Raw genomic sequence first — 144,179 nt, 5'->3', positions numbered from 1 at the left:
CATCACCTTGAGCTAAAGGTTGGGATCCACAAGTGGTCAATCTCATGTCATGCCCATAGGATCATTAGTCTATCCTTAAGTTGACACAATCTCCACCAATCCAGCGCATAGGAAAGAAAAACTCTCAGTTTTTGACAGCATGCCCTTGAAGTCTTCCATCCACAGGAAAGCCAAAAATCTCCAGCCAATCCTCCTTAGGTCTATCATGCAACTTTGACTCTCCCTAGGAAATCTTTCATTAGCCAATCCAAAATCTGTGCTTAACCCAAATCCAACCATGAGCTTCCGTGTTCATCCATACACAAGACCCCATCCCCATCAAACTCATCATCAAAGCATGAAGTACCAATCCTATCACGATGTGTTTGGTCGCATTGTCCTTGCTCCCGCCACCTCCTATTCCAATGATGATGAAAATCTTGTTGACTATGACGGGTATATTGAAAGCCTTAGAAACATTCCCCCAACCATCCCCCAAAATCTAAGAGTTATTCCAAACTATCTAGTCATGCCATCTAATATTCCAGCTTCCCCTCCATCACCCCATCAACCAAGCTTCCAATCTTCCACCCCCATCACACTAGCTATTCTTGTCAATCCACCTCCACCTTCGACACACGAGTCTCCAAGGAATCTCCTAGAGGAAATACAAGAAAAGTTGCCTCCAACAGTCGATAAGCCATGTCATCTAATCCAACCATGTGAAGTAGTCAGTGATGAAGCTTCCCCATCTATAATATCACCTCCATCTCCCATAGCTATCATCCCCATACCATCCATCAAATTTCTTAAAATCCTTCCACTTCCCACAAGTATCAAAATCCCACCACCTATCAAATCCCTCCAAATCCTATCCACATCGCCTCCAAGCATTTTCCAAATCTCTCGTAATGACCCTTATGCATCCATCTTCTACTCACCCATCTCTACTACTGAATCTCCCATCTATCCATCCGCTGCCTTTGAAGAATCCATCCCTTCACCTCCTATCGCACCATCCACTCCAAACCAATCCTATCAAGATCCTGCCCAAAAGCATGTTGACATCCCCCAAAGCATAAATGAAGATATCATCGTACCATGTCTTACATCCATAGTGCAGTCACCATCTCCTCCATCTCCAAAACCTCAAGCCATATCTCCTCCACTACAAGATATCTTGTCATCCCACCAGCTACATCAAGATCCTATCCTTCCATCTCCACCGCTCCATGCTTCCATCTTACCACCTATCCAAGCTATTCCACCATCTATAATCTACCCTCTTGGTTCACTTGCATTCATCCACGATGGCCCTCTCTCAGCAGAAGAATTAAGAACAGTATCTCCCCATTGCAATACACCTAATAAATCACTTCTACCATTTTCTGCAAGCAAAAAGTTTCCTCGGCTTGTTCAAATGCTCAATTGATGGCATTATCAAGGTCAAGGTTTAGGACCACAAGAGCAAGGAATCAGAGAGCCTATTATTGCACAAGAAAATCTAGGATTTCATGGTCTTGGATATGTATCCAAAGGCTCACCATCTAAAGGTGTTGGTACACCACACCCCCAAACCAAGCCTATCTCCAAGCCCACCATGCCAGCCTCCCATCACTCCTTCAAGAAATCTTATGTCATCCCCCCTCCACCATCTTTGCAACCCAAAACAACCTACCATATCCCCCCTTCATCCGCTAAATCCATTTTGGGTCCCTATGTCCCAAAATCTACCATCCTCCATCCTCCTATTAGCCATCATAAAAATCCTATTCCATCCATTCCTATGCAAGATCAACAAAGGCACATATCAGGGCGCATCATCCATCATCATCCCCCTACATGCTCTTTCATATCCTCTCCATCTCTCAAAGCTTCTCCTAACCATCTTCCCAAAGCTTACCATAGCAATGTGAATGCCAACTTCAAAATGCATAAAGCTAAAAATCCACATCCTAGGCAATCATATGTCTATTCTCAAAGACATACTCCAAAAAGGAAAAATCAAATCAAAGAATGCAAAACAATGCAAAAGCCTATGAAAAGAAAATCCAAAACCATGTGGATCCCCAAGAAAAAAGTTGAAACCCAATGCATAATGGCATCCACCATTGCTAATCCCCCATATAGTGACTCATGTCCCCCATCTCCTAACTCCATCTTGGGTGCCTATATCCCCAAGCACGCTTCCAAAAATCCTCCATCATGCCCGCATCTACCATCTATCCCCCATATGCTCTTTTCACACTCGTTCCAACATGTGCCAATGTTTCTCTTGCAAGCATCTCCATCTCATGCTCCTTTCCAGCATTTTCATCCCTCCATCTCCTACCATCAATCCCATCTAATCCGATCTATTGCATAAATCACACATCCAGTGTACCAACAGCTAGCAACAAAATTGAGCATTCCAATAGCCAGTGAAAAATCCCAAAAAAGCCAAAATAGCTGAAGAAAGCCAAAATCATTCCAGCTAAGTCCAAAGTCAAAAAGTCAAAAAAAAAGAAAAGAAAAATAAAGTGTCCACTGGTGAAAACTTGGCAAATTCAAGCGCCTTGGACAAGTACCATGATGAAAACTTGGCAAACAAGCGTCATGCGTAATCCCACCATCCCCAGCTTAGCCTATCACCCTCATGCTTTTGGTCATCTCTTGACATCCAACTCCATCTTCCAATCTATCCACCTATCCTCCATCCTCCAGCTTCCATCTCACACCATCCACTACTCTTATGCAGCTTCAACCAATCATCTCAGCTATCATCCATCTCCCTAGCCCCTTCAGCTTTTTCCATCCTAGCTTCAATCCTATCACATCCATCATAAGACCTCCTTCCGCATGTTATCTTCTGATTAGGGGCACTATATTCCTTGGAGATCTTGTCTTGTCCATCCTCCCTTGTCATTGGTATCTAGCTCTAGGCTATCCTCATGCAAACCCAATGTCATCTCTTTATATCCATCATAATCCTAGCTATCTACCATCCTATCCAGCCATCTCATCCTGCTCCTCTAGCTATCCTTGTTCACAAAATCTCTCATCATCATTGGATGCATCCTGCCAAATCCATATCTTTCGCTATCACCCCACCCTTAGCTTTCGCATCTTGCACAACATCGAACCATCCCGCTATCCTATCATCCTGAGCTTTTGCCTGCTTGTAACTATCTTGGTCTGTTAGCTTGTACCATATCTTGATTAGCTCACTTGTAAATATCTTGGTCTGTCAGCTTGTACATCCTCTTTAGCTTAGTACCATTGCATCTATCCAACGTTCATGTCAGTTTGTCCTTGATCAGCATCTTGCACCCATTGCACATCTTGGTTAGCTATTCCAACGCATCCTTTAGCTAGATTTCCTATCACCAAAGTGTTATCTTTCTTAGTTCAGCTTGTCAGACGCATCACTCATCCAAATCCACTAGCTTCGGTGCTCTTCGATAGGTCCTTGCAGGATATAGCTTTCCTCATGTCTGATCTTGGTCCGTTAGTACCTTGTCCTACCCATCTCGTTGGCAAACGACTCTCTTTTGGATTTTCACTTTTTTTTGATTTGGGATCTTCCCTTTTGGGTCTTGAAGTATCTTTTCCAAGCAATCTCCTTGTTCCCTCCTCAAGGTTGCCATGATCTTCCATATCATGGTATGCTACGAATGGGGCAATTAGAGCGTAAGGTCTTGATCAGGTCTTTTGTTTGTTTTTCTTTTCTGCTTGTGGGTTCTCCAGTGTCGTTTCCACGCTGCTTCCTCTAGGATTCATGTGTGATGCTGGGGCAATCCTTGTGTGTTTTTTTTGAGTTAGTTTGTCAGTCCTTTGGACAATTGGTGAAAAGGCCTTGATGTTCTTGGTAACCTTGGTAATTAACCAATAGTCCTATAGCAAATCTAGTGCTCAACTACATGGTGGTACTTCTCTTTGAAGTATCCCCCCGCTCAAAAAGCTTCAATGGTTTTCCTTCATCTCCATTATCCCCCATCCATATCCAGCATCCATCTCTCCTACCCTAGCTTATGCATCAGTATCTCTTTGAATCACTCATCACTCTTAGCTTTAGGGATCCACAATCCTAGTCTTAGGGATCCACCAATCCAAATCAATCCACCAAGCCTCACCTTTTGAGATCCACAATCCTAGTCCTAGGAATCTCCAAAACCCATCTTCCACCAATCTGACCCTTTGAAATCCTGTTGCATCAGCTTTATAATCCCCTCATCCATCTCCCTATCCTAGATTCCTTTTTATAGCACTCTGCTCCTTCATCCTCCACCTTCCCTAAAGTCTTAAGCTTGCTTCCTCTTGTGCATTTGATTCTCCTTTATCATTCTCCCATAGTGAGAGTTTGAGCTAATTCAGCCCCTTCTCTTTGCCAATCTGAGTTTCCTTGCTCATCCGAGATTCTTGTACTTTTCAAGAAGCCATCGAGCCTCGCTTTCTCTCCCTGCTACCTTCTTGAGGGGGCATCTCACAGTCCATTCTCTCCTCTTCTGCTCTAGCCTTGGGCATCTTATTTTCTTATCTTTGATGCCATGCCACTTGCAGCATCACATCAAAGAGGGGCAAAATGTAGACACCTAAAAACCTTTAGAAAATAAAATATTTTTATTTTCTGAAAAAGTTCTGATGACATCATCATTTATTAATTAATTATTTAATTAATTAATTAATTATTTAATTAATTAATTAATTATTTAATTAATTAATTAATTAATTTTTATGCCATTAAATCCCTTTATCTTAATTAAAAAAATTTAATTAAGGAATCCCTCCCAAAAATGTTTAAATCTTATTTAAACATTATTTCCTTATTTATTAATTATTTAATTAATAAATTGACCAAAAAACCCAAAATAAATAAAAAATTTATTTTTTGCCCAAAACTTGGCCAATTTCCTTAAGACCACTAACCTCTTCCAAAATCTTCTAATCCTTCTTTAATTTTAATTAAAGGCTAATCCCATCATTTCCTACCCCTAATCCCAACTCAAAATATTTAATTAAGATTAAATATTAATCCTCATGTTTATTAAAAAAGTTTTAATAAATATCTCCTCAACCCAAACCCTTGAAATAAATAAAACTTTATTTATTTCCTAAAAATCTAATTTATCCTCATCCTAAGAAGTTCTAGACTCTTCTAGAAAGTCTTCATCCTCATCCTAGGAAATTCTAGACTATTCTAGAAAGTCTTTATCCTCATCCAAAGTCTAGACTCTTCTAGAAGATGTCTTTAAACCTAATCCTAATCCCCTCCTAACCTTGTCACATTCCCTAAACATGGGTTAAGACTTACTAACCCAAGCCAAAAGTTAACAAATATCTCCTCCTTCACCCACCCTCATTAAATGCCATCCACTTGCCTATCCCTAAGCTAATCCTAAACCATCCTAATCCATCCTCTAATCATTTGCACAAGCCTAAGCAAGCTTAAAACCCTCCTAATCAAGTCCAAGTCGAAATTTCTCTCATCACCCTCAAAATATCTCAACCATAAAACTTTATGAAGTCCACTAGGCCATAAATGACTCTTCCAAGCCCTTTTATTGCTCTTACAAGTCATTATGAGGGTCTTTATGAAGATTTTATCCCTTGAGCCTCTTTTGTTGACTCATCCTTCCCCTTTCCTCCATCCTCTCACCATGTGACATGTGTCACTCCTTGATTGGTTGTAAGGAAGCACAATCCATGTGCTCTCCTCTCATGCAATCTGAGCCTTCTATGAGCTTTTTCACATCCTTGCATCTTAGCCCTCAATCCCTCAAGCCTCTTGCCTATAAATTGGATCCTTCCCCTTTGCAAAATAACACAATCCATGAAGTAAAGTTATAATTCTATTTTGAGAGCCAAATCCATACTAAAGCCATCTATCCACACCAAAAATCCACAATCATCCATTCAAGCCTTTGGAAGCATATTGAGCATACATCCTATCCATTTAGATAAAGCTACTCAACAAGAGAGCTTCTTATTGAGAGAGTCCATTAATGGCTCATATTCTCAATTGAGAGTTCATCTTAGTCTATCTTGAAGTTTATGAATTTTTTTTAGTTTGTAGAAGCTTTATTTAAATTTGGTTTCTATTAGCATACTAACATTGCTGATATACAGTAGCTATCTCCCTCTTTGACAAAAATGCCAAAGACATGTCATCTTAACATGCAGATATGAACTTCTTTAGTTTCTCCCTTTGTCACCTTGCTTGTGACTAATTTGGAGTGTTAGTTCTTTGATTACTTTAGGTAGCTCCTAAAGTAAGATCTACGACATCAATTTTTAGTATTCAAAAGAATCTTGTTTGATGTAGGGCACTCCTCTTGTCACTTAGATGGCCTTTGATAGGGGAATTACCTCCAATTTACCTCTTAGATACTCATCAACATCTTTAGGTAATGCTTTTGTGAAGATATTGACAATTTGTTATTTTTTGTTGACATATTCCATCTTCACCTCTTTATCTCGAACCAATTCTCTCAATTAATGATATTTGATTGCAATGTGCTTAGTCTTTGTGTGCATCATAGTATTTTTTGATATATTGATAACACTTGTATTATCAAAGTAAAGTGGTTCTATGATCTCTTCCTTCATTCCTTTGAGTAGCTATTTGATCCATACAATGTTTGTACAATTTAAAATAGCAACAACATATTCAGCTTCAATAGTAGATTGTGAAGTGCATTTTTGTTTGTTGCTAGTCCATGTAACCAGCCTCTTACCTAAGAAAAATGGTCTTCCACTGGCGCTCTTTCTATCATCAATATTTCTAGCCAAATCAGCATCAGTGTAGTTTCTCGATTCAAAATTTTCATTTTTTTTATAGTATAGACCATACTCCTTTGTTCTTTTTAGATATCTCATTATTCTCTTTATAACCATCAAATGATTCTCCTTGGGATCAATAGAGAATCTTGCAACTATCCCTATAGATTATGCATTGTCAAGTTTTCTATGTACTACATATTGTAATTTACCAATCATAGACCTTTACAATGTTTGATTCACCTTAGCTAAATCATCATTCTGAATACCCACTTGGTTCTAATCACATTTTTGTCTTCTGGTCTAGGAACTAGTGTCCATTTCTTTTCTCAATTTGTTCAATATCTTCTTCTATGGCTTTACTCGAGTCTACATTTTCTAATGTATCTCTCACTGATTTAGGTTCTTTCATGCTTAGAAAACATGTGTCATTTCTTAATATATTTTTCAACATTGGTCTAGCATCTTTATCTCCAATAATTTGTGTAGCAAGATGATGTTTTTTGACATATTTGGACAATCTTGGTTCAACTCTAGTTTCTTCAATTTGTTTCTTAGCTTTAGAGTCACTATGTACATCTCTATTAGGTAGCTCAATATCTCCACTAATCTCTAAATCTAAAGGTGATTCAACTTCATTTTGTAACTCAGCATTTGAGTGTAACTCAATTCTTGAATGCAACTCAACATTCATAGTATGTGACTTGGTAGTCACTAAAACTTGTTGTTGGTTTGCATCTTGATTTGTAACATCCTCTTTAGTAGGCATACCTTCATAAGAGTAATAAAAATGATTTTTATTATTCTGGTTCTTTCATAGGTTCAGCCTCATGTACTTTTATATATTCATCAAAGTTTACATTTGCACTTGGGTAAAAGAACAGATCTCTGTCACTGTTTAGGATACCAAAACCTATTTTGGTCAAATCTCATTTCTCTATCAAAACTTAATTTTTTTCAGAAACTAAAAATACTCTTTTATAGATCTTAGATTCAATATCATCATTATATAAATTTTAGAGTGTCTTTATTAGTTATAATATGTTATAATTTCAAAATATTATAGGTCAATATTTCAACATTTTAGAAGATGCTCCCTCAAAAAAAAAAAAAAAGTAAATGATATCAAAAAATTAAAATATTATATTTATCTCTAGAGGAGAGAGTCCTCTTGGTGAACATGTAATTTTCTTTCAAGAACATGTATATTTTATACGAAATTTTTGATGGGGGGAAAACTGATGGATTCTAATAAATAATTATTTCTTTTTTCATTCCCTAGCTATACATGTCATCTATAAGATATTTTCAAATCAAAACAAAAACAAGATGATTTGCATATACTTGGTTGACTTCAACTACACCCTATATTTTTTATAATTATAAAAGGGACTTCAAAATAAAAGAAAATGAATAATTTATTACTCAAAAAAATAATAAAAATTATAGGCATAAAGTTCATCCAATTCTACACATTTCATCAGTTTACATCATCTTTAAATTCTAAACACAAATACCATTTCTTTTGTCATTAATGTTGAACTGTCACATTCTGATATCTCGTTTCTTTATAAAAGGTGACACAAGTTTGTGCTTTTACCCACTTTCCACAACTTTGTTTGTGTTAGTATTTAAACACTTGTAGCTTTACTTCTTGTGGAATATCCTAGTAATATACCTTCTTCACTTTTTGCATCTAGTTTATTGTTCCAAAAGTCTTTAAGAATGTAACACTTGCTTCCAAATACCTCAAAGTACTTTACATTGGGTGAGTATCCATACCATAGTTCAAAAGGTGTTGAGTGAGTATCTTTCTTGACTTGTACATGGTTCAAAGTATAGACAACTGTACTTACAGCTTCTCTATAGTATTTTAAAGCAACATTTTTCTCCATCATGAGTGTTCTAGCATAGTCCATTCTAGATCTATTCCTCCTTTTAGAAATTCCATTTTATGGAGGGGTTCTAGGGGTAGATGTCTATATTTTGATTCCTCTGTCATCATAGAACATCTCAAACTCATTTGATATGAATTCTCCTCCTCTATCAGTTCTCAAAGACTTCATACTTTTAACTCTTTCCTTCTCAACTCTTGCTAAGTACCACTTAAAAATTTGGAAATCATTATATTTCTATTTTAGAAACATAAATGTCATCATTCTATAATAATCATCAAAAAACAACATAATGCACTTATCTACTTTGTAGCTTTGCACATCATGGGTTCGTAGAAGTCAATAAGAACAATATCTAATATTTCTTTTGAGGTATGAGTTTTTCTTTTTAAAACTTGACTTTGTCATTTTTCCTAACTGATATTGTTTGCACATTATATTATTAGGCTTCTTCAACTTAGGAAAACCTCTAACTTTTCTCATGTTACCGATACTAATCAAGTTATTAAAATTGGCATGACATAACCTTTTGTTCCACAACCATACATCATCAAATTTTACAACTAGACAAGTAGAATCCTTTATATCAAGATAGAATAGATTACTCCTAGTTTGATCACCCTTTCCAATTAGTCTTCCATTTGTGTCATATATCTTATTAGCCTTTTTTTCAAACTCAACCTTACATCCTAAATTATTTAGTTGTGACATACTCAAGACATTATAGTTAAGTCCTTCAATATAGTAAGCATTATCACATAAAATCTTGTCTGTGAGTTTGATAGAACTTTTTTGTTATCAAACATGGTGCATCATTACTAAATCTTACACTATTTCCATCATAACAAATTAGGGTAATGAACTTACTTTTATCTCTAGTGATGTGATGAGAACACCCCTTTGTCAATGATACATCTGTCATTCTTGTTCACACAAGTCACAAGTATAGTTGCCTCATCTTCATCAGATTTGTCCTTCATTACAACATACACCACTTCATCATCATGTTCATTGGATTATCTTTTGTTTCTTCTTCAACAATGTAGCATGATTTTTTTCCTTTGTCATTGTAGTCCTTATTGTCGTCATCTCTCCTACTTTTGTCCTTGTCACTACCTCTATAGTTTTTTTCTCTCTGGACATTTAGCAACAATATGACCAACCTCATTGCAATTAAAACAAATGATAGGTAAATTACCTTTGAACTTGCCTATACCTTCTAGAATCATCTTTCTAGTAGTGCTTCAAGCTATTCTACATCCTCCTCATCTATATCACTATCACTAGACACTTAATTTATCTTTTTATTCTTCTTCTTCTCATTAGGTTCCTTCAATGAGACCTTAGATTTGAAGGAAAATTCAATATTCTCAAGTTTGTAATTATCAAAGTTAGATAGCTCAAAAGTAGTGAGTCTACCTACCAGACCTTCAAGTGATATTTTATTTCCTAATATGCATCTTAGTTCTTGAATTGCAAAAACTCTAATAGCATATATAGATAGCAGTGTTCTCAAGACTTTTCTTAGCACAGTATCATCATCTATTTTACCAATAGCTCCTCTCATTGTATTAACAACTTCTTTTATCCTTGCAACATATTGAGCAATATTTTCACCTTCTTGCATTCTCATATCATCAAACTTACCTCTGAGAATTCTAGCTTTGCCTCTTAGAGCATTTTTTTCTTCTCCATAGATGGTAGCTAAGGCATCCCACATTTTCTTTACACTATCAAGACCTTTGATATCATCAAATTCAACATAACTTAGGGTAGAGGCAATCTCCATCATTGCTTGGTTATGTTCTTTCTTCTTTTTCATATCCTCAGTAGTTGGGGCTCTAGCAGGATGAACATGCTCATTAGCAATGGTAAATTTTGTATGTCCTCCAAGGTGTAGCTTCATTAAAATTTTCCATGCAAGGAACTTATCTTTGTTAAGCTTGGGTGCTTCTCTTTTTTACATCTTGATCTTTGTGCTTCTAATACATTCAAACTAGTTCTCTTGAGCATATGGCTCTAATAATAATTGTTGGAATACTTTTTGAATAACTTTTGGTGGGGGGGGGGGGGTGTCGGGGGTCGTGAATCAGTTATCCAAGGTCCATATGTATAAATAAAACTTTCCATAGCTTAGTGAACCCATAAAACATTTATCTTTATGCATGCATCCATAAAATTATGCAGTCACTCAAAACTTGTAGGTTATTGTTAAATAAACATGTAGAAATCTAAATATGAAACATAACAAATTCATCTACACATTTGACACAATGATTTACGTGGAAACCCAATTTGGGAAAAACCACTAGTAACATGCTACTTGTTTTCACTCTTCTGAAGTGATGCCTGTAAAAGGCCATGTAATGCCCCGCTTGGAGATCCTTGGAAACAAGGATGAAATACAAGCCAAGATTTTTTTTTGACAAGTATGAATGCACATGATAACATCATATAGAATCACAACGATCACAATAGAAGACTTCGCCACAATCCTTGCAACCAACGAATCTCCAAATGCCACTACCAAACTGACACACGCAAACAAAGCCAACAACGACAATGCACTTGATGAGGGCACAAGAAACAACCACTCATCAACAAAACACCAAGCTGGGGTAAAATGCAAAAACCTAAAATTTGGCTAAGCCTAAAATCCTAAAGCCCTGAAAATTGGCTAAGTCTAGATTTTTGAAGCCCTGGAATTTCCTAGAATCCATAGCTTATCTCTGAGAGGTCTGAAACCTATCTCAAAAAAATCGTTGCATATATCTCTGAGAGGTCTAAAAATTATCTCAAAGATTCATCGCATATATACCTCAACTTATACTTAAATGATATATTTTAAACCCCAAGAGACAACAACAGAACATGAAAAATTGCATTGAACAAAAACTACCAGAATACAAAAAGCAACAAAATAGGGCCGAAGAATGCCCAAAAGGGTATCCAAAAAAACTCACAAAAAGATTGGATCACAAAGAAAAGTGCCCACTGATGGCATGCGTAGGTTTTTCACAAAAATTGTACGACACTTCTTACTAAGGGAGGGCGACACTTCTCCTTAAGGCGTGCGACACTCTTCCATTGTTGTACGACATTTCTCAAGAAGGCATGCGACACTTTTTAGCATCGTACGACATTTCTCAAGAAGGCATGCGACACTTTTCCACTATCGTACGACATTTCTCAAGAAGGCGTGCGATACTTTTTAGTGTTGTATGACATAGTTTGCATGGGCGTGTGATACTTTTTAAAATATCGCACCATGCTGAACAAATGTCGCCCATAGAAACATGAAAACACTCCCAGAAGAAAAAAAGACTAAAAAAAGAGCAAGGAACCTCCACACTAGGGAGTACCGAATCCACAAAGGCTCGAGGAATGAACACTCGAGTGCAAGAACAACACAAAAAGGAGAACATCTATCCATCTAAACTACAACAGCAAAGAACACACTGAAATAAACATCGCAGTGAACTGAACAACCAAACTAAGTGCGTGGTTCCTCCCAACTGTCAATAGCATCATAAGACCATCATGGGTCCTAGGCATCCCCCGCGTGTAACATCCCAAGCCACCGACCAAATTGTCAGTACTGTCGTAATAGGGACGTCACTACTAAAACATGCACAATAACAGCATAAGAAAATATAACATGTTAGTGATAATGCATAAGATAATCCTACAGTAGATAACATCACCTATCACATGCTAAACAATAGTAGGCAACAGATATATTACTAAAGAAAATCACATCATCTAATCATATGCTAAACATCATAATAAGGGAATGTACCAAATAAAATAACATCATCTAAACATGATATACAAGCATCCCAATGAAAGCATAAATCACAAGAAAGCATACTCCAAAACTCGAAGTACCAAGTGAAGACATCTAGCAACGGTCACACTAGGACAAAATATCATCTATGTACACCAATCCCTAGCAGTGGTGAAGGTAGCTACACCTCCCAACCATGTGGCACCCATAGGTCCACACCCGCCATGCTGATGGAGATAATGATCCAACCACAAACACACATAAAACACAACATCCATGGCTAACACTCATGCCAGACAGTATGATGGCTGAACCAAGAACCTAAGACAATGCAAGGAGTATAGATCTTGGTCAGAGACTCAATAGGCTACTAAGTAGGGGTTGACATCATGGAGAGTCACTTGGCATCAAAAAGCCCAAGCTCGGATCGTGTGTCCTAAAACTTAAATGGGTGCTCACACATTGTGTCCTCGAACTTAATCGGGTGCTCACACATTTTATTATCTTAAGCTTTATTACCATACACACATTTTCTTTAATTATCACTTATTTAAAACTTCATATCCTCCATCAACCTCCGACACCATAAATGCCGAGTTGTGAGATAGTAGCCCTCTCCATATGCTACCCTACCCTACCCATGCTCATCCTACAACAAGTGCCTATGGGCATGCATATTCCCATCCCAACCCTAATGATCAAAACTTCTAAAAAAGACATGGAAGGTTGAGACTCGCAAGTCCTCTGACAAATGTACGCACACGTACTTGTGTGTGGCGCACCACCATCATGAAGATCATAACACAAGGACAGGAATGAGAACACAATGCAAAACAAAACACCTAACCGAAAGCAACTCAAGAGGATGGATTTTACACAAATCTCAAAGCCAATAAAACCATACATCATGAAACCACTCAATCGGCCTCAATCCGAAAGTATGGATTCTACATGAATTGAATGATGCAACAAGACCAAAAGTCATGAACTTACTCAATTGGCCTGAATCCAAGAGTATGGATTCTACACAAATCCTAGTGTCCAAGAAAAAAAGCAAAGGTCTAAAAGAAACAAAAATAACAGGTATAAAATTACTCAACCGAACACAACATCAGGAGTACAGATGCAACACGCATCCCAATGCAACATAAAAGTGAAAAAGTGGTTTGACTGATATACAAATTGATCATCCAAGTCCACGACCCACATTGTGCCAAGAAAACCCAAGAAAATAGGGCAACATGCAAAACGAAGTAAAAATCCCAAATTTTAGAAAAAATAAAAAATTAAAACCCATTTGGCCTTTGGGTTCAAAAACCTAAAAAATCCAAAAATAAATAGAATCGAGTAGTGTATGCAAAAATAGCTAGCATAACGACGTAAAATCCCAAACCCTCATCCCAAAAAAAAAATAGGGAAATGTTCATACCAGCCTAACCCGGTAGAACTAGCATACATAAATAGAGGGGAACACTAGTTCTTAGCCTCCAGACAAATGGCTACCAAAAATAGAAGCAGAAACGAAGCAGAAACAATAAAATAGGAAAGCCCTACCTCACAGCCAAAAGGGCAAAACGGGAATCTGAACCATAAAATAAATATCTCGTAGAAGTAGCTGAAAATTATGGCAATCCAAGGTTTCCCCATGCTGGATCCAACGATCCCATGCCCGTAGCTCCCACAACGAACAAAATCCTCATGAAGAGGATTTTGGGTTTTACTCTCCAACTTTCCAATTTGAAAGTGAGAAGTGAGGAATTAAATTCCTCTTTGGATACTTATTCACTTTTTGGGTGAATAATTGATTAGGGCATTTAACCAGAAAATCTAGTTAAACCCCGAATCAACCCAAATGAAAATAGGCTATTCCTATAAATAGGAATTAATCTATGGAAAAGCTGCCAAAAATTAAAATAAATCAATTAAAAAGCCCAAAAACCCAAAAATACATAAATCTCCTTAATAACTTTCACAACAATGCGAACCTCTAAATGCATAGACATGCTTACTGGTCTAATCACATAATGCAAATGAGTTTGTATTTAATAATCACCAAAAGATTTAATTTAAACATTTTAATAAAGGATACATTGACCATATAAGGACAACATTGGTAAAATATGAATGGTTGAATCACTAACTCCATGTGCCACTCCAAGGGATATAAATCCTACACAGTAAACAACACGATCAAGTGCAATTGCATATAATAACATAGCTGAAGCAATAAATGCATTAAATCACCTAATTTAACCATTTAATTAATTATATTAAAATAATCTATTTACATCACTCACGTTTGCATAAAGCATAACAATGTAGGAATGAAGTAAATAACCATAGCATTAAATCCATCACATAACATAATCAGAGGTATGTCCAAATACCAGATAACCAGATATCATCATAAAACACACTGTCATCTCAAAATGGCATCATCATGCAATATGATTAACTGAACAACATAGTAGTCTAATATCTATGATACTGAAATCAAAGAGTAACATCTAACCCTCAGGTCATCTCCAATGTAAACATAACATGAGCAACAAATATCTCTCTAATTAGAAATGTAACAAGGTAAATGTCCGCAGCACATAACCAAATAATCCAACAAGAACAATCCATTCTAATCATTAATGCATTTAATAAGGCACTTAAAACACATAAGCGAACACAGTCAAAAACATGACTAACCACTGCTACAGGAACCTAGTCCCGTGTAGCATGGTAATAGAACATAGTGCAATCTCTGTACACATCTCAAGGTAATCACAAAACAACCTCATTATACCACATCGATCCTGGTAACCACTGGCACAAACCTCAGTGAATCATAAATCACATCATAATCTCATAGATCAGTCAAAAGCATAATCAAAGCAACTGATACAAAAACATAAATCGAAACACCTCAATGATGTAGACCACTTAGGGTCACAATCATGATCCCATCATAACAAAAGATTAGCAAGGTTGCATCCATCAGGATGACTTACAAAAGTCAAATGGGAGAGGCACTACATCATCCCCCCAAAAGACTAGGCTTACTCCTGGAAGGCTGCAATCCAAGAATAGAACCCAAAACACACAAGAACCAAAATTAAAAGCGAGCAATAGGAATGACTCGACAACTCTCTACAAGTCAAACCCAAAACACTCCAACATTCTCAAACCATCATGTTAACCCCCAAATAGGTTGACCACAAGAGAATGGGTGTCACACAGACACAAGGTCCTCCAACAAGGAACCTTCTATGCGCTAGGAAAAACCATCTAGCCATAAAATCAACAATACAATGTAAGGAACAAGCAACTCTACCTTGTCAAAAGGTGCCCAACCACAACATTCACCAACTACAAGACTACAAACAAGGTCAAAACAAGACACACTTCCAAAAAGAGTTGGAATTATGGGGAAAAACCATCCCAAAATTCCCAAGAATACTATCATGTCACACATGATCATTCTAGAATCCACGTAAACTCACCCTAAGGACAAAGCAGATGAAAGTTTACCAACAAAAGGACACACTCCAAAAGACTACTCACCACCAAGTGTAGGAGCACAACACCTCTCCAAGGTACAATTGCTCAACTATCACTAGGAACTAGGGTAACACAACCCAACTAGACAAGATATCACCTTTCCACAAGGTTCAAAGACTTTTGTCAGTGGACACAATCATGAAATGTCTGCATACCAACTCACAAGATGGTAACATGTGTCCATGATACCATGTCCCTCTAGCACCATGCTAGTAAAACTACACCCAATCTACCACTAAACTCAATCTCTAGCCTCAAGTCAATGGTTAAAGAGAAAACTTGACTGAGACAATCCACATGAAGATATAAGCTTAGGGAGAAGGATACTACAGAGTATAGGACCGAGAGGGAGTCTCTCTCTCAACCTCTACACTAGCCAGTCCAAGATGCATTAGGGAACTCAAAATTTCCCCAACCATCAACATACTCACAAGAGAACACTAACTAAGCTAGTGGCATAGCCACACTAGCCTACTCTCACAAGAGAGAAAAGGATACAGAGGTGCGCCCAAGACAACGTCCAAGAAGGAGAATCTAGACTCATCAAAGAATTGAGTCACTCCCAACAGAAAAGGCAACATCAACCCTGAGCAAGGAATGCTCACAAACCACACTACACCTCACAAGGGTGGTTCTATGCAAAATGAAACACAAAAACCCAAGCACGACCTCCAGCAAGTACCTAGTAGATTATGAAGACAAGATAACTCTTCCATTATGAATAACATGAAGAGTTGAACTTCTCCAATGGCCATAAATATGATATGTCATGATTGAATTGGCCTCTACTCAAAAAGGTACTCAGAACATCAATCAGCAACTCCAGAAGCCATATCTTCACATCCAGACTCAGGTTGGCTCCATCTGAAAAGCACCAGAAAGACAATGACAAAAACTAAAACAAGATGGAGCTTTGAGAGTCCTAAGACCCAAGATCAGAGTCACCACTCAAGACAAAACCACAAAGGCAAAACAATAGTCTTGACCACCAAGACAAACGATGGACAAAACGTCCAAATCCACACAAGAGCACACATGCCCAAAACAACATAAGACATGGAGTGAAAGGTAGTACACACATTGAAACAAACATTACTCTTCTTTCATAATTTCATTAATTAAACATAAAATATAAGCACTAATGCACAATGAAACTGAAAGATTTTCAAGCAAGGGTCCAAGAGTCACCATAAAACAAGTACATACCTTTCAAGAATTAACATTAAGTTTAATCACCATTTAAACCATTCAGTTACAATAACAAATTTAGATCTAACAAAGACACACTAGCATGTTCTCCATGATATTATCCCTTGTACGTACTACCAGAGGTTCGAGATGAACATGATAGAGTCACAACACACAACTGGGCAGCAATGAAACACATCCAGAATAGTCATCATGAAACAAAATCAGAGAGCCCAAATGGGGGAATTATCAATTCCAACAGTAAATACCAAAAATAGCTCACTTCAACAATAAGTCAAATGTGACAACTATCACAAAGAGAGCAATAGATAAAATTTGATGACTACTCCAAGAGAGGAAAATACTAAAAACCAATGCTAGCCCAACAACATGAGGAAAGTACCTCCAGCCAAATAAAATAAGGTATCAAACAAATCTGTCATGCCCAAAACTAAGAGGGCAAAAAAAAACACACAAATTTTTTTTTTTAAATTTTATAATTTAAACAAGCCCTAGGTTTGAAATGATTGATAACAATTTTAGTACAGGTTCTTTACTTTACGTCTTAAGGTTATAAACATGAGGGCGATTTCATTGATAAGATTTTGAAAACTTTGCTACTGGATTGATATCAATCTTAAGTTATGCCATTTAAGGATTAACATATCAAAAGATATTAACGGTGTAAGTTACACTTAACTTTTGACTAAAAGATAAAGGAAACAATCCAACATTTTCTATTGGTTTTAACATATGCTAACGTAATGAAATAGATGATAGTTTCAAAATGAGTTTGCTAAAACCTTGAATGTTTAAAATTTATACTAACTATATTAAAATAGATAACCTAAAACCAACTCACAATTAAACAACATAGTTATCAACTAGCTTAATAATTAAATGATTATAAAAATTTCAACGTAATACTAACTTAAAACTTTACTAAATTAAACTAAGTACACTTTAACAAAATTAGAATATCATTTTAAAACTAACCATTTAGAATTAAAAAAAATATCTATAAAAGAAACTAACTACACTAACATACTAAAATAACTTAAAGATTCAAACTAATTAACTAATTAAATTCAGAATTTTATCAACAAAAAAAAAACAATTTTAAAAGACTTAAATTAATCTAAAAATCTAATTAACATTTATAAAATAACTAAATTAACTAAATACTAACATCTTTAATATACTAATATTAATACTTAAACTAATAACAACTTACACAACAATTAAATAACTAACTAACAATAATTTAATAATTTACACTAAATTATAACTACATGCTAACCTGGACTAAATCAAATAACATAAATAAGTAATTAAATTAACAATGATTACTAACCCCCTAGACTATTTACTAACCACACCCCTTAACACCTAACTCTACCCTAACCCTACACCCTACCCCCTGTCCCATCAAAATCCCCTCAAGTCCATGCGCTTCCCTAAGTGCTTGTAAAGAGCGCTGCCAAGTACTGACCTTGTGTCAGTAATACTTCAGCGCAGAGGGCCGCCCAACATGCATTACATTAAATGTTGTTTTTTTGTTTTAACTTTCAAAACACTTTACCCCAAGCCATGGCCAGTGAATGAGGAAGGAGGGAAAGGGGGTGATGTCATCTTAAATGATGGCAAGTTGACTTGTGAACCAATGCAAGCATAAGTCCTATCAACTCCAATCAAAAGTTGCGTCCCAACTTGAGGATTTGAAAAAAAACATAAATGCAAAAATTTTATTAGGTAGATGATAGAAAATTAGGATATCTAAGATATTAAGGTTTAATAATTTATGCATTTTATTAGCTATCACTTATATGTATGCTTTTTTTTTCTTTTAAAATGTTAAACACTAAAAGATTCTAGAATATTCTCTGTTGCAAAACAAGGATTATCACATTCTCTCATACAAACTCCAACATCCTGTAGGTGGATGTTTTTTTTGAAAATTTGTCTACTCTCCCTCTCTCTATCTCTCTCAAAACTCAATGAATATTTCTTTGCAACTATATTACAACAATAGGTGTACACATTCTCTTATGAATTTCTAATTCATTATTTCCATGACCCTCAAATGGCCATGCATTTCAATGGGACCACATTTCATGAAATAACCATCTACATTCATTTAACTATCTAATAAAACTGATGGATCAACATAATGACTACACTAGTCTTAAGGCAATTGAGAAAATAAGAGATCAAAATGATAATGCTCCATTCCTTTTTTAAAGGAGTATCAAAATACACAAGGTTATTTCTCTATCATGTTTCAATTTTAGCTTGGATCTCTTGACATAATCCTTCCTACATGTTCTTGCAAATTTAATTTCCAACACAATCAACCATGAACTAAATCATCTCAAACTTGATATAGACACCATACATCACAAATTGAATCATGTATAATTGAACGTAATTGTTGTATCTTATCTTTTGATACACATTCATATGACAACATAGAATACAAAAATTTTAAGAGAAGTAAATTTACTCAATCACTTATTTTATTAGCAACCTGATTCAAGGCTCGGCCGGGAAAGAATCAGGAAGAAAACCCGGCTTCATTGCCATATATACTAAGGTTTAAACAATACAATTTACAATAGGATCACAATCCCAATTTTCAATAATTTTATCAAATTTTCTTCACGATCAAAATCAAGGAGTTTGTAATGTCTTCTAAATCTCATTTCAAGAACCATGGAGGAAACGAATAACTGATTGGGTGACAACCAAGCAGAACCAATAGAACATCAAGCATGCATAGTCATACATGGTTTACACAATAAGATTCACAGTGAATCAAGACTAGGGAGAGGTGGATTCTTCCAACTGGAGAAGTCAAGCACAACACCAATTCAGATGCCCAATTGGGGCCAATAACCAAGAACTTTCGTTCTTCCATTTTAACTTGACATACTCATACCAAGTTTTTGCTGACGGGTAGAGGCCCATAACACCCTACTATTTATCCCTCTTCTCATCCTGAGAAGAGACTCTACACAAGTTGGAGTCCAACTAAACAGACCTCTCCCAAAATTGGTCACTTCTGCCCTCTCCTAGGGTGAGTAATACCAAAACACACATGCAAGGAGACTCAAAATTGCAAACATAAACAAAAAAAGGAAAACAACCAAAATAATAAGGTTTACAAATCTTCCCAACATACCCACAACCATACAACAGTAAAACAACAACAAGGTAACAAGAACATGAAACAAAACATAAAAATTGAATAAGGGAGATGGGAGTTTCCTACCTTCTCAAGAGGTAATGGCAATGAACAAATTTGAGTAGAGTATCCCTCCTTCCTTCAAGCTTCAAGAAATCTTCTCCAAATGTAGAGATTGGGTAACCCCCACCACTAGACCAAGGAAGGCCTCTAAATAAGCCTCCAACTCAACCACCCAAAAGGGGCAATAACTATTTCCACCCACTAGCCACACTAGAAACTCCTAACTCAACCTACACCTTGGTTAAACCCTAAAAGGAGGTGGGGTAAGACAACTCATGACAACCACTTGCAATTTTCGCACAAAGGCAAAAAGGGACTTTTTGAGTGCCCTCAAAAGTCAAAGCTAGGGTCTTAGGGGTTGGAAAAGACCCCTAATCCATACCCACACCCATAGGTTAGAAAAAAAATATGTTTTAAAGCCTTAGGGAAGAGGTTAGAGTCAAATAAAATCTAGAGATAAAAAAAAAGGTCTATCTAACAACTCTAACTTGCAAATCAAGCACAAATTTGAAATAGGGAAAACTAACCCTTATTAAGAACCTAATAGAAAATTGACACTAACTTGAAACCAAAGGTTAAACAATTAACCCTAACTAGCATACTGAAGCACATAACATTTTACGAGTGTCCAGGGACACTGAAAGAACATAATTACGAACAATAGGGTTTCCAAATTTTAGCACATGGAGATTAGTTTTCTTCCTCCATAGGGTTTCTCGGCTAAATATCTGCACACTCATTGCACACATCAGTAGTCCCAAAAATCACATGTATATAAACGTATATGTATCAAAAAATTTCATAAATTAAAACATGCATCAAATAAGAGTTTCTTCATCCTACATAATTCTTAACCATTGAAATATCTTAAATCAAATCTCAATTTTACTGATTTCGTCAACATACATATACATGATCATTAAATGACAATCATCAAATATATCTAGAAATAACATCACACAACATGAGATAATAAAATCTGTTCTAAGCATCAGATAATGTCTCAACATCTCAAGTCGCGGATAACAAAAATAAGAGTAATGTATCACTATGCTACGATGGGTCGGGGCGAGGCCTCACATCCTCCCCCACTAGGCATGAACTTCCTCCTGGAGTTCATCAAAAAGGTACGGGTACTGAGATTTCATCTATACTGCATCCTCCCATGAAGCTGTGACCTCATCGTAACAATCCCATTGGACCCTAACCTAGTCTAGCTCTCGGCCTCGAAGTGCTAGGGTCCGTCGAGCAATAATGCGGATAGGCTCCAGTGCTAGCTGCCCGTCTGACTCCACCTATAAAGCATCCCAATCAATAATATGAGACTTGTCATAAATGTATCCTCTAAGTACTGAAATATGAAACACATCATGGATGCGTGACAGGCTAGGTGGAAAAGCTAAATGGTATGCAACAGGTCCTATCCTCTCAAGGATCTCGAATGGCCCAACAAATTAGGGTGCCAACTTAGAGCCCTTTCCGAAATGAATCAGACTCTTGTGTGGTCGTACCCTCAAGAACACTCGATCACCAACCTGATACTCTCGATCTGTCCTCTTCGCATCTGCATACTTTCTCTGCCTATCCTGTGCCTCTTTCAGGCGCTGTCTAATTAGGGTCACCTGCTGCTCCATCTCCTTTACTAACTGGGGACCAATGGATACTCGATCCTCGATCCTATCCCAACTCAAGGGTGTCCTGCACGGTCTTCCATACAAAGCCTCATACGGCGGCATACCTATGAAAGAATGATGCCCATTGTTATAGGCAAACTTGACAAGATGAAGGTATTCCTCCCATTTGATCTGATGGTCCATCACGTACATACGTAGCATGTCCTCCAAAACTTGATTCACTCACTCGGTCTGGCCATCAGTCTGAGGATGGTACGCTGTACTAAAATTGAGCCTAGTGCCCAAAACCGACTACAACTCTCTCCAAAATGAAGAAGTGAACAAGGAGTCTCTGTCAGATATGATCTTACGGGGAACACCATGAAGTCTAACAATGTCCTGCAAGAACACCTGAGCTATGTCTGGTGCTGTAAATGTAGTACGGACGGGTGAGAAATGGGAAACTTTGGTCAATGTATCGACTATCACCAAAATGGCATCATGGCGATGAGATGACATAGGAAGACCAACAATAAAATCCATAGATATAGTGTCCCATTTCCATACTGCAATCTCATGCGGCTGGAGAAGCCCGCCAGGATGACGGTGCTCCGCCTTCACCCTCTGGAACTCGAGGCATCTCACAACTATGTTAGCAATCTGCACTCTCATGCCTGGCCAATGATACAACTGCCTCAAATCTGCATGTAACTTCTTAACACCGAGGTGCACTACATAAGGTGCTTTGTGAGCCTCAAGTAAAATGAGCTCGTGCAAACCTCCAATGGAAGGTACATACATTCGTCCCCTATGATGCAAAAGTCCATCGGACTCCAAAGAATATTCTACAAACTTCCCTTCCAAGGGTTTCTGAGAATGTACTAACTGACTTACTTCTGCATAAAGTTCATCAGCTGGTAAGTGTTGCAAGATCCACTCTCTCAAGTCAGTGCAAGTAGTCACAGATGAAAGTTCATGGTGCCTTCTGCTTAGGGCATCTGCAACCACATTCTCCTTTCCCTTGATGTAATGAACATCAAAATCATACTCATAGAGGAACTTCATCCACCTTCTTTGCCTAGAATTAAGGTTCGGTTGAGAAAATATGTACTGCAAGCTCTGGTGATCAGAATGAAGCTCGAACCTATGACCCAGATGGAAATGTCACCATCTCACCAAGGCATGAACCACTGCCGCTAGTTCTAGGTCATGAGTAGTATAAGTGAGCTCATGAGTCTTCAACTTCCTAGACTCAAAAGAAATAGGCCGTCCTTCCTACATAAGGACTGCTCCTAAACCATCTAAAGATGCATCGGTGCACACCACAAAATCTGCAATAGGATCTGGTACTGTGAGAATCGGTGCACTCGTGAGGGCTCTCTTGAGCTCTTCAGAAGCTCTACCACACTTCTCCATCCACTCGTACTTCTTTCCTTTCCTCTGAAGAGAAGTGATGGGGTGTGCCAACTTAGAGAATCCTGAAATGAAGCGTCGGTAGTAACCTGCTAGCCCCATAAAGCTCCTCACTTCGGTAACACTGGTGGGTGCTGGCAACCTTGAATGTTTAAAATTTATACTAACTATATTAAAATAGATAACCTAAAACCAACTCAAAATTAAACAACATAGTTATCAACTAGCTTAATAATTAAATGATTATAAAAATTTCAACGTAATACTAACTTAAAACTTTACTAAATTAAACTAAGTACACTTTAACAAAATTAGAATATCATTTTAAAACTAACCATTTAGAATTTAAAAACAATATCTATAAAAGAAACTAACTACACTAACATGCTAAAATAACTTAAAGATTCAAAAAAATTAACTAATTACATTCAGAATTTTATCAACAAAAAAAAAACAATTTGAAAAGACTTAAATTAATCTAAAAATCTAATTAACATTTATAAAATAACTAAATTAACTAAATACTAACATCTTTAATATACTAATATTAATACTTAAACTAATAACAACTTACACAACAATTAAATAACTAACTAACAACAATTTAATAATTTACACTAAATTATAACTACATGCTAACCTGGACTAAATCAAATAACATAAATAAGTAATTAAATTAACAATGATTACTAACCCCCTAACCTATTTACTAACCACACCCCTTAACACCTAACTCTACCCTAACCCTACACCCTACCCCCTATCCGATCAAAATCCCCTCAAGCCCATGCGCTTCTCTAAGCGCTTGTAAAGCGCGCTGCCAAGTACTGACCTTGTGTCAGTAATACTTCAGCGGAGAGGGCCGCCCAACATGCATTACATTAAATGTTTTTTTTTTGTTTTAACTTTCAAAACACTTTACCCCAAGCCATGGCCAGCAAATGATGAAGGAGGGAAAGGGGGTGATGTCATCTTAAATGATGGCAAGTTGACTTATGAACCAATGCAAGCATAAGTCCTATCAACTCCAATCAAAAGCTGCATCCCAACTTGAGGATTTGAAAAAAAACATAAATGCAAAAATTTTATTAGGTAGATGATAGAAAATTAGGATATCTAAGATACTAAGGTTTAATAATTTATGTATTTTATTAGCTATCACTTATATGTATGCTTTTTTTTTCTTTTAAAATGTTAAACACTAAAAGATTCTAGAATATTCTCTGTTGCAAAACAAGGATTATCACATTCTCTCATACAAACTCCAGCATCCTGTAGGTGGATGTTTTTTTTGAAAATTTGTCTACTCTCCCTCTCTCTATCTCTCTCGAAACTCAATGAATATTTCTTTGCAACTATATTACAACAATAGGTGTATACATTCTCTTATGAATTTCTAATTCATTATTTCCATGACCCTCAAATGGCCATGCATTTCAATGGGACCACATTTCATGAAATAACCATCTACATTCATTTAACTATCTAATAAAACTGATGGATTAACATAATGACTACACTAGTCTTAAGGCAATTGAGAAAATAAGAGATCAAAATGATAATGCTCCATTCCTTTTTTAAAGGAGTATCAAAATACACAAGGTTATTTCTCTATCATGTTTCAATTTTAGCTTGGATCTCTTGACATAATCCTTCCTACATGTTCTTGCAAATTTAATTTCCAACACAATCAACCATGAACTAAATCATCTCAAACTTGATATAGACACCATACATCACAAATTGAATCATGTATAATTGAACGTAATTGTTGCATCTTATCTTTTGATACACATTCATATGACAACATAGAATACGAAATTTTAAGAGAAGTAAATTTACTCAATCACTTATTTTATTATCAACCTGATTCAAGGCTCAGCTGGGAAAGAATCAGGAAGAAAACCCGACTTCATTGCCATATATACTAAGGTTTAAACAATACAATTTACAATAGGATCACAATCCCAATTTTCAATAATTTTATCAAATTTTCTTCACGATCAAAATCAAGGAGTTTGTAATGTCTTCTAAATCTCATTTTAAGAACCATGGAGGAAACCAATAACTGATCGGGTGACAACCGAGCAGAACCAAAAGAACATCAAGCATGCATAGTCATACATGGTTTACACAATAAGATTCACAGTGAATCAAGACTAGGGAGAGGTGGATTCTTCCAACTGGAGAAGTCAAGCACAACACCAATTCAGATGCCCAATCGAGGCCAATAACCAAGAACTTCCGTTCTTCCATTTTAACTTGACATACTCATACCAGGTTTGTGTTGACGGGTAGAGGCCCATAACACCCTACCCTTTATCCCTCTTCTCATCCTGAGAAGAGACTCTACACAGGTTGGAGTCCAACTAAATAGACCTCTCCCAAAATTGGTCACTTATGCCCTCTCCTAGGGTGAGTAATACAAAAAAACCCATGCAAGGAGACTCAAAATTGCAAACATAAACAAAAAAAGGAAAACAACCAAAATAACAATGTTTACAAATCTTCCCAACATACCCACAACCATACAACAGTAAAACAACAACAAGGTATCAAGAACATGAAACAAAACATAAAAACTGAATAAGGGAGATGGGAGTTTCCTACCTTCTCAAGAGGTAATGGCAATGAAAAAATTTGACTAGAGTATCCCTCCTTCCTTCAAGCTTCAAGAAATCTTCTCCAAATGTAGAGATTGGGTAAACCCCACCACTAGACCAAGGAAGGCCTCTAAATAAGCCTCCAACTCAACCACCCAAAAGGGGCAATAACTATTTCCACCCACTAGCCGCACTAGAAACTCCTAACTCAACCTACACCTTGGTTAAACCCTAAAAGGAGGTGGGGTAAGACAACTCATGACAACCACTTGCAATTTTCGCACAAAGGCAAAAAGGGACTTTTTGAGTGCCCTCAAAAGTCAAAGCTAGGGTCTTAGGGGTTGGAAAAGACCCCTAATCCATACCCACACCCATAGGTTAGAAAAAAACATGTTTTAAAGCCTTAGGGAAGAGGTTAGAGTCAAATAAAATCTAGAGATTAAAAAAAAGGTCTATCTAACAACTCTAACTTGCAAATTAGGCACAAATCTGAAATAGGGAAAACTAACCCTAATTAAGAACCTAATAGAAAATTGACACTAACTTGAAACCAAAGGTTAAACAATTAACCCTAACTAGCATACCGAAGCACATAACATTTTACGAGTGTCCAGGGACACTGAAAGAACATAATTACGAACAATAGGGTTTCCAAATTTTAGCACATGGAGATCAGTTTAGTTCCTCCATAGGGTTTCTCGGCTAAATATCTGCACACTCATTACACACATCAGTAGTCTCGAAAATCACATGTATATAAACGTATATGTATCAAAATTTTTCATAAATTAAAACATGCATCAAATAAGAGTTTCTTCATCCTACATAATTCTTAACCATTGAAATATCTTAAATCAAATCTCAATTTTACTGATTTCGTCAACATACATATACATGATCATTAAATGAAAATCATCAAATATATTTGGAAATAACATCACACAACATGAGATAATACAATCTGTTCTAAGCATCAGATAATGTCTCGACATCTCGAGTTGCAGATAACAAAAATAAGAGTAATGTATCACTATGCTACGATGGGTTGGGGCGAGGCCTCACAAAATCACATTACAAGTGATGACTGAGTACAGTCACACAAGAGGGATAAATCACCACACAATGCTAAGGAATACATCATCCTAGCATCGTTAGAGAACACACTCACACACATCAAGTAGTCTAACATCAGTAACCTCATGCATATGTAGAAACTAATAATTTCCATGCAATGCAACATTTAGATATCCATCAAATTAATACATTTTTACATAAGCTTAAGAAGCAATCAGATTGGGGACTTAAGTCATTACCCAGGGATATAATGCAAACCTACTCTTTGCAATGATACACAATAAAAACTCATTTTCAATGAAAGGAACTATTTTATTAATATAATCAACAAAATAAAGAATCAAAATAAGATTCATCTATATACTTTAAATTAGGAGAAAATATGGAAACAATGCACCTAACTCCACAAGGAGAAACAAGAAGAGGCACACAAGCCAACACACAGAAATCAATCAATGGCTCCATCAAAAAAAGGGTCACACACACAACCAACCAAACAAGGCACATCGATCCCACCTACAAAGCCAGGAAGACTCACTTCCTTCTCCACGCACTGCTCTAGTTGCATCTACTGGACAAGCAAGTCCATCATGAGTAGATACCAAAGCAACAAAGATCACAAGTTCTCACCAAGACACTCGCACTCAACCAATGCAGCAACAACTACCTGGGCAACATAAACATAGAGATCCCAATATTTGAACATGGGCTCTGATACTAGATGTAATGCCCCACTTGGAGATCCTTGGAAACAAGGATGAAATACAAGCCAAGAATTTTTTCTTTTTACAAGTATGAATGCACATGACAACATCATACAGGGATCACAACGGAAGACTTCGCCACAATCCTGGCAACCAATGAATCTCCAAACGACACTACCAAACTAACACACACAAACAAAGCCAATAACGACAACGCACTTGATGAGGGCACAAGAAAAAACCACTCATCAACAAAACACCAAGCTGGGGTAAAATGTAGAAACCTAAAATTTGGCTAAGCCTGAAATCCTGAAGCCCTGAAAATTGGCTAAGTCTGGATTTTTGAAGCCCTAATATTTCATAGAATCCATAGCTTATCTCCGAGAGGTCTGAAACCTATCTCAAAAGATTTGTCGCATATATTAAAATATATCTTAAGTATAAGAAATTCATCACATATATCTTTGAGAGGTCTAAAACCTATCTCAAAAGATTCGTCGCATATATACGTCAACTTATACTTAAACGATATATTTTAAACCCTAAGAGACAGCAACAGAACATGAAAAATTGCATTGAATGAAAACTACTAGAATACAAAAAGAAACAAGATAGGGCTGAAGAATGCCCAAAAGGGTATCCAAAATAACTCACAAAGAAAAGTGCTCGCTGATCGCATGTGCAGGTTTTTCACAAAAATCATGTGACACTTCTTACTAAGGGAGGGCAACACTTCTCCTTAAGGCATGCAACACTCTTTTAGTGTTGTACGACATTTCTCAAGAAGGCATGCGACACTTTTTAGCATCGTACAACATTTCTCAAGAAGGCGTGCAACACTTTTCAGCATCATACAACTTTTCTCAAGAAGGCGTGCGACACTCTTCCAGTGTTGTACGACATTTCTCAAGAAGACGTACGATACTTTTTAGTGTTGTACAACATAGTTTGCATGGGCGTGCAATACTTTTTAGTGTCGTACGACATAGTTTGCATGGGCATGCGATACTTTTTAAAGTATCACACCATGCTGAACAAATATTGCCCATAGAAACACGAAAAGACTCCCAAAAGCAAAAAGGAAAAAAAAGAGAGGAAGGAACCTCCACACTAGGGAGTATCGAATCCACAAAGGCTTGAGGAATGAACAATTGAGTGCAAGAACAACACAAAAAGGAGAACATCTATCCATCTAAACTACAACAGCAAAAAACACACTGAAATAAACATTGCAGTGAACTGAACAACCAAACTAAGTGCGCGGTTCCTACCAACCGTCAATAACATCATAAGACCATCCTGGGTCCTAGCCATCCCCCGTGTGTAACATCCCAAGCCACCAACCAAATCATTAGTACTGTTGTAATACGGACGTCACTAATAAAACATTCACAATAACAGCATAAGAAAATCTAACATGCTAGTGATAATGCATAAGATAATCCTACAGTAGATAACATCACCTATCACATGCTAAACAGCAGTAAGCAACATATATATTATTAAAGAAAATCACATCATCTAATCATATGCTAAACATCATAATAAGGGAATTCACCTAATAAAATAACATCATCTAAACATGATATACAAGCATCCTAAGGAAAGCATAAATCACAAGAAAGCATACTCCGAAACCCGAAGTACCAAGTGAAGACATCCAGCAATGGTCGTACTAGGACAAAAGATCATCTCTGTACACCGATCCCTAGCAGTGGTAAAGGTAGCTATGCCTCCCAACCATGTGGCACCCATAGGTCCACACCCACCGTGCTAATGGAGATAATGATCCAACCACAAACACACATAAAACACAACATCCATGGCTAACACTCATGCCAGATAGTATGATGGCTGAACCAAGAACCTAAGACAATGCAAGGAGTACAGGTCCTGGTCAGACACTCAATAGGCTACTAAGTAGGGGCTAACATCCTGGAGAGTTGCTTGGCGTCAAAAAGCATAAGCTCAGATCGTGTGTCCTCAAACTTAAACGGGTGCTCACACATTGTGTCCTCGAACTTAATCGGGTGCTCACACATTTTATTAGCTTAAGTTTTATTACCATACACACATTTTCTTTAATTATCACTTATCTAAAACTTCATATCCTCCATCAACCTCAAGCACCATAAATGTTGAGTTACAAGATAGAAGCCTGCTCCATATGCTACCCTAACCTACCCATGCACATCCTACAACAAGTGCCCGTGGGCATGCATACTCTCATCCCAACCCCAATGATCAAAACTTCTAGAAAAGACATGGAAGGTCGAGACCTACAAGTCCTCTGACAAACGTACACACACGTACTTATGTGTGGTGCACCACCATCACGAAGATCATAACACAAGGATAGGAATGAGAACACAATGCAAAACAAAACACCCAACTGAAAGCAACTCAAGAGGATGGATTCTACATGAATCCCAAAGCCAATAAAACCATACATCATGAAACCACTCAATCGGCCTTAATCCAAGAGTATGGATTCTACATGAATCCAATGATGCAAAAAGACCAAAAGTCATGAACTTACTCAATCGGCCTCAATTTGAGAGTATGGATTCTACATGAATCCTAGTGTCCAAGAAACAAAGCTAAGGTCTAAAAGAAACAAAAAACAATAGGTATAAAATCACTCAACCGAACACAACATTAGGAGTACGGATGCAACATGCATCCCAATGCAACATAAAAGTACAAAAGTGGTCTCACTGATATTGAAATGGATCATCCAAGTCCACAACCCACATTGTGCCACAAGAATTTGAGAAAATAGGGTGGCACGCAAAATGAGGTAAAAACTCCAAATTTTAAAAAAATTCCAAAATTAAAACCCATTTGGCCTTTGGGTTCAAAAACTCCAAAAATCTAAAAATAAATAGAATTGGACACCATATGCAAAAATGGCCAGCATAATGACATAAAATCCCAAACCCTCATCCCAAAAAAAAAGAGGAAATGTTCATATCCACCCAACCGAGTAGAACTAGCATATAGAAACAGAGGGGAACACTAGTTCTCAGTCTCCAAACAAATGGCTACCAAAAACAAAAGCAGAAATGGAGCAAAAACAATAAAACAGGAAAGCTCTACCTCATAGCCAAAAGGGAAAAACAGGAATCTGAACCATAAAATAAATATCTTGTAGAAGTAGCTGAAAATTATGGCAATCCAAGGTTTCCCCAAGCTGGATCCAACGAGCCCAACCTCGTGATGATCCCACCCCGGTAGCTCCCACAACGAACAAAATAGTAAATCCTCATGAAGAGGATTTTGAGTTTTACTCTCCAACTTTCTAATTTGAAAGTGAGAAGTGAGGAATTAAATTCCTCTTTGGATACTTATTCACTTTTCGGGTGAATAATCGGTTAGGGCATTTAACCAGCCAATCTAGTTAAACCTCGAATCAATCCAAACGAAAATAGGCTATTCCTATAAATAAGAATTCATCTATGGCAAAGCTGCCAAAAACTAAAATAAATCAATTAAAAATCCCGAAAATGCAAAAACACATAAATCTCCTTAATAATTTTCACGACAATGCAAACCTCTAAATGCACAGACACGCTTACTAGTCTAATCACATAATGCAAATTAGTTCAAATTTAATAATCACCAAAAGTTTTAATTTAAACATTTTAATAAAGGATACGTCAACCATTTAAGGACGACATTGGTAAAATATGAATGGCTGAATCACTAACTCCATGTGCCACTGTCAGGGATATAAATCCTGCACACTAAACAACATGATCAAGTGCAATTGCATATAATAACATAGACGAAGTAATAAATGCATTAAATCACCTAATTTAACCATTTAATTAATTATATTAAAATAATCTATTTACATCACTCATGTTCGCATAAAGCATAACAAAGTAGGAATGAAGTAAATAACCATAGCATTAAATCTATCACATAACATAATCAGAGGTATGTCCAAATACTAGATAACCATATATCATCATAAAACACACTGTCATCTCAAAATGGCATCATCATACAATATGATTAATTGAACATCATAGTAGTCTAATATCTATGATACTAAAATCAAAGAGTAACATCTAACCCTCAGGTCATCTCAAATGTAAACATAACATGAGTAACAAATATCTCTCTAATAAAAAATGTAACAAGGTAAATGTCCACAGTACATAACCAAATAATCCAACAAGAACAATCCATTCTAATCATTAATGAATTTAATAAGGCACTTAAACACATAAGAGAACACAGTAAAAAACATGACTAACCACTACTATAGGAACCTAGTCCCGTGTAGCATGGTAATAGAACATAGTGCAATCTTTGTACACATCTCAAGGTAATCACAAAACAACCTCATGATACCACATCGATCCTAGTAACCATTGGCACAAACCTCAGTGAACCATAAATCACATCATAATCTCATAGATCAGTCAAAAGCATAATCAAATAAACTAATACAGAAACATAAATTGAAACACCTCAATGGTGTAGACCACTTAGGGTCACAATCATGATCCCATCACAACAAAAGATCAGCAAGGTTGCATCCATCAGGATGACTTACAAAAGTCAAATGGGAGAGGCACTACATACCAACCCTATTAAAGATTATAATACACACTATTAAATGTGTCCCTGTTAAAGGAATTCAATCACCTTGTTAGGACTAAGCCTTGTTAGAGGAATTTAGACCATTCACTTGGAATGTCACCCAATTAAAGGATTTAGAAATGATTGATAGGTCAAACTTAATCTAAAGGATTTACCCTAGATTGATGCAATTATTAGAGAGTAACAGTAAGGCTTGATCTAATAAAAAATTACAACTTCTTTTGCAAATTACATATCTCTTTTTCATTCCTCCATTATGCTTGGCCTTCACACATTTCAACTCTGATAGCTTGTTCACCCTTCAAGCATTCATACCCTTAAGCCTTCTTTCCTAACATGCCAATGTAGACTCTTTTCTTAGGTCACTTGATGAAGAAAAAACCCTTAACTTCTTGTATTCCTTAGGTTCTTGCACATGACTACTGTTGCTTATGACCAACCATCCCTATAAATACAAAATTAAGATCTTATTCCATTCATTCTCCATCATCCAATTTAGGATTAGGTTAGATTAGGTAGGATATGATGAATCTACCCCTCATTTCATATCTGTTCTAGAAACTTCTCCTTTAATCCTCTTTGAATTCACCCAAAAATGGTTTACCTTGAATTCTATGCCACTAGCTCATCAACCTTATCTTCCACCTAGTTTGCAAATTCCACAAAAAAAAACTTGTCTACTCAAATCCATCGAATTCACAATTTTTTAAATAATGCAACCACTTGACATTATCTAGTTTCTGATGCTCAACACATATTGCATTGCTTGGCATCCTCTATAAAATCACTCAACACCAACTAAAGTTTATTGGTGCTCAGCATCAAATAAACTTTACTCAACATCTACTATTCTACTTGGCATACACTAGAATAAACTTTTACTCGGATCCAACTAATTTTATTCTCAGCTTGCACTGACTTTTCTCAACACTTACTATCCACTTAGTTAGGCTTGGTAGACAAACTTTGTGTAACTTGTTCTTCTAAACTTTTTTAGTGTAACTAACCTTTTTAACCTTAAGTAGATTCTCAGTGCATCATGTTATCACTGTCTTAACTTATTCTTTTACTCCTTTAAAAAATCATAAATCAACCTTTCCTTTAGGTGATATTTCTACATCTTTTGATCAAAGCTTCTTCATTAATTGAATAAGTGATAGTGCTTAAATCATATAAGCAGTTGTATTACTAGCAAATAGCAAGTTTGATATCAGTGGTAAAATAATGATTGAAGCATAATGATCATACTTTTATCAATCTATTCTCAACAATCTCCCTCTTTTTTAGTCTTCTTCAATCTATCCTCAACAAGAAGTTGCTTCATAAACTAGGTCAAATAAATGTTACCTTCTAACCATTGTAGTATCAAGAAATCTCTTAACATAATTGAATTAACACTTAGATTGTAAAACCTCTAGTAAGGTGAGATTTCAAGATTGAATTATTTGAAGACCTCTAACTAGGCCACTCCTAACAAAGTGATCTAAATCCTCTAACAAGATCATACTTAATAGCATGTATTGTAACCTTTAATAGGGTTGGTTCCTAACATGGCTCACTTCAGAAGAGTAAAAAATATTGTAACTAGTTGCATGGTGGTTTTACCAAATTTGGTTTCCAAATTAAATCTTGGTGTCATTTGTGTTCATGCTATTTTATTTATGCTTTATGTTTTTTCAACTAAGTTACTAATGATTAAAATAGACCAATATTCATAATAATTCTTTATTAACTAAGTTGAAAAAAGTACTTAGTTTGAGTGAAGTTCGATAAAGTACTTCATTATTAGTGAGAATTTTGATTTTGCATCTAGGAATAGGGAATTATTTTTGGAGTAATTGATTCACCCCTAACCTCTTAGTTACTCTCTTCACTTCCAACAATTGGCATTAGAACATTTCGTGCTTACAAAAATGTTTCAAGGACTTAAGCTAAAGATCAATATGTGATATAGAAGGGAGGTTCCCAAGCTTAATAGAGAATTTTCTTTAGCATGGTAAAAATTGATGAAGCTATTCCTATTGAGCATTGGAGATACTGGTCTATTCTACCTAGAAAATAGATATGTGCCACCAACTAAACCTATGACTATGGAATAGATGAAAGGTGAAAAAGATCACAATATAATGATGATTAATATAGCTTCATCTCTTAGCAATTCTAAATTTTATGAGCTCAAAAATTGTCCTATTGCATTTGAAATGTAGGAAAAATTGTAGAAATTCTATGGAGGTGATAAAAATGTGCAAAGAGACAAGGAAGAATTTTAAGAGACAAGTTTGATTGAATGAAAACCAAAGAAGGTGAAAACATTTTCTAATATAGTGAAAGAATAAAAGAAAGTGTGAGTGCAATAAGGGATGCAAGAGGAAAAATAATTGATGAAATAGTAGTCAACAAGGTACTATGAACTCTTTTTCCTATTTATGCAATTAGAGTTTTAAAAATTCAAGAGATGAGATGAAATCAAAAAAATGATATAACATTGAATGCACTTATGGGAAGATTGTATTCTTTTGAATTGGATAACTTTAATAACTATGCTCATAATCCTAGCAACTTTGAATTTTCATTCAAAACTAAAATAACTCTTGGTAGAAAAGGAGAAAAATCAAAAGGAAAACATGTTGATAGTAAAGATGGAGATGGAACACATGAAGACCTTGAATTCATCAAATCCCTTCTTGTAAAAAGAGTATCAAAAGGGAAAGGAAAATTCAAAGGAAAAATTTCATTGATTTGTTTGTCCTGTGAAGAAGTTGGTCATATTGCTACAGGATGTCTAAAGAAAGAATATAGTAAGCATTATTACATTTGATTCCTTCAGTTAATGCTATGAATACTTTTCCTTTTACACAAAATGGTTCACTATTTCCAAACCTAACACTTCCACCATCATAGTGTTCTAGATGTTCAAACTTAGTTTTGTCATTAGTCATGTGATGAGAAAAACTACTATATATGATCCATGTATAATTTTTTCTAACGTGAGAAATAAGTGTCATATTTTTCATTTTCCTCATTATCAAATTCATCCTTAACATCAATATAGACTACTTCTTCTTCATGATCAACACTACTAGAATCTTTAGTAATGCAACAAGAATTCTTACCTTTGGTTTTGTAGTCCTTGTAATTCTTGAAGTCTTTCTTTCCTTTGAACCTATTGTTTCTTCTCACATATTAGGTTAAAGGACTAAGAAACAATCTACTTAGTGTGGCTTAGCTAAAAAATATAGGATACAAGGTAGAATTCATGAATGACAAAGCTAAACTATTGGATGGAAAAGGAAACCTAGTTGGAAGTGGAAATCAGACAAAAGGTCACCTATTTTACCTAGATCTCACAGAAAATACATGTTTTCTAGCACAAATAGAGGAAATTTGGTTTTGGCATAAAAGGATGTGTCATGTTAACTTTGATAACTTGGTTACCATAAGCAAGAACAAAAGAGTAAGAGGCATACTAAATATGAAGAAACCTAAGATGGCTAGGTGTAAACAATGTCAAATTGGAAAGATGAGTAAAAGAAGTGTCAGAAGTAAGTCTTTAAATTTTGAAGAAGTATTGGAATTAGTACATACAAATATTTGTGTACCAATAGGTATATAAAGCTACTATGGAGACATATACTTCATTCTATTTGTTGATGAGCATTCTAGAATAATGGTTGTAATTTTCTTAAAAGATAAATTTGATTTTAAAAAAAAGTTCGAATAGTGCTTGGCTAGAGTTGAGAAGGAAAGATGAAAGAATCTAAAAATTTTGAGATCAGATAGAAGAGATAAATTCATCTCAAATGAATTCAATGAATTCTACACTGAAAGAGGAATCAAAACATGGGTATCAACTCCTAGGACACTAGAGAAAAATGGTATAATAGAAAGAAGGAATACATTCATCATGGAGTATGCAAGAACAATAATGATTGAGATAAATTTTGCACCAAATTACTGGAGAGAAGAAATCTACACAACTTTTCATACACTAAGTTGAGTTAAATTGAAGAAAGGTACAAACAAAACATCTTACGAATTATGGTATGGGTACAAGCCAAATGTTTGTTATGTCAAAGTATTTGGAAGAAAATGCTATATCTTGAAAGATGTAAGGAAAGGAAAACTAGATTCAAAATGTGATGAAGGTATACTCCTAGTTTAATCCAATAAGACCAAGACATACAAATGTTTGAATCTTACTACTTACAAAGTCATAGAAAGTGCACATGTAAAGATTGATGAGTTTGTAGAAAGAAGTGAAGAACCGAGCAACAAGGAGCCTAAAGACTACATAAAGTTTGTTTAATGTGAGGAGGAATCTAAGACTTCACAAAAAATAGTTGAAGACAAGAAACAAAAAAGTGAACCTAGAAAATCACTGATAGTACAACCCGAGTTATAGCTAGATTAGATAGAGGATACCAAGAAAAAGGTAGAAGATCATGGACAACCAAGTTTGGAAACAAGAAGGAAAAAACCAAAACTTACAAAATACATTAGAAAAAATCATGTACTTGAACAAATAATTGGAGGAGAGAGAGAGATATGACATCATAACAAGGAACAACTTAAAAGGAACATGATTGCTCAATGAATTTGAACCTAGATCTATAAAAAAATGCCTTAGAAAATGAAGGTTGGATAGAGGCAATGAATGAACAAATTGAGAAAATAGAAAAGAAAAATACTTGGTCTCTTGTACCTAGACCTAAGGATAAGAATATGATTAGTACAAAATGGATATTCAAAGATAAGTTAAATGAGAAAGGAGAAGTAACAAGGAACAAGACAAGGCTAGTATGTAGAGGATATGCACAAGAAGAAGGTATTCACTATGGAGAAACATTTTCCCCTATTACAATACTTGAATGAATCAAAAGACTACTAGAATATGTTCCACATAAAGGATTCAAAGTATATCAAATGGATGTAAAATCAGCTTCCTAAATGGAATCCTTGAAGAAAAAGTCTACATTAAACATCCTGAAAGTTTCATTGATCCAAACAAAAGAGACATGGTATGGAAACTACATAAAGCTCTATATGGATAGAACCAAGCTCCTAGAGAATGGTATGAAAGGTTGCATGGATATATATTAAGAATTGGTTTTAAAAGGATAAATGATAATATTAATTTGTATATAAAGAAAGAACCACATGATGAAATATTTCTAGAAAAATATTTGAGGATGATATTTTTGATAAGAATTATTCAATTGTATTTTGTCATTGATGTTACACAAATGTTATACTCTAATTGAGCACTTCTAGTTGGAACAAAGTTCAGAAGACTCTAGTATCAATTGAGCATACGTTCAAAAGATGCAAAGTTCAAGGTTTCTTGTGTAAACTGAGTCTGGATGGTTACCAAATGAATTCAGTGTAAACCAAGTTAGTTCAGTTACCAAGGAACTTAGTGGTAATTGAGTGACCCGATTTTTAGTTTTAGTCAACATACAATAGATTAGTTTTATTTATTAGTTGGTTTATGCAATCTAACTTAGTGGATGTTATTTGTTTATTTGAAAGTGTATTCAAGCCAATTTGACATTAGGTTTCATATATAAGAAAGGTTAAGATGTGGATTGAGATATGATAAAGTGGAGAAGAAGATAAGATGAAAATAAAGATGGACATTTGTTTTAGAGAAGAGTATCCAAGGAGCTACAAAGAATATTCTAACCAAGGAAGATCCAAAGGATAAGTCAAAACAATGATCTGAATCAAAAATTTAGTTGCTTCGTCAATCAAGTCGATTATTGTTATGATCTAAAAATTTTAGTAGTGAAGAAATCTCTTAATAGAGTTGACTTAACAGTCATTTTGTAAATCCACTAACTAGGTGGCCTTTCTAGATTAAATTTCCTTAAGTCCTCTAATAAGTCCACTCCTAATAGGGTGATCCAAATCCTTTAACACATTCACACCTGAAAATGTGTTTTGTAACCTAAAATAGGGTTAGCTCCTAACAGGGCTCACTTTAGAAGAGTGAAAAGTTATAACTAGTCACATTGGTGGTTTTCTCAAATTGGGTTTCCACTTTAAATCTTGGTTTCTCATGTATTCATTTTATTTTATTATTTCTTTCTCTTTCAACAACTAGGTTACTAAATGTTAATACAAATCATTATCTTTAGATTTCTTTGTTAACCATGTTATAGTGAATATCTAATTCTAACTAAGATGTGAGTTAAAAGGAAGTTTGTATTGACATCTAAGTGATTTGAAATTGTTTTTTTGGTAACTAATTCACCCCTCCCCTCTTAGTTAGTCCTCTTATATTTCCTATAATTGGTATCAAATCTCTTTGTGCTTACAACAAAGGTTTCAAGGACCTAAGCTAAAGATCAAGATGTCTTATAGAAGAGAGATTGCTAAGTTGAAAGAGATAATGTCAAAGCATGGAAGGAACTCATGAAGATGCATTTAGGAACCATTGGAGATGCATGCCTAAAATTCTTAGACAGCTAGTATGTGTCACCTCTTGATCCTTTGACTATGGATCAGATGGTAGAATAAAAAAATCACAACACAATGATGATTGAGATTGCTTCCACTCTCAATTATGTTGAATTTGATGAAGTCAAAGATTGTCCTATTGCTTATGAAATGTGGAAAAAGCTGCAAAAGATCCATGGATGAAATGACAATGTGAGGAGAGCCAAAGAAAATTTTTTAGGAGGTCAATTTGATTAGATAAATATGAGAGAAGATGAAAACATTGCAAAATATAGTGAAAGAATCAAAGCAAGTGTAAGTGAAATCAAAGCTTTAGGAGGAACAATTGAATATGATGCAACAATAGTTAGAAAGGTATTAAGAAGTCTTCTTCCTATTTATCTAATAAGAGTTTTAGCTATTCAAGAGATGAGATGTGATACCAAAAATGATATAACTTTGGATGTACTAGTGGGAAGGTTAACAAATTTTAGTTGGATAACTTTAATAACTCTCTTCCTAGATCTTGAAACATAGATTCTTCATTCAAAGACAAACTAACCCTTGTTAGAAAGGGAGGAAACTCAAAAGGAAAATAATTTGACAGTGAAGAAGAAGAAAAATCTGATGATGACCTTGAAGCCATTGAAGCCCTACTTGCAAAAAGCCTACCAAAAGGAAAAGGTAAATATAAAGGCAACATTCCATTGATATGTTTTTCTTGTGAAGAATTTGGTCACATTGTTACAAGTTTTCCAAACAAAGAAAGGAAAGATGCCAAAAAATCTAGCAAGTTTAAAGGATAGAAAGGTTTCAAAAGCTACAAAAACTACAAAGATAAAGGTAAGAAATCTTGTTATATTGCTAAAGATTCTAATAGTGATGATGAAGATGAAATGGTATATATTTCTATTAAAGATGAATTAGATGAAGAGGATATTGGAAAGATGAAACTTATTTCTCATGTTAGCAATGGGTAATAGATATTGGGTGTTCTCATTACATGATTGGTGATAAAACTAATTTTGACTACTTGGAGCACTATGATGGTGGAAGTGTTAAATTAGAAACAATGAACCATGTTATGTGAAGGGAAAAGCTTGATTTACATTGACTAATGGAATCAAATGTGATGATTCCTAAGACATAATTTTCTAAGTGTGACACAATTGAAAAACATTGAATTCAAAATAGAATTCATGAATGGGAAGGCCAGGCTTCTGGATGGTAAAGGAAATCTAGTTGGAACTGACAATTAGACAAAAGGAAATCTATTCTATCTAGAATACACTAAAAGCTCATGCTTCTTGGCACAAGTAGAGGAAAGTTGGTTATGGCATAAAAGAATGTTCCATGTAAACTTTGATAATCTAGCTACTATAAGTGAGAATGGAAGAGTAAGAGATATTCCAAATCTAAAGAAACCTGAAATGGTCATAGATAAATAGTTTCACATTGCAAAGATGGGTAAAAATAGCTTTAAAAGTAAGAATTTCAATGTTGAAGAAGTCTTGGAAATAGTTCATACAAATCTTTATTGGCTAATAGGTACAAAGAGATACACTGGAGACAAATTTTTCATTTTTTTTTATGATGATTATTCTACGATGATGAAATTAATGTACTTGAACGATAAATATGAAGCTTTTCAAAAATTCAAGTGGTATTTGGATAGAGTTGAGAAAGAAACATGCAAGAAGTTCAAATACCTAAGATTAGACAGAGGAGGAGAATTCATCTCTAATCATGAATTTAATTAATTATGCAATGAAGGATGAATCAAAGCATAGGTATTTGCACATGGTACACCTTAGCAAAATGACATAATAGAAAGAAGAAATAGATCCATCATGGATTGTGCAAAAAGACGGATGATAGAGAAAAATGTTGCAACCAAATACTAGAAGGAAGCAATCAACACAACAATGCATACCTTGAATAGGGTTCAACTAAAGAAAGGTACAGATCAAACACCTTATGAATTTTGGTATGGCTATAAACCTAATGACTATTATTTGAAAGTATTTGAAAGAAAATTTTATATCCTAAAAGAGATACTCCATCTAGAGAAAATTATATAAATGTTTGAATCTTGATACTGACAAGGTTATAGAAAGTTCACATGTAAAAATTGACAATTTTGCCAAAAATAATGAAGAACAAAGTAGAAAGGAACCTTAAGATTTGAAAAAACATTTGTTTACTTTAAGCCTAATACTTTACCCAATGTTCAACAGATTACCCTACTTGATTCACCCAAGTCTAGGGTGTTAACTAATTTGCATCTAGTTCAAACCAAGCTAGAGATAGTTTAAACCAAGTCCTAGATAAAGGAACCAGAGTCATAGTCTATGGGAACTGAGTCTTAGACAATAGAAACATAGAAAAATTTGGAAATTCATAGAACCTTTGAGCATGGTGAACTAAGTGAATCCAATCCTAAATCTAGAAATACGACACCTATACTTGCTAGATATGTCAGAAGGAATCATGCACTTGAGAGAATAATTGGAGATTAGATAGGAGGCACAATGACAAGGAACAAACTAAAAGGCACATGTTTTCTTACAGAATTTGAAACTAGAACTGTTAATAATGCATCGAATAATGAAAGTTGGATAGAGGCAATGAATGAAGAGATTGAGAAAATTGAAAGGAATATTACTTGGACTCTTTTTCCTAGACCCAAGAATAGTGAGTATTCAAAATCAAATTGAATAAAAATGGTGAAGTATCAAGGAATAAGGCAAGGCTAGTATGCAAAGGATACACTCAAGAAGAAGGCATATACTATGGAGAAACATTTCCTCTTGTTGCTAGACTTAAAAGAGTTAGAACACTACTTTCATATGCTGCATTTAAAGGATTCAAAGTGTATCAAATGGATGTAAAATAAGCTTTCTTGAATGGAATCTTGGAAGAGGAAGTCTACATTAATCATCTTGAAGGTTTCATTGATCCAAACAAAAGAGGAATGGTCTATAAGTTACACAAAGCTTTATATGATCTAAAGCAAGCTCCTAGAGCATGGCATGTGAGACTTCATGGATATGTGGTAAAGATTGATTCTCAAAGAACCAATTATAATACAAGTCTATATATTAAAGATGGACAATAGACAAGATTTTTTTAGCAAAAATATTTGTGGATGATATCCTATTTATAGGTCATGATGACTTATGCAAGTTATTCCTTGAAGAAATAAAGAAAGAATTTTAAATGTCAATGTTTCGAGAAATAAAATTATTTGTTGGTTTAGAAGTTCATCAAATGAAGGATGGGATTTTACACTACTCAGTAAAAATATGTCAAATATATATTGAAGACCTTTGGAATGGAAGATTATAAAAAAGTTGGAACACCTATATCCATTTGACATAAGCTCACCAACAATGATGATTCAAAAGAGATAAATCAGATTACCTATAGATCTATGATTGGAAAAATTTAGTATGTTATTCATACAAGACTTGATATTACATTAGTAGTTGGTATAGTTGAAATATTCTCTAAAAATCCCAGAGAAAATCAAATAATGGAAATCAAAAGAATTAATTATAAGATATCTAGAAGGCACTCAAGACTATGGCCTATGGTACAGGAAAGGACAAAAATTTGAGTTGAAATCCTTTACTGATGCTGATTGGGATAAAGGCATTGATGATAATGTTTCTTAACAATTTATTTTCCTTGATACTTTGGTTTATACCTTGACTCTTGACTTTCCCAATGGCTTATGTAAGACAAAGGAGTTAAAAATAAAATGGATCAAAGTAGTAATATATTAGAGACCTTGAATTGAAAGATACTCCTCCCTTATGAGTGCAAGATATGCAATGAATTTGTGTTTTGAGTTTTGGGGGTATGCTCTTAACTAGAGAGAAGAAGAAGTAAAAACCAATTTGATCAACACTTCAAACAACCTAGATAGAGAAGGGAGATTAACTCACAAAATGCAATCTGTAATATGCAAAACTAACCACAATAGTAAGAAGAGAGAAAGAGATTAGGAAATAATTAATTCCCAAATTACACTATTAGATAATGTTTTGATAGTACCTAGATTTTCTTTCTTTCAGCTACTCTACACATCCATTTTTGACTTCCTTATGCAATGAACTAAACTAAACACACAAACCACCAAAGAGAATAGATGACATGCTTATTCTGAAGAGAGTAAGACATACAATCTATTGAAGGAAGGAAATAAAGCCAAGTTCAGTCACTTTCATTCAACTTTCAACCTTGACACATTCATTCCATATACTCCAATCTAAAATAAATGAACAATAAAAATTGAAATAAACTTAGAGTCACACATAGTAGTCCCAGCTATAGTGGTTTTCCCAAAGTAGATTTTGTTGATCTTGTTAACGTCACCAAAGATTACATTTATAGGCCTTCTCAAAATGGCCAATTACATTGTATGATTTCCTTTGGAGAGCATTTTTGAATGAAATAATCTAAAAATATGACAAGCATGAACCATTGTCCATTACAGAGACTAACAAAATGCCATGAATGGTGAAAAAAGAAAGAGGGAAGGAAGAATGATAGATGTCTAGAAAAGCAATAGAATATTTTATCTTCTTAGAAGTTATTAACTTAGCTCTATAAGATTTCATATCTTCAATTACTTTACCCAGCTCTTTGACACCTAGAATGAGAATATTGTTAGCTCCAATAATCTAGTAATCATGCATTTTTTCTTTAGTTCATTAATTTTGGCCACCCTTGATTAGAATTTGTCCACTTCTCTCCTCATGACTACATCTTCTGTTAAGAGTTCTTGGATCTTGGATACTTGGAATTTGAGGGGGTCAATGGATTCATCAACAAATGCCAGCAACTTGGATTTCATTCTCTCAATTTCCACAAGCTGTCCATTAGTTGACTTGAAGGACTCTGTGTACAAGATCTTCAAATACTAAAATAACTTTTCAATGATCTTTTGCACTAGGTTGTGCACATCCTTGAGTTCACTTATAGATATCAGAGAGATTTCTATGACAAAGTCCAAGGATTTCTTCTAGTGAAATAGTGAATCTTGACCAATCATTATAATCCCATGAGAAATGGCTACATTAGTCTTCATGTCTATCACTTCCTGTAGAAGGGCCAATTTCTCTATCAGCTTGTGTGTTGACTTTTGTATGGTTGTTTGGTGAGCTACTTCTATGAGCCTATGATCATCAAATACTAGGCTTCCTAGATTCTCAACTAGTTGGGGACCTTAAGCCTTTATCTAATCTATCTAAGCTCATCCTACTTGCCCAAATTATCTTTCTTGTTGAAACTTTAGTATTAAGTTCTTGTTCTCCTCTACATTTGGGTTGAATTGACTAGAATAAGTACTCCTAAGTGTAGACTTTATGTAATTCATCATCTCTCTTTTTGTGGCCTTCAATATATGCTTGTCTTCTCTTAGCTCATCTAGCTTGTCCTCCATTTTCTCATTAGTTGACTTCGACATGTTCACCATGGAGTCATGAACTAGAATGCCAAGATCCAATCCTAATTTAAAAGTCATCTTTTGAGCTCATGAAATATTCCTTATTTTTGAGGCTCAAAAATCTCAACTAACATGTGTCCAATCATTGAATCTATAGCAAGTGTTGCAATGGTCTTCTACTTCTTTTCTTTCTTTGAAGGTTGGGAGGAGGTGACTTGCGTGATCAAGTCCTTTGATGGGGTTGCATCCTCATATCTCCTCTTCTTTATATAATTGGTATATTTGAGCCAAGAATCTATAGAGAGCACATTGATAGTAGACTGTATTGTTGTGGGATTAAAAAACCTCCTTGGTATTAATAGAATTGGCTTGCTTTAAGAATAAAGAGGGAAGGTATTCTTGGCCATCCATGGGGTTAGTATCACAATCCAAGTTGATGACTTGAATGGGGAATGATGGATTAGCCACTAAATTTTCTTGTTCCTTCCCCTTATCCTTGTCATCTTCCTTCTCTCCAGTCTTCCCTATGTTTGGAAGAGGGCTAGATCCATATGTAGGGGTGAGTGGCACATTCTTCTCTGGAGGCTAGTCTCCTCCTTTACCAATGGATTGTGATGGCCCTATAGATGTTGTTGTAGTTTTATCTATGGCTGACTGGGTGGCTCCAACAGATACTCCACCCATATAACTAGTGCTCCCAATCCTTTTTTCCTTGCTTGGGTCCACTCCACCCATTTATCTATTCTCTTGATTATTCCCTACATGAGAACCTCCATGGTGTCAACGACTAGATCTTCCCATGGGGTAGACATAATTGGCATGCTCTTGATCTTTTCATAAGATGTAGGTTGCATGTAGGCTCCTCCATCTACAAGGTCGAAGACATCAAAAAATAAATTATACAATTTTATTTCATCAATAGTTAGTCTTGACCAAAATATCTCATGTTTTTGGTATTCATTAAGACATCTAGACCAAAAATCTACAATATCTAGGACATGCTTATAGGCATATCCAAACTTAAGATGATCCTTAAAAAATTCACTTGATCATATTGAGGCTTGAACACCTCGTAATCTAATTATTTAATCTTTCCATAAAAAATCTTCAGCAAATTCTGAGCATCATATGAAGACACATGAATATGGGCCTACCACTATAGGGAATGGAATCATGAAAAACTTTTTCATAGTGTTTCTTGGAATGGAGTGGAGACCCTTTTTTTTCTTTGGGGTGAAAAACTCCTTTCTCAGCAGTGTTTCCTAGACTAAATCATAACAAACAACATTCAACCTTATACTTCAATCTGATAGCCTCAAAGTTAAATCTTGAGCATGCCTTCTTGGTTATGAGGCTTTCAATAGTTCTTTCAATTTTATGCTCACACTTATTTGATCATTTGAATTGAGATTAGGCTCAAGTTCATATAACCTTAGGATCATAATGAAATGACTTCATTTTCGTGAATTTTTAGCTGAAAAACCATTGACTCATTTTCCCTAGTAGTTCTTGGTCTTATCTCCATAGATCTGAATGAAACCCACCCTGGCATCAATCCATAGCTTCATAGGCTTTTCGTTGTAGAAAAAATCATATTCTCAGCTTATTACTCACTATTATAGCTTCATCCATCAGATTTACATTTGATGTAGTTTACACAAGGGGAAAATCAGCTCCAAAGCCTGGAATCTGTAAGATATGGAATGTTAGAGCAAGATTATAGATAATAAAATATAGAACACTTACTTCTCATTAGGACAACACAATATCACACCCAAACCATGCCTAAAGCACCTAATTCATGTGTGTGCTAGTAAAATAGGGAACCTTCTTATAAAGATGAGGCAAAGGTAATGCAAAGGGAGACTTGACAAATAAAGAAAGTATAATGCTTAGGAAAGATGAGAAGTAAGAGACCTAAAACGGACCTAGAAACTTCTCTCTTGGGAAGACACCCACTTTAACCAATGATCTCAAGTTTTTAAAGGGGAAGACTAAAACTTGGAAATAGTTGGCTCTAATTGGGGACTTAGGCATTACAAAATATCTAAGAAGGGGCCAAAAATATTTAGTTTCACATTAGCCAAAATGAAAAACTATAATGGAAAACTAAACTAAGAATGCAACAAAAAAGAAATCTAATCTAGGAAAGTAGGAAAAAAAAGCACGGAAAGATGTAAAGAAACCTACCTAAACTAACATTAATTGGAGGGGTTACCTAATTTCAATTGTGAACTTGATATAACTTTAGATCTTGGCCATTCTAAGAATATGGTAGAAACTCTCTAGAAGGATATGCTAGAATAAAGGAATTGTTCTAATTTTCTTGCATAACCTTGAATGGGCCCTTCTAGAGGGAGCCAAACTTGTGATGCATGCCTTTTTGCTTGGGTCTTCTATCCCATAGAAGAACTAGGTCTATCATTCTTATCAAAGAATGCTACCATGCATGTTTGATGTTCTATGATATGATCAATCATCCCTTCATTCTTCTTCCAACTTAGTCAGATACATAATTCTCTTCTCCAATCCATCTTAGCATTTGGATCCTCAATCACTTGTTGAAGTTTGAAAATGGATAGCTCAAGTGGAAAAGGAAGACTAGCTTCAACTCCATAAACCATATCAAATGTGGAAATCCTAATTGCTTTCTTAGGTGTAACTCTATCTACCTAGAGCACATCATATCATTTCTTGTGCCAATTCTTTTGGTTCTCAGAGACCAATTTCTTCATGATATTGATCAAGTTCTTATTGGTTGATTCTACTTGATCATATCCCTGAGAGAAGTAGTCTGATAAATGATTTAGGTGAATACTATTGTCGTAGTAGAATTTTTTGAAATCCATAGAAGAAAAATAGGAAGAATTGTCCATGAAAAGTTTTGTTGGCTTCCAAACCTTACCAAGATGTGTTCTTTAATGAATTCATAGACTGCCTCTAAAGTAGTCTTCTTAGTTGGCTTGGCTTCCACCCATTTGGTAAAGTAGTTCATAGTAGTGATGACATATAAGTGACTAGTAGATGAGGGTGGACTAATTGGTCCAATGAAATCAATTCTACACTATTGAAAGGGGCCTTCAAATACAACTGGCTTTAGAGGCAGAGAAGCTAACTAAGGCTCGCTAGAGAACATTCTACACTTGTCGCACTTGACCACCCACTTTTAAGTGTCCTTGAACATGTCAGGCTAGTAGTATTGCCTCAAAATATTATATATGGTGATTGTTGATGAAAAATTACCACCACATGCCTCATTGTGGAATATATGAAGCAACCTTTCTTGTTGGGGTGCATCCACACACCTCAAGAAAGTTCCATCTATTGCCCTTTTGAACACTTGATCATCATATATGACATACTTAGTTGATTTGATTCTGAGGTATCATTTCTTCTTGTATGTCAATCCTTCAAGGAAATCTCCATAAGTTAGAAAGTAGGAAATTTTTGAGCACCAGGGATCCTAAAGACTGACCATTAGTGCCTTGGCTAATTCATCTTCTTGGCTAGAGTCCTAATTTTTTGCTATCATCTTGAACAAGAAATTTCCTCCCACCAAGTTGGTTGGTTTTAGATTGATGTCATATTCTTGAACCTTATCTATCCATGCACCTCTAATGTTGCAACCTACCTCTTGTTGAGTCAATATGCTCTTGATAGCCGAATGAAGTACACACACAACAGAGTAAGAGTATAGTACATATAATATAGAGTTTTTGAGAGCTCTTACCACTACATAGGAATGTTTTTCCATTTGAGCATATATCAACTCATTCTCCTTAAGGGGGTTACTCATGAACGCAATTGATGCTTGGATACCTTCCTTGTTCTCTTGCATGAGCATTGTAGACATTGTATGAGATGACATAAAAGTATCATATGAACTCCTTGGTGTAATTTGGATACACCAACATGGGTGCTTTGGCTATGACATCCTTAATTTGATCAAAACTCACTTTTCTAGAGTCATTCCACTTGAAACTCTAACTTTATTTTATCATATCAATAAATTAGGGATGAAGTATCACATAAAGTTCACATGTTTGAAGAAGGATTTGACTCTAGATTTTCTTGCCAACAAATTTAGCTATTGGATGGCTCTAACACACTTTAGGTCAATCCTAATGCCTTCTCAAGACACTATGTGACCTAGTAGTTTATTTTCTATAACACAAAAGATTGATTTCTTGGGATTGAGTGAAATCCCATGATCCCTACATCTTTTCAACACCGCCTCCAAATCCCTTAGATGATTTTCTCTTTTCTTGGAGAAGATTGTCAGGTCATCTAGGTAGATAACTATGATCTTATCCTTAAGATTAGTGAAGGATGATTTCATATCCATTTGAAAGGTGGCACAAATATTAATGATCCCAAAGGGCATTCTACTATATTAAAATGTTCTCCAAAGAGTGGTGAACATAGCCTTCAATTGATCTTACGGGTTTACCTCAATTTGGTTAAATCAGAAGAATCAATCTAGCATGTAGATCATTTTAGAGTTGGAAACTATTTGCAATAGAGGATCCATATTAGGCAAGGCATAGTTTTCCTTTAAAGATGCCTCATTCAAATTCCTAAGTCCAATCAAATTTTGATCTCCCCACTCTTTTTCTAGACTTGGAAAATGTTATCTATCCACGTTGAATGATGCATGGGGTAGATAATTTTGGCTTCTAGCATCTTGTGCACCTCCCTAAAGATGGCATCAAAGACCATAGGGTTGTTATTATGATGCTTTTACTTGAAAGGAGCAATGTCAAGCTTAAGGGGAATTTTATGCTTCAACTCACCATTACTAAAGGTCTTTAGGTCTTCATATCCCCAAGAAAATACATCTTGGTACTTTGTCAAAAATCCTTTTTCTTTTTCTCTTTCTTCATTTGATCAACTACTACCAATATTAACCATCTTGGGTTTATACTCGATGCCAATATTACTCCCTTCATACTCTTTGGAAGTTCCACCTTTCCCTCCTCTTTCCCTTTGAATAAATGCATCATACCTATCAAAAAGCTTCTCAAAGGAAATAAGGTGTCGAGGAATCTTGTTACTTTTGAGTTATTTAGTTCCCAATTCCAACTTCTTCTTAGTGTCAAGGGAGAAGTACTTATAGGAATTTTCACTCCCTTCAAAGTACTAGTCACTGAAAGGCTCAGATCCTTCCAAGAAAGATTGGATTTTCTTATCATCATAAAACACTTGCTAGGTTTCAACATTATCAAGAACATTTATCCTAAACAAGACCTTGACCTTGTACTAATTATTTTTGAATTTTGGATGAGGGAGTAACAATGAGGAATATTTTTCTAACGAGTCTTCCTTTGCATTCTACTCCCTTGGGAAAACTTGAATTCAAAAAGTGTCCAGATGGTCAATCTCATCCCAAACTATGCTTCTATAGTTCCTACACTGTGCATTCTTAATACTGTATTGAGCTTGAATTTGCTTCATTATAATCTTAGTATTTTCTTGAGCTCTTAAGATCTTCACTCCTCTCTACTTTGCAATAGTGATACATAAAAAAAAGGCTTCATACTCCATTGTGTTGTTGATATTTTTGAATTGTAAATTGTAGACAAGCTGAGTTATATCTCCACTTGGGGACACAAGTACCATACTAGCTCTAGACCTAACAGTAGCACAACTACCATCAAACTCCAGAGTCCAAATTCCTATATCACTAGAGGAATCTAGTTGTTCCTCTGAATAATCAAAATCAAAGAACATCATGTAATTCCTAAACTCCATTTCTTGATATAGGATCTATGCCTTAGAGTCATCAAATTTTAAAACTATGAATTTGACCTTCTCCTCTAGCTCCAACTTGATTTTTTTATTCCCCATAGGAATAATGAATTGATACAAATCCATCTTGATTTTTCCTCCCATGTCTCTGCAAAAACTTCTACTCAAAAGATTCATGTAACTAGATGGAATATTTGCTACTAGGATGGTTAGCTTCATTCTATTTACAAGGTGAGCAACCAATGCTACTTGTGCATCTTTCACTTAACCTATTAGAGGCACCTACTTTGCATCCATGGAATAGCAATGTCCAAAGCTTTTGGTAAGAGTTAAGCTAAGGGAATGGGCAACTAAAGAGGGCATGACATTATCAGAGGCACCATAATCAGTAATGCAATTACTAAGCTTATGACCATTTATGTACAAGGACACATAGAAGGGGTCTAACTTTTGACTATGGGAGGTAGCTAAAACTGGTGCTTCTTCCTCTTTAAAGAGAATAGGAAAAAAATGCTCTTCATTAATTAAGGGTTCACTTTCCAACTAAGGCTTGTTATTCTCAATGCTAGAGTTAACATTAGGATGAGTTCTAGCATCAGCATCACTTTTACAATAATCTACTAGCTTTTATAACTAAGTAGGATGAGTTTTGAGATAATCAAGGGGAGACACCTAGATATGGGTACCCTTACAATATTGTATTATATTAAATGAGGAATGAGGCTTGCCAATTGATTCAAACTTTGACTGCTCTTTCCTCTAGGATGAGGAAGTGAATGCTCTAACTACTGCCAGTAAAGGGCCAGTGGCTTTGTTCTAGGAAGGAATAGAGTTCACCATATTCTTCTCTTTATATATTCTTGTAGCCACAGTCATTTGAATTCCGTCTAAGGTGGTGAACCAATCACCTCCAACCTTCAAATCTAATTCATTTTCTGAAAAGAATGTTCCAAAGTCACCATGCAAAGTAGAATCATCTTCACTTTTATGATACTCTATGGTTAGCTCATTAGAAATAGCGAGCTGCTTATATCTATTCATTTCTAGGCAAGAATCTCCATCATGATCATCTCATAGATGAAAATGGCACATTTTTTACTTTATGGGGGGTGCCCTAATAGGAAGCTTCTGCTAAGTAGATGGAAATTGTAATGGTCTACCTCCATGTTTCCTTTGAGGAATGTCTTGATATGGTTGTTGGAGCAAAGAATTAGGTTTTCCCATTTGTCTCTTCATAGAAATCATTTCATTAGAGAGCTTTTGAAGCACTAGTTTAGTATTATCAGTTACACCAAGGACAAAGCTAGTAAATATTCCACCCTAAATCTCTCTCTTCCATTTCTTGGCTATTATCAAATCATCCTCCAACTCAATTACCAAGTTTTGAGTAGCCAAAAAATTATCCACATGCACATGTCTAATTTGAAAGCTTATATCATGGGGCATAGCTAATGAAGAACATCTTTTGGTTATCAGCAGTAGGCCTTCTTGCATCAGGGATCCTATTAACCAACTTATTGAATTTAGCAATAAAATCTCTCATAGGAATGCTTGGCTCCTTCTTTATTTGGGTAAATTAAGTCAAAAGAGTGTGCTCATCCTTTGTATTCTTATAACATGCTTCAAATTTGGTTCACATGTCATCTTAGGTTGTTATACATCCCATTGGGAGATGTTGAAACTAGTTAGCAACATTGTCAACCAAGGTTTCCATGAACATCTGTACTGCAACATCTTCATGTTGAGGACAAATGACACCACATGCAACAAAGAAACCAACAATGTGCTCATTAGTAAAAATATTCCCATCACCATTGAACTTTGGGAAATTATTTCTAGAGGCTCTAGGAAGGTCATTGTTGGAAGCAACACATAGAGGGCCAATGAAATTACCTGAGGGAATACACACTAAGGTAGGGAGGATTACTAGTATAGGCTAATAAGTGACATCAGTAGGGGTAACTACTCCATGAAGAGTGAGGGCATTTCACAAAGATTACATTTGAGTGCAAAAAATAGGAGGTGAAGAGGAATGGCACAAATATGTTCTCCCTCTTCCTATAGGATCTTTCAATAAAGGGAAATTAGCTTTTTGGAATTCTTCAAATACAAGGTCAACTTTCCCTTTACCATGAGCACTGTGGGTATATGTAGAATCTAAGGTGAACTATCTTAGCACACAATGGTCACACTTCTCTTAATCCTCTTTCCCATAATACTCGCTACCAATATTCAACATTAGCTTCCTCTCTTTCGAGGGAAAAGCATACTCTTCTATATTGGTCAAGAGACTTTAAGCTTTTCCAAGAGAGAGTATTCAACTGATTTATGATATCCTCTAGGTCATCCTAGAAATTGAGGTTATTTTGCACTATTGGGATTTGTGTCTCCTAAGGCAATACCATTTCTCCTTAAGAGTTGTTATAAATGACTCAACTATTTGAGTGCCACAAAGATAATATCTAAGTTTATCAGTGTAGCCACAGATATGTTTTCTTAAGAGAACTTAGGAAATATGAGTTCATTCCCTAGTAGAGTCACCAAAACCTATTGGTTAATAGTTTTTCTTCCTTGATACCTTTTTTTATACCTTCGCTCTTGACTTTACCAAAAACTTATGGAAAACAAAGGAGTTAACAAAAGAATGGGTCAAAGTAGTAATCTATTAGGGACCCCTGAATTGAAAGGTGCAACTCCCTTATGAATGCAAGATATGAAATGAAATTTTCTTTTAGGTTTTAGGGATATGCTCTTAATAGAGAGAAGAAGATTTCAAAACCAAGTTTCTCAAAACTTCGAACAACCTAGGTAGAGAAAGGGGATAAACTCACAAAATGCAATCTACTCAAACTAATAATGCAGAGAAATAGAAACATACAAAACTAACTACAACAATAGGAAGAGAGGAAGAGATTACGAAAAAAGTAATTCTTAGATTACATAGTTAGATAATATTTTAATAATACCTAGATTGTCTATCTTCTACTCCACACATCATTTTCTGACTTCCTTATGCAGTAAACTAAACTAAACACACAAACTAGTAGAGAGAACAAAAGACATGCTTATGTTGAAGAGAGTAAGACATACAATCTATTGAACAAAGGAAATAAAGCCAAGTTCATTCACTTTCATTCAAATTTCAACATTAACACATTCATTCCATATAATCTAGTCTAAACTAAATGAAAAGAAAAACTGAAAATAAACTCAAAGTCACACACAATAGTCCCAGCTATAGGGATTTTCCCAAAGTTATTTTTTTCAATCTTATTAACTTCACCAAATATTACATTTATAGGCCTTCTCAAAATATCTAGTTACATTGTATGATTTACTTTGTAGAGAATTTTTGAATAAAATAATCTAAAAAATAGGACAAGCATGAATTATTATGTATTACAGAGACTGACAAAATTCCATGAATGGCAACAAAAGAAAGAGGGAAAGAAGAATGACAAATGTCTATAAAAGTATTAGAACATCATATCTTCTTAGAAGTAACTAACTTAGCTCTATAATATTTCATGGCTTTGGTTACTTTATCCAACACTTAAACACCTAGAATGATAATATTGTTAACTTAGATCATTTAGTAGTCATGTATTTATGCTAGTTCACAAATTCTAGCCACCCGTGATTCGAACTTCTCCATTTCTCTCCTCATGACTACATCTGGTACTAAGAGTTCCTAGATTTTGGACACTTGGAAGTTGAGGGGATCAATTACATTTTCAAAAAATTATAGGAACTTTGACTTCATTCTCTCAATGTCCATGAGCTTTCCATTAGTTGACATGAAGGACTCTATGTACAAGATCTTCAAATGCTAAAATATTTTAATGATCTTTTGCACTAGGTCATGCACATCCTTGAGCTTACTTGTAGATCTCATGGATCCTTCTATGAAAAAATCCAAGGATTTCTTCCAGTGGAATAGTGACTCTTGACAAATCTTTAGAATCCCATGAGTAATGGCTACTTTAGTCTTCATGTCTGTCACTTCCTGTAGAAGGGCCAATTGCTCTATCAGCTTGTCTATTATGTTTTGTATGGTTGTTTGGTGATCTAAAGCTGCCTCTCTAACTTTGTTAGTATCCAATACCAAGCTTCCAAGATTCTCAACTAGTGGGGACCTTGAGCCTTTATTTGATCTATCCAAGCTCAACCTACTTTCTTGAATTATCTTTCTTATTGTAGCTTGAGTAGTAAGCTCTTTTTCTCCTTTCTATCTAGGTCAAATTGACTTGAAGAAGTAACCTCAAGAAAAAACTTTATGTTATCCATTAGCTCTCTTTTTGAGGCCTTAAACATCACCTTGTCTACTCTTAGCTCTTCTAGATTGTCCTCAATTTTCTCATTATTTGGCTTTCACATGTTCACCATGGAGTCATGAATTGGAATGCCAAGTTCCAATGTCCTAATTTGAAATTCATCCTTTGAGAGCTCATGAAATCTTCCTTCTTTTAAAGGCTAAACAATCTCAACTAACATGTGACTAGTTGTTAAATCTCTAGCAAGTGATGTAATGATTTTCTACTTCTTTTCTTTCTATGATGGCTAGGAGGAGGTGACTTGTGTTATCAAGTCCTTTGATGGGGCTAAATCCTCTTCTTCCTATCAATGGTCTCTTTGAGACAAGAGTCTATAGAGAGAAAATTGATAGAATAATGTAGTTTTGTGGATCAAATAGCTTCCTTGGGATTAATGGAGTTGGTTTTCTTTGATAAGCAAGATGGAAGGAAACATTTTTTTTACCAAAAGGGCTATAGTGTCCCCTTTCTGAGATCCTTCCTATTCCTATCCATCCATGGGGTTAGTTTTACCATCCAAGTTGATGATTTGAACAAGGGATGATGGCTTAGCCACTAACTTTTCTTGTTCCTTCCCCTTATCCTTGTCATCTTATTTCTCTCCAGGATTCCCTATGTTTGGAAGAGGGCCAACTCCATAGGTAGGGGTGAGTACCACATTATTTTCCAAAGGCTAGTCTCCTCCTTGGCTAATGGATTGTGATTGCTTTGTAGATGTTACCATGGTGGCTATTTTGGTTGTAGCTATGGCTAACTAGGTGGCTCAAATAGATACTCCACCTTTGCAACTAGTGCTCCCAGTCCTTTTTTTCCTTTCTTGGGTTCACTACACCCATTTATTTTTTCTCTTGATTATCCCCTACATGAGAACCTCCATTGTATCAATGATTGGATATGTTGGCGGGGGAGATAGAATTGGTGTGTTCTTGATCTTTTCATAAGATGTATGGTGCATATAGACTCCATCATTTGTAAGGTTCGAGACGTCAAAAAAAAATTATACAATTTTATTTCATCAATAGTTAGTCTGGGCCAAAAACTCTCCCAAGTTTGGTATTCATTGAGACATCTGGACCAAAAATATTCAATCCAAGACATGCCTATAGAAATATCCCAACTTTAGATGATACCTAAGAAAATTCATTAGATCATATTGGGGCCTAAGCACCTCATAATCTAACAATTTAATCTTTCCATCAAAAAATTACACTAGATTTTGAGCATCTGATCTAGAGGCACATGTATATCAGCCTACCACTTTAGGAAATGGAATCCTAACAATATTCTTCACTTAGATATGAACATAGGGTGTTCACCTCTAGGATTTGTGAATATAGCTCAACTAGAACTACCTTGTCCTCTTAATATATAGGCAACCTCTTGGGAAAGCCATCATAGGCTTCTATCTAAAAATAACAGAAACTCAGAAACTGGATATTGAATGAGCATCCAAAATCTCTTCCTTGTTTCTATAGATGTGTTTAAAATTCATAAAATTTGGTGCACTCATCTTAATTTGGAATGCTACAAAGTCTGGGCCACAAGTGGTGGATTTCCAAAGCATAGATTAAATAAGAGTACATGAAGAACTACTTGAATCTTTTGGCTGACCAAAACCACGAGGTGAGCTCATCATAGATGATGTGTGCCAAATAAATCTTCATATTATCAACCCATATTTCTTGTACTAGGAAAAAGTGGTCCTCGATGAATTCCAAAATATCCTATATTTCTTTTAGCTTGAGGAGAAGTGTGAGGTTATCCACAATCTCTTGCTTTAGATTTGTGCCAAATAGAGTCTTCATCATTTTTCTCTTCTTTGAATGGACAATATAGAACCAAGTCCTCTACATGTCCTCCTATCTAAGGGTATTTTTCTCATTAAAAATGGATGTAGAGGAACCAAAATTGATGTCACAGTACTACTCTTGCATAGGGATGCCAAATATTGACTGCATCAATAACTTATTACTTGATAAGACAATGGACTAGTCTGGAAATAAAATCTACTTCTTTTTTAGGTTTTATCTCTTTACACATTCCTTCATGAACTCAAGTGCATGAATTGCCATCTAAAAGCCAATTGCTTCTACCAATCTGCTCTCCTTGAGTTTCAAAGTAATTGGGTGATTGGGTTGGGAATTTAGCCTCCTATGTAGATCACCCAAATCATAGAACTTGAACGATGTATCCATATAATCTCATAACTCACTCTCCAAGTCAATTAATCTATCATAACTAGTAGCTTTGATTGTCATTTGCTATGATTGCACATGTAGTTTTTGATAAATAGTTGTTAAATATACTTGTAGAAACCAATTGCTTGCAATTCCAATGAAATAGCTTTAGGAATGAGAATGTTGGCATCACATGAACAAAATTAAGTTTGGCCAATGATTATAACAACCAAATTTACATTTAATTCCATGAGTAAAGACTATTTGAACTTTCCATTCATTTGCACATAAAATATTAAGTTCCTAAAAGCACTCTTACTTTACTTAAAGTAAAGTGATATGACTAAAATTCATTAGAAAACACAAATACTTGGCTTTGCGGGAAGTGCCTCATTTTACTTCAAAAATTGGAATCCAGATATACTTGATGATATTTAACATGTGTGTGAGAGAGAAAGAAACACTTATCTTTTCTACAAACCCCTTTTCCTTTTATTTAGAATCACAACACAATGAGTAATCTTGTGACTAAAAGTAAATCTCATACATAAAGTGGAATTGGATAACCACTATCATCGTGCCTAGAATGGAATTCTTGAATACCACATGCTTAATTAAGGTGAAAATTCATAGGTGTCTCAATGAAAAATTACTATTTATAGCATATCCTAAGTAGGTTTAGGTATAGTGTGATTAGTGAATATTTAATTACACCAAAATACTTGCTACAGATTTACAAGGAAACCATCCAAAATCATTCCTTAGGAAATGTTATTAATTGATAAAATGTCAATTTTATTTTAAGGAAAAAGATCCAAAATTGATTTCTAATCAATTTACATCACATTGCTAGAATTTTCTTTTAATTACTCTTCAAATATTGTGTTCCCCATTTATATTTTCTTGTTCCTACAATTTCCAAACTAGAAGAAACTACTATTATAATCTATTGTATCCTCACTCTCCTCTATGTTGTAAGACCATTCTTTTCCACACATACTTACATCACTTGTATTGGAACTCTATATTTTATTGTTTAAGTTATTATTTGTTGAGTTAGTTCATCTAAAACCATGATATTAGTGATCCTACCAAAATAATTAATGAATTTATCATAAATCATCTAAACAAGTGAAAATTGTCAAAATTTAGAATATAATGAATGATTGTTAGATTTGATGATTTACGAAAAGAGGAACTTTTGTTCTCTGGCATGGAGTCATCTACAATGGGCTATCTTTTACATTGTAGATATGGTGTATGAAGAAAAGGGGGCTTGTGGTTATTGCACTATTTTGTCTAGTGTCTACTGTTTGCTCTATTATTTTATCAGGCAAAACACTTTATTTAGGAAGATGGGTAGATGTGTTTTACATTGATTATAATCAAATTATATAATTATATTATTGTTCAAATAATATATCATAAGCTTTGATTTGTTTACATGACTCATTTGACAATTTTTTTAGCCGGTTCAATGGATGATCTATTTAGGTGACTCAGTTTAGATGACTTATTTGATGATTTTTTTAGCTAGTTCAATGGATGATCTATTTAGGAGACTCATATGAAATTATACTAATAGTTTACTTCTATGAAATACTACTATGATTTCATATGAACCATTTAAATAACTCAAAGTTTACATTTTTTTAAGTTGATCATCTGGAATCAAATCAATTAGATAAGTCTTCATCAAGTAGATCTTATTAAAGAAATTAATGTGATTTCATATGAATGACCTAACCAAACCAAGATGGATTGTCTAGTGTTTAATCTTGTCTAATGGTTGTATGTCAAAACTTTATGAAAGAATCTAGAATTGAAGAAAAGTTATCCTTCTTTTAACTATTCTATTTTTCTTATTTTTGGTTGTAACAACATGATAAGAGTAATTCTAATATTTATGGGTCTATATCTAGTTTTGTGGGGCATTTTCAAGGAGAAGATCAGTGAGGTCCTATCTTCCCTAGATGAAGAAGATCAAACAACCAATGTTGAAGTAAATCATTCTTGTGAGGAGGCTAATGTAAAAACAACTTTTCTTCCTCATCAATGACATGTGACAATCCTTTGCATTTATATATATTCATGGGCACATCATTAAATGCCACATAGTACATTGTAAAAATTGAAGAAAATAAATGCCAAAAATAATTGTATACTCTTAGTTATGAAGCTCTGTTATCTAAAAATGCTGCTGAAATATCTATTTATGTTTATTGGTAACACATATAGCCCAGATTTGGCATGTGACTTGTCTGATTTAATGCTTTCAAATGGGCCATCAAACATGATTTTTTAGGAGGATCTATCTATTAGATGATCTAATTGAAATTACATTAACTTATTTAAATTGTAATACCCACCTATTACTTTGATTTCAATGAATTTACACTAAATTAATAGAATCTTGATATTGAATATGCCACCCAAATAAATTTAAGTAGAGTGTTCTTTCTTATAGACCACCTAAACAATAAGTTCTCTAATAACACTCACTTAAATTAGTATGACTTACTATATAAACACTCAAGACAAAACAAAATTCTGAATTTAGAATTTGAATGTATTTTGTTAAATCAATGCCTTGTAAGTTTAACTCTGCCCTCCCATGTTTTTTAATTAATTGAAAATAAAAGAGGGGGAAGAAAGAGTTAAGGTTGAAGTTAGTGAGAAATACAAATTGCATTATAATGACTTGGATTGAGGTCTACGCAGGTAGCTTTTAGAACAAATATTTTAGAATGTTATATATGAGAGACTTCATGGAAGTATGCACAAGTAGATTTCCAAGTTGGGCACATAGTTAATATGTGAGAGACTTAATTTTAAGATTTCAAAAGTACCAAAGTCCATGATGGCAGTGTTCACTAGTGGAATTGAAAAATAATAGGGAAAATAGTATGCACACCAATCTTGAGTACTATAACCAAACACATGAGCCAATATGTTGCATAAATGCCATCAATTATCTTGCATATGTCCCAGATAAGGCTAGGGAACTTACCTGAAAATGGCCCACGTGCTACTACAGATCACCGCCAAAAACACCCAATGCACCAAGATAAAAAGATAACTTGCATTCACTTTTCTTTGTTTATTATGGGCCCAATTCGGTCAAAATTTTGACCAAATTAAGAAACCCTAAGTTGTTCAAAATTTTGACGAAGTTGGGCCAAAAAAAATTAAAAAGTATTCAAGAAGCCCATTTAGGGCTTGGTCGAAATAAAAGGTCAAAAATTGACCTAAAATGTACTAGTGACTTGATCTGATGGAGTTTGAAGATAAGATGGAAGAGGGAGAATCTTAGAGGGAGTTCTCATGGATGGATGGAGAATCAGAATGAAACTAAGGATATTATAAAATCTTATAAATCATTTTGATTTCTCTAAGTTTTCTTTTCTTAATGACATGTTATGTTGACATCAATGGAAAAGAGGGAGATTTTTTATAACAAGTATTCAATTGTATATTATCATTGATCACTAGTAAATTTGAACTCATTTTTTGATGAATTTTGACCAAGCAATTTGTGGTGAATTTTCTTGTCAAAATTTTGACCAACCTGCAGTTGGTCAAAATTTTAACCAATACATTCATTGAAAAAATTAAGTTTTGGTAGCTCTGATTTGTTATTGTTGGTTGAAATTTCCACTAATGTTTGGTTGATTTTTTTAAAAATTGGTGGAAATTTTGACCAATCTCTTGGTATAAAACTATCAAGAACTGGTTGAAATTTCCACCAATCTTTAGTCAATTTTTTTATAGAATTGGTGAAAATTTCGACCAATATCTTAATAGAAAACTATCAAGAATTGGTCAAAATTTCCACCAACGTTTGATCAAATTTTTTTATATAATTGGTGGAAATTTTGACCAATTCTTGATAGTTTTCTACCAAGAATCAGTCGAAATTCCCACCAATTATTAAAAAAAAATGACTAAACGTTGGCAGAAATTTCAACCAATTCATGATAATTTTCTACCAAGAGATTGGTCGAAATTTCCACCAATTGTAAAAAAAATTCAAACAAAGATTGGTGGAAATTTTGACCAATTCTTGATAGTTTTCTACCAAGAGATTGGTCAAAATTTCCACCAATTCTTTAAAAAAATTGACCAAACGTTAGTGAAAATTTCAACCAACAATGACGAATCAGAGCTAGCAAAACTTAAATTTTTTCAACGAATGTATTGGTCAAAATTTTGACCAACTGTAGGTTGGTCAAAATTTCAACGAGAAAATTTACCATGAATTGCTTGGTTGAAATTTTGACCTAGGTCAAAATTTTGACCAACCTAGGCTTAATGACATGTTATGTTGACATCAATGCAAAAGAGGGAGATTTTTTATAACAAATATTCAATTGTATATTATCATTGATCACTAGTAAATTTGAACTCAATTTTTGACAAATTTTGACCAAGTAGTTCGTGGTAAATTTTCTTGTCAAAATTTTGACCAACTTGTAGTCGATCAAAATTTTGACCAATACATTTGTTGAAAAAATTTAAGTTTTGCTAGCTCTGATTTGTCATTGTTGGTTGAAATTTCCACTAATGTTTGGTCAATTTTTTAAAGAATTGGTGGAAATTTTGACCAATCTCTTGGTAGAAAACTATCAAGAATTGGTCAAAATTTCCACCAATCTTTGGTTGAATTTTTTTAGAATTGGTGGAAATTTTGACCAATCTCTTGGTAGAAAACTATTAAGAATTGGTCAAAATTTCCACCAATGTTTGGTCAATTTTTTTAAATAATCGGTGGAAATTTTGACCAATTCTTGGTAGAAAACTATCAAGAATTGGTTGAAATTTCCACCAATGTTTGGTTGAATTTTATTTTTTAATGCTATATCAAGAAATATTTCTTTTCCCAATCCATTTAATTTGCAACCTTTCAAATCTCTGCAAACATAAAGTTGGAGTAGGAGAATTTTTCTTCTCAAAGGTGTCCTCTATTGTAAAGCATCCATTCCATTATCTACTCAGCATATAATGGAATGGATGCTTTACAATCAGAGGACACCTTTGAGAAGAAAAATTCTCCTACTCCAACTTTATGTTTGCAAAGATTTGAAAGATTGCAAATTAAATGAATAAGAAACAATTTCTTTGATAATACATGGAAAAAATTGACATTTATGCATAGAGCACCATCAATTATGTGAGTGGTACAAATGCAAATGAAGTTAATCTATTATTTATACTTTCACATGCAAAAGCTGAAACTCTGGAGTTAATGCTTCTCTTGAGTTCACAATTTCCATTAGAAAAAGAAAGTTCGGTGAAAATAACTTGAAATGCTAATAATCGAACAAATTTGAACCAATTTAGGAAGACAACATAGACACCATAGGTTAGACATTGGACATCTACTATTAGATTCATACAAGCCATTTCACTTTTCTCAATCTCAAATATGGCATACTGCAAGTGAAGATGCCAACATTGCCAAGACTACAAATTTCAAAAGCAACTACTTATTTTATCACCAATTTGGAAGGGAGAATCAATTCTTTTATAGGAACATGAATTGGAGAAATAAGAAAATATAAAAATTAAATACAGAACCAAGATGACATGGTATAGACTTTCAACCAATAATGAAGTTAAATGTTAGGAACATGTAAACATTGAAAAATATTCAATATTGTAAACATCCCAATAATATTTAACTTTGTAATGGCACCTATGAAAGCAGAGGAATCATACCATATAAGAGAAAAAGTACATCCTACCTATGGATACACTATACAATTCCTAAAGATATTGCAAAAATTCAAGAATTTTAGTAGTCTTGTTGCATTGACATCAACCTAGGTAATGTGCAAATCAATCTAAATAAGTACCGAAGCCATTTCAACTACATTCAACATCCAAAACCTTCTCAAGGTTCCCTACAAAAATAATAAATAGTCAATGTACTTTCTTGTCCATCTAAAATTGATAGCTATTGAAGTGAGAACCATAATGCCCAGTAGAATGTCCAGAACTTGGACCATATCCTCCAATTAGAGCCAAGTGACCAGCACTTGGACCATAACTTCTAGCAGCACCATGATGACTAGTACTTGGACCATAACCTCTAGCAGTGCTTGCACTTGGAACATAACCTCCAGTGGAATGGTCACCATGCTTAGTATTTTGCCATGGGGACGTGTACATAGAGCTTTGACTGGGATAAGAATTATATCCTGTATCAAATGTGTTATGTGCATCTGTAGGTGGCTCTAAAGCCTCTGCCATGAAGTTCTACGACAAGAATTACATAAACATTTTTAGAACTACTTTTTAACCCATATGCAAAAACAAATCGTAAGAGCCATTAACAAATCTGATAATATTTGTAGTACAAGTTAAAATTCTAATAAATTAAGTTGTATGCATGATTTATTACATCTTAAAAAATTGATAGTTCCAATCCATACATGGATCAATGAGTTTGACTCAAGAACTACACAATTGAATCTTGATAGCAATATCATAAATTGACTTGTTGAGAAAATATCTCGTACTTATCAATTGATGAGTATAAGGGGATTTCTAATGATTGGTTTGTAAGGCACAACACTTCATGTAGGTTTTGCAAATGAGTTTGCAAGCATAGTGGGTTTAACCATAGAGGAAACTTTGTAGGATGCATGCTCAAGCTGGAGTAGTACTAGGATGGGTGGCCTCCCAGGAAATCCCAATGCTCCATCTCTATGAGCATCACCTAGACCAAATGGGTGCTAAGAGTTCCATTCATTCTCATGAGAGATGGGTTAGGTGTGAACTATGAACCATTGCTCATGAAACATGGGTCAATGAGTTTGAATCAAACTACATAGTTGAATCCTGATAGCAATATAACAATAGTAAATTTGCTAATGGAAGGATATCCAAGGGGATGACCCTATGAGATAAATAAATAAAATCCCTAGAAATATTACATCTGAGGTATTCATGTTGTTCATTTCTAATTATTTCGTGGCTTATCTTTTTGATGTGGTTATTGTGCTTATCTTGGACATGAAATTCACTTACCCAATAAGGCACATATGCATGCTGTAATATTTGGTGATATTTTTATGTGGCACTAATAAAGCTTTTTTGGTACAAAAAGTAATACTAGTTTAATGTCCATAATTAGGGGACTGAATTTTGTATATATGAAAAAATATGACCAAATTAAGGCATGCCTATGTCCCTGCATGCTCTTTATTCAAATGTTGCTTACATGTAATAAGATTGGGATTATTATCTTGTGTTATCCAATTTACCTATCATGGCATCAAGAATTCTACAACAACACTTTATTAGATTGTCTATAGGAGCTGAGATTTTCATTGAATGTATCCATTCAAGATGGTTCATTTCTCTGTCAAGTGAAGCCAAACATATGAATAATGAATGATTTTGTGTTTCCAAATATGTTTATTATGTATTTACAGATCATACTATCAAAAGATGAACTTTATTGATTCATGATTTAATCTACAGTCTAAATTCCTAGAAGAAAGTTGTAAAATGTGGAAAAGAATAGACTTGTTTTGAAGTCGAACATTTTGTACTTCAGAGGCATTCCAAAGGATAGAGTCCTTATTAGACTTGAACCTGAACCAGTCATGCAAGTACAATTAAGGTGTTTTTACATAATTATTTTAAATTAAAAGTTATTTCATCAACAATAGATCCCTACTTTAGGAGTGCATCAACACCTTTAATGAAGTTCATTTTCTTGGTTGCTTTGACTGTGCACTCTAGCAGAAATGCCTAATATAAAAGAGTTGTGATAGGTGAAGACCAACTTTGCATGCTACATCTTAATCACTTTATTAAAAAATACTCAGGGCAAAGAGAAATTCTACATCTTAAAATAAATTATCTTCATCACAGCTGTGAACTCATAGTATTTGCATCATTGATGGATAATGTTGTTATAGGATTTCATTATCTCCTTCAATGCCAATAGTGTGATAGTGAATAACATTGGCCAGGTGCATCTATCAAAAATGCATTTTTAAATAGGCAAACAATGTAGCCACAAAATAGATTTCATTAGTAATGTATGTGCATTCTCAGTAGTAGGAATTCATTATGTTCTTCAATGCCAATGGTGTGATGGTGACCAACATTAACCAGGTGCATCCAAGATGCCTTATTTATAGGTTAGATTGATAGATAATGTAGCCAAAAAAATAGACATCATCATAATGTATGTATAATCTACATGTAGAAATGAATCTCTACCCTATATAAAGTATATCTTCCTGGGTGAATAGACTACACCTTGGCATAAATTGCTTGTAACAAAAACTTTGTAGGAGGTCGAGATGACCAACTTGTCAATCTAAATCATATTAATAGAAAGTATGTGGACAAAGGGTCCTTGGATCATCCAATAGGTTTTTACATTACTTTCTCTATTGATAGAAAACAAAACAATATTCAATATATGGTGTAGGTTTATATTTGTTCATCTAATAAAGTTGCAGGTGAATATGAAATATTTTTATATCAATGATTTAATGGATGTGAAGTGGTCCATTTAAAAGTTCTTTAATGAATTGGCTAGGAGTTGAACCAAGAGTCTTTGGTTTGTTGTTGTTAATGTATAGATTACTAAAGATTTATACACACACACACACACACACACACAGAAATCCATAAATAAGATGATGAATTAAGTAATCGACTCATATCAACTTCATCTAATCCAAAATCAATATATATTAAAGTGTCTATTATGAATTTGTTTGTCAGCACAATTAATTAAATGACTTTGGATCAGTCACATCGATAGATGTGACTCAAATATGAGTCACAACTATCAGTCATGAATCTTGTATTAAAAGGAGTCTGCCATATATATGTTACTTCTCCTACCCTATTTCTGCAATATGGTGAACAAATACTTACACAAGTCTTTGAGTATAGAAAAGTACTATAATCTTATTTCTCATCCTTCAATATATTTTGTAGTGCATCGAATCTTCATCAAATTTCAGTGTTATATCACTTTCAATAATATTAGTGTAAAGTCTGATACTTTAACATGGTATCAAAGTAGGTTTATTATTAAATAAATAGAGAGCAATCCTGATATCAGATTTTAAACAAATATTATTTGAAATAAAAAAATGGTGAATGGCATGAGGCTGGAGGAAAAATTAGAAGGGGATTTAGATTTTGTATGCTAGAAGCTTCAACTAAAACTCTTACTCAAAGAATATGGCCTAAATAAATATATTGAAAAATTAGATTCATCACCTAAGGGAAATGATGAAAAATGGGAGAGTGACAACAACAAAGCTATGAAAATTATTGTAGATGGTGTTAAAACTCATCTACTCCTTGTAATTTTAGAATTGGACACTGCATATGAGATGTACAATGCTCTTGAAAATATGTTTGAGATAAACAATGTTGTTCGGATTATTAGATTAAAAGATAGAATTGTCAAATATTAAAATGAATAAAGGAGAGAAAAATTCATCTTACTTCATGAGAATAACTGAACTTCAAAATCAACTCTCATCTGTAGGACACATCTGTGATGGAAAGGAGTTAACAATAATGGCTATTAAAGGTGTTCCATCATCCTAGGATACATTCAAACAAGGGGTATGCTCTCGGTCAAAACTACCTAAATTTGAATGACTTAAAGCTGATTGTATACAAGAAGAGTGTATGCAAATAGCTCGAGGTCAAATTGCTTCCTCCTCCAAAGGAGATTTACAAGTTCTTTCAACTCAAGTAAATAAGAAGAAAAGTAAATTCAAGGGAAAAAGGAAGCCACCTAATTTCTCCAAAATGTAATGTTATAGGTGTGATAAAATTGGACATCCAATATCTAGATGCCTTGATAGAGTTAAGCCTCAAGCTTCATTTGCAAACAGTCAAAATTCTAATGGAAATTTTAAACACAGTGCTTTCTATTTAGTACTCTCTAGTGAAGCATCAAATAGATCAAGTACATGGGTAATTGATAGCTGAGCCTCTTGACCTATCACAAGTTTTAAAGGATAGCTAGACTCTTTACAAGAAGACTATGTTGATGAAGTAACCATTGGAGATGATACAAACTATCTTGTAATGGGAATAGGAACATGTACTATTCATCTAAAATTAGGGAAAACAATTGAACTTACTAAGGTACTATATGTACTTGGCATAAAAAGGAACTTGCTTTCTATCTCTGCTCTTGAAGATGAAGGACTTAGAATCACATTTATAGAAGGAAAAGTCTTAGCTTGGCCTAAGAATTCTAACATTGAAAATGCATACAAAATTGGCTCTAGACATGGATGTCTTTATCAGATTAACTTTGTCTCTCATTCAACTCTAATTCATGATTCCTTCAAAGAAAATGAAATATGGCACAAGAGATTAGGTCATCTTCATTATTGAGGATTACCTTCTATAGGAAAAATGGTAATAGGTATACCTAAACTTAATCCGTATCATGAAGGAACCTATAAAGGTTGTGCTCTAGGGGAGAATATAAAAACTACATTCCATAATAGTCAAACCAAATCCAAAGAAATTCTAGAACTTATTCATTCAAACTTATGTGGTCATATGTCAGTTACATCTCTAGGAGGTTCTCTATACTACATCATATTTGTGGATGATTTCTCTAGGAAGACATAGATCTATTTTCTTAAAAGTAAAGAATCTAAGGAAATCTTGACCAAATTTAAAGAGTTTAAAGCCCTTGTAGAAAATCTTTCTGGAAAGAAAATAAAAGTATTAAGAATAGACAATGGTAAAGAGTACATTTCTGATATCTTTATCTATTATTGTAAAACTATTGGGATAAAAAGGGAGTTCTGTGTTCCTTATAATCCCCAACAGAATGGAATAGCTAAGAGGAAGAATATATCTATAGTTCATTCTACTAAAGCAATGCTTCATGATCAAAATCTTGAAACTTTTATTTCGGATGAAGCTTCAAATACTATTGTTTACCTTCAAAATAGGTGTCCCTACTCTTATCATGAATTTAAGACCCCTGAAGAGGTATTTACCAGGAAGAAACCTAATCTTAAACACATAAGAATTTTGGTTGTCTTGTTTATGTACATATTCCTAAAGAAAAGAGAACCAAACTAGAACCCTCAGGAAAGAAAGGAATCTTTATAGGTTATAGTGAAACTTCAAAAACATATTGTATCTATATCCCTAGACAAACAAATATTGAACTAAGTCAAGATGTTATATTTGATGAAGATTTAGCCTAGAAAAGATCAAAAGTGAATCAAATTTAGAAGAAATTCTAGAAGGACAAAACTCTAAAAATGAGAGGGAGTCTCTAATGGAGGAAGATAAATCAATTGAACCCATGGACATTACTCACACTTTTGATGAAAAGAAAAGACCTCTATGGGCCAAAAAGCCAATTGAAGAAAAAAATTCCATTCCTTTAGATTTCATTAGGGAGAGGGAATGTCCTAATATATAATACTCAAGTTACATTGCATTAATGAGTGAAATATCTAAATCTAAACTATCTAATGTAAAAGAAGCTATAAAACATCAATGTTGGAAAGATGCCATGACAAAAGAATATAACTCCATACTTAAAAATGATGTTTTGGATATTGTTCCTAGACCCAAAAATAAATCAGTTGTCTCCTCAAAATGGCTATTTAAAATTAAACATGTTGCAAATGGAAGCATTGACAAGTACAAAGCAAGTTTTTTTGCTAGAGGATTTTCCCAAAAGGAAGGAAAGACTATGAAGAAACTTTTTCTCCAGTAGCTAGATATACCTCAGTCAGAACTGTTTTAGCCATTGTTGCATCCAAGGGATGGAAAATTCATCAAATGGATGTAAAGACTACATTTTTGAATGGTGTTATAGAAGAGGAAGTTTATCTTGAACAACTAGAAGGATTTAAAGTACACGATAAATAATCAAATGTCTACAAATTGAAAAAGGCATTATATGGATTGAAACAAGCTCCCCAAGCTTGGTATGAACAGATAGATCAGCATCTAACTAAACTTGCATTCTCTAAAAACATTGTAGATCCAAATTTATATTACAAAGTAATACAAGGGTATATGTTAATCATGGTTTTATATGTTGATGATCTTTTGATTATAAGAGAAGATCGTCTAATCAAAAAATGTAAACAAGATCTCATATTTCAATTTGAAATGAAAGATTTAGGAATACTATGTTATTTCTTGGGACTAGAAGTATTGCAAAATTCAAAGGGAATCTTCCTAAATCAAGGCAAGTACACTTTGGATCTACTAAAAAAATTTGGCATGTTCGATAGCAAGGCAATGAAAACTCCTATGGAAACAAACCTCCTAAAACTAAAAGAAGCAACTGAAGATTTTGAAAGTGTTGATCCAACTCTATATCAATAGATAATTGGTTCTTTAATGTATTTGGTGAACACAAGACCTAAAATTTGTTATGCTATAAATTTTCTTAGTCACTTCATGTGAAAACCTAAACAAACTCATTTAGTAGCAATAAAACACATTCTCAGGTATCTCAGTGGTACTATAGGATATGGTCTCAAATACACTAAAACTAAATTAAATTTAAAGGGATATATAGATTAGATTGGGAAATAAATTTAGAGAATCACAAAAGCACTTTAGGATGTTGTTTTACATTGGTCTCAGCAATGATATCTTGGTTTAGTCAGAAACAGTCTTCAGTAGCATAGAGTTCCATAGAAGCCAAGTACATAGTTGCATCTATGGGAGAAAGAGAAGTTGTATGGTTGAGGAAACTTCTATTTGGATTATTTTGGAATCCATTTCCACCTATTACTATTTATTGTGATAATCAGAGCTGCATCAAGCTATCTCTTAATCTTGTGTTTCACAATAGATCAAAACACATCAAGATACCTTACCACTATGTTTGAGAAATGGTTGAGAAGAATGTAATCAAGATAGAATATATTAGTACATAGGATCAAATTGTATACACTCTTACCAAACCACTTGCTAAAACAAAAGTGGAACATTTTTGCAAAGAACTTGGTATGATTGTAAAATCTGAGGACATGTTTTAGAGAAATTGATTATTGTACATTTTTATATATATTGTAAATAAAACTTTTATTAATCTTTAAGAAGTGACGACTTCAAAAAGATTTCACTTGTATCAAGAGAAGTTTTTGTAAAGTGGTGTTCTTATAATAACTTGTAGCATGATTCATTTTTTTTAAAGTGTTTCATGTAAGGGCTTTATCTTGCAAATCAATAACTAGGTGGTTGATATCATTAATTTAACTATCTACAAGTTGTTTGTATAGATATATTCTCGGTACTTGGTGTATATCTTGCCTGAATATTCTGATAGGACATTACCACATTGAGTATTTGGTGATCATCATTAAGTTGATGTTTTTGATAGGCCATTGCTCTTGAGAGATTGGTGAATATCATAAAATTGATATTTTAATAGGCCAACTCTCACATGTCACAATGTTTTATATTTTGACATTGGATAAAAGAAGTCTTCTGATCAAAGATCTCTTATGTGTGTTTATCTTACTAATCTAAGAGGGAGTTTTAATGTATACATTAGTAAAGAGTTATTGATGACTTGTATTCATGTGTGTGTGTGTGTGTGTGTGTGTGTGTGTGCGCGCGCGCGTGTGCGTGCGTGCACACGTGTGTTTGTCTACACACACACAAATACATAAATAAGATGATGAATTAAGTAATTAACTCATATCAATTTCATATAATCCAAAATCAATATATTAAAGCATATGTTATGAAGTCATTTGTCAACAGATTTAATTAAACAACTCTCAATCAGTCACACCGATAGACATGACTCAAATATGAGTCATGACTATTGGTTGTGATTCTTATATTAAAAGGAGTCTATCATATATATGTTACTTCTCCTGCCCTATTTCTGCAATACGATGAACACATACTTACACAAGCCTTTGAGTATAGCAGAGTAGTATATTCTTATTTCTCATCCTTCAATATATTTTGCAGTGCATCAAATCTTCATCGAATTTCAGTGTTATATCACTTTCAATAATATTAGTATAAAGTTTGATACTTTAACAGTTGCTAAGATACTCACCATTGATCTACCAAACCTCTCGGTGACCATTCCATCCATATGTACTAAAGGCTTTAGTGTTTCAAACGTGGCTTTTTTCCAACATCCTAAACATCAAGCCCACTTGATCCTAGTCCTAAAATGACATGTAGCAATTTTTATAGATTATCAATCAATTTAGGTAGATCAAATAATTTTTTCAAAATGGAAGCCACAAACAAAAAATGAACACCACCAAAACATAGACTAACACTCAAAACCTAGATTGTAAAATTGATAATTTGACTTACCTTGAAAAAATTGGAGATAGAATGACATTGAAAAAGAAAAATATTAATTCTAAGTTGCCCTAACATCAACAATTTGAGAATAAAATTGACTAAATTACAATCCAATAAATATTCAAGAACTTGTAACTTAAGTCTTGGCTACACCTCTATTTCTAGTTTCATTTATATTTCACCAAAATGTATGATTAAATGTTTACTATCTTAAACCCTTTTTTCCTTTTGTAAGGTAGAAAAACACACCTGGCACAAAGGATCAAGATGGAAGCTATGTTGAAGATTTGGAATTTTACTTCACATATTCATTTGGTCTAGATAAAGGGTCAAGACAGTCCAATGTTTACCCAAAATATGCAATACATTTGGATAGAGAAGCTAATTATTTTTGTTCAAGGTCATGATTTTATTGAGGCTCATAACAAAAGCATTAATATGCCAGTAGCAAGATGCAAGTATCAGCATGCACCCTACCTCCAAAGCAATCTTTTACTGGGTACTTGTTTTCTCAACTAGTAATCGTCTACCACTTCCATTGAAGCCTTCCACACAACCCAACTAATCAATCACAAGTCCCCTCAAATGCCCTTCCCTTACAAAATCACAAAATTTTAGTTGAAATCACCAAATGTTGATCTTTCTATTGCCTCTATAGCTACTCATTCTCTTGCCTCTGCAATTGCCCTTTCCCTTGCCTCTATAGCTATTTTCTCCATAGCTATTCTCTATGCTCTTCCTTGTGCTTCAAAAACTGCCCTCTCATGAGCCTCTTTGGTTGCCTCTCAACTATAGCCTTTTGTGTCTTTTCATGTGTGTTAATAGCTACTCTCTCATGTGCCTCCTTTGTTGCCCTCTCAATAGCTATTTTTTTTCTCTCTCTCTCCTTTTCTATTCTAAGCCTTTCTCTTTCTCATTCCTCTTTTTCTCTCTCCTCTCTCTCAATGAGCCTCCCAAGCTAACCTTGCTACCCTTTCCCTTTCTTCATGCTCAAAAACTCTTCCACTGGTCTTTCTTCTCTCTCTTGCTTTTCACTTTGCCTGGCCTTGACCATATCTTCTTACTTTTCCTTCTCTCTCACTTTCTTGGGAACTTTTAGTTTTTCTTCAGCCTTGTCCATGGCATCCTTTATTGCAAATACTAATGAATTGCTGCCAGTGTCTTCTTCATATGATGATTTATCCTCTCTTTGTTGAATATAACCTTGAGACCTACCCATTGCAAACTCTTCGAGATCATTGATTGAAGAAATGACAAATGGTTTTTCAGAACCAAATACTTCTCTATATGATTTTGAGGGTCCCTACTTGATCACTAGAGGAGGAGGTAACCTTGATGGTGGTGGGGCTGATGTAGGTTGTATAAAAAGTCAAATGTCACCTACAATAATCCATTTATCATAGACAATCTTTGAGTTGTAATTAGGCTTTTCGGGTAAAGAAGCCTCCGTTGAATTTAGGTTACTAGAAAATGTAGAGTCTTCATGAAAAGAATGGTTATTGGTATTTGAATAATATTTTATGGAAGCATCGACAATGCCACTTGGTATATCAAAGTCTGCTAAAGGGTCATTTGAATATATTTTGGCATTATTTTTCTCTAGGTTATCTACTAAGACTTTCTTTGGACATTTACTTTCCATAGCCTCTCTGCTATCCTTAGTTTGAGGACTTGAGAATTGATTTGTCTTCAATGGGTTTTGGTCTTTACCAAAATTATCGATGGGAGATGAGGCCGGGGGAACTACTTGAGAAAAGCCATCAAAGATATCATATATTCCAATAGTTCCATTGGTGGAACTTTTTCTATCATTCATACTAGTAGACTCAGTTGGCATGCCAAATTCTTCAAGAGGGTCATGAAATGTAGTTGATGATGCATTTGAGGAAAAAGAATCTACTTCTAAAACTACAACAAAAGGATCAGTTGCAGGCTTCTAGGAAGAATCATTGGGTTGCTAGAGCTTAGTCTTGGATGTGGCCCTGCAACAAAATGCGAGATTATTTGCCTAAAATGACTTCTTCCAACAAAAATACTATGTGTTTCCTACACAAACATAAAACCAGCAAGTGTTAAATCCATGATTAGACATTTAAATAATATATATAAATGAATAAAGGGAAGTCTGAGTGAAAGGAATTGACATGTTTGATTAGAGAGCCATGTAGGAAAATTTTGAAACTAAATATGTATTTGTAAAATTCACTTAAGATTTGCAGAAAATCAAAAACACAAATCCACTAAAGCTTTTAGTTCAAAGATTTATGGGAGTTTTAGATTGGTGCTTGTAGTCACCATGAAGAAGAAAGATCGATATTTTTCTCAAGAGAATAGTGATCACTATAGTATGATTGTATGGTAGTTGGAGATTGCCAAAAGCTTAGCATTTGGGACATGATTATTCATAATTAAGGTAGTACCATGGATGCAATGTAGTTGGAAGATTCTTGGGTTTGCTTCAAAAGAAAGTTGAGCTTGGAGTCACAATTCATGGGTTTAGGAAAGGTTGATCCATGCCAAAATGCAACTAAAATTGGAGATCATTGTTAAAGATTTGTATGAAATATGTGGAGAGGCAAAATAGAAAAGAGGTCTCATGTCATTCAAAGCTCAAAAAAATTGAAGCATTTGATGAAGATGAATTTGAAGTTGTCAAAGAATACCAATGAAAATATTAAAAGAATTACTTTGCTATAAAAATTAGGTTATTTAGTCAGACATTTCAACAAAGATCAAACGTGTTGTCTTTTAAACACCCACAAGTGTATAAAGATAAATCACAAGTTCTAGAAATTTGTTGTATTTTTTTGAAGAGTCTACTCTCTTGAAGTTGTAAATAAATTAAATTAGAATGTCCATTTTTTCTTGGAAAGTTCTTATAGTATAAAGGCTATAGAAAATATTTGGAGTCTGCATGAGTATGTATCTAGGTTAAGGGTCATCGAAGGTCTATGTAGGAGAGTACATTTCAACTCTATAGATCAAAAGATGAGGAGAATAGTTGTTTGGAATTGTGAAAAATAAGCGAAATCATTAATTGATAAGAAAGGAATATGGTTGAATACCAAAACATTATTTATGTAAGCATGTTTGAAGCTAGCAGAAGCCATTCGAATACCAAAATATCTATAATGTGATTCTATGGAAGATCTTGATAAAATAAGAGAATCACACATGAACCAACAATGTACTAGTAAACAAAAGGTGAAAGCTCATGGGTACAACATCTTAATAGCAATATGGGTGTAAATTTTCCCAATTAAACTCTAGCTATGATAGTACTTTAAAAAGTACTAAAAACCCAAAACAAAAGTGACAAACAAAAGCAACTGAGAAAACATGCACCACAATAAATTTTAAATGGAAGCTGGTACACTTAATAGTTTCATAAACACCATACAAACAAAGAAAGTCATAACATCTAAATAATTGAAAACAATAAATTATGTTTCAAATTACCATTCCAAATACATATATCAAAATATGTTTTCAAGGTCCCATGACATTGCAACAAGCAACTGACAATAGCACACATTTTCAAGGTAGCATGCCATTACAACAAAAGTTTCCTATCAGTAGGAAGTAAAATTATTAATAGAACTACTTAAAATTAAGCTAGGCCTTTAGAAAGTTAATAGTAATAGAAATATTTATAATTTGGGCCAAGGCCCATCCTTGAGAAAGTGCTACCACTTTCCTTTCAAGCTCACCTTTCTTAGCACCAATAATCTTGTCAATTGCATTTCCATCTTTAATGAAGATGAAAGTTGGCATTGTGTACACTTCCCACTCTGTAGTCACATCCTACATAACCACAAATTGTGATATATTTCATTAACCTTCCAATCCATATGTTTTTCCTGATGTAGATTAGTAATCAAAGCAAAAATATGGATTGGAAAAAGTGTATGATAGAGAAACTTGACCGAGAAACTCAAACACTCAAAAATAAAATTAAAATCAACAAATATTGATAGAATCAAATCTCAAATCCCTATTAAGCTCAAATAGAAAAGTAGAGCTAGCAATAAGAGGAAGATAAAGTATTAGCAGATTTGTCTTGTCTGAATTTTGTGCCAGACTTCCAAACAATACATGCTTCCACCCACTCAACTGAAATAGATGCCCTAAAATTTTTGGTTTCCAATACTAATAATACTACAACTCCAATGCTATTAGAGGAAACATATCAAGTAAATCTATGAAATGCACAAGTAGGATAAAAATGGGCTTCTTTGAGAATTGACTTTAACAAAATCTGAATTGTGTTGCTTACAACAATCGATCACTAACCCGATATTACCCATGAAGCCCCAATATCACCCATGAAGCCCCAATATCACTTTCAAATTTCCATGCCTATGCAAGAATGAAAAATAACATAAAAGTATCATGATATGACTATAAGCCCACATGAATATATCAATTTTAACATACTTTTTAACCAATATACTTTTAACATATTAAGGATATGACTCAAGTTGGTTGAAATTTTGACCAACTTGGAGAAAACTTAGGACATTTTTGACCAATATAGGGATGGAAACCAAAAAATAAAAGAAATCATACCTTTGGTCAAAAAAATTGATAGAAAAACAAGTCCAAATGTACTAGTTGATGTTACACAAATGTTATACTCTAACTAAGTACTGCCAGTTGGAAGCAAGTTTAGAAGATGCAAAGTTTAGAGTTAGGTTAGTTACCAAAAGAGTTCAACAAAAACTGATTTAGGTTGGTTACCAAAGGAGTTCAGTGTAAACTGAGTCAAGTTAGTTACCAAGGAACTAAGTGACCTAATTTTTAGTTTTAGTTTACCTACAATATATTAGTTTTATTTATTAGATGGTACTATGCAAGTTGACTCAATGGATCTTATTTTTTTATTTCAAAGGGTACTCAAGTAGACTTGACATTGCATTTCATCTATATGAAAGGTCAAGCTGTGGATTGAGATATGCCAAAGTGTAGAAGAAAATAAGATGCAAATAAAGAAGGATATTTGATTTAGAGAAAAGTACCCAAGGAGATGCAAAGAAAATTCTAATTAGGGAGGATCTAGAGGATGAGTCAGAACAACAATCTAAGTCTGCAATTCAGTTACTTCGTCAATCAAGTCAATCGTTGTTACTCTCTAACAATTGTAGCGATGAAGAAATCTCCTAATAGAGTTGACTTAATAGTCATTTTTTAAATTCTCTAACTAGGTGGAATTTTAAGATTGAAGTGTTTGAAGACCTCTAGCAAGGCCACTCCTAATAGGGTGATTTAGATCATTTAATATGGTCACATGTAATAGTGTGTTTTGTAACCTTTAATAGGGTTGGATCCTCAAAGGGCTCACTTTAGAAGAGTGAAGATTTGTAACTAGTTGCATTGGTGGTTTTTCCAAATTGTGCCTCCACATTAAATCTTGGTGTCTCATGTGTTCATGTTATTTTCTTATTGCTTTATCTTTTTTTAACTAAGTTACTAAAGATTGCTACACATAATTATCTCAAGATTGTTTTGTTAACCAAGTTAGAGTGGATGTAGTGCCTCTCGTGTTTGTAGTCTATACCATGTAAATTTTGATTTGAGAGATACTTGATACTCTTATTTATGTACATTGAGATGACCTGAGGGTCAAATGTATACTTTGATTTAGTACCATAGATGCTTTACTGCTATGCTATTCAGATTATCATTTTTGCATGTTGATGCCATTTTGAATTGATAGTAGATCTATGATATCTAATTTTTTGGTACTTGGACATATTTTCTGATTATGTTATGCGATGGATTTTATGCTATAGTTATTTACTTCATTCGTCTCTTTATGTTTTATGTGAATGTGAGTGATGTAAATGGATTATTTGGGTATAACTAAATATATGTTTAAATTAGTTATTTAATGCATTATTTCTTTAGCTATGATATTATATGCAATTGAACTTGATTGTGTATTTTAGTGTATAGGATTTATATCCCTTGAAGTGGCACTTGGAGTTAGTGATTCAACTATTCATATTTTACCAATGTCATCCCTATATGGTCAATGTATCCTTATTTTAATTTTTTAAATTAATACCTTTTGGTGATTATTAAATCCAAACTCATCTGCATTATGTGATTAGACCAATAAATGTGTCTATGCATTTAGAGGTTCACATTGTCGTAAAAATTGTTTAGTGATTTCCTATAATTTTGGGGTTTTGGGCTTTAAATCTTATTGGATTTAGTTTCTGGCCACTTTTCCTTAGGTGAATTCCCATTACGAGGAATAACCTATTTTCATTTGGGTCGATTTGAATTCTAGCTAGTCCAACTGACTATTTTCCCTAATCGACTATTCACTTGAAAAGTGAATAAGTTTGGAAAGAGGAATTTAATTCTTTAATTTTCTATTTTACAATTTAGAAAATTTGGAGAGGTTTTCTAAAATCCCCTTCTGAGGGATTGAGTTTTTGTTCATTTTGGGAGCTATGAGCATGGGATTTTCATGAGACCAATGTTGTTGGATCTAGATTGAGGAGACCTTGCTTTGCCATCACTTTCGCTAGTGTTAGCTAATTATTTATTTTATCTGCCTGATTTCAATTTCTACCCCTTTTTTCTATTAGGTAGAGCTTCCAGTTTTCTTTATTCTACTTCACTTCAGCTTCTATTTTTGGTAACTATTTGTTAGGAGGCTAAGAACTAGTGTTCCCCTCCATTTATGTTTGTCGGTTCTACACAGTTGGTTTGGTGTGAACATTTTCTCAGTTTTTGGGATGGGGGTTTGGGGTTTTGCACCATTATGCTGGTCATTTTTACATATGGTGTCTGAACCCAAAAATTATTGGATTTTTGGGCATTTTTGTACCCAAAGGTCAAATGGGTTTTTATTTTGAAGTTTTACATTTTTGGGGGTTTTTACATCATTTTGCATACTACCCTATTTTCTTAGATTTTCTTGGCATGAGTTGGGTCATGGACCTGGATTATTCATTTGGATGTCAGTTAGACCTTATTGCACTTTTATGTTGCATTGGGATGCATGCCGCATCTGTTCTCCTAAGTCTATTTTTGGTTGAGTGACTTTTTTTCTTTGTGTTCTCATCCAATCCTTGTCTTATGAACTTCGTGATGGTGGTGTGCCACACATGAGTATGTGCATGTACATTTAATGAGTGGCTTGCAAGTCTCAATCTTCCATGGTACTTTCAGAAGTTATGATCTTTAGGGTTGGGCTGGGAATTTGCATGCCTACAGGTGCTCATCATTAGATGAGTATGAGTAGGGTAAGGTAGCATATGGAGGGCGCTTCTATTTCGCAACTTGGTGTCATGATGTCATAGGGTTGGCAGAGGGAGTTTTAAGTAAGTGATAACTAAATAAAACACTAGGTGGAAATAAAATGTAAGATAATAAAATAATGCTTCAGTGTGTAAGCCTTCCATTGAGAAGTTGAGCCCACATAGATCTAAGTTTAGGCTTTTCAATGCCAAGTGACTCTCCATCATGTCATCCCCTACTTAGTAGCCCATTGAGTGTCTTACCAAGACCTATAGTTTATGCATTATCTATGTCTTAGATTCAGTCATCTTACTACCTAGCATGTGTGTTAGCCATGGATGTTTTCTTTGTGTGCATTTGTGGTTGGATCATCATCTCCACCAACATGGTGAAAGTGGGCCTACAAGTTCCATGTGGTTGGGAGACATAGCTACCTAAACAACTCCTAGGGACCAGTGTATAAAGATGACCTCTTGTCCTAGTGAGACCATTGCTAGATGTTTTCACTTGGTGCTTTGGGTTATGGAGTACATTTTCTTATGATTTATGCTTTCATTGGGATGCTTGTATATCATGTTCAGATGGTGTTTTATTGTCGTATTTCTTTATTATGATGATTATCGTATGATAGATGATGTTGTCTATATTTGTAGGATTATCTTATGCTTTACTTGTATCATGTAGATTTCCTTATGCTTATGTTTTAGCATGTTTTAGTAGTGACATCCTTATATGATAGTTTTGATGATCTGATCGGTAGCTTGGGATATTATGCACGGGGGATGTATAGGGCCCACGATGGTATTATGATGCTATTATGGTTGGGAGGAACCACATACTTAGTTTGGTTATACTATTCATTGCGATGCTATATATATTTATTATGATACTATTTTAGTACACTGTGATAATTTCCTTCTGTACTTTCCCTTCACTACTTGTTAGATGGTTTGATGCTATTTCCATCTTTCAATATTTGTTCAAGTGTCTTTTCTCTCAATATGTGGATTTGGTACTCCTTGATGTGCAAGAATTTTTTTTCTAGCTTTCTTCCTTTAATGTTTTCTAGCTTTCTATTCTGGATCCTTGCACAAAATTGTAGTTTTTCATTGGAGAATGCAAGTCCCCACATACTGTGTTGGGTTTCTTTGAGTGGCCTTTGGTACTTTCTCATGTGAAACTAAACACCATTTTTGGGTGTGTTGGATATTTGGCCAAGTACCTTCTTGTGCTGGTGAGTCCACATCCTCATGTAGAAGGTACTTCCTCATGTGGCCTGCTACACATCTTTGCACAAAAATCTATCTACTATTGGTCCTCACGCAAAAAATAGGGGTCCTCTCCACTAGTTTTGGAGGATCAATTTTTGGTAATTCTAGTACCCTTTGGGTTTACTTAATGTTCCATTATCTGATAGATCTTAGATTCTTAGTACTATTGTCATTTTGGTTTTTTTTTTTTTTTTTTTGTGTGTTAGCTTGAGTAGTGGCATTTGGAGATTCATTGGTTGTGGGATAGTGGTTAAGTCTTCCATTGTGATCTATGTGATCTGTGTATGATGTTGTCATGTGCAGTCATACTTGTTTAAAAAAAAATTATCTTTTCTTACTTTCATCCTTGTTCCAAGGATCTCTAGGTAGGGCATTATATCTAGTATCAAAGTCCATGTTGCAACATTGGGATCTCTATGTTATGCTTCCACTATGGTTTTGTTCTCTATTGTGTATTATTATATTATGGTTTTTATTTTGATATCTTGTTAGTTCATGGTTTTGAATCTTATACTTGTGTTCTGATTATTTTGACATTATCTTTTTGTTGCCACATTGATGCCTCCTGCACATAGACCTAGTTGTCAGGGTGGTACCCATAGCAATAACCATGGAGAAGAAGACTAGGAAGAGGGACATCAAGAAGGAGAGGGAGAATAGGGTAACAACATTAATCAAAATGGCATGGGTGCATTGATGCCAGTACTTTAGGAGATTCTTTCTTGGTTGGGCCCTCAGTAGAGGAACACTGATAGGATTATGATTAGGAAGAGGGATCCCATCATTCAAAGCACAGAGAAGAGGAATGCGAATGTGAACATTCCCATACTCGACTAGGTGGCAAAGGGTACCATTAGGGTGGTAGGGACTGCAACAATGAGGATTCCATTAGGTTAGATATCATGTAGTCTCTTCATCAATTCAAACTGCCATTGTATGATGGTAAGGGAGGTGGCCTCAAGGAAGAAACTTGGTTATTGGACATGGAGCACTACTTCACCATGTATCCATATACAACCAATATGAGGGAACATTGTGTAATTATGTAGTTGAGGGAACATGCATTCATTTGGTGGAATATTGAGAGTCAAAAGCTCTAGATCAGCATTTTAGATCTCACCTACAAGATCTTTGAGGAGAGGTTCTAAGAGACACTCTTATCTCCTTAGTTTAGGGAGGCTCATGTTGATGAGTTCCACATGATCCAATAAGGAAACATGACAATGGATCAGTAAAAAAATTGGTTCTTTGATCTTAAGTAATATTCTTGCTACAACTATGATGAGTTACTCCTGGCTCATCATTTCATTTGAGGCCTTAAGGATTCCCTCATTGGAGAAGTCTATATGCACTAGCCTAGGATGCTTGTTCTCACTATTTAGAAGACATGTATTATAGAGGAAAAGTTGGCTAGAGGTTTCAACAAAAAGTCTGGTTCTTAGAACCAAAGTGCATGATACTCAGGATAGGATTCTTAGTTTTCCCAATCCTTTGGGAAGGGCCAACCCCAATCAGAACCTTCTCAGAGTCTAAAATGTCATATTCATCAGCAAAGATATTGGCCCAAGGGTGGATAGTCTTTTGGTACCTCAGGAAAGAAAGGAGATAACTTGAACTAAGGACAAAATTCTCAATAGGATCATCCCCCTTAGAGTTCTTAGTAGAATTCTAGTAGGGGTTGTACACCTTAACCTAGTACTACCTAGGGTGGTCACAGTAGACCTTATCCTAGTATTTGGTGGAATATTGAGAGTCAAAAGCTCTAGATCAGCATTTTAGATCTCACCTAGAAGATCTTTGAGGAGAGGTTCTGAGAGAGATTCTTATCTCCTTAGTTTAGGGAGGCTCATTCTGATGAGCTCCATGTGATCCAATAAGGAAACATGACAATGGATCAGTACAAAATCTGGTTCTTTGATCTTAAGTAATATTCTTGTTACAACTATGATGAGTTACTCTTGGCTCATCATTTCATTTGAGGCCTTAAGGATTCCCTCATTGGAGAAGTCTATATGCACTAGCCTAGGACGTTTGTTCTCACTATTAAGAAGACACGTATTATAGAGGAAAAGTTGGCTAGAGGTTTCAACAACAAATTTGGTTCTTAGAACCAAAATGCATGATACTTAGGATAGGATTCTTAGTTTACCCAATCCTCTAGGAAGGGCCAAGCCCAATCAGAACCTTCTTAGAGTGGAAAATTTCATATTCATCAGTAGGGATATTGGCCCAAGGGTGGATAGTCTTTTGGTACCTCAGGAAAGAAAGGAGATAACTTGAACTAAGGACAAAATTCTTAGTAGGATCATCCCCCTTAGAGTTCTCAGTAGAATTCTAGTAGGGGTAGTACACCTTATCCTAGTACTACCCAAGGTGGTTGTAGAATAGGTTCCAACTTTGGAGGAAACTATTATTCTTGTGGCCAACATAGCCATAAATCCTTTGAGTGATCCGTCAAGCAATCTTCAGGACTTGGTAAGGGTGCAACTAGATTAGAGCCTACTATAGGAGATGTTGATGGGAATCATAGACTCTTTGCAATGATTAATATCTATCAAGAAAATCATCAAGGTATAGTAGTTGAGGCTATAGGTACATTGCATGGTATTTCAACTTCAATTTTGTTTGACTCTAGTGCTTTAGATTATTTCATATCACCATCTCTTGTTTAGTGATGTGGGCTAGTGGCAGTTCATCAAGTCAATAGGCAGTAGGTTGAGTTGGCCACAAGTTCCAAAGTGGTTGTAGACTCATTGGTCAAGGGTTGTATTTTGGATTTGGGAACTTTCACCACCATAGTGGATCTACACATTCTACCTTTGGAATTGTATGACATTGTGTTGGGCATGGATTGGCTAGCCACCCATCAAGAGAATATTGATTGCTATTGTAAGATGGTACAATGGGTTGATGACATAGGTGGGTAGGTGGAACTCTTGGGAGTCCCAAGACCAGTCTCACTTTGAATGATCTTAGATAATTAGCTAAAGTGGAGTGTGTGGAATGGTTTTTAGTTATTTCTTGTTTCTATTAGTAACCTCAAGGAAGATGAGAGTCATATGGTGATGCTTGATGATCACCCACTCCTTTGCAAGTATGAAAATGTAATTCCTAAGAAGATTCTAGGTATGCCACTATAACATGACATTAATTATCAAATTGATCTTGTACCAAGAGCAGAGCTGATTTCATGAGCTCCTTACTACATGACTACTCAAGAGTTGAGTGAGTTCAGATTCTAGTTTTTGAAATTGTTGGCCAAGGGCCATATTCATCCTAGTGTATCCCTGTGGGGTGCATCAATAATCTTTATGAAGAAGAAGGATGTTTCTTTAAATTTGTACATTGACTATTGATAGTTGAATAAGGTGACAATGAACAATCATTATCTTTTGTCGAGGATCGATGAATTTTTTTATCAGATGAAGGGAGCATGAGTGTTCTTGAAGATTGATCTTAAGTTACGATATCATTGGCTTTATATCCAGGAGGTTGATATTCATCAAACAACTTTTTGTACATGATATGGGCATTATGATTTCATGGTTGTACCCTTTTGGTTAACTAATGCACCATCAGTGATTATGAGCTTGATGAATGGTGTATTTTGCACCTACCTTGATTAGTGTGTCACTACATTCCTAGATGACATATTGATCTATTCAAAGGCTATGGAGGAGCATGAAGTCCATTTACATAAGGTATTGTAGTGTTTGAGAGACCATCGGCTATATGGTAACTTGAGTAAATGTGGGTTCTTCCATTTAGAGGTGAAATATATGGGGCACATCATCACTGGTGATGGAATTGTAGTGGATCTAGAGAAGATTCATGCTATCATGGATTGGTCAGTACCCACTAATGTTTCAAAAGTTTGTAGTTTTATGGGATTGGTGAGTTACTACCATTACTTTGTGAAGGATTTCTCATGAGTAGCTCATTTCATCACTTCTCTTCAGTAGAAAGGAAAGAAGTATGTTTGGTCAAACTAGTGTGAGGTAGCATTAAATTCTCTTAAAGAGTGTTTGACCAGTGCACTAGTCCTTGTAGTGCCTATTCTTGTAGTTGATTTTATGGTTTGTACAGATGCTTCATTGGAATGTGTGGGTGTGGTGTTGATGCAAGATGGTCGATTGATTACATATGAGTCTAGGAAACTCAAGGACCATGAGCTTAACTACCCCACTCATGATTTGGAACATGCAGCTATAGTGCATGTCCTTGTTTATTGGATGTATTTTCTTTTGGGACATAGGTTTGAGTTACATAGAGATCATAGGAGCTTGTTGTATATCTTTACTCAGCCAAACCTAAATGCACAATATCATCATTGGATGCAGTTCTTGTGTGAATATGACTTTGATGTTAATTACATTAAAGGAAAGAAGAATTTCATTGTGGATGCCTTGAGTAGGAGGTGACATGAGGCATCAATTTTGTTATTGGGAGTATATTTATGAGGTCATATCTTGCAATCTTTTCCTAGTGACACTTGGTATTAGGAGGTGAGGGTGGAGATCAAGTCTGTATATACCCTTGAGGGGAGATTTTTAGGTTATTTTCTTGAGTCTGATGGACTATTGTAACACTTGGGGTATATCTATGTACCCATGTTAGGTGATATGTGTACCTTGGTTTTGTTAGAAGTGCATCATGGACCATATTCTACACATCCTAGTATACATGAGATGCATGTTGATCTCAAACAGTTGTACTTCTAAGTAGGGATGGGGCACAATGTTGCTAGATGTCTTGAGTGCCAAAGAGTGAAGGTAGAGAATCAACATCTGATAGGTGTTTTGCAACCACATATGATTCTAGAGTAGAAATGAGATACAATATCCATTGATTTTATCATACGGTTGCCTATGTCATCATAGAGACATGATTGTATCATGATGACTGTGGAAAAGTTGTCCAAGGTAGCACATTTTTCACCCATGAGAGAATCCTACACAACTTCTTCCACAACACATTTTTTTTGGGGGATATTATTCTTCTACATGGAATCCCTCATTGGATCAATTCGGATAGAGATCCAATGTTTACTTCTACATTGTGGACATCTCTCCAACTTGCTTTGGGTGCACAACTCAATTTTGGTTTGGCTTATCATCTAGAGACTGATGGTTAGACTGAGAGAGTGAATCAAGCTCAAGAGGATATGCTTTGCATGTATGTTATGGATATGCAAGTGAAGTGGGAGGACTATTTGTACCTTGTTGAGTTTGCATACAACAATGGGTATCATAGTTCTCTTGGCATGTCACCTTTTCAAGCCTTGTATGGTAGACCATGCCATACCCCTTTGAGTTGGGATTGCTTAGAGGATTGAGTTTTTTTTGGTCTAGAGACGTGTCAGGATATGGAGTAGTATGTTGTTCACATTAGGGAGCATTTGGTTACTGCATAGGACAAGCATAAGAAGTATGCAAATGCCCATAGGTCATATCGTCACTTTTCTGTTGGTGATAGGGTGTTTTTGCAATTGCATCTAATTTATGCCACATTTTGTCAAACCTTTGAAATCCTTGAGAGGATTGGTCTTGTTTCTTATCCACTAGTATTACCACCTAGCCTATCGCACATCTATGATGTTTTTCATGTTTCTATTTTGAGGCAATATATTGCAAATGTGACTCATGTTCTTGATTAGGATGCTTTGTAGGTAGTAGATGGGAAGCTTACTTTGGAGCCCATTCATATCCTATAACACTAGAGTCTAACCTTGCAAGGTTATGTGATGCAGGAGCATCTTGCATGGGAAAATTAAATTATTAGAAAAAAAAAGAAAAAAAAAAAAAAGAGAAAAAAAAAAATTAAAAAAAAATAAATAAAAAATAAAAAAAATTTTGGAGGAGAGAGAAAGTGACGAAAATGGAAGAAAAACAATTAAAAATAGAAAATAGGAAAAGTGGAGAAAAGAGGAATCTCTATTTTCAAGGTGCATGGGTGGCATAAATAGAAAATAATAAAAATAGTTAATCGAGGTGTGTAGGTGGCAAGTTCCTTAAATCATGCATTTAATATTTGTTGGGTGCTTAGTTGTATTTGGGTGGGAATTTAATATTTATTTAAAGGTAGTTGTATTTACCTTTTATCCCACATTGCTTGCGCTTGTAATGTCTTGGGTTAGAAGTTCTTATTTAAGCAAGGCTTATAATCGTTTGTAATCAAGTTCAAGGAATGGAAGCTCTTGTAAGGAAGTTAGAGAATTAATGGATGCTTTATGAAGCATTTTTGTCATCTCTCTATCTCCATATTGTTGCATTTTTTGTTGTTAGTTCGTACGGGTGGTGTGGCCCGTCATTAGTGGTATCAGAGCAGGAGTTCCTGAGTGTGCGGACAGATCGCCGAACGTGAGGCAGTTTGCACTAGGACCTTGAGTTGGGTGAAGTTTGTGAAGAAGTTCTTGATTGTGTAGACAGAGCGCCGACTGTGAGGCAGTTTGCACGAGGTTCTTGTTTTGGACAAGATTTGTCTTCTGAAGACTTGATTATGGAGAAGAGACAGACGAAGATGACTTTTGTGATTGGATGGATTCTGAGGATTCCTCGACTTGAGAAATTTAGAGCAAGAAATCAACAATCATTGCTAGTTGATTTGCAGAAGCAAGTGAATGAATTAGAAGCTAAGTTGCGGAAACAAAGAGCATGTCACCAGAAAAGAGATGTTGATAATTCCTTGGATGTGGAAAAGAAAGATGATCCAGCGGAAGAGCAAGCAGATGAAGAGGAAATCATTTGCGAACCTAACCTAAAGTTGAAGAAGATGAACGAGAAGAGGAAGAGCATAAAGATGACAAGACTTATGAACCTAAAGTAGATCAAGATGATTTGAAGATTGCAGCAATGGAGGAGGAGTATAGTGCCTTAGTTGGAGATCAAAAAAGTGGAGTAGTTACGTGCATTGTTGATGACATAAAAGAGGCAAGCAAAGATGAAGATGTCAAACAGGTAAATTCTTATGAATCATGGGATGTTGTCTTTGATATGAGTTTAAAAGATATTGATGATGGTTTGCATGAGGATCTTATTAGTCATGTGTGGTATGCAAAGGAAGATTGGTATGGTGTTGTTGGGTTTATTACAGGTTATACTTGGTTAGAGTTCATTGCGAAGAAGTATTTTCAGCAGCAAACACTTGTTCCAGCCAGGTGTTGGAAAAGAAGAAAGAAGGAAATATATCGGCATCAGATACTTGTTCCAGCTATGTGTTGGAGGAAGAGAAAAAAAAAAAAAAAAACAAAATGTCAACAGTGCCTACTTCATTTTGTGAATCCATATTCACAAAATTTTTCCTACCATGGGAGTTGGATGCAGGAGCATCATGCATCAGTAGAAAAAAAAAATGTGGAAGATTTGCATGTTGGTTTTCTTGTCCCTATTGAGGTGGAAGCTTGTGGTGAAGATGAAAATGGTTCTATATCTTTCTTTTGACATCAAAGTGTGGGACACACTTTTCTATCTACCAAGGGAGTCTGATGCAGGAGCATCTTGCATGGGAAAATTAAATTATTAGAAAAAAAAAAAGAAAAAAAAAAAAAAAGAGAAAAAAAAAAATTATAAAAAAAAAAAAAAAAAAAAAAATTGTGGAGGAGAGAGAAAGTGACGAAAATGGAAGGAAAACAATTAAAAATAGAAAATAGGAAAAGTGGAGAAAAGAGGAATCTCTATTTTCAAGGTGCATGGGTGGCATAAATAGAAAATAATAAAAATAGTTAATCGAGGTGTGTAGGTGGCAAGTTCCTTAAATCATGCATTTAATATTTGTTGGGTGCTTAGTTGTATTTGGGTGGGAATTTAATATTTATTTAAAGGTAGTTGTATTTACCTTTTATCCCACATTGCTTGCGCTTGTAATGTCTTGGGTTAGAAGTTCCTATTTAAGCAAGGCTTATAATCATTTGTAATTAAGTTCAAGGAATGGAAGCTCTTGTAAGGAAGTTTGAGAATTAATGGATGCTTTATGAAGCATTTTTGTCATCTCTCTATCTCCATATTGTTGCATTTTTTTTTGTTAGTTGGTACGGGTGGTGTGGCCCGTCATCAGATCTCCAACTAAACATCTCAGCAAATTGCCCAGACTTCTATTTACCACTTCTGTTTGGCCATCAGTCTGTGGGTGATGCGTGGAACTGAATTTCAAGTCTATTCTCAACTTCTTCCACAATGTCCTCCAGAAATACCCCACAAATTTAGTATCTCGGTCAGAAACTATACTCCTTGGAAGACCATGTAGTCTTACCACCTCTTTGAAAAACAAGTCTGCAATATGGACAGCATCATGAGTTTTGTGGCATGGAATGAAATGTGCCATTTTGGAGAACCTATCAACCACCACAAATACTGAGTCATTACCCCTTTGTGTCCTTGGCAATCCAAGAACAAAATCCATACTTATGTCCTCCCATGGCCTTGATGGAACAGGCAATGGCTGATATAGGCCAGTATTTTGACTAAAACCCTTGGCAACTTGACAAACCTGGCAGCTCTGTACAAACTTCTTCACATCCTGTGTAATTTGAGGCCAAAAATAATGTTCTCTAAGAATGGAAATGGTCTTATCCCGACCAAAATGTCCTGCCATCCCTCCACTGTGTTTCTCCTTAATCAGATTTTCCCTCATGGAACTCCTTGGAATGCACAATTGACTACCTTTGAACAACATGCCATCCTGAATCAAATAGTCTAACCACTTGGTTCTATCTACAGCAACAGGTTCTTTACAAGCTTTCCATGCTTCAGCAAAATCAGGATCCTCGGGGTACAAATTCTTGAGTTCATCAAACCCAACTACTTTGCTCCTGCATCATTATGACATAGAGAAGATAAGGGTTCAATTGGACCCAAGTGATGAGATCTCCGGGACTTGGAAGGATGCTACATGAATGAGGGGATTGTATCATTATCTTTTTGTCAGTCTCTAGGAGTAAACCTATGCTAGTGGGGGAGGCTATAGTGCCTCTTGTGTTTGTAGTCTGTATCTTGTCTATTTTGATTTGAGAGATACTTGATACTCTTATTTATGTAATTTGAAATGACTTGAGGGTTGAATGTATACTTTGATTCAGTACCATAGATGATTTACTACTATGTTGTTCAGTTTATCATATTTGTAAGTTGATGCCATTTTGAGATGACAAAAGATCTATGATGTTATCTAAATTTCTTGTACTTGGACATATTTTATGATTATGTTATGTGATGGATTTTATGCTATGGTTATTTACTTCATTCTTGTCTCTATATGCTCTATGTGAACATGAGTGATGTAAATGGATTATATGGGTATAACTGAATATTTGGTTAAATTAGTTATTTAATGCATTATTGTTTCAGCTATGATATTATATGCAATTGCACTTGATCATGTATTTTAGTGTGCCAGATTTATATCCTTGGTAGTGGCAGATGGAGTTAGTGATTCAGTTATTCATATTTTACCAATTTGGTCCCTGTATGATTGATGTATCCTTTGGTGATTGCTAAATTTGAACTCATTTGCATTATGTGATTAGATGAGTAAGTGTGTCTATGCATTTAGAGGTTCGCATTGTAACAAAAGTTGTTTAGTGATTTTCGGTGATTTTGGGTTTTCAGGCTTTAAATCTTATTAGATTTAATTTCTAGTAGCTTTCCCCTAGGTGAATTCCCATTACAAGGAATAACCTATTTTTTCTTGGGTTGATTCAGAGTCTAGCTAGTCCAACTGGCTATTTTCCCTAGTTGACTACTCACTTGAAAAGTGAATAAGTTTGGAAAGAGGAATTTAATTCCTCACTTTTCTATTTTGCAATTTAGAAAATTTGAGTAGCTTTTCTAAAATCCTCTTCTGAGGGATTCAATTTTTGTTCATTCTTGGAGCTATGAGCATGGGATTTTCATGAGACTAGTCTTATTGAATCTAGCTCAGGGAGACCTTACTTTTCCATCACTTTTGGTACTTTTGGTGGATTATTTATTTTATCAACTTGATTTCAATTTCTGTCCCTTTTGCTATCAGGTAGGGCTTACCATTTTTCTTGTTTGTGCTTTGTTTCAACTTTTTTTTTAGTAGGTGTTTATTAGGAGGCTAAGAACTAGTGTTCCCCTTAATTTCTTTTTGTTGGTTCTACCTGGTTGGTCAGGTATGAACATTTTCTTAGTTTTTGGGATGGGGGTTTGGGGTTTCACACCATTATGCTATCCATTTTTACATATGGTGTATGAACCCAAGTATTATTGGATTTTTGGGGTTTTTGTACCCAAAGGTCAAATGGGTTTTTATTTCAAAGTTTTCTAATTTTTGGATTTTTAACCTCATTTTAAGTGCCACCTTATTTTCTCAAGTTTTCTTGGCATGAGTTGGGTCATGGACCTGGACTATCCATTTGGATGTTGGTTAGACCTTATTGCACTCTTATGTTGCATTGGGTTACATGTTGCATCTGTCCTCCTGAGTCTATTTTTTGATTGACTTTCTGCTTTGTGTTCTCATCTAGTCCTTATGTTATGATCTTCATGATGGTGGTGTACCACACATGAGTACGTGTGCTTACATGTATCAAGTGACTTGCAAGCCCTGTTCTTCCATGGTACTTCCAAAATTTATGATCATTGGGGTTGGGTTGGGATTTTGCATGCCTATGGGCACTCATCATTGGATGAGCATGGGTAGGGTAGGGTAGCATATGGAGAGGGCTTCTATATCATAGCCTGGTGTCATGATGCCATAGTATTGGTAGAAGAATTTAAGTAAGTGATAACTAAATAAAATACTGGGTGGTAATTAAATGTAAGATAATAAAATAATGTTTCAGTGTATGAGCCTTCTATTCATAAATTGAGTCCATATAGATTTGAGCTTGAGCTTGTCGATGCTAAGTGACTCTCCATGATGTCAGCCCCTACTTAGTAGCTCATTGAGTGTCTAACCAGGACCTATAGTTTATGCATTATCCATGTCTTGGATTTTGTCATCATATTGCCTAGTATGTGTGTTAGCCATGGATGTTTTCTTTGTGCATGTTTGCAATTGGATCATTATATCCATTATCATGATAGGATTTTGCCTATGGCTTCCATGTGGTTGGGAGGCATACCTACCTATAGCACTACTAGAGATCAGTGGATAGAGATGACCTCTTTTCCTAGTATGACCATTGCTAGATGTTTTCACTTGGTGCTTCAAGTTCTAGAGTATGCTTTTTTGTGATTTATTCTTTCATTGGGATGCTTGTATATCATGTTCAGATGGTGTTTTATTGATGCATTTCCTTATTACAATGATTAGCATATTATAGATGATGTTATCCACATTTGTAGGATTATCTTATACTTTACTTCTAGCATGTTAGATTTCCTTATGCTTACATTGTAGCATGTTTTAGTAGTGACATCCTCAAATGATAGTACTGATGATTGATCAATAGCTTGTGATGTGATATGCAGGGGATGGCTAGGGCCTACGATGGCCTTATGATGCTATTATGGTTGGGAGGAATTATGTACTTAGTTTAGTTGTACTATTTATTGTGATGTTATTTCTATTTAATATGATATTGTTTTAGTACATTGTGATGTTTTCTTATGTACTTTCCCTTCATTTGTTAGATGGTTTGATGCTTTTTCCATCTCTTAGTATTCGTTTAAGTGTCTTTTTCCTTGATATGTGGATCTGGTACTCCCTAGTGTGGAGGAATTCTTTTTTTAGCTTTCTTCCTTTAATTTTTTCTAGCTTATTGTTCTATATCCTCAAGAAAAATTGCATTTTCTCATGCAATAATGAAGTCCTCACATGGTGTGTTGGTTTTCTTCATGTGGTCTTTGGCACTTTATCACATGAAACCCAACACAAGTTTTGGGTCTCTTGGTTGTTTGGCCAAGTACCTTCTTATGCCAGTTGGTGCACATCCTCACACCAAAGGTATTTCCTCATTTGGTCTTCTACATATCTTCATGCACAAATCTATCTGCTATTGGTCCTCACACGAGAAATAAGGGGAATCTCCACTGATTTTCAAGGATCAATTTTTCGTGATTCTAGTAACCTTTGGCTTTACTTAATTTTCCATGCTCTGATAGATCTTAGATTGTTAGTATTATTGTCATTTTGGTTTTCCATTTCCTATTGTGTGTGTGTCAGTTCAAGTAGTGGCATCTAGAGATCCATTGGTTGCCCAGATAGTGGTTAAGTCTTTCATTGTGGTCTATGTGATCCACATATGATGTTGTCATGTGCACTCATACTTGTATAAAAAAATTATTATCTTGGCCTATTTTCATCCTTGTTCTAAGGATCTTTGGGTGGGGCATTACATTGAATAGCTAGTTCTAACTGATTTGTGAGTTACAAGAAAGTTTGTATTGGCATCTAAGGGATTGGCCCCCTCTTAGTTACTCTTCTTATATTTCCGACAAATATCATATTTTGAGGAAATGAGATGTTATGCAAATAATTTGCTAAATAAATGAGGAAATAATTTGAGATGTTTGTGTTTGGAGAAATACAATTCTTTGTTGGCTTACAAGTTCATTAAATGAATGATGACATACACATCACCTAATCAAAGTGCATCAAGGAAATATTGAGAGGATTTGGAATGGAAGATTCCAAACCAATTGGAACACTTATGTCTAGTTGACATAAACTTTCGAAGAATGATGATTTAGAGGAGGTAAATCAGACTACCTATAAATCAATGATTAAGAAACTTTAGTATGTGGTACACACCAGAGCTAATATTGCATTGGTAGTTGGCATAGTTGCAAGGCTCTTTGCAAATCCTAAAGAAATGACATGATAGCAACAAAAAGGATTTTGAGGTACATAAAAGGAACTAAAGAATATGATTTATGGTATAAGAAAAGATGAAATCTTGAGTTAAAGATATTTTCTAATGTATTTTGGGTAGGAAGTATTGATGATAGAGAAAAGAACTAGTGGAGAAGCATTATTTCTTAAAAAGAGAATAGTATATTAGCCAAGAAAGAAGAAAAATTATATATCTCAATCAAAAAAAGAGGAAGAGTGTGTTGCTGCATTAGTTAAATATTCTAACATAATATGGATCAAGTAGTTATTGTTAGGAATGAAGGAGGAAATCAAGGAACTAGTGGTTAGTTATTGTGATAACACAAGTGCAATCAATATATTAAAAAAGCATGTGATGCACACTAAGACAAAACACATTGCAATCAAGTATCATTACCTAAGGGAATTGGTTCAAGAAAAAGAGGTGAGTTTGGAATATGTGAACACCAAGAAGTAGGTAGAAGACATATTTACTAAGGAATTACCTAAGGATGCATTTATGTATCTAAGAGGTAAACTAGGGGTTATTCCCCTATCTGATGCTCACTAAAACATAAGATAGTGATCCATCAACCAAGTTTTATTGGAGATCTATCAAGTTGATGCAAATTGTCACACTTCAAGTGTAAAATGAAAAACATATTGCATATGAATTAGTATAAAAGGTACATAATAACTTCAAAGTATGTTCCCTTTGACATTTGATGTCAAAGAGGGAGAGTTTAGTATTTCAAGAAGGAAAGTATATAGATGATGAGAATATATAGCAAAGAGGGAAAATAATGAAAAGAGTACAAAAAAAAATGATGATAGATGGAAGAGGGAGAATTCATTTGGAAGCTCCTAAAACAAATCCAAGGAGAATCACATAGGGAGTTTGCATGGATGAGAATCAAAATCAAACTTGTTGAAAAGAGATTGTTTTGAAGTGGAGAACCTATAATGGAACAATCATTATTTTGTCAATGATGTCAAATCTTCTCCCTATTGGTGAGATAGTTTATTTTTCTTTTGAATTCTATCTTGTAGTTTATTCATGAAGAGGATTTGAAAAAAGGAGATAACAAGAGCACCTAGAGAAAGGTTGAGTTATTTGGTGTATAAAAGTAGCATTAAGAGAAAGTAAGATATTGATACTATAGTGTATTGTTTATCTACTTAAATTATGAAATGAAATATTATTCAAGTTAAGAATAGAAGAAGATCAAGTAAGAAAAGTGTCTACCAAGCCTTGCTAAGAAGTCAATGCAAGCCAAATAGAAATTTGTACAAGTCAAGTGAAAATCAAGAGTTGTCAAAAAAAGAAGATGAATAGTGCAAGCCAAGTGAATGTTAGTATATGTGAAGTAAAGTTTAATTGGTGCTAATCATCAATAAGCTTTAGTGTTAGCCTAGTGAACTAGTGTTGATCGAGTGAAAGAACAATATAGATGTTGAGTGACAATAAACAATGTTAGATCAAAGATGTGACAAATATGAGCTGACTAATTTGATTTCTTGAATTGTGTGAAGTGTGTGGAAGATGAATATAATGAGTTGGTGGCACATAATTAAAGGTAAACCATTTTGAGGAAAACTAAAGGAAGATTGTAGAGGAAGATTGTAGAGTAACCAAAATGGAAAAGTGGGTAGGTTCTTTGAATCCTACCTAATTCTAGCATGGATGATTGCGGTTAAGCTATAAAAGATCTAAATTATCTATTTATAGAGATGGTTTCTCAGAAGAAAAGGTTGTCATGTGTGATAACCTAAGAAAGACAAGGAGTCTAAGGTATTGGTTCATCTATAATCTACAAGTGAGTTGTATGTTTTTATAGGATCAAGTCCTACTATTACTTTCTAATAACTATACCAGTGTGGATAAAATCCTTTGGATTAAGGTTGACCTAACAGTCATTTATAAATCCTTTAATAAGGTGACATTCTAATGGAATGGTCTAAAGTCTTCTAATAAGGCTCACTCCTAACAAGTTATTAAAATTCTTTAACTAGGTCACATTTAATTGTGTGCATTGTAAGCTTTACCAAGGTTGACCTTTTATAGCGCATCACTTTAGAAGAGTGAGAATTAGTGACATGTTACTAATAGTTTTTCCCAAATTGGGTTTCTAGGTAAAATCCTTGTGTCAAATTATGTGAATGTTCTTATGGTATTTTGTGTTTACATTTTTGCAAAATTATTTGACCTAGGATAGTAACCTATTAAGTTAAGGTATTGTATGATCTATTGGATGCATCCATGTTGATTTTTTATGGATATGGATCTAATTAGCATTGAAAAGTTTTATTTATACATCTAGACATTGGATAAATGATTCACCCCCCTCTTAGTTATTCTAAAGAATTCCAAAAATTGGTATCAAAGCACCAATGCTTGAGAGGAAATAGTTTGAAGGTACTAAAAGATTAAGATTAAGATGTATAAAAAGGAGGTGCCCAAACTAAACAAGGAAAAATTTCTTGCATGGAAAAATTTGATGAAGCTACACCTAGGAGATCTTAGAGACCATGCAAAATCTACCATTACCATTGAGCATGTTGATCATGTTGGAGCCCTAACTACTGATGATCTAAAAAAGAAGAAGGAACACAACTAGGCAATGTTGGGGATTGCCTCTACCCTAAGTTACTTAGAGTTTGATGACATTAAATACTATGACACTAAGAAACAATTTATGGAGGAGATACAAAATGTTTTGAGAGCCAAATCTAAAAGTCTAAGAGGGAAGTTTGATGACATGAGAATGTAAGAAGGTGAGAACATTGTCGAATATTGAACAAGAATTAAAGATGTTGTGAATGCTATTAGAGGATCAAGTAGTATTATTGATGATGAGATTGTAATTATAAAAGTACTAAGAACACTACTACCTATCTATGCTATTAGAGTTTCTACCATACAAGAACTAATATGTATACCTGGTAGCAATTTTTCCCTTGAAGGATTGATGGGTGGACTCACTACCTTTGAACATTTTAACTTTGTTAAATTACAAACTAAAAATGTTGACTCTATTTTCTGAACTAAATTGTTATTAAAGGAACCTAAAGAGAAAAATAAAAAGGTCAAATATGTGTTTAGTGACAATGACATAAATGAGAAGGATGTAGAAAATCTTGACGTATTGTTTGCAAGGAGATCTCATAGAAGAAAAAGGAAATTCAAAGGTAAGATACCTATCATGCACTTTAATTTTAATGAGGTTGGTCATATTGTTGCTAGATGTCTAGAGAAAAAGCATAATAGAAGTGTATAAAAATACATAAGTAAAAGAGATGAGGACAAAAAAGATTATAGAGATAAAGGAAAGAACTCTTGCCAGATTGCTGAGGAGGAAACCAAAAATGAATCTAATCACCATGATGATGAGGTGGTGTATGTTGCAATGAAGGATGATTCTAATAAGGATGAGGTAGTTGCACTAGTATCTTATGTGAACAAGAGTGACAGATGGATCAATGATAGTGGGTGTTCACATCACATGACTAGAGATAAAAGTAAGTTCATTACTCTTGATTATTATAATGGAAATAGTATAAGATTTGGTAATGATATACGTTGTCTAATAAGAAATAAAGGATCGATCAAATTAATAGAAAAGATCATATTTGACAATGCTTATTATGTAGAAGGACTTAACTATAACTTGTTGAGTGTGTCACAACTCAATAGTTTAGGTTGTAAAGTTAAGTTTGAGAACCAAAAAGAAAAGATCGATGACATTGATGGGACACTAATTCCAAAAGGTGATCAGACTAGAGGTAATCTATTTTATCTTGACATGAAAGATGCTACTTGTCTTGTTGTAGAATTTGATGATGTGTAGCTATGGAAAAAGAGGTTATGTCATGTTAGATTTTATAACTTAATCAATATCAGTAACATGAAAAGAGTCAAAGGTTTTCCTAAATTGAAGAAACTAAACAATATGGTTTGCAAACAATGTTAGTTAGGAAAGATAATAAAATATAGTTGTAAAAGTAAGATTCGCTCCTCTAAAGAAATTCTAGAAATACTTCATACTGACTTGTGTAGACCAATTGATGTGAAAAGCTACAAAGGTGACAAGTACATTATCCTATTTGTTGATGATTATTCTAGGATGATGACAGTTATGTTTCTAAAGAAAAAATATGATGATTTCCAAATGTTTAAGTGGTTATTGGCTAGAGTTGAAAAGGATATGTTCACATGAAAGTATGTACCCTTGCTTAAGGTATGACCCTTAAGCAGCCTTATGTAACATGGAAAAAATCTCCAAGCTGTGGGACCTGAACTGTAAGATTGAGGTTTTGGAGAAGGTTAACTTCCTTACAATCATGATGCACCTAACTACTACATTTGAGGAAAAGGGAGAAGGAGATGCATGAAATTAAATTTCTGAAAGGGAAAGTAGGATGATGCACCTGATTGAAATAGTTACAACTCTTCCCTTATATGCACAACACATCAATGAAAAGACCAAATATGTAAATCCTAAATATGTTCTACTCCTAAAGAATCACATGCAAGTTTGGAGCCAATCAAACGCTGAAAGAAAGACATCTTCATGGTACTAACAATCATCAACAGTTTGATCACATATATAACCTTTAGAAACTAGAAAAGAAACATTCAAAACAAGCAAAGATATATGCACAAATAATGAATGGTAAGAAGGGGTAAAGATGAGAGCTATTTCATTAATGGAAAGAAAGTAATATAGTTGTATAGCATAAGGCTACTACAATAAACATGATAGAATAGGGGGGAACCCCTAAAAAATATTTACAACTACCTTTTATAGAGTTTAGACATAACTCTGATTTATATTGAGTTCAAAATCCAACTAGGTGGAGTTGAGATTGTAGAGGAGAGAAATAACTACTAATCAGAGAAGATCTTATCAGATGTACATTCCAATACAAAAAATTTGATCTTTGCATGCAAATCGATCCCTAAAGAGATAGAAACAGTGGCCACAAATGCCCTGATTGAGTAGATGGATAAAGAAGGTGACAAAAGGATTAAAACTACATTTACCAACCTCCCTTGGTGTTCTTCATATGCTTCAAATTCTAGTGGAAATGAAATCTCCTCAAAAGTGTGGTTGTAAGAAATCAAGAGGCATGTTTTCCATTAAAGAGTTTCTTGATTTCATATTTGTGACTATGCCAAGTCATCCATGTCATCATTTAATAGAAATCAATTGTCAAATTCACCATGTGGCCCTATAACCTTTAAGCGTTCTACCACCCTACCCAACTTTTATCTTTATGTTGACCTATTGACTGCCTCTAATTGTTGTGACCTTGCAAACATCATAGAATTGACCACTTCACACCTTCATAATGGTTAGGACCTAACACTTTCTTAACTATGCAACATTGTAACTATTACCTTCAATGACTACTACCTCTCTCCACAGCTTCACAACTAGAAATCATAGTTTTAGGTGAATCCATGTGATGTTGTGCTAGCCATCTTGGTCTTAAAATTTTCTTTACTCATAATCTCACAACCTTAAACCTTAGCCATAGTAATAACCTTATGAAGATGTGAACAAGGAATTTGACATCATCACCACCCTTACCCCAAGTTAATCTTAACTCCATTTGGCATTGTTAAAATCACTTAACTTGATTATTTCCTTATTATCATTGCTTTGCAACATTAACCCCTTGTCAACTTTGATCATCTATGATGAAGCAAAAACCCTTTGGCTTAACCTTTCTTTGTTTATTTGCAACCTTACTTCCTTGACCATGGGTTGACATTAACTTCATGTGATAGTGCAAACAAAGCATACCACAAACTCATAGCCTAAACCTCAAGTAAGCCTTAACTATACATAACAATGCAAAACACTATAATTGATTGTGGCTATTTGACTTTTCAATTTTTCAACTTGAAGCTTTGAATTTTATTTTGATGGAGTGTATCGATCCAATTTATCTGTGCTCATTTGACAAGATACTCCTTCAAAATGTTTAACATTAAACTGCCTTCTAACCCTTGCAAAAATATAATGAAGATAACTCAAATGCATCTGGTCCCACATGTTCATGTGGTGAGCACTCACTTCCCCACATTGACTAAATCTCATGCATCTTAAAAAAGTAGGGAATCAATAACCATCAATCTAACAAAATTTGATGGTTGGGGAAGATTAATTGTAAATGCCCTCATACCTTTGCAACCTTGAAACCCAAAACTAGATGCTAGCATTATCTGCTACGAAGCTATACCAACTATGAACTTGACTATGTTGTGCTTTTGCAGCCCAACTAATGGTTGAGTGACAAACCAGAGAAAAAAAGCAACAAAAGACTATTACACAATCGCGACTTGAAATATTCTTAAGAACATAACATGTAATATGAAGAATTTAAGACTTATGTATATAAAAATGGATAAGGTTTTATGTATCCCTATCATGCTTGCATGACAATAAATGAATAAGTCAAAGAATGTAGACATGGCTATCACCCTCATCTTTTATGTGATTTGGAAATACAAGAAAATATGAGGGGGAGGGGGGGTGGGTGGTGAAATGGCTAACATTTCTAGCGACTCAAAAGGGATGCTTGCCTACTAAGCATGGACTATTGGCCTTAAGTAATCCATTAGGTTGTAGAGTCACAAAACATAGGCCCTATTCTACAAATAATTAGAAAAACTGCATCCTTCACAACTAGAAAAATTCCAAAACTCTACTATCTCATAGAGTAACATCTTGTGCTTGTGCACTTCTTGAAAAATAGAAAAACACCTACTCTACTATGTAATTATTTTTATTGATATAGAAAGTCAAGAAAACCCATTACCTAGTTTGTCAAAGTAGTTTCCCTTCCTCACCAATTGAATTCGTCTTTCATGCATGTGGGAAAGTAAAAATAGAAGCAAGTATGGCAAGTACATTGTTGAATAAAACATCTTTTTCTCGATGCTGAAAAAAAATGAAGCTCTCAAGCACTAGGCATTGTCAACTTGAGCAAAACATACTTCTTATTCCTTGTGATTTTCTCCCTCATACTTTGGAATGAGCATGACTAAGGGCAACTTGCATTGTTGTAGATCTAGATGCCTTATGGGCCACCCCCTTGGTGGTATTGGGTCTAGGAAATCAAACTTGAATGTGTTGATGTGCTCTATAACGGTAGCATCCAACCAATTTGGAAGTGGCTCCTCTTCTTGTGAAGAAAAAATTGCCACCTTTTCTTCATTGTGTTCATGAGTCATTGCCTTGGAAGCTACTGGTATGGTGCATCTCTCCACTTGTTGTGGCTAGAGAATATGCTCCTCATATATAAGAGATGATGGTTCAACATCTATGGAAGAGAAGAAAGCATCAAAACCATTCAAATTATCATCCTCATCATTAGTCTCCTCCATTATAGCTACAATAACATGCATAGGTTGAGGGTTAACCTCATGCATGTCAACATGTTCCTCCTCAAGGATATAACTATCCTTGGGAGTCTCTTCTTCATCCTTGATATCATGAAGGGTTGTCTATTGTAACATATTTTACTCATATGGGGAAGATTATTTTTTAGATAGGCATGAGGCCTCAAGCTCATAGAAATCTATCTCCTCCACCCACTATGATGTCCCCATGTCACAATAGTCCCTATGATGGCTTGAAGAAGAAAGAAACTCTTCTTCCTAGATTGTCTTTTCTATTTTGAAATTGCATGTAGGCTAAGGAGCAGCCTCATGCATATTAATGTGTTCTTCATCATAGACAAGAATGTCCTTCTGATGTTCTTCTTCTTCACCTTCCTATTGTAGCACATGTTTTTCAATTGGTGGCTTCTCATTTGTTGTCTTTGATGTGTGAAAGGATATATCCACTTCTTCATTAACAACAAAGAATTGACAATAATAAATTTGGGCCTCACCATCATTGACATGTGGAGGTTTTTGAACTATAGGTTGAAGTTCGGGGTAGCTTGAAGTAGAAATTTGGGGAGGGCTACTTTTTCTGAAACTAGCAAACTTCCTCCTTAGAGGCTCTTGCACTTCAGCTCTCTGTATTTGGGCAAGCTTGAGTCTTACCTCCTCATATTTCTTTTGTCTTAGTTCTTTCTCTTGCTACAACCTAAGGAGGGAACTAGTGAGCTTCATCAAAAATATAAAAAGCCTTAGACACTATGCTAAAAACATAAGGATCATTCCCCTACATCTCCTTCTCATCCTGCAACTCTTTAACCCAAGAAGTCATAATGAGCATAACATGAGAAAAATCCCCACAATGCATATTTGGGTATGGATTTTCAACATGGCTTAAAATATTTCAAGGTCAGCAAACCTAAACCCCAAACTATTTGAATGCTCTCAAAGCTCAAAATGTTTTGAAATGAGGTCTGACTTCATCCTTTTCTCCTGCTACTCCTAGAACTCTTGGACTAATATATACTTAGAGGGGGATATCTCAACACATTCATGGACAAAAATAATATGAATATTTGGGGGTAAAAAAAGCCTCTTCATCATATGGGAGAAAATAGGAAGCATTCCTATGAAGGGGATCCATGATAAGGCATCTAAGAAAAAAACTTCATAGAAATCCTGAGGAAACATTAAAAACTACAAAATCATACCAAAACTAGGTCTGTTAAAAAAAAAAGATGCATAAAGTTTCAATGGTGTTAGATGAATGCCTCCAAAGGTTGATGGCACTAAGAAAAAGACAATATTTATTAGTGAATAGAGATCAATTGGCTAACTAGTAGAGTTTTGAATCTGAATCAATCTAATTGAGCATGCCAAAAACTATGGTATGATCAGTGGAAGCTCTAAAAAATGATTTGAATTTTCTATCATTTGTCCCACTGGGTGTTCCAAAAATTGTTGACAAAAAAGCATGCACCCTTGCTTAATGTATGACCTTTAAGTGACCTCGTGTAACATGAAAATATTCTCCAAGTTGTGGGACTTGAGCTATGAGATTGAGTCTCTGGAGAAGGTCAACTTCCTTACAATCAGGATGCACCTAACTACTACTTGAGAGGAAAAGGGAGAAGGAGATGTGTGAAAGTAAATTGCTAAAAGGGAAGGGGGGGTGATATATCTAATTGAAATGGTTACAACTATGCCCTTAGAAGCACAACACATCAATGAAAATCCCAAATACACAAATCCTAACTCTATTCTACTCCTTAAGAATCACGTGCAGCTTTCGAATTGATCATATGTTGAAAGGAGTCATCAACAATTTGAACACAACATATAACCTTTAGAAAATAGGAAAGAAACATTAAAAACAAGGCAAGATATATGCACAAAAATGAATATGTTAATGTTATGATTCTGTCGGATAAATTATATTATATATATGAGATATATAATATATGACAACTATTATATATGAAATAATTAACTTATATTAAGAGTGATATATATATATATATATATATATATATATAGTTTTATAACAATTATAATATATTAAAGGTATATTACTTGTGTTATAAGTATAACTAATGTAAGTTAATATGTTAAATAGAAATGTCATTTGATTTAAGCATTTTTATTAATGGAAAGCATGGAATAAAATTCTATAACATAAAGCTATTGCAAGTAAACATGAAAAAATAGGGAGGAACCCCTAAAATATATTTACAACTGTATTTTATAGAGTTCATGCATAACTCTAATTTACATTGAGTTCAAACTCCAACCAGATGGAGTTGAGATTGCATAGGAGAGAAATAACTATTGATCATAGAAGATCTAATTAGATGCACATTCCAATACAAAAAATCTGATATTTGCATGAAAATCAAGCCCTAAAGAGATAGAAATAGTGCCCACAAATGCCCTGATTGAGTAGATGGATAAATAAGGTGGCAGAAGGATAAAAAATTCATTTACTAGGCATATGGGGAATGCCAAAGAGTGGTTGTAAGTGATCAAGAGGCATGTTCACTATTAAAGATTTTCTTGATTTGGTGTTTGCAACAATGCCATAATTCAATAGAAACCAACCATCAAAATAGCCATGTGGACCTATAACCTTTAAGAATTCTGTCACCCTACCCAACTTTTATCTTTATGTTAACCTTCTGATTGCCTCTAACTATTGTGATCCTTCAAACATCATAGAATTGACCACTTCGCACCTTCACAATGGTTAGGACCTACCACTTCCTTAACCGAGTGATATTGTGACTATTACCTTGGATGGTTGTTACCCCTCTTCACAGCTTCACAACCAAAAATCCTAGTTATAGGTGAATCCATGCAATGTTGCACTAGCCATCTTGGTCTTAACATTTTCTTTGCTTATAGTCTCGTAGCCTTAAAGCTTAGCTACAATAATAGCCTTGCAAAGATGAAAACAAGGCATTTTTCATCATTGCCACCATAACCCCAGGTTAGTCTTAACTCCATGTGACATTACAAAAATCAATTAATCTAAGTATTTCCTTATTATTGTTGTTTCAAAATATTAACCCTGGATCAACTTTGATCATCTATGATAAAGTGACAACCCTCTAGCTTGACCTGTCTTTGTTTGTTCATAGCCTGTGACCTTACAAACATCATAGAATTGACCACTTAGCACCTTTGCAATGGTTAGGACCTAAAACTTCCTTAACTATTCAACATTGTGACTCTTACCTTGGATGACTAGTACCCATCTTCATAGCTTCACAACCAAAAATCCTAGCTATAGGTGAATCCATGCAATGTTGCACTATCCATCTTGGTCTTAACATTTTGTTTTCTCATAGTCTCATAGCCTTAAACCTTAGCTATAGTAATAACCCTACGAAGATGCAAAAAAGGCATTTCACATCATTGCCACCCTAACCCCAAGTTAGTCTTAACTCCATGTGACATTACAACAATTACTTCACCTAATTATTTCCTTATTATTATTGTTTCACAATATTAACCCTAGGTTAACTTTGATCATCTATGATGAAGTGAAAACCCTCTAGCTTGACCTTTGTTTGTTTGTTTGTAGCGTCACATCCTTGACCAATGGTTGACTTCTCTATTTGTTTGCAACCTCATAGCCTTGACCAATGGTTGACATTAACTACATGTGATAGTGCAAATAAAGCATTATGTAAGCTCATAGTGTAAACCTCAGGTAAGCCCTAACCATGTATAATGATGCAAAACACTGTATTTGATTGTAGCTATTTAACTTTGTAACTTCACATCTTGAAGCTTTGAAGTTCATTTTGATGGAGTCTATCGATCCAATTTATGTGTCCTCATTTGACAAGATCCTCCTTCAAAATTTTTAACATTAAATTTCCTTCTAACCCTGTTGATGATGTGATGAAGAGAAGTCAAATGCATTTTTTCCCACATGTGCACATGGTGAGAACTCACTTGCTTTGACTAAACATCATGCATCTTCATAAAGGGGGGAAATGCCAGACATAAATCTAACAAGATCTGACAGTTGGGGAAGATTAACTATAGATGCCCTCCAACCTTCGCAACCTCACAACTTGAAATTGGATGCTAGCATTAACTAGTGCAAAGCCATTCCAACAATGAACTTTACTATGTCATGCTTTCATGGCCCAACTGATGGTTAAGTGATAAACTAGAGTGAAAAAGTGATAAAAAGTTATTGCATGATCATGACTTGAAATATTCATAAGAACATAACATGCAATATGAAGAATTTAAGACTTAGGATATAAAAAGGAATCTAGTTTTACATATCCCTATCATACTTGCATGGAAATAAATGAATAGTTCAAAGAACGTAGACATGGCTATCACCTTGTTCTTTCATGATATTTGGCAATACTAAAAAAATAGGGGGGGTGGGGGGAAATGGCTAACATGAGATTGACAAAAGATTGAAATGTTTGAGATCTAATAGAGGTGGATAATTTACATCAAATGAGTTTGAGATATTATGTAATGATAGAGGAATCAAGAGATAGACTTCTACAACTAGGACCCCTCCACAAAATGGAATTGTTGAAAGGAGGAACATATTTGTAATGGATTGTGCTAGAACACTCATGATGGAGAAGAATGCTTCTTTGAAATACTTTAGAGAAGCTATAAGTATAGCTGTATATACTTTGAATAGTGTACAAGTCAAGAAAGGTACTCATTCAACACCTCTTGAAGTATGGTATGGATACTCACCAAATATAAACTATTTTAAGGTATTTGGAAGCAAGTGCTATATTCTCAAAGACAACAAGATTGGTAAATTTGATGCTAAAATGAAGAATGTATGTTCCCAAGCTATTCCACAAGAAGTAAACCTTATAAGTGTTTAGACACTAACACTAGTTTTGGAAGTGTAGTGTAAATGTGAAGTTTGATGAATATATAGAGGTACATGAAGCTGAACCTATGAAGGAACTTGAAGAATATGAGTCTTTTGTATACTTTTATGAAGGTATGTCTACTGATTTAGGTGTTGTAAACCAAGTTGTAAATCAATAGCCAGTATTATTCCTTGTCGAGTCACATACAATGAATGCCAAGTTGCATTTGGGAACTAAGTTACATTTAGGAGTCAAGTTGTAGACAAAAGTTGAGGTACATTCTGATTTTGAGATAAGTGTACATGAAAAGAATGTTGATCTACCAGATAGAGAAGTACATAGTGATTCTAACATTGAGAGATCTATTAAAGAAAGAAGAGCAAAACCAAGAATGTCAAAGTATGTTAGAAGACATCACCCTATTGAAAAAATTATTTAAGATAAAGAAGATAGACCAATGACAAGGAATATGCTGAGAAGTGATACATTTTTGTTGAGAATGCATGAGCCTAAGTTAGTAAAATATATCATAGATAATGAATACTAGAGTAAAGCCATGAAAGAAGAGATTGATCAAATTGATAAGAACAAGACATGGACTTTAGTACCTAGACTAGAGAACAAAAATGTGATTGGAACCAAGTGGTTGTATAGAAACAAGTTAGACAAGAATGTTGAAATCGAAAGGAATAAGAAAAGATTATTTTGCAAGGGGTATGCACTATGGAGAAACATTTTCCTCAGTTACAAGATTGGAAGTAGTAAGAACTTTGCTTACTTACTCCACATATAAAGGTTTCAAAGTTTATTAGATGGATGTAAAGTTAGCATTTTTGAATGGTATATTAGAAGAAGAGGTTTACATAGAAGAACATGAAGGATTTGTTAATCCAAATAACAAGAACATGGTATGTAGACTACACAAACCTTTTTTTTTTTTAATGCAAGCCCCAAGAACATGGTATGAAAGGCTACACAATTATCTCATGAAGATTGGTTTTGAGAAGATTGATGATAACAACAATCTATACTTGAAGACAGAAGGAGGTAAAGGTATTTTACTATCTGAAATGTTTGTTGATGAAATCATATTTGGAGGTCAAAAAGTATTATGTAAGGAATTTACAAATGAAATGAAGAAATAATTTGAGATGTCTATATTTGGAGAGATAAATTTCTTTATTGGTTTTTAAGTATATCAGATGAAATATGAAATATACATCACTCAGTCGAGTTATGTAAAGGAAATATTGAAAAAAATTTGTTTAGAGGATTCAAAACTAGTTAGTGCTCCTATGGTGACAGGACATACACTTTCAAAGAATGATAATTCTATTAAAGTGAATCAAACATTGTACAACTCTATGATTGGCAAGTTGAAATCTGTAGTACATAGTAGACTTGACAGTGCATTAGTTGTTGCAATTATTACAAGATTTTTTGCAAATCCTAAGGAGAATAAGTTGATGACTGTTAAGAGACTTATGAGATATCTGAAAGGAACAAAAGACTATGGTCTATACTACAAGAAAAATGACCAATTTCAGTTGACAGCCTATACAAATGTTGATTGGGCTAGAAACATTGATGACAGAAAGAGTACAAGTGGTGGAGCATTTTTCTTAAGAAAGAGACTGGTCACTTGGACCCTTTAGAAATAAAAATGCATATCTCAATCTATTATTGAAGCTAAGTATGTGGTTGTCGTAGTAACTTATAAAAATGAGGTATGGATCAAATAGCTTCTCAAAGGCATGAAGGAGGAAATCATTGAACCTGTGGAACTTTATTGTGATAATACAAGTGTTATAAACATATCAAAGAACTCTGTGATTTACACAAAGACAAAGCACATTGAAATCAAGTATAATTACTTGAGAGAGTTTGTTCAAGACAAAGAAGTGAGGATGTACTATGTGAATACAAAAGAACAAATAGCTTATATATTCATAAAAGATTTAACTAAGGTTGTACATGAATATCTTAGAGGTAAACTAGGGGTGATACCCTCGTCAAAAGCTATTTAAGAAGCATAAGTAGTGCCCTACATCAACTAAGCTAAATATTGTATCTTACAACTTGATGCAGTGGATCTTACTTTAGGAGATGCCTAAAGTAATAAAGGAGCTAAATTAGAAGATTTTTAGTCACGTGCAAGATGACAATGGGAGGACCTCAATTGATTATATTTGCATGAAGAGATGGCAATTCTTTTGCATTGTTGTCAAAGAGGGAGATATAAAGAAAGAGGGAGATAGAGAAAGAGAAAAATAAACTATAGAGGGATAAAGTATTTGATAAGGGAGATATAAGAGAGATTCATTGAAGGAGAATGATTAAGCTTACATTACCCTATACAGAGGAAGGATATATACTAATAGAGGGATAAATTTCAAAGATATTATTTTCCTTTTGGTATTGTTGTTGGTATTGATTTTCCATTAATGCCAAAGAAGGAGATTGTTGAAAAGAGATTATTTTGAAGTGAAGAACCTGTAATGGAAAAATCATTATTTTTTCAATGATATCAAACCTACTATCTGCTACTGAGACAATTTCCTTTTGGTTTGAATGCTATCATGTAGTTGATTGATGACAAGGATTTGAAAAGAGGAGATAATAAGAGTACCTAGAGAAAGGTTGAGATATTTGGTGTATAGAAGTAGCACTAAGACCAAGTAAGAAATTGATACTATAGTGTCTTATTTATCTACCTAAAGCCTAAAATTAAATATCAATCAAGTTAATACTAGAAGAAGATCAAGTAAGAAAAGTGTCTACAAAGAATTGTTGAGTAGTTGGTGCAAGCCAAGAAGAAATCAATAGAAGCCAAGTGAAAATCAAGAGGTGCCAAGAAAAGAATACAAACAATGCAAGCTGAGCAAATGTAAGTATATGTCAATGAAAGTTTAGTTGGTGTTGAGAATCAGTACACTCTAGTATTTGTCGAGTGAACTTGTATTGGCCTAGTCATAGAATAATATAGATGCTGAGTGACAACAAATAGTGTTAAATTGAAGATTTGACAAATCTAAGCCCACTAATTTGATTTCTTCATTTGTGTGAAGAGTGTGGAAGATGAATATGATGAGTTGGTGACACAAAATTCAAGGTAAGCCATTTTGATGTGAATTCAAGGAAGATTGTAGAGCAAGTTTCTAGAGGAACCAAAATGGAAAAGTGGGTAGAGTCATTGAATCATACCTAACCCTAGAATGGACAATGGTGGTTAAGTAGAAAATGATCTAAATTATCTATTTATAGAGATGATTGGTCAGAAGAAAACATTGTCATGTGTGATAACCTAAGGAAAACAAGGAGTCTAGTGTATTGTTTCATCTAAGTAGTTGAACAGAAGAGACTATAGCTGGCATACAAAGAAAGAAGGCTTAAGGGGATGAATTCTTGAAGGGAAAACAAGCTATCAAAGCTAGAGTATGAATGCCAAGAAAAATGGAGGAATAAAATAGAGATTTGTAATCTTTAAGTGAGTTATAAGTTTTTATCAAAATAATTCCTATTGTTACTCTCTAATAATTGTACCAATGTGGATAAAATCTTTTGGATTAAGATCAACCTAATAGTCATTTGTAAATCCTTTAACTAGGTGAAATTCCAATGGAATGGTCTAAAGTCCTCTAACAAGGCTCACTCCTAATAGGGTGATTGAAATCCTTTAACCAAGTGACATTTAACAATGTGTATTTTAACCTTTAATAGGGTTGGTATTTCACAGGGCATCACTTCAAAAGAGTAATAATGAGTAGCATGTTACAAGTGGCTTTTCCCAAGTTGGGTTTCCACGTAAAATCCTTTTCTCAAATTGTGTGAATTTTCTTATGGTGTTTTATGTTTACATTTTTGCAAAGTTATTTTGAGCTAGGACGGTAACCTATTAAGTTAAGGTATTGTATGATGTAACAAATGCATGCATGTTGAGGTTTTATGGATATGGATCTGATTAGCACTTAAAAAAATTATTTGTACATTTGGAACTTCGATAACTAATTCACCTAACTCTTAGTTTTTCTAAAGAATTCCAAAAAAACTAAGAATATTATCTAATTACTCTTACTTTTATCATTGTACATTGAAATGTTTTGTTGCCATCAAATCCAAATAGGGAGATTGTTAGAAATAATTTTTCAATTGTATGTTACCATTGATATTACACAAATGTCAGTATTAAACAAGTGGTCAAGAAATGAAGAACTTGCAATATTTAGTATTAACCAAGTAGTCAAACAATGAAGGGTATTCAATGTTAACCAAGAAATAGGGAAATGAAGGATATCTAGCTTCCAGTATTAATTGAGTAGTTGGGCATCAAAGGACCTCCAGTGATAATTGAGTGATCACTTCTAGTATTGATCGAGTGTTAGAACTATAAACTTGTATATTAATTAATTGGTTGAGGTCCACTATTTGGATGTTGAATGGTTATTTGAAAGGGTATTCAAGCCCATTTGACAAAGCTAATGATATATAATAAAGATCAAGACGTGAAATAAGTTGTGTGCAAGTGGAATACATGGAATAAGATGGATATATGATTGAAGGAAAATGAAAAGAAGGCAAGTGTGGAGGATAAGATACAAAGAATATTCTAAGCTGTAAGGTTCCAAAGGTCAAGCCAAGACATAGATCTAAATCAGGTCAAATTATTGTTACCTTCTAACCAGTTTAATAGTGAAGAAATATCTTAACAAAATTCAATTAACACTCATATTGTAAAACCTCTAGCAAGGTGACATTTCATGATTGAAGTGTTTGAAGACCTCTAACTAGGCCATTGCTAATAGGGTGATCTAAATCCTCTAACAAGGTAATACTTAATAGTATGTATAGTAACCTTTAATAGGGTTGGCTCCTAACAAGGCTCACTTTAGAAGAGTGAAAAATATTATAACTAGTTGCATGGTGGTTTTCCCAAATTTGGTTTCCATATTAAATATCGATGTAATCTATGTTCATATTATTTTATTTATGTTTTATGTTTTTTAAACTAAGTTACTAAAGGTCAAAACAGACTAATATTCATAAGACTGCTTTGTTAACTGAGCTAGATAAAGTATTTCATTATTTGTGAGAATTTTGGTTTGAAATCTAGGCATAGGGAATTTATTTTGGAGTAATGCATTCAGCCCTCCCCTCTTAGTTACTCTCTTCACTTTAAACAAGAGGAAGCCAACCAAAGCATAGAAGAAAATCTTACCAAAGAGGCTAGTGAGAAAACTAGTCATTGCACGTGATGAGGAGGAGGAAGATGAAGAGCAAGCCAAGCTTGATGATTGGAGAAAACTTCAAATTCTCCATAGAATACTTCTAATCACTATTGACCAAGTATGTGAGAAAATAAAAGACTCAACCAATTTGGTAGGTTTTAAGAATGTTAATTACAATTCTTTAAATAAAGATGATCAAGAGAAGCTTGAAAAAGCTATGATGGATATGATGATAAAGTTCAAATCTACACCTATAGAATTGGGTGAAGATATTCCTAAGGATTTGTAGAATAAAGTTGATGCTAAGTGGAATTGGGAATTATCAAGTGAAATATAGATAAGGGAGACCACCTTGGTACAAATAATGCCTGATTTGGGAAAGACATGTATGTCTATACACTTGAAAGATTTTTTAATTTATACCAAAAGAAAGAGCGTATAAAATTTTGAAGAATAAATCTCATGAAGTGGATAAAGAGAGCATTATAATATGGAAGGAAGCATTGGGATTTCTTGTTCCATTGGCTAATGGAAGGTAGTGTTGGTATGTCATCACTGCAAAGACACATATGATAAAACTCTTTTAAAAGACACACCATATGCCATGTTTAGATAGCTTGGATAATATTTTTATTTAAATGATTAAATATTTAAATGTCAAATCTCTTTATTTAGAAAATTCATGATAATCACATGGTTCTAATGACAAATTTAAAGCTGAAACCCTAACTTTTTAATTTGTTGTTTTCTTCCATTTTTTTCTAATTGAGTTTTCCCTATATTAAAAAAGCTTTTAAAAGAACACGGTCAAGTTTTCTTGATCAATAAGTTTTCCTTTTCAAAGTCTACAACATAATTCTTTATCAAGAAATCAATACAATAAATTAATAAGCATTATGCAAGCACCCAAGAAGACATGAAGTAGATAGGTCTTTCAATAAAATTCTACAATGGGTTTTCAATTCCTACCTCAAAACCATAGCTTAAATCTAAGACAATCTCTGAACACATGCAATTCCAAACCCTCTAAAACTTTCAACAATTCTTTTGCTCCAATTCTAAATTTTTCTCCCCAATGCCTGTGTATCTCTGAAATGAACTACCAACCTCCTTATAAAGAACCATGACCCTAACTAGTGTTTCTAAATTACCAAAGCCACTAACTTTATTAAATAATAATTACATTAATTATTTAATCCTTTCATGCACACATAAAGAACCTTTTAATTCTCTTATTTTCTTTTCCTCCACTTTATTAATTAGTGCAAGCACTATTTAATGTGTGGTTTATTATTTAAATTAATAAAAATAATTAGAGCTCATTATTAAATGTAACTCTTATTTAATTATTATTAATTAAATTGTTATAATAAAGAAATATCAAATCTTTAATCTTTTAATCCATTATTATTTTTATAATCCAAGTTATTAAATTAAATCTTTTAAACTGAAGTACATATTTAATTAATTATCAGTTAATTAAATATCTTCATATTTTATTTTTTCTTTAACCAATTTTTCATTTAGACTTTCAAATTAAATCTTTTAAATTAAAGCACTTATTTAATTTTTTTTTATTAATTGAATATTTTCATATTTTAATATTTTCTTTTTAATCAAATAATATTTATCAATTATCAATATTATATGATTAACCAAAATATTATAATTAAATCATTTACCAAATAAATCACATAGCCAAATCTACATAAAAGCAACATTACGAAAACTGGCCAAAACTCAAAATTAAACTTCACAGGCAAAGATAAACTAATGGGTTCGAAAAGGGTGGAAAGCTAGTTACAAGTCCTCCTTGCATGACAAGTATTTAAGCTATGGCTAGGATTGGACCTAATCATTATCTCCTTATTCTTACCATTGAGTTATTATGATAGGACATGCTCATCCTAACAATTCAGGGAAGTCAATGCCTGATACCTATAAATCTATATAAAAGACGAGCATGTGTGTGTGTGTGTGTGTGTGTGTGTCTATATATATATATATATATATATATATATATAAGATAAAGAGGTGATGGCAGGGAGTGGTACATCATGTATATCTTGGCTAGCAGGTGACTATGACTTCCTCCCTTAGCCATATTAGGCACCCCAAACAACAATGTAAAACACAAACACACACCATACACATGCAAGTATGAGGTAAGTATAATAGAAATTCCTAAATATAAATAACATCATATTTTAATATAAACATTTCATCATCATGACAACATGATAAAAATCCTTTTTAAGACAAACCATATGCCATATATATACATCACTCACTCTAGGTATGTAAAGGAAATATTGAAAACTTTTGGTTTAGAGCATTCAAAACTAGTTAGTGCTCCTATGGTGATAGGACATAAACTTTCAAATACTGATGATTCAATTAAAGTGAATCAAACATTGTACAACTCTATGATTGGCAAGTTGAAATATGAAGTACATAGTAGACCTGACATTGCATTATTTGTTGCAATTGTTACAAGATTTTTTGCAAATCCTAAGGAGAATCATTTGATGACTGTTAAGAGAATTATGAGATATCTGAAAGGAACAAAAGACTATGCTCTATACTACAAGAAAGATGACCAATTTGAGTTGAGAGCCTATACAGATGTTGATTGGGCTAGAAACATTGATGGCAGAAAGAGTACAAGTGGTGGAGCATTTTTCTTAGGAAAGAGACTGGTCATTTGGATCAGTAAGAAACAAAAATGCATATCTCAATCTACTATTGAAGCTAAATATGTGGTTGTCGTAGTAAATTATATAAATGTGGTATGGATCAAATAGCTACTCAAAGACATGAAGGAGGAAATCATTGAACCTGTGGTACTTTAGTGTGATAATACAAGTGCTATAAATATATCAAAGAACTCTGTGATGTACACAAAGAAAAGGCACATTGAAATCAAGTATAATTACTTGAGAGAGTTTGTTCGAGAAAAAGAAGTCAGGATGTAATATGTGAATACAAAAGAACAAATAGCTTATATATTCATAAAATATTTAACTAAGGTTGCACATGAATATCTTAGAGGTAAACTAGGGGTAATACCCTTGTCAAAAGCTATTTAAGAAGCATAAGTAGTGCCCTACATCAACTAAGCTGAATGTTGTATCTTATGTACAACTTGATGCAGTGGATCTTACCTTAGGAGATGCCTAAAGTAATCAAGGAGCTAAATTAGAAAATTTTTAGTCAAATGCAAGACGATAATGAGAGGACCTAAATTGATTATATCTGCATGAAGAGATGGAAATTCTTTTGCATTGTTGTCAAAGAGGGAGATATAAAGAAAGAGTGAGATAGAGAAAGAGAAAAATAACCTATAGAGGGATAAAGTATTTGATAATGGAGATATAAGAGAGATAAGTTGAAGGAGGTTGATAAAGCTTACATTACCCTATACAGAGGAAGGATATATACTGATAGAGGGATAAATTTCAAAGATATTATTTTCTTTTTGGTATTATTGTTGGTATTGATTTTCCATTAATGCCAAAGAGGGAGATTGTTGAAAAGAGATTATTTTAAAGTGAAGAACCTATAATGGAACAATCATTATTTTGTCAATGATATCAAACCTACTATCTGCTACTGAGACAATTTCCTTTTGGTCTGAATGCTATCATGTAGTTGATTGATGACAAGGATTTGAAAAGAGGAAATAATAAGAGTACCTAGAGAAAGGTTGAGATATTTGGCGTATAGAAGTATCACTAAGACCAAGTAAGAAATTGATACTATAGTGTCTTATTTATCTACCTAAAGCCTGAAATTAAATATTAAACAAGTTAATACTAGAAGAAGATCAATTAAGAAAAGTGTCTACCAAGCATTGTTGAGCACTTGGTGCAAGCCAAGAAGAAATCAATAGAAGCCAAGTGAAAATCAAGAGGTGCCAAGAAAAGAATACAAATAGTGCGAGCTGAGTGAATGTAAGTATATGTTGATTAAAGTTTAGATGGTGTTGAGCATCAGTAAACTCTAGTATTTGTCAAGTGAACTTGTGTTGGCCTAGTCACAAAACAATATAGGTGCCGAGTGACAACAAATAGTGTTAAATTAAAGATTTTACGAATCTAAGCCAACTAATTTGATTTCTTCAATTGTGTGAAGAGTGTGGAAGATGATTATTATGAGTTGGTGACACAAAATTCAAGGTAAGCCATTTTTATGTGAATTCAAGGAACATTGTAGAGGAAGTTTCTAGAGAAACCCAAATGGAAAAGTGGGTAGATTCATTGAATCATACCTAACCCTAGAATGGACAATGGTGGTTAAGTAGAAAATGATCTAAATTATCTATTTATAGAGATGGTTTGTTAGAAGTAAAGGTTGTCATGTTTGTTAACCTAAGGAAGACAAGGAGTCAAGTGTATTGTTTCATCTAAGTGGTTGAATAGAAGAGACTGTAGCTAGCATACAAAGAAAGAAGGCTTAAGGGGATGAATTCTTGAAGGGAAAACAAGCTTTCAGAGCTACAGAGTATGACTGCCAAGAAAAATGGAGGAATAAAATGGAGATTTGTAATCTGTAAGTTAGTTGTAAGTTTTTATCAGAATAATTACTACTATTACTCTCTAATAATTTTACCTCTGTGGATAAAATCCTTTGGATTAAGGTCAACCTAATAGTCATTTGTAAATCATTTAACCACGTGAAATTCTAGTGAAATGGTCTAAAGTCCTCTAACAAGGCTCACTCCTAATAGGGTGATTGAAATTCTTTAACCAAGTGACATTTAACAATGTGTATTTCAACCTTTAATAGGATTGGCCTTTCACAGGGCATCACTTCAGAAGAGTAATAATGAGTAGCATGCTATAGGTGGCTTTTCCCAAGTTGGGTTTCCACATAAAATCCTTTTCTCAAATTGTGTGAATGTTCTTATGGTGTTTTATGTTTACATTTTTGCAAAGTTATTTTGAGCTAGGATAGTAACCTATTAAGTTAAGGTACTGTATAATGTAATGGATGCATGCAAGTTGAGGTTTTATGGATCTGGATCTGATTAGCACTTAATAAAATTATATGTACATTTGGACCTTTGATAACTAATTCACCTCCCTCTCAGTTATTCTAAAAAATTCCAACAAAAATAAGGATATTATCTAATTGCTCATACTTTTATCGTTGTACGTTGAAATTTTTTTTTGCCATCAATTCCAAAGTGGGAGATTATTGGAAATAATTTTTCAATTGTATGTTACCATTGATAATACACAAATGTCAATATTAAACAAGTGGTCAAGCAATGAAGAACTTGCAATATTTAGTATTAACCAAGCAGTCAAACAATGAAGGGTATTCAATGTTAACCAAGCAATGGAAAAATCAAGGATAGCTACCTTCCAATATTAACTAAGTGGTTGGGCATCGAAGGGCCTCTAGTGTTAATTGAGTGGTCACTTTTGGTATTGATTGAGTGTTAGCATAATACACTTGTATATTAATTAATTAATTGAGGCCCACTATTTGGATGTTGAATGGTAATTTGCAAGGGTATTCAAGCCAATTTGACAAAGCTGATGATATATAAGAAAGATTGAAAAGTGAAATAAGTTGTGTGCAAGTGGAATACATGGAATAAGATGGATATGTGATTGAAGGAAAATGAAGAGAAGGCAAGTGTGGAAGATAAGATGAAAATAATATTATGATCTATAAGGTTCCAGAGGTCAAGCCAAGACATAGATCTAAATCTAGAAATGAAGTTTTTCCATAAATCTGGTCAAATTATTGCCACCTTCTTACCATTGTAGCAATGAAGAAATATCTTAACAAAATTGAATTAACATTCAGATTGTAAAACCTCTAGAAAGGTGACATTTCATGATTGAAGTGTTTGAAGACCTCTAACTAGGCCATTGCTAATAGGGTGATCTAAATCCTCTAACAAGGTCATACTTAATAGTATGTATTGTAACCTTTAATAGGGTTGGCTCCTAACATGCCTCACTTTAGAAGAGTGAAAAATGTAATAACTAGTTGAATGGTGGTTTTCCCAAATTTTGTTTCCATATTAAATATTGATGTCATCTATGTTCATATTATTTTATTTATGCTTTATGTTTTTTAGACTAAGTTGCTAAAGGTCAAAATAGACTAATATTCATAAGACTGCTTTGTTAACTGAGTTACAACAAGTATATAGTTTTAACTGAGCTGGATAAAGTATTTCATTATTTATGAGAATTTTGATTTGACATCTAGGCATAGGGAATTTCTTTTGGAGTAACGCATTCACACCCCCCCCCCCCCCCCTCTTAGTTACTCTCTTCACTTTAAACAAGAGGAACCCAACCAAAGCATAGAAGAAAATCTTACCAAAGAGACTGGTGAGAAAACTAGTCATCACACGTGATGCGAAGGAGGAAGATGAAGAACAAGCCGAGTTTGACAATTTGAGAAAACTTCAAATTCTCCATAGATTACTTATAATTACCATTGACCAAGTATGTGAGGAAATTAGGGACTCAACTAATTTTATAGGTTTTAAGAATGTTAATTACAATTCTTTAAATAATGATGATTAGGAGAAGCTTGAAAAAGTTATGATGGATATGTTGATAAAGTTTAGATCTACACCTATAGAATTAGGTGAAGATATTCCTAAGGATTTGTAGAATAAAGTTGGTGCTAAGTGGAATTGGGCATTATCAAGTGAAATATAGATAAGGGAGACCACCTTGGTACAAACAATGCCTAATTTGGGAAAGACACATATGTCTATACACCTAAAAGATTTTGTAAAGAAATTTATACCAAAAGAAAGAGCATATAAAATTTTGTAGAATAAATCTCATGAAGTGGAGAAAGAGAGCATAATAATATGGAAGAAAGCATTTGGATTACTTTTTCCATTGGCTAATGGAAATGAAGAAGAAAAAGGAAATGATGCAGTAGAATTAGAAGGTCAAGATGATGAAGTAGAAGTTGCAAAGCTACAAGAAGAAATAAGGCAATTGGTAGAAAGAAGTGAACAATAATATTTTTTCATAATTGAGGATATTTCTTATTCATCACCATTAGAATCGTAATGTATTGATTGATGAAGATTTGAAAAATTCTATATCAGATGCCTCAAGCCCCTCTCTACCATGCAACAATGCAATTTTCTTGCAAATACAAGATTATCCAAGGATTGAAAGTGCAAAGATTGATGATTCTCAAGTTACATCAGTTACATTAGTTTCTAATATGAGTTTTGAGATGCAATTAAATGCCATTATTATGTTTCCTCAATTTACCCATGTCACATATGACACAACAGAAGAACAAAAGGAGGAGGAGAAAATAGAGTTGGCAGAGCTAGAGAAACCAAAAGAAAAAGAGACTATTCAAGATATTATATAACTACCAATTATCATGTAAACATAAAAATAAATTATTATACCTATACAATAGGTAAAATCAACTCCATAAGAGCATACACTTGGATCAAGTGCAAAGGGATAACAACTGTAGGGATCACAACCTAGTGATAGTACCCATCGATCACAAATAGTGGCACAAAAAGATGAAACAATAGAGGAGAAAATGAGTATAGACAAGGTCATCACATTGCCTATGTATGACTTGAGCAACATGATTCTAGAGAAAATGCAAAATTTTCAAACCTTTTTGAGTCGCAAGACAAAGCAAGAATGGTTGAGAAGAGAACATAAGAAAAAATAAGTACTACATAGTCTCAAGGATATTTTTTTTATGCTTTTGATATTCATGATGTTAATGAGAAACATAAAATTTTGGATCAAATAGTGTAAATAGTTGATCAAGTTCAAACAGAAGATATAGAGATTAGTGACAAATTGATGAGATGGTCTGAAGAGAAATTTGCACATAAAGTCTTGGAGAAAGTCTCAACAACAATTGCAATCAAGCAAGTTAAGCTTTCTACTCTTGTAATGAATGTGAAAGAAATTTTGGCAATCATTCATTTTTTTAATATGAATTGTGATATTGATTTCTGTACATTAGAGAGTCAACATACTATTGAAAAGATACAAGAAGATATGAAGACTTGTACAACTCATTGAGCAATAACTCATGTTCAAGATCCCATTCTTATAACAAAATGACATATGATTAGGGGAGATTAGCCGAATTCATGGACAGAGACAACAACATTCAGAAAACATTGATTTCAATTCAATTCATGTTATTACCCTATTTGGAGATTATTCAGAAGGAATTATTAGTGGCTCAGGATTTGACAAGGAAAGATCGACATCTTTCAACAATAGAGAGCCTAATTTATCTAGCTTCCTAGCTAGAAATTCAAATACAAGTCATGAAAATAGTGAGAACTAGATGGAGTAAAGGACTTGAAGATATTTTAACATATCACAAAACATCTTTGGATAAATATCAGCTGACCCCTACAAAACCCAAGCCATAAGTGTCAAAAACAAGGGGGATATGTATAAATAAACAAAGGGGAATATTGTTATATGCTCATATCAGACACCAAGATATCATTAGAGTGTAGACATGTATATATTGTATAATAGAATTAAGTTTTTAAAGACATATCTGTTGAGCTATCATTTTGCATGATACTTAATGGAAGGAATCCTTTCAAACTTCTCTCTTGAAAAGTCAATCTTGGGGATCAACTCCAAGGTTCTAGGTGATCTTGTGACCTACTCGAATCCACTCAGTCGAAGATAAATGTGAGTGTTCATAAGGAGGCCTTTGCTAGTTTGGATAACTTTGGATAACATGTAGAATATGTTCACTGCTTCAAGATAATAAACACACAAAAGAACTATGTTTTTATACTTTTCTATTTTTCAATGAATGCAATCTAATAATGCAACTAATATGAATTCCTATTTTAACAAGGAGTTAGTAAAGAAAATAACAAGAATAAGGTGACAAGAAAATTAAGAAAATAACATGAATGTAAAATCCTAATGGACATAAGCTATGAAAAAAATATGTTTGTGAGTTAAGTCTTTGGAGAAATCGGTGGGTAACCAATGAAAGTAGGAGCAATTCTTCCTTAATTCCACTGATGCAATTGTTGATGGGAGTTCAATAACCATAAGATAGTTCACTTTTCATCAAATCACAAGGCTATGGAAAGTGTGCTCATGAAAGATGAAAAGCTATGTAGGAACAATTTGATGATCTCTCCTTGAACTAGATACGTTAGTAGAATTTAAAAAACCATAACAAACACTTGGATTGCAAGATCACACGGCCAGAAATAATGCAATAAAATTTTGACTCAATCACATTCCATGAACATACATTCACAAAAATATGAAACTCTTAGGAAAGAATCACTACACTCCAAATGAGAGCACCAAAAACATATATTATTGCAAAATAAAGGTGGCCTTGATTACATATTACAATCCCATATCTATAAGAAATCATTTCCTCAATCTGTGTTGAGAGTAAGAGATATCTTCATGAAATCATATGCTTCTAATTTAATAAAACAAACTAATTATGTAAAATCTGACTATCTGATTGGTGCTTAGTAGGACCCCATCCATTTTTATATCATTAATTGGATGCATGAGCTTTTACATGTCATAAAACAAAGAAATTATGAGAGAATAAGAAGAAGGGAGCCTTTAGTTGATGTAGGAGTGTCTAGAAGTGCCAAAAATAGAAACTTATCTTTCATTGGGCATTTGTTAGAGTTGAACTACTATCAAAATGTGTTTCCAATGCATGGAAAGCTCTAATTTGGGAACTAGCAATTAACTATCGATGCATCTCAAAAAAAGTGCACCTCAAAAGAAGCACACCTGGTGCACCAGTGCACCTCTAACTTCTTCAAAAATCTTCCAAAATATTATTGTAAAAAGCACACCTGCACACCAAGTGCAAGAATGCACCTAGTGCACCAGTGCAACAATACCTTAGAGGACCAAAAATGCAAAATTTCACTAATTGTCAAAATTAAAATTCAAGCTTCTTGGTTTTGTTCCCCTTTATCCGAGAGCTATGTTTGGGTATTTTCCCTTGAATTTCTCAATAATATTAGTGACATGCATTCCATCCAATAAATCTAAGGCATTATATTTATCTTTCACTTTCTACTATAATTATCCACCTCTATACGGATCTCAAAAAAATCCTCGAGTTTTGTATCAAGCTCTAATAAAGCTTCATCCATTCTAAATGCCTACTAGATATCATCATCGTTAGAAAACTCATCAAAAAATTTCCAAAATATTTGAACTACTACCTCTATAGGTATTAGTTTCTCATGTGCATCATCTTCAGAAATGTCCAGACATGCATCACTATAGTGTTTCTCAGCTTTCTAAAATTTTCTCTCGAGCTTGGTCCTTGAGCCTGTGAATCACTGTGTGTAATGAATCCATTACTTTATTACTATCTACTATCTTCTTGATCCAATCATCTATTAAATCTAGTTCCTCTGCCATATATACATCCATGAGAATCTGATACCTTTGGCCTTTGATCGCTTGTAATATCTGTAGATCCGTTCCCCAAGTATGCACCTCATCCATAAGACCAAAATCTTGATTCAAATTTGCTACCATTTTATCTACATTCTCCTACATAACATGTAGTAGCTTAAGAATCCCTTGGATGATTAGTATGCTTTTGTCCTCAAAACTTTCCCGCCATTACTGACAAGCATTCAAAAATAGATCCAATTGCACTGCTCCCCTATCTCTCCTTTCAACAATAGCTTTCGAAGTCTCCTTGAGGTTAGTTGGATCGAAAGGGCCAACAACTTTGATCAAATATCCTTTTAGGATTTCATTCTATCACTAAAGTATTTATCAACTCTACCCTGTTCTATTTCAAGATTCTAAAAACCTCCTTTATCACTATAGTGAACATTAGCTTTATGGTTTCCAAGGTTGGCTTTCCAAGCATGACTTCCTAGATCTGATAATCTCATGGAGTCAGTTATTCAACATTTGACTATGGCGGAGGAAGAGCTACATGAGCAAAAAGGTCCTAATTCAAATCATTCATAATGCAGGTTAATGTTCACCCATCCTTAGGAGGTGAACCAGGTTTCCTTAGTACTTTTATTAATTCCATTCTATCCTCCTCTTCAGTGGTAAACTATTGCTTCTTGCTTTTGATTACTTATTTTTGGAACCACCTTGGAAAATGATGCGCTGGGGACTTTCCTTTATAGGATGAAGGAATTTGTTCAGCTATACTCTTACCCTTATCACTCCTCTATAGGGTCTTTAACTTTTGTGAATTCTTCTTATCCATAGTCCCTATATCTATGGATCCCAAAGTTTGCACCTTTGTGTCTTGGGAAGTTTGCTGAGGTAGTTCACCTATTTTTCCCTCTTTCGACACGTCATTGGTGGATACTTGTTGTGGCTCTTCTTTAGGTTCTATTTGTAACTATTCAATTTTTGTTCCTGGAGGAAGAGGGTTAGCCAATCCCTTGTGACTTACAATTGGGATGTGGGAACCATTTTGATTCGTTGTGACTCGGGGGCATCTAAGTCTAGTCCTCCTATTGAGGTTGATTGATTGGAGTATCTCTAATCTTATCTCCAACCACCTCAGTACCCATGAGCATAAAGTCAAAATATGACATCTCAAAGACATTAGTACCCTCTACATATTTTTCATCTATCCATTTTTGCATCTCATCCTTTGGTGTAGTGGTTTGTAGAGGTTCATCTAGGATAGATGGAGGTGTAACCATGGAAATTATCCTTCATTCTTGTTCTATTTCTTTGGCTAGCCAGGTTCTCTGACTCAATGGTAGATTATCTTCTTCATCCTCATCATGCTCTTCTTCTTCTTATTCTTCCAAGATGGGTTTAGGTATGGATGGAAAAGGGATCACTTTCTTGATCATCTTTTGTCTCCTTTTGACCAGAGTCTTAATCTTTCTTCTTTTTGGTGCTAAGGGGGAGGCTTTTTCTACTTACCAAGGAGGGGAAACCTCTTGAAACTCAATTTCTATTTCCATTTGGCTTGGTGCAACTGGTGGTACTTGAGGATCAACCTAGGATTGTGTAGCTTCAGTATTCTTCAATCCTTGTATGTTTTCTTCCCCCTGCTATGGAGGTATTGGGATTTCTCCTTCTTCAGGTTCAACTCTTTAAAGAGAACTTATTTTCCTCTTTCCCTAGCCTCTGCCCTTCTAATCTTGATAATAACCAACTAGTTTTTCAAGGTGGTGCATTGTTTCTAGCCTTACTAGTGACTAAGATGAAAAGGTAGGGATGGTGACCTTTTACCCTCTACCTTTGGCTAGATGGGCTTGTGCATGAAAGATCATTGTTTCTGGAATTGGATCAAGTTTGAATGCTTTCTTGATCTAATTCTATGTCATTTTAATGATGTGCCTTTTCCTGTGGTTGATATCAAAATTCTCTTCTTTGTCAACCTCAACATTCATAATGGGCCTTTCACCAATCTTATCCCTATTGAACAACATATCAAGTAACTCCTCTAAGTCTTGTTGCAGTATCTTTAACAAAATCTTTAATTTCAAGGCCTTTTCTACTAGATACAAATTCATCCTACTATAATCCCTTATTCAAATATTGTAGTCATTTATCATATTCATCGAATGATCTTTGATGACTTCTTTATGTTGAAATGTTTTACTTGCCAAATATTATACTCTCCCAATATTATCAAAACATGGCCATAGAGAATTGTACTCTTCCAAGGGATATTGATCCCATTCAAACTAAAAAGAAGAGATATCTTGGTATTGGTCCACTTGGAAAGGTCCTATCATCATAGGCCACCTCCAAAATGTTTTATGCTACTTTCTAACTCTATCATATGTAAACAAGAGTTGTCGAAAGATCTCCAAGAGAACAAGTTTTTCACTTGGATACTTCGAGAGCTTCTTAGGGTTAATTGTAGTACCTGCTACCCTTAGATATGTAAATGTCTTGAATTGAATATAATAAGCCTAGACCAATAATATGTGTGCCACTACATCATCCGATAATCTCTTCGCATAATCTCCTTCTATGAATCAGATTATAGCGAATATGAAGGCATCATTTACAATTCTATATTCATAGATATTAGTTTTCCACAATCCATAAGAAATCTTTGTTGTATTACTTATGGGAAAATTGTGTGATAATTTTTGCATCAACATTTTAGATCACACTCTATGATCCATCATTAGGATTTCTCCTTGAGCTCTTTCATCCTAATGATGGATCACAGAGTGTGATCTAAAATGTTGATGCAAAAACTATCACACAATCTGCCCAGAAGTAATACAACAAAAATGTTGTATTCCTTTCTTTTCTTTGAAAGCCTTTTGTCCACTAGCTGAGGATGCATGATATAAGGCCATGCATTGGCATGCTATATGTTGCCCTTCTTATAGAGCCCTAGATAATTTGTTGCTCTTGTAGCTAGCAGGTATACCAAATACAAAGTCATATAAAATTTCCTATTGTTCTTAGCTACCACTAACTACTCACACAAATTTTTACTAAGAGTGGAAGCCCAATCCAGTGGCATCTCTTCTTTCTTTATTATTTCAATAAAGTGGAACATGAAGATGTTTAGGTGTCCAACTATCGGTAGACCCATAACTCTACTCAAGAGTATGATTGAGTATCCAATGTCCTCTTTTATGTATCCTTTGGTCATGTCCACTTTTCTGGTTTTCTTTCCCAAAGGATTCTTCTCTATGAGGTATGATGATTAAATGATTTCAAAAGCCTCTTCAATGTGTTCTTGATACCACCTTTTTGCTTGTTCATAAGTAAGCCTGATGAATTGATCTACTTGTGGGAGGTGGAACACTTTCTCAATGTTCTTAGATCAAAGATCTAGAACTATCTCTCCCATTATGCTTTTTGCCACCCTCTCCTCAGGAACAAAATGTTCTGCAAGTGTCATAATATGTTCTGAAGATTGCATTGACATTGGGTGTGATGCCGCATTAATAAGCCCTAACTAGATAAGAGCGGAGATCATTTGGACCTCTAAGTGGGTTTGTTACAAATCTTCAAGAATTCTCCCAAATCTATGTGTTCCAAATCTGTATCTCTGATTTTTGAGTTGTCATCTTGAAAGTGTGACTTTGTTGGAATGCCATGGAACTTGAATACTACTAGTTTAGGTGCCATTTTCTTGCTGAGGGAAGATGATGAGGATGTCCATTAGTTCAGAGTTGAAGGGAGCACAATTAATTCATACCATAAAACTAATTTGTACAAAACCCAAAAACCAGTTTTCTTGAAAAAAACCTATAAAAAGACTGTTTTAACCCCTAACTTGCTAGAATTAGTGCACCAGGTGCACCTATCAGGTGCACTTGATGCACAACCTTCTTAGGTTTTATCTTTTCCTTTTAGGTGCATAGTAGCACACCTCATGAGGTGTGCTATTGTGCACTAAAGACTTTTTGGCTTAGTTAAGTTATTTTAAGTTTCTTCAAGGAAATTGGGTGTGCACCAATGCACCTAGGTAGCTGCATTGGTGCACACCCAACTTAGAGTCAGTTTTCCTTATTTTTAAAGTTTTTAACTTTTTTAATGAGAGATCGATGTGCATTAGCATACCCAGGGAGGTGCACTAATGCACACCAACCCTATCATTGTTTTGTGTTTTGTGTAGTGCACGTCATCAAATGGAGCAAGGAGGAGAGGAAAACCTCTCAGAGTGCACAAATGTGGTTAGAAGCTTTGTGCATGCAAAAATGACAAGGCACAATGGGAGAAGGAGGAAGGGGACTGAGGTTGTATAGACCCTGATTCACATAAGTGCCACAAAGGTCTACAATTGCGCAGCTATAGAGCTACACAACTGCAATAGTTGCACAAAAACTCTTCTTCCCATACGAATGTGGTGCATCAATGCACCTGGATAGGTGCACTAGTGTTCCTTTTATTTTTATAAAAAATCTTCTGAGCCCTCTTTTGGAATCCAAATCCTTGAACTAGGACTTGAGCATGAACCAAAACACCAAAAAAAACCTAAAAGGATTAGAACCCTAGACTAGGGTTCTAATTAACCAAAAAAAAAGTAGTGGGTCCCCATTTCTAATCAAAATTGGGTGTGCACTATGGAACCACAAAAATATATTATATAGAAAAATTAAATTTTTTAAGACTAAATTACAATCTCAGGGGGAGTGCTACATTTTTAATATTTTTGATTGCTAGGTCATGAAAAAGTATTTTTGCGACTAATGTCAAAGGGGAAGATTATTGATCTCTAAGCCCAAGTTTCCCATTAGTGTACAACACTTAGTCATTTCTAAGGTAGCATTGGTATGTCATCACTACAATTGAGCCATCCAAATAAGGTTGAGCTACGAAGGACTTGTTTATATTACATTACATGTCAAACAAGTCAAAGGTTGCCGAACACCCCAATAGAGACCAAGTATACACGCACACTAAGAAAAATGATGGAAATAGAGTGAAGTAAAGGTTAACTTATTATGAGTGAGTCACTATATGTCGAGCCTATAGAAGCCAAGTGACATCATGAATGCTAGTTATGGTTGACCGTCAAAACATTTAATTGCTAAGTAAAACAATTTTTACATATGAGTTTGTAATGGAACAAACACTTATGCAAATCATTTTATCCAACTTTTATGAGACATTTAAAGATTGTAGAGACAATTAAGGAGAATATTACACATTTCTGTAGAAGGCATTAATTTCAAGAAAAGAATATTAACGAATAAAAAAATTAAAAGAGATAAATGACAAAGGGATGAAATGTAGATCATTGTTAAGATCTATGATTGTCTATTTATGGAAGGGATCTAGACCTAAATCATAAAGATGATGGTGAATATGTGAAGGAGAAAACTAGAAAAGTACATAGCAAGGAGGCTAAGTTAGATAGGAGATCAGATAGATAAACCTAGTAGTGAAGGTAAAAACATAGTATATTAGATAAGGAGATTAGGTTGAGACATTAAAGAGAGGAGATCCATAAATATCTTGTATAGAAAACTAAAGGATCAAGTACTAAATCAGTTTTGGTAGATTGAGTCAAGGAAAATCTCTTAACATTATGGTTTTTACAGACCTTATTTAAATCTCCTAATAGAATCCTTACTTCATTGTAAGTGTAAAATCCTTTAATCAAGGTGAGACTTAATCATCTTTAAAATATTTTAATAGAGAAGACTCCTCATAGGGTAGATCATTACAAGTGATCAAATTTTAGCCCTAACATGCAAACTTTGTTGTTGCAATAGTAAAGATTGGTGAGTTTTATCCCCACCCCAGTTTTACCTTCACCTTGAAGGGTTTCTAGGTTATCAAATATTTTTTGTTATGTGTTTATATTTTCATGGATATTGTACTTAGATATATTTCAATTTCAGCATTATAGTTTATGATTATATGGTATGAGATCTAATATATGAGATGGATAAGGAGTGAATGCAGTTAAATTGAGATGTTATTTTAGTAGTGAAATTTTTTATAGATCTCGATTCACTCCCCTCTCAGTATCTTGTTTCCTAATAAGATCTCCAATAGATATTTACAATAATTGTTCAAGTATAACATTCCATGCGAGGTGGTTTCAAGTAATGTGATAAGATTGATTTCAATATTTTTTCTCAAAATTGTTTCATGAGTTTTTCCTGAAGGATTAAATATTATCTCTAAGGCTAAATTAATTTTTTCTTGATATTTTTTGTAGATATGGAATATTTTCAAGTGAATAGTACATATCCATATCTTCATTTTCTTGATCAAATATAGGTTCATTATAAGATGGTCTTATAGTCTCTTGATAAAATATTGGATTATTGTACCTTAGTTTTCCCATGTTTGAATCATGCCAAAATATAAAATGACATGCTTATCTTAAGGAATACTTTTCCAAAGAGGTTTAATTTTCTTCCTTATTTTCTTCAATTTTGATTTCCAAAGCTTGACATGTTCAATGAGAATGAAGATAGCTTTATTGTCAAAGTCTTGATCATTTTGAGGACTATCCAAGTCATACTGATGTTGAGTCATTCTTGAAGTATTTGTATGTGCCATTGATTGTGTACTTCACTTACATTGTTTGATAGGAATTATTGATCCCACTAGGAGTCGTTTTCATGAAGTTTCACTTTTTTTAAAGGATATGAAACTTGGTTCTTCATCAAAAGCATTGTCTATATTTAGGTTGTACCTTTTGGATCTTGTGAGTTCCATTAATGATGGAATATTGTTCAAACTTAGTTTTCAATGTCTCTAAAGTATGAGCTAGGGTTTGATTAATGTTCAAGTGTTTTTGTCTAACAAAGAATTGATAAGTGTGAAACAATTTTATTGATGTGACACAAATATTTGACTAGTTTCATCTTCAATTAAGGAATAATTGCCTCGTTTATGAGTTGAGAATCAAAGATTGGATTAATATAAAAGAGTTTGACAACTTGGTTGCATAAAAGGAGTATACTTGATGTTTGACTTGATAGAACTTTCAAACTTCGAATAAATGTTTGAGGGGAGGCCAAGACTTCACACAACTTTTACAAGTTTAGACACCTTTAAAATATGGCATACTTGATGTCTCATTTCACACAACTTTGATAAGGTTGGACAATTTTCAATGAGAACGCACTATATGTATCACTTCACAAAACTTTGATAAGGTTGGACAACTTTGAATGAGAACACCCTACATATCTCACTTCACACAACTTTAATCAGGTTTGGAAAACTTTGAATGAGACTATAGTAGATGTCTCACTTCACACAATTTTGATAAGGTTAGACATCTATGAACTAGGAAAAAACCTACTTGAATTCCAAATTTTGATAAGTGTTTGGGTGAGAGTCAAGACTCCACACCACTTGACAAGGTTGGATTACTTTTGAAACACTTGGTGAGAATTTCAAATTTTAAATGTGACTAAGTGGATAAGCTAACTCTAAAAAGAGTACTTGGATGTAAAAATTAGAACTTGGGAATGAATTGACTCATAACCATGAGGGGCTTTTGGAACACCTAGAAGTGCCTCTATGTGAGGTTTTGGACTTGTTCCTAGATCTTGCAAATGTAAGGTATGTAAAAAATAATCCAACCAAGGTTAATGAAACATGGATGGATGGGGGTAGTATTTGACAACTTAGGATACAAAAAAGATAATTCTTATCCCTATAAAGAAAATTGGTAGGAAGGAAAACCCTTTTTCTCACATCTTATGTGTATATGTTCACCTGAGATAGTTGTGTCACCTCTTAGAGGGTGCCCATGTTTTTTGTGCTTCCAAGGACTCAATAATGTATATGTTCAAAGGTTACCCATATTGAAGGGACTAGTATAATATACCACCTTCAAGCATATAGGTGTATACCTATGGTGAGGATTTATAGGAGAGGTTCTTCTCCATTGTATAAAGATTATGCCTCCTTTTGGAGTTGAAATGGGTAGAAACTATCTAAAAGGTATTTAATAGGATTCCATTCACATTAACCCTTGGTGGTCCCACAAGTGAGATTAAGACCTCTCAACCACATCAATACCTAAGAGTGTACACCCATGAGAAGAAAATCATAGGGAGCGACATCTCTTAGTACAATAGTCAAGGCATCCTCAAGGCGCTATTAGGAATCAAGATGAAAGAATTAATATGGATTTATAATATTTTCACTCTACAAAGATTCTTTATTAAAGAGAGTTGGAATCATTGCTGAAAGGTGACTCAAGGACTTGACTTGGACTCAATGGTCTAATTTTCTAATTCTCCCTAAAGGGAAAAGAGCATACTCCTCTACTTCTTCACCTTTCCCAAACATATCAAACATGTTCATCACCAATGTAGTTTATCTCTCAACAAATAAAAAAGTTTATAGGTTTATCTCAAGGATAAAATAGAATAATCCCTTCACTAATGAATAAGATAAAAGAACTACTACCTTTCCTTTCTTCCCAAAAAATCGATCTCTTAGCAACATCTAGGTTTCTGATTTTTCCATGGGCATCACTTCCATGTAACAAAGATAATATTGGAACCTACTTTTCTATCAAGATCCTTTTAGAATTTTTAACAAGGCCCTAATTAGACTAGTTCCTATAAATTAAACTAACAAAAATACAATATTTCAAGATAGTCTTAAAGGAAACCTACAACAAATTTTTAGTAGTCTTGAAGTTTTGCTTCAAAGTCTTTGACAAAGGCGTCTTCTAGAAATATCCTACAATCAATAGTTAATAGCTATGATAATCACACATGCAAGACACTTGTTAGGTGTTAATGATAATAAAAATGAAATCAAGCTTATGTTACAAGATAAATAAATTTTTAGGATTAGCTTAAAATCATTAAAATCTACACAAAATCCTAAGTACTTGTTATGGAAATCTAATCAAATCAAAGACACATCACAAGACAAGCCACTTGTTAGAGTTAGTGATAATCAAATCAAGGACACATCACAAGAAAAATAACTTATTAAAATTATCTCAAAAGCATTTAAATCAACACAAAATCACAGGTACTATCATAAAAATCAAATGAAATAAAAGATAGATCACAAGACAAGACACTTATTAGGGTTAGTAATAATTGAAATCAAGGATACATAAAAAAAACAACTTGTTGGGGTTATCTCAAAAATTAATTAAATCAACACAAAACCTTAAGAAAAAGTTATAATTAGTGAATTAAGTCTCTAAATTATCATATTCCTAATAACAAGGTCAAATGAACTCATTACGCTTCAAAAGCACAAAATAATTTGCATAAAGTTACCAAAGGTAACCTGGCTTCCCAAAAGTGACTTGGGAGGCCCCAAAGGTGATCTTTATCTTCTAAAAGGTGACTTGGGAGTCCCAAAGATTATCCCTCTCCACCCAAAGATGACCCTAAGTCACCAAAGGTAACATGCAAGTCCCAAAGGAGACTCTGGATTGGTTTGTTTCTTGTATAAGGTAAATGGATATTTATCACATTAAGAGACTAGAATGTAACACATAACAAGATACTTTATTCATATAAGCATATATGCAATCAAGAATATAATGATTCTTCATAATTTCATTTAGATGATGTACATATATCTCATGAAGGGGTGAATGAACCCTCATGCAACCTTGCAGACACTAACTAATCCCATTGGCTATAGTATAATTTTTACTAAGAACATGGTTTTCGAGGTAGAAATTGTGAAAGAGGTCCAAACAAGAAGGGGAAAGGTAGATTAGGGGTCTAGCCCCATGATGGATACAAAAAATGTGTGTATAAAAGGTCTACCAAAAAATAATAAATAACATTAATAGAACATTACATAATTAGGGTTAATATATGAAAGATATTAAGATAAACACAACAATCCTAGCAACCATCCTATTTCTCTCCAACTAAGGAATGAGTATGCAAGTGAACTTAACTTCTCTCTGAATCAAGTCCAAGTTAGTGACATTACACCCCTAGAATGAGAGATTCAATTGAAATCATAAAAATAAATGTAAAATTCTAGGTCAGTTCACTAAATTGAAAGCAGTTGTGAGCTAATTACTAAGAAAGACATGAATTCAATGTGAATATAGAATGAAATAATAGGACTATGAAAGGGAATGTAAAAAATGAGATATAAATTCACTACAATGATAATACAATTAAGAATGAGGGCCATATTGGCAGCATGAGAATGCAAATGAGATGAGAGGGTCATTTGAGCCTCAAATCCATCATATTCATAGTAAATTAGGTCAAATGAATGATTGAGCTTCAAAATTGAAGGAGGATTAAGATTCAACATGGAGTATTCCATGTGATGTTTATCCATGTGATTCACCCTCATTGGTTCATGTAACCACCTTTTGTCTACTTGTCCCTTTAAGATGATCGCATGTAATTAGGTGAGATTCATTATTTCTTTTTTATTAATTAACATAGAAAAGTGCATTTAATATTGTGATTCAATTAAATAGACTAGGTCATTAATGCTTGATTTAGAAATTAATTGATTGGAGTTAATTATTTGATTTGAAGATTTTATATATTATGTTAGTAATTGAGTTAATATAACTAGGAGAATGTTCTAATTAGGTGAAAATAGGGATTCAAGTATATAAGCCCATTTTAGGATGATTAGAAGGTGTAAACCAAAATAAAACCACACTAGAAACAAAGGAAAAGACAAATTCATTAATGTTGAGAAAGTCATCAAGGACTTTGATAAAGTATGGACCAAGAAATTGTTAATTGATACTAGAATGAAGATTAGTGATGCCCAAAAATTCAGTTGTAAGTGGTGAGTCTTCCCAATCAAGTTAAGATAAATAAAGCTTAAGAGGGGTTAGGAAACTTATGTGATCCTTGCATCTATCTTTGATTTCAAACCGGTGAGTCGTGACTAGTGACAGGGATAAGTGGAAACATCTTACTTAAAGGTGGAAGATAGGTTGTCTCCAAATTTTGACGATTGGATGAATCATCAAAAGACATTTATTTCACAAAGGTAGAGGTAGGTAAAGAGATGAGGTTATTGTTCTAACCTCAACATTAATTTTTAACCAAATCTATAAATACATATGTAATTCAAAAAAAAATCACTTTGGCAATCTTGAGATCCAATAGATCATTTTTTTGTGAAACCCTAACTACCAAAGGAAAATTCTTTGTGTGAGTTTAAGAAAGAAGCTACCAGTCACTCAAAAATCCTAGAATCAAATTTATTGTAATATATTGAGAGCTAATTCTAATGTAACATATCACTATGGAACATTATGGTGGTCTATTTAAGGTTGAGCTAGTAGATGGACAAGAATGAGAGACACACACCTACGAACAAATCTTGCAAAGTGATGATGAAAATGATATGTCAAGAGCCTTATCCTCACTCAAAAATAATGTATTGTTGCTCAAGGATGTGAATGACTATCAAAAAATAAAGATAGTAGAGATAGGAGATACAAATATGAGAGCTATGTATGAAAAGTTTCATGAAAATGATAAATAAAATTAGGATCTAAAGTCATAGATAAAACAATACTAACCCATGCAGTGGATATGCCAAATTTCTTTAGAGAAAAATGGGTGAGATTCTTACTCAGCTAGGTGCATAATATGTGTGTGTGTGTGTGTGTGTGTGTGTGGCTAGACAAGCCATATAAGATCACAAATTAAGTGATTGAGATAGTAGCAGGGTTCAGGGAAACTAATGTAAAGTTGATCACTCAAAAACAAAAGCCAAATGAAGTGGAAAATTGACCAAATGCCATCAAAATGGAAGAATGTGCTCACTAAAAGATGCCACTGACCAGAAAGTAAAATTTTTGCAAGAGTGATTACACACAAGTATTATCAGTCAAGTTAACCAATCCATGTGCCTAGTGGAGTGGTATATGGAGCAGACCAATCATATAGGAGAAAATTCCACTTAACCTAAGTGGATGGTTTTGCAAAGTGTTATTAAATAACATAGAGAAGACTAAGAAGGAGGGTGAAGTGCACATATCCAAATTTGGTGAAATACTAGTAATTATTATTTTCTACTTTGAGGGAGAATTCCCTGGATACAAAAAATTCTAGTGGAATTCAAGGAACTGCATCACAACTCGGATAGATAGTATGCACAATAGGATGAGTAGTAGTGCCCTAGATAAGTTTGATAACTACTTCAAGTAATTTTAGTATGACATGCACATAATAAGATGAATACCACTATGTCTAATCAACAATTAGAAAAGAAACATTTTCTTCCCAGAAAGAATAATCAAATGCATGATACAAGTAGTCATTCAAACCAAAAACCCTTGGATTGATCGAGTTTCCTTATGAAGTTGAAGATGATCCAACTAGAGATATCATCAAAAATTTACTAGAAAACCTCTTAATAAAGGACAATAGAGGCTCAATAGACCTATAGATAAGAGAAATGATTAAAATAACAATAGGAGATGATCCCAAAGAATATCTAAAAGAAGAAAACCACATGACAAGCTATGTAATAGGCTAGAAAATATGTAGTAGTTTTTGAGAGAGAAAGTTGCATTGAAAGAAATCATATTGGAGTACATTAGAACAAAGGAGAAATAATAGACTTATTTTAAAAACCTTTGGCTAAAGAAACATTTGAGTTATGTCCTAACCTACTTTTGAGAATTTTTTTTTGAAATTGTATCAATCCAATGGTATCAAAGAACTATTTCTTTATTCGGATTGGATGATTGATGCTTCTCCTATAGTGGAGTATATATTTATTTTTCATGTGTTACTCATATTTAAGAGTGTCTTTAGACACTTGATATTATTATATATTATACTTAGAGAATTAAAATAAGGATATATTTTTCATTGATGTCAATAGAGGAGAGTAACACATGAAAAAATCCTATAATATGTATGTACGAAGAGTAACACATGAAAATGATTGATTGATATTAATGTGGGAGAGAATATTACCTATGGAAGAGATGGATTTGATTGATGAAGAGGATTTGAAAAGACATTTATCTATGGGGGAATATTAAAACCTTCCTTATGCATTTTGGTTATAGTATAGATGACATTCATGGACACTATGAGTGGGGGAGCATATGCAATAAAGACACATTTGGCATTCATGGAACTTAGATTTTTTTCATCTATGTTGCCATAAATGCCAGAGCGGGAGATTTTTAGCATGAATGTTGATGGTATTCCTATGGGGGAGTATCCTTGTAGTGTTGGAGACATGATTTAGTGGTTGTTTGTTCTATTCATGACATATTTTTTCATTAATGTCAACAAACTACTTATTTTGTGAAGATAGGCAGAGCAACAAATAGAGTTTGGATTCATGCAATTTGAGGATTGAAGATCAACCAATGAACACATGGGAGTATGTTCTAGATTATATCTAGATGCTACAATCAAGAGTGCATACATAAATATGAATATTGTACAAAGTTATGAAGGATTTAGTGAAGACTAGTTTCAAACAACATATACAATGAATAGTTACTGGTAAATAGATTTTATCTCCTAACAAATATGTAATCTAGTTGATTGAGTTGAGACATAGACTGAATACATGTTGAATACTCTTTGGTTAATCATACATATTCATATCATTAGCAAGTGGAAAGTTACAAAGATAATGAACTGAAAGATAATTTACAATAGTGTTACCTAGGCATTTTAGAGGGAGGACTAATTATATTAATTAATCAAAAAGAGAGAGATTAGTCCTTAGCTAAACCAAAATTTCTCTCTCCTCATACTTTTCTCTCTCCACGTACTCAAACTTGTAGAGAGAAGTTCAGAGTTTTCGATTTGGATTTGAGTTTCACTCTTTCCTTAACATTTTCTCTCTCCTCATACTTTTCTCTCTCCACGTACCCAAAATTTTAGAGAGAAGTACGAGTTTGGGTTTGGGTTTTCTTATTCAAATTTTCTTTCTCCACATACCAAAATACTCTCTCTCCCCATATTTTAACTTTTAAACCTAATCCTAACCCAAACTTCCCAACCCAAAATCTACCTATTAAAACAACTTGCAGCTGGAAATAAAGTTCATAGGTCAATTAGGATGAGTTTGAAGGTAACAGCAACAAAGCAAGACCATAATTGTTGATAATGCCTATCATTGCATTTGAGAAAGAGCTCTTATTTCAAGGATGGATGCGGTGTGCTCAAAAGATTCCAAAAACTTGGAGTTTGATCCCAATGTGAAAGAAGTCATGTATCATATTTGAAGTACCTATCTTCATAATCATACACAATATTCTCCAAGCTCATGATCTAAAAAAGATATTAGACATGCAGCTGATGCGTAAAATAGAGGTGACCATTTATGTGATAATCTATGTAAAGGCATGGCTATTTCTTCAATCTAATGTGGAGAATGCAGTAGTAATGTGGATTAAGCCCAATCAGAGCCTAAAAACTAACATCTCCTTTCAACTCATAAACAACCAAACTTAACTCATTTTATAACTGACTATAATTGGACAAAGAAACTCATATCTGCTAATAGTGCCATGATGAGAATATCCCATTCCAAAAACAAATAAATTTTTGCAACTGAAATACAAACAATAAGGGTTACAAATACACATAGTCCCATCATATGGTCAATCCACTTTGTATTTGATGTGCTGCAACATAGGGTAAACTTCAAATATCAATTACAAGGTTAAGAACAGTGAAATACAAATAAGTAAATAAAAACATTTGGGAAAGTTGAACAGTCATAGAGATGATCATACATAAATATGTAATGTTATTTTATTAGTCACTACATATTACATTGAATATTCTTGTTTCCCATCGGTTCCCCTATTCTCTTCTTCTACTACTCTACCACACCCACCTATTGGCTTTCCTTGCATTGTATTTAACTTGCAAGACCCAATAACTAGTTCATATAACTCCTTTATTCTAACTTCCCACAACCGATTCAAACAACTAATGTTACTATGTCAACTCCACGATAATACAAGATATTTATTAAATCAAAATACTTAAGACTTCACCCGACATATTATAAAATAAATCTTGATAATGTCTACATCATCTCGAAGATGTGAAAAGTCTCAAATTTGTGAAATAATTTCAATTGCAAGATGCCCTTGCATCATACTCCCAGGGACAGAAAAATTCAAGTCACATTGAATTGTTGTGATCTTCTTCCGAGTCTTCCAATTGTATGAAGGCCATAATGTTACCATAAGAATGACTGAATTGATGCCGCTCACCATAACATGTCGATTCCAATCTTCATGGTAAATATCATTCTTGGCAAGTGTAGTTCTACCTTCTTTGAATCCTAGAACAAATACCTTAGTCAGCCTCATATCACCTGCATACCAATCAATTGGATCCACAATATGATCTTCTCCCTATTTGTAAATCTCTAGAGCATCACATTCATCAACAAATACTTCATCCTTGTCATCAATAGTCTTCTCTTCAACATCTGATCTTTGCACTACATCTTTTCCTTCTTGATCATTTGTGTCAACATCTCCATCATCCGAGAAAATCATTTCTTCAACCATACCTGTCACCAAGTCTCCTTCATCTGCAAGAACCTTTTCCTCACAAGGTTCAACAACAACCTCTTATTGTTCACTCTCACTCTCACTCTTTACACTAGCATTCATCTGTTGTCTGTTCCCTTCCAATGGAATGTGTACCACTTCTTGATCCTTGTCTTCATCAACAACTTCATCTTCATCTATTGCTTGATCCAAAAGCAATGCCATCCTGTCCCACTTTGCAATACTCTTATCTAACTCTCTTCTAAGATTCTTGTAACTATCTTCTTCTTGTTCTTCCAAAACCCTTCTTAGGCCTCTCAACTCCTCTTGTCTCATCCATTCTATTTCTTTTTTTCTTGATTTTTCTTCTTTCTTCTTTCTTTCTCTTTCTTCTCTCTCCTTCTTACTACCATAAAAGTACTCCTTTAATGCCTTAATCAGTTCTCTTTCACATCTTGTCAAAGACATCTCTTCTCACCAATCTAGGGTTCATTAGATATCCAACCACCACCTTGGAACACTCTCAGAGGATAGTTTTACTCCAAGAATCAACAAGGGACCTTCAACCTGCCAAATCCTAAATCTTCTTCCCAGACATTTTGCTATGCTCTGATACTAATCTGATGTGGATAGTGAGTCCTTCTTTCTTCATTTCAACTACTAACAAGATTAAGACAACTCTTAATAGGGTTGGAATCTCCTAATAGGGATTCAAATTCTCCTAACATGGAATCATATGTATTGATTTTATTTCATTGAATCCTAACATGATCCATCCTTTCACAATTTTTTTTTTATATTAGTACACATATTGTGAGCATCATTCCCACTGAAGCTTTCCCTTTGATCAAGGGTTTCCCTAGTTAACAAATCTAGTGTTATTATGTATGTTTATCTTGTAAGGCCCCACTTGGAAACCCAAGAGAAATAAATCTAACATGTTACAATGTTTACAGAAGTATTTTTTTTTAAAGTTTAAACAACATCAATGTAACAATGCAGAAGCAATATACATATACAAACAAGTAATTACAAATATAGTTTTCCATTCTTCAAGGGTTCCTTCACATTGAGTCACAATCAAGAAGGTTATAATAATTAGTTTAAGTCTCAAGTACATGTTCATGATCATAAAGAAATAATAGATACATCATCTCATAAGAAAATGCCTGAATACATTTGATACAATGAAAATGCATCAATTGCACATGTTGCAAGGTATGAGAATAGATACATTAGAATACAATATACATGTTAACATCTACACATCAACTAAATATAAGTCTATGAGATTTGAATTAGAATGATAAAGTTACATCTCTTACAATGAACATCCAACAACTAGCAATGTGAAAGGGACCTAAATGGCCAAAAGACACTACCTTTCGACTACATGGTTACCTAGTCAGGTTTTCACTCCCACAGTGTAGGGAAGCTAACGAATGATCCACAAATGGCTAATAAATCACAAAAAATTCCTTGAAAAGGAATCCTAATACCCAAAACTACCTCAAAGATAATAGAAACTACTGAAGAAGAAGAGATAATCAAAATTGAAAGAACACTCATTCAAAACCAACATTACATACCATGTCAACATCCAAATACCAAATACAATACAATATCAAATCAAGATAAAGTCAATGAAAGGTATCCACCTTAAGTCAATGGTCACATGTCCAAGAATTAATCAACTACAATCAATAAAAGCAAATCACCAATAATAAGAACATCAAACAATAAGTACACCACAAATAAATAGCTGACACTCATCAATAAAAGTCAATTACCAACAATAAATGACATCCAATCAATGAGTAACAGCTCATAATAAATACACCATACAAAATGATATCCAACAAGTACCCCACCAATAAATACACCAACAAAGGAAAATATAAAGAAAATATGAAGGAAACTCAGGCTACATACTAGGGAGTGTCATCACATGATCAAACTACTTTAGTTACTCTAGACTGATCTCTCACTAGACCCCAGATCCTTAATGTGACACATGCGAAAATAGGATAACCTCTCATAAAGATGAGGAAAACCAATCGTAACTCTCACTAAGTATCTTCCCATTCCCATCCTTAGCCTATACAAGCACTCAAGGCATGAGCAAGGAAAACATTTCTAACTTATCCTTTTAGTGTATCTCAAAGATGAGGGCTAGGAAAGCTATTTTAATTACTATGTTATTACTTGTTACACAACTTACAATGAGTTACCCTGGCAACCACTTTTGGCCTTGACCCCCATTGCAAGCCACTCCCACAAACATGCACCAAGACTACCTTCCCAGACTCACAAACAACAATTGTGTCTCATACCACAAAAGTAATATTGATCAAATTTGGTTTCTTAAGAGGTAACCCAAAAATAACATCGGTTCTCAAAACCCAAGTTTTCATAAATGCCTAGTAGCATAAAACTCATAAAACATAAATCTCAATTCAAATCATAAAATAAATCATGACATCAACTCAAATAATCATAAAAGAAATCTCAAAGATGTCTCTAGTGCACATAAGACTATAAATAGAATATAAGAAAACATAGTTTTCAATCATATGATTTAATTCCATCAATTTCTCTCTTTTAGTTTGGCTCATAAGGATGTGTTCAGCATTAAAATAACAATACACATGTTTAGATAGTTTGGCTAATATATCTATTTAAATGAACAAATATTTAAATGTCAAATCTCTTTATTTAGAAAATTCATGATAATCACATGGTTCTAATGAAAAATTTAAAGTTGAAACTCTAACTATTCAATTTGTTGTTTTCTTCCAATTTTTTATAATTGAGTTTTCCCTATATTAAAAAGGTTTTAAAAGAACACAGTCAAGTTTTCTTGATCAATAAGTTTTCCTTTTCAAAGTCCACAACATAATTCTTTATCAAGAAATCAATACAATAAATTAATAAGCATTATGCAAGCACCCAAGAAGACATGAAGTAGATAGGTCTTTCAATAAAATTCTACAATGGGTTTTCAATTCCTACCTCAAAACCATAGCTTAAATCTAAGACAATCTCTGAACGCATGTAATTCCAAACCCTCTAAAACTTTCAACAATTCTTTTGAGCTCCGATTCTAATTTTTTCTCCCCAAAGCCTGTCTATCTCTCAAATGAACTACCAACCTCCTTATAAAGAACCACAACCCTAACTAGTGTTTCTAAATTACCAAAGCCACTAAATTTATAAAAGATTAATTACATTAATTATTTAATCCTCTCATGCACACTTAAAGAACCTTTTAATTCTATTATTTTCTTTTCCTCCACTTTATTAATTAATGCAAGCACTATTTAATGCATAGTTTATTATTTAAATTAATAAAAATAATTAAAGCTCATTATTAAATGTAACTCTTATTTAATTATTGGGTTAGTGCAAGAATTTGGGTCTCACTTTTGGCCAAAAAGTGGAAGAGTTTTTCCTGTTTTTGAAATATTTTGTCAATTGATGCCAAAATTTGAGCCATTTAGAGATTAAATATTTAAAAAAATTAGAAATAAAAATTGTAGTGGCTGGAATCATCTTTTTGAATATGTAATTTATTTTTATACCCATATGATGGGTTATTTTTTTGATATGGATCTTCAAAAACCACTTTTTCAAAATGTCTGTTTCAGGACCATACCACGCTCATGTATGAACACCATAATTTGACACAAATGAATGAATTTTTGTGAATATTTTTAAATGGAGTTACCTGACACACCAAAGATTGATGAGAATATTTTTCTTGAATTTTTTAATGAATATTTTTATTATTATTAATTTTTAATTGGCTATAAAGGAAAATTTTAAAACCTCTCGTGTACGGACACCATAATTTGATCAAAATTTCACTTTTTTCAAATTTTCTTTTTTTTTTTAACTTCAAAAGAATTGAATGTAGATTAATGACATATAAATTAATTTAAGAAAAATTATAAAATTAAAAAGTTATTAAAGTTTTAGTGAACATTGCTATTTTACATTTAGGTACCACCTTTGATTAAAAAATAATACGAAAATAGTAAATAAAATCATAACACTATAAAATTTATATTTCTAAAATCAAGATAGTGAGAGCTCTAGTGAGTTTTTGTTTCGTAAAAAAATTCGATTGTGAAGACCCTCTAAAAATTATGGCAAGGCATGAATTTGTCAGTTCAATACCTTAGCCAAATCTTGAGAGGCCAAGGCATAGGCTTGGTCTGACCAAGCCTATCCCAAACCAAAATCTGAGGCAAGAAAAAAAAATCCTACCTCATGTTGTAAGAAACGGGGACCCGTTATTTGAATTTCAAAAAATGGGTAGTCATTTTGAAAAGCTAAAAGCGGCATGTAAAATCTACCAAAAACTTAAAAAATTGAATTTTTAATTTTTTGAGAAACGGGTACCCATTTTCTGGAAATAAAAAATAGATACCCGATTTTAAAAAATAACGGGTGCCCATTTTTTAAATTTAGGGTCGAGTGCCCGAGCCGAAAATGGGTGCCCATTTTTTAAAATTGGGTACCCATTTCTAAGAGGTATCATTCCACGGATTTGACTTCTATGAAATTTTGACCCAACTTTGTGCATTCACCCTATTATTAATTAAATTGTTATAATAAAGCAATATCAAATCTTTAATCTTTTAATCCATTATTATTATTTTAATCCAACTTATTAAATTAAATCTTTTAAACTGAAGCACATATTTAATTAATTATCAATTAATTAAATATCTTCATATTTTATTTTTTCTTTAAACAATTTTTCATTTAGACTTCCAAATTAAATCTTTTAAGTTAAAGTACTTATTTAATTAGTTTTTTTATTAACTGAATATTCTCATATTTTAATATTTTCTTTTTAATCAAATAATATTTATTAATTTTTAATTTTATATGATTAACCCAAATATTGTAATTAAACCATTTACCAAATAAATCACATAGCCAAATCCACATAAAAGCAACATTACCAAAACCGGCCAAAACTCAAAATTAAACTTCACAGGAAAAGATAAACTCATGGGTTCAAAAAGGGTACTGGAAAGTTATTTACAAGTCCTCCTTGCATGACAAGTATTTAAGCTATGGCTAAAATTGGACCTAATCATTATCTCCTAATTCTTACCATTGAGTTAATGCAATAGGGCATGCTCATCCTAACAATTCAGGGAAGTCGATGCTTAATACCTGTAAATCTGTATAAAAGATGACTTCCTCCCTCAACCATATCAAGCATGCCAAATATAAATGTAAAACTCTCACACACACACACACACACACACACACACACACCATACACATGTAAGTATGAGGTAAGTATAATAGTAATTCCCAAATATAAATAACATCATATCTTAATATAAATATTTAATCATCATGATGACATGATAAAAATCTTTTTTAAGACACACCATATGCCATCATCATAAAAGTACTTTTATTAACTAGCTAAGAGCAATTAAAGCATCATCACTACAAATAAGAAATTGTCACAACCTAACAAAATCAATTACTCAACAAATCAAAGTATTGCATTTCAAATATCAATTAGGGGCTAACACGTCTATATAAGAGTCATATAGAACTTTGAAAGCTAATTGTAAAATGATAGCAAAGGTGGGGCATTACACATCTTTCCATGGTTGTTGCATCTACTATTTACATGTTTCAAAATTAATAAGGATATTGAAAGTCATTTTCACTTCTCCCTTAGTGATATAGTATAGTACATCATCACCCTGATCAATACTTAGTAGATTTGCCACATGTCATAGGGGCAATTATGGCCTCCCCTATCATTAGGTGGGAGTTCAAGGTTGGTCTATGTCACCTCTCCACCTGTGTAGTCAATAGAGGCATGGGATCAAAGGTGCACCCATTCATGCACATGCTCGATTCAGTAGATTTTTATGTACCCCACTCAGTCAATCCCATGGTCATTGGGTACTTAGATCCCATGATCAAAATATTGTTGTATCTGCTTACAGTATTTTAAAGCATGTCATCAGTCCTTGCTCTTAGTTTTTATCCTCTTAGTATAGGGCATTATATCCCTGCATCTCCTTGTCAAAAGCATCATAACCCTTAAGCTCCCAATAAATCCCTCACATTGTCAGATTGTCAAATTTTGGCACTCCTACCCTTAATCAATAGAGATGCCAAAATAGGATCAGAGTCTATAGAGATGCCCATCTATGGAAATGCAATTTTGGGTGTCCACTAGATTTTGGTGTCTATATAGATGAAAAATCATCTACATAGACAATAATTTTCCAATGTCATTTTTCAACTGATATTTCATCCATAAAGATGATAGTTAGTAGACTATTGTCTACACAGATGATAGTTGGTTGATTATTGCCTTCATAGATATCAATGAGGTGATTGTTATTTTTGGATTGAGTTCCCCCCCAATTGTTGGCAATGAAACCTAGTCAAAACTAGTCAAAGCAAAAAAGTAACAAATCTAGCTTGTAGTCCTTACTGGTGTCCCTATGTCAACTGGTCTTGGTGCATCCAAATGCGCTCTCCTAGCAGTAATCTCTCTAGGGGATCCATCTCTCACTCTAGGTTTCGACTCTTTGAGTGAGAAAATGACTCTTCTTTGTGCCCTTCAAGGGCTTATATAGACCCATCAGGAACAATTTTTGTCTCGACCCCCATCTTTGTCTTGGTTGGTCATGTCTACCTTGTAATTTATGCAAATGTTCAAATTCTTGGTTTTCTTACTAATTATTCTCTTGCTTATTTTTCAAGAAAATTGTACAAAATTTCTACCTTTTACCTATTTTCTTAAGGGGCCACCCTCCATCCCTATTGTCATTACGATATGACTCTTAGGAGTCCTCTCCTCTCTTGGGTAAAATATATTTTCTTTTCCTTGATGTAGTGTCATCCCAACACTACATTAAAGAGGGACAAGATGTAGAATCTTAACACTTTCCTAAACACTATATTAATGTATTTAATATTTCATGTAACAATATAGTAAATTATTTAATAATTAATTATTTTTGTTATGTTCATCTATAGCTATTTAATTAAATTCATTCATTTTCCTAAGGTATTTGAATTAAATTTGATTTAATAAAGGTTTCCTCCATAAATTCCTTCTAAAATAAATCTTATTTATTTAATTCCTCCACATGATTAAATCTTCTTAACCCGCCATTGAAATCAATCTTATTTAATTTGATCCCAATTAATCCCTAGATCCTACCCTACTAACATCACTTTTGATTTAATAAGTCTACCCACTAATCAACTAATGTTACTTACACTAATTACCTATTTACCACATAAATTAGTCTTAATTATTTAGTCCAACATGTGACAAATAATTTCAAATAAATCAAAATAAGTCTTTTCCCCACAACTTATCTTGTTTTCCCCAAACAAGGGATTCTTACGTATCTTATGACATCTCTTACACTTTCTAAAAGTGTTTTATGGGCCTTTTCCTCTCACACCCTCTTACACATACCTTACACATGTACTTGAGGTACATTTGACCCATCACATCCTAATTTTCTTATACATGTGCAAATACTTTGGACTGTGCATGGCTTATGTGTTTCTGCCTATGTGGATTCTATATAGATACCACCTCCTTAAGTTTCGCCAAAATCCTATCAATAGAACACCTATCTCAAGAATTGACCATATCCCATATTTGCATTGTTATCATGTTAGTTTTGTGTTAGATTTTTCTTGCATTTACTAACTTGTTTGGTAGATATAATATTTACTTGCATCTTTCATCCTTTACTCACATTGAATGCATTTGAGAATGGTTATTTCCATGAACACCTCTTGAAGGAATTATTTCATCTCCATTTAGCATTAGATTCATATCATTATTGTACTTTGTTTCTTAGTCGTGGGATTCATGTTGTGTTTTGGGAGAGCACAACCACAAACAAAAACCTTGAGAAAACCAACGTGCCTCTTTTCGGTCCACTTGTTGAGTTTCTCAGAGGTTGTATGGAGAAATTTAAAACTTGGTTCCATAGCTTAGTAGCAGTAAAGTTTTTTAGTTGCTTCTCATTTCTTGAGTATATATTTACTTGTATGTACAACTAACATTTTCCTTGTTTAAGTGTGAACCTAATAGGTTAGGTTTTCATGTACATTTGAGTATTTTTTCTACAACATAAATTAGTGAATAAGGAGTGGAACCTATATGGGTAAAAATTCTTGAAAAAGACTCCCATGATGATGGACTCAAATGTATGTTCCAATCACGGTGAGCATCATTGACAATATTTTTGAGGATTTTTATTATAATTTTATTCGATGCCTTAGCTTGACTATTACCATGTGGATAATATACATAAGAGAAACTTTATTGAATGTGGAATTTTTCACAAAGTTCTATCACATCTTTAAATGGCACCTTGTTATCTATCATAATGGAAAAAGGTATCCCATAACTGCATATAATGTGGTTCAAAGTAAGCCTTGCAATCGACTTTCTTGTGATATATATCATGGGAGTTGCTTCTATCCATTTTGCAAAGTATTATGTTACTATTATAATAGCATGAAGCTCTTGTACTAATGCATGAATTAGATAGCCATGCAT

At 34.1% G+C, this 144,179-nt stretch overlaps 1 pseudogene; it reads right to left on the bottom strand.

Moving 5' to 3' along the window:
- Nucleotides 1-71,495: 71,495 nt before the first annotated feature.
- LOC149543963 (uncharacterized) lies at nucleotides 71,496-135,817 on the bottom strand (annotated as a pseudogene).
- Between the last annotated feature and the right edge of the window lie 8,362 nt (nucleotides 135,818-144,179).

Source organism: Cupressus sempervirens, chromosome 8 (genome assembly GCF_028749045.1).
Source record: "Cupressus sempervirens isolate cs-2001-9-10 chromosome 8, ASM2874904v1, whole genome shotgun sequence".
Taxonomy (NCBI): Eukaryota; Viridiplantae; Streptophyta; class Pinopsida; order Cupressales; family Cupressaceae; genus Cupressus; species Cupressus sempervirens.
This window is presented reverse-complemented; position numbering and strand designations above follow the sequence as displayed.